Source organism: Sturnus vulgaris, chromosome 4 (genome assembly GCF_052056855.1).
Source record: "Sturnus vulgaris isolate bStuVul1 chromosome 4, bStuVul1.hap1, whole genome shotgun sequence".
Classification (NCBI taxonomy): domain Eukaryota; kingdom Metazoa; phylum Chordata; class Aves; order Passeriformes; family Sturnidae; genus Sturnus; species Sturnus vulgaris.
Genome location: NC_142246.1, coordinates 47,123,791 through 47,248,585, shown reverse-complemented (window position 1 = coordinate 47,248,585; position 124,795 = coordinate 47,123,791). Strand labels below are relative to the sequence as shown.

Genomic DNA, 124,795 nt, shown 5'->3' with positions numbered 1-124,795 from the left:
AGTGCACAGTTCTGGTTTCAGTTGACCCATGTCAGGTAAGTGGAAAGCTCCACTGGTTTTACACACTCAGAGTCTATAATGTGTTGGTGCAGCATGTGCAGGTATCATGGGTTTCTCATTCTCCACCCAGACAATCGATAATAATGAGGATTATCTGCTGCAGCTTGCACGTAGATCCCACCTTGAATATGGTAAGTTTTCATTTATATTTTATTTATATCTTCCATAATGCAATAAAATCCATATAATCCTTTTTGCTCACATTTAAGTGACTCTTAGGAATGATGCTACTTATTCATCCAGAAATATTATATGTGGCTTCACAATATGTGTTCAAATTCGTTGCCAAGAAGTTCTTTTCAGTCTTTACATGCAGGTCAGTTAAAGTAAAATAGTTGCATCCTGAAGGTTGCTCAGTTTTTTTGGCTAAACTTTCTTCATCAAAAATGCTTTTTAAAATTATTAGAATTTCTGTGTATGTAACAAACTTAGTATTGATCTTAAATCCTACTAGTCTACTCTGACTTTGAAAAATGAAATTATCCTGTATTATATTAAGATGTAAAAGAGGAATTTAGAAACATACTGCGAGAAAAGCTTGACAAGTCCAAAGTGAGAAAACCATGGGCCATTTTAAAAAGCAAAGTGACTTTTTTAGTTCAGTAAATCTTAACTTTATTGAAATTAACATTTTAATCCCCTAAAGCTGTATTTTCATTGTAAGCAAGTGAGGAATGATTCATGCTCATTCATAAGGGAGACGGGGGATGCAATGGTTCCTAGTCGTACAACTGCATGACGCATTGACTTTTACATCCCCTTTTTAGTCACTTGCAGCTTTCTGGAGGTTTATCTGTTCAGGCAAAAATTTTTCATGTTACCGATCTCTTTCAGACCAAAACCTTCCCTCCCCTCCCCGCCCCCCCCCAAAAAAAAAAAATTCTGGAAAAAGTGAGAAGTTATTTAGAATGGGATTAATTAGGGGAAGCCTATGCCTTCTCAATACATATCATGTTTTTGTCATATTGAGAGTAATTTTATCTCATGTTATTTCAGGGTGATGCCTACAGAGTTCCATTAGTCTTCAGAATACACTTGGTGTTATTTCTTCACTCTCTGATAACTAGCCGTCTTTATCTCTGTGCATGTGAAAAGGAAAGAAGTTAGTGGCATTAGAAGCCTCCCCCTGAGCCCAGGAATGCACCCCAAACACAATCTGAAAGGGTGATAGCCTAATTTGGCTTATGTTTCTCTGATCTTTTATTGAGACTGCTGTTTAATGCCAGTTTTGATGTGGACCAGAACCAGCTAACTTTGTGAAGACCATTCATCATGGGATTAACTTTCAGGCACTCCTCAATACCGAAGTGGACTAGGTTCAGACCTATGGAAAGCCTTAGTCCCTTCTAACCAGACCTAGGGATCCTTAATATCCTGCAGCTCCAAGACTTTGGAACTTGACTTTTGAGGCAACTGCTGCAATAATCATGTAGAGAGATGCCGAAGTCCTTTTGCAGTGGGTCTGTGGCCACTATCACCTCTTTCTCCTCAAAGTTAACACTTGTAGGTGTTACAACCAAAATGCTTTCTTCTCCTTGCCCACTTTCTCTTTGGAGAGGATGGTTATGTCTCTGCCATTACGTTAGGTGCAAGCTGAAGCTAGCCCAAAGCCTAGAAGGAATATCTACACTTCCTAGATCAAGGCCCTGTAGTCTGGCAGCTGCCTGTTTTCCAGGTAAGAAGTTAGGATATAATCTCCAAGAATAATTTTAAGAACATATGAGTCCTAGAATGGCTTTTGTTTGCACACACTGCTGCATGACACTGCTTCCTTTCCAAGTATCCAGTTTTATACCACATACATTGTTGGAGCTTCAGTTCACAGATAGTCTTGTCCGTGTTTCCCCTAATGTGTCCCTATCAGCCTGACCCTCACTGTATGGTCACTGTGGATTTTAGGATCCTGTCTGACAGCCAGTTTTCAGTCCATGTTGCAGTATTGACCTCACCCATGTGGTCTTTATCCAAACCAATTTGGATTGGTTATAAAAGAAAGTCAAAAAACACCATGTAAGAGAATTACTCACTTTTATGTGAGCAGATACTGGAAACAGAACAGCTGGAGTCCTGGTCCAGTAAAAAGTTCCCTGGGTATTAGTAGGATGCAAAAAATGAAAAGAATACTTAATAATTTATAAAATACTTAGATGCTCTGGGATCTCTATTGATTAAAGACAACAAGCCTTATGTACTACGTTCTGTCTACAAAACACTGTGCACACTTAAATGGACATGATCTTTGTTAATATTGATTGCACAAAATAATACATTTGATTGTGATGTAATAAATTGAATGAATGCACAGTTGAGATTTCATTAGTCTACTAGCAGTAGTTAATCATAATGTAGTAAAAGTAGTGGAAGTGTGCTATGTATAAATTTGTAATTTCTTCACTAGAGAAAAAAAATAAAAATATTTACACTAAGATTATAGAGACCATTTTGCTGTTTACTTCTTATTTACAAAAGAAATTTGGACCCAGTTCTGTGCAGCCTTTTTTCAGTGTGTGTGCCTGTAAGTAATTTAAGAAGAAACATGTAAATACATGGCTCTTGAAAGACAACCATTTAAAAAAGACATCAATAAACTAATATAGCCAGATGCAGAACATCTCACTGGAGACCAAAATAACTAATAACTATTGAATATTCAAGGATGCCTACAGAATTTGTATGAAATAATAACAAAGTTCAAACATTTCTGCTGACCTTAGTGTTGCTCATTAAAGCTTTTAGCAGAGACCTGGATACAGTTGCATTTAAGCGAGGTGTTTGGAATTAAAATACAGATAAAAGGAAGAAGGTTAATCCAGGTCAAGGGAACAGACCAAAACTGGAATTGCATAAGATTATAGTATCTTTCCTCATTTCTCCAATGGTCAACAGCAGTTAGTTTTAAGTAACATTCTTCTCTGCAAAATCTCTTAAATGAGAGCCTAAACTTGATATTAACTGTCCATTTTTTTGGGAGTTGTCAGTGTCTTTAATCACTATACAATGCTTTTTTACCTCTAAGAGAAATTTGTTGGCCTAAACACAGAAATGTGCTAAACACCACCCTCAGCAGACAGAGATATACAACAAAGCACCCCCTATTGCTATTATATGTTGTAATCATAACAGTTCTTTTCTCTTTTCTCATACTTAATAATCTGTACGAATTATAGGAAGTACATCAAAACACAGTCTGAGCCCACATTCATAATAGAAAGCCAACCTTGACCCCAGAGCTGAACGCTACTAAAAGCTGAGGCAGCTGGATCTGGATCTTGCCTTGTGGCTGAATGTAAAAATAAACCAAACCTAAAGTCATCATCCAGCCAGTGGTTCACTACTCTTCTTCTGCATCCTGTATAATGCTCCCTCAAAATGCAAATCCAGGGCAGTGTGGCTGAGGATACTTCTATCTTAGAGAGTGGTTGGTGAGCATTCAGGAGCTCTTGGTTCTGTTCCTTGCTCCACTGCTCATGGGATGACATCAAGCAAACAACTCAGCAGGTCCTTGCAAGCTTCCTCTCCATGAGAAGAAAAAAAGACATGGGAGGAGAGAGAGAGAAAGAGAGGAAAAAAGGGAGGAGAGAGATGGGGGGTGAGAGGGAGAGAAAGCACAAGAGAGGGAGAGGGCACAAGAATTGTTGCCTATACTGTAATAGCTCTTGGTATGATAGTTTTGGGGGTTTTTATCTTCAAAAAAAAACTCAAACAGAAGGGCTACTCTTATAAACAAAACTGACATTAAAATCAGTGGACTTGGAATCAAGTTGATTGAGATTTATACTTCTTTCTTCTCCAGGAACAGATTAAAACCTGTTTGAAGTGGATGCAGCTTTGGCAATGTTGTGTTGGCACATTTTACATCAGATTTTAATCTTACCCCCTTCTCACATTATTATATGCAAAGAGAGGGTACTGTACACTCTAACCTACTCAATATTGTATTTTTAAATTATGTTAGTTAATCATGGTAAAAACTGAGCCCTTTGTTTAGAGCCTTAGAGTCCAACTCAAATCTTAAAATTGCGCTAAACTGTAGTGTAGAGCTGAATTCACCCTCTGTTTATATATGTAATGATAAGCAGATCCAGATCTAAGATTTTAGAAATGCTTTACAGAACAGAAGTCCCAAAGCCCTGCACAAACAGCTTCCATAAGCAAAGCTCAGGTATGTTTGCCTCAGTGTATACTTTAGGACAAAGGCAGCATTAGAAGCATTTGGATGTATTGGTGCGAGGTCTTCTGATCTCCAGTAACACAAGGCACGTGCTGTGAAGTCTGGTTCAGGATTCTTTTCAGTCAGAGGTCCCAGCCAAACCCAAGTGTGTCAGCCAGGGTATGTGCATGCCTGTTGAGCCACCCAGCTTGCTCCAAGCAAAGGAGGGAAGGACGGCTGGGTCCTTTAAACAGTTGGACCTAACAAATGACTCGTTTATGAAGTCTTAGGATGGAATGTGTGCTAGAGTGCACTAATACTGGCAAACAACAGAAGAGAAACGGATATGGCCGAAAGTTGGCAGATCTTCTCTTGGAATGTAAAGGAGGTGGCGGGGGGAAGCCAAGAATGAAAAAGGCTAGGTGTTATTCTTTCCACATGTGTTTATAGAAAAGGGATAGATTTCACATTTCACCTTTTTCCAGTTTAATGTGTATTTTTTCTTCTGGTTTGGTTTTTGTTACTTTTTTTTTCCCACCAGCTATTGTTCTGTTACAGGTCATTCAGCCTTACATTTAGATGGCTTAGTAATTCGGGTAGTACTCCTCTGCTTCCTCTGCTTTTTTGATCGGCAAAATCAAAGGGTCATATTTGGTACACCACTAAGTATTTGCATATTTACTGCATGCTGTGCATAGATAACAGGCGTCCACAGTCTGCTTCTTCAAAAACAAATGCCATCAAGGACTGGAATCAAATGGCAATGGCAGGCAGGTTTTTAATCTCCTCATCATAAAAATTAAATAGGAGTTTATTTATTCTGTAAATGCTTTCAAAGAGACAGAGGGGATGAAGAAACAGTAGTTAAAGGCAGCAGTTAATCAGAACAGCCTTTCCTGAGACAAACCTAGATCATATCTCATGTGACATACATTAACGTAAACTCTTCTTTACAGGTCTCTCCTGTTATCTCCATTTGTGGAACTACTATTTCTAGTCCAATGTTTTGGACTCTCTAGACTCTCTAGACTCTTCTGTATGTCTGTGTGTTTCTATCTTTACATTACTACACTGTGAGTTAGTTTTTATGTGTAACTTAATATTTTCTGTCCTATCAGGTGAAAGGGACACAGCAGTGAATTGGTTCAGTGTTTCAGATGTTAGATGAAAGCGACGTCCAATTACCTCTGCTCTGATCAGTATGATACATATTTATTTTAAACTCTAAGAGGCAAATATAATTGTGAGTGTACTATTTGCCTTCTTGGCTGCTGGATTGAGAAGTGATAGCAAGCTTGGGGTAGCATCTCCCTCTTGATAAACACCTATAATAATGTTGCAAAAATGGAGAAGGTGGCTAACTCTCTTCAAGATTTCCAATCACAGCTCCAGTCCTGCAGCATATGAGATGTTCAGGGGGGTTTTGCAAAGGGTTTTTCTGGCCCCATCAGGCTTTTCTGAAAAATTTTCTTGTGGAACTTTGCAGATCACAAGAATTTGGCTAAGATTCAGAGATGAGTTATGTGATTGTATAGCATCACAGCTGAAAGGAACCTTTGAAGGTTCAACTATATTTAGATATTTATTACATATTTATTAGATATATAAATTACTCCATTTATTTCCTTGGGAAGGGTTTTGGGACCCAATTTTTAATCAAACTTGTAACTCACCGTGTGACTTAGCTGTAGAAGCAGAAAAAAAGTCAAGAATAAGGACTGAAATGAATGAGAGAATACCAGATATATTGTGGAACATTTAAAAAACCCCATAAATGAAAATTTGTTTATTCACTAAAAAAGCTGATCAATTGAAAATTATTAAATGGTGCAGTCAAAACTCTTTGTCCAACATTATTTCCACCACTTCATTTATGTGCATTGGACTAATTTATTTTCTTTCCATCTATGAATTTTTTATATTTTTGAATTTTCACTCATGAGCAAAATTATTTAGAATAGATTTGCATTATAAAAGATTATTTTAGTTCTCAATACTAATTGTATTTTATTGGCAAAATCCCTAATGAGGTTTTAGAGAAAGGAAGCATTAAATTAATTTAAACAGAATCTTAAAAAGTAATAAAACATTTTCAGACAGAGCTTAGATTTGAAAGTTGACTGCAAATGTGCCTGCTTCGCAACATTAAGACATTGTGTAGACTATTATCAATGATGTTCTGTGTGGTATTTTTGTCCTGCTCCACTACCACTGTTCAAGCTGCTCCATCAGAAAGACCCAGAAAGCAGAAATGTCTCTGATAATGTAATTTCATTCCAAACCCTTATGCCTGTTGTGCTTATCTTTCAGTAGGAGCACTAAGACTTTTAAAGAACCTGTTCACATCTGAGTTGCAGAAGTTAAGTGCAATGAGTTTAAGAAAGGATGGAGTTCCAGCTAGAACAGTGAATTTCCTGACTTCTGATTAAAACCAGATGCTCAATACTGCTATAACAGAGAGTTTTATGGGTGAGTACAGAAATATTTTGTTTCATAAATGTGTGCTTTACAACAAATCTAATGGGAATTGTAAAGTAGTATCTCACAATATCAATGTTTAAATATCCCAGCGTAGCATATTGAAACAATCACAGTTCTTTGCTCATGACACAGCTGAAGTGCAAATCCCTAGGCTGATACCCTCTATAAAATGTGTCAGATGGAAGACAGAAACACACTCTCCCAGGACAATATTTCAGGGCCAAATGCAGTCTCTCATGGGGTGTCCTTAGTGATCTATTTCTTTGGGCTATGAAAAATAAATGTAAACATTCTTGCAAATGTCTGTCAGCATTTAGGGATTTCATTATGTACAACTTCTGTCCATTCATGTCAGAAAGAAACACCACAGTGTGTCATACAGACTTTCCTATATTGCATGCTAAGTTTTGTATAGGCATTTTTAATGGAGTTTTGAATAAAGTCTTGTCTAGCTTAGTGTTTGCCTTCTTTGAGAGAACTAGTTGCACATCTGCATCCTTCTCCAATGGAAAAATCCCAGGTAAAGAACTTTTTTTTCCCTTTTAGTTTTTCCCCTCACTATTTCCTTGCTCTGGAAAGCTATCCAGCCATGCAGCAAAAAAAGCAAAGGTTTGAGAGATGCAGAAATGCACTCCCAGCCAATGACTGGTGGAGAAAACTGGGCAGCTGTCAATCTGGCTGCTGTTTTCCCTGCCTGACCTGTTCATGCCAGTGCCAGACCCAAAAGCTCATATTAGAAACAAGGAGGCTTTGGTTGCATCCAGGCTGCTTGAGCTTGCTGGTTCAAGATTTAACCCTGTGTTATATTTTACAGCACAGGAAAGTTTTGCCTCTGAGGTAAGGCAAGGGCTGTACCTACTGTATAAACAGTGGCCAGAGTGCCAAGAGGTGTGATTTGTGATTGAAACAGCTCTACAAACAAAAATTCCAGAAGTGAGAACTAAGCTTTCCTTTAGGTGTGGTGTGGTGTGGTGTGGTGCAAGCATACTATGGCTTTCTATGTTCACCTTTTCTTTTTGCTGTTTTGCTGGAGCCACACCCTCTGCTTTCATGGATATTTCCCCAAATCCAGTATGAACATGAGTACATGAAGGTAGATTTTAAACCCACAAGGTTTCATGTGAGCAGGAGATGCTAGAGCTATGGAGTTTACTCTATAGTGCTTACTCCAAAATATTAAAGGAAGAGAGCTGACACAAAACATTAAGCACCATTTTTCTTTAGGAATGAGTCAGGACAAAACAACAATTGCTTATCTAATTTCAGAGTTACAGTGGTCAAAATATTGCAGTGGTTCACCTGTAAGGATCAATTCCTAAATTGAGCATAATGCTTTTGTTCCAGTTGTTGCTGGTATAGCTGAGATCAGTAGTGATGAAATGGGTTGGTGTCTTCAATATTTCTGCTAATTTCTGTGCTAGGGAGACTGTATTTCTATAGAGAGTGAAAATGAAGGCATTATTTGGAAGAAAGGCTGGATCATGCGGGGTAAGGTCCATCACTTTAACCTTTTGATCTTTGGAGGGAAAAACTTGTCCTTTTACTTTAGATCTATTTGGTGTTTGTAAAGACATATGAAGTGAGAATACTGGAAACCACATGTCCACATTTATCTGAAGGTTGGGGATTACCTTCCTGACAGGTGAGAAAGAAGTTGTCTCAAATCTCATTCAAATGTTTTCTTTGTTTCAGTAAATCTTGGAAGAGCGACAAAGTATAGCAAACATGTAATTTTGACATGAAAAACAGTCCAAAAGGGCCTTAAATGAAACCACAAATTCTTTTCAGCTAGGCACAGATATTGAGTGTGACTGTTTTGCAAATGATCTTTTCTCATGTGAAGAAGTTTCAGAGGCTGGTCTCTCCTTTTTCTCTTTTTAATTGAAAACAAAGGATCATTTCTCCCCCATCTCATTAACTCTGCTAGTCTCAAAGAGTATTAAATATCTCTTCCTTGTAATTTAAAGCAACCTTTTGCCATTAACTTAAACATATACCACTGTCAAGTTTTTGAGGGTCCTGCATCCCAGTATCCAGCTGGAGTGGTGTTGAGAGCAGGACCTCAAGGAGATCTCCATGTTCTGTCAAACTTTTTCTGGCTTTGACCTTAACAGAGCAAAAATGACCTGAGGGACTGCATGAGTCAATGTGATCTAGTTCAGAACAGAAATCTCTGTTCTGGTTCCAGGTTCATCACTTAACTGCTCTTTGATGTTGGTTAATGAGGTGTTTTATTTCTGTGTCTCTTGTTTGTACCTCTCAAGATAATCAGCTCTTGTGCAAAGCCTGCCTATTCCATGCCCTGCAGCCCTGTGCCCAGAGACTTGTCCATGCCAACCCAAGTCAGGGCCCGAGGGAGATCACCTAGCTGCTGTGGCAGGCAGGGCATGAGGCTGAACCATGCCTATTCTGGGCTGAAAGGAGAACAGAAGGACCTGAATGCAACAGGGTATGGCCTAATAATTCCCTTCCTAATCCATAAATTATAATAATAAAAAGTATAAGGTTGCTGTAGCATGCAGCACCAGTGTATATGTAGAAAAGAGATCATGTGGGGTTTGTTATCCACTTACCTCTCACTGAAACCGACAGATACGTTCTTGCTAAGAAAGAAGTGTACCACTGAAATAGCTATAAAATGATCATTTGCACCAGCTCACCAGTCATTTTGCAAGCTCTAATGTTAAACATTAATGTATTTTGGTGAGTGTCAGCTGCCAGCATATTTTTCATTAGTTTATAGGCTGTCATATTATTGCACTCAACACTAGAAAGTGATGGCATTCTGAGACATATAGAAATCTGCTGTTACTTTGTCATCTTGTCCTTCCCCACAGAAGGTCCTTTTCCATTACATTGTACCATTTGAACTTGGGAACAGTGTTTTACTTTGCTATGGATTTACTTAAGGCAGACGTTGATGTGGTGGGGATCAGTGACAGACTCTGTTCACAACTGTGATGTCACAGCAACTTTGTCACCACTTCACTTCTGTTTTCAACTTCTCTGGCGTCACCCTTTAGAATATACTGGGGAAAAATAAACCAAATCCAACCATAAAGCTCTTGTGTAAGCAAATTAAGATACTGGGTTTAACTGTCTGCTATAGCTTACTGAAAGCTTTGCACTAAGGGGCAAGCTGCTTGTTAGAGGGGGTTGGAAATGGCGTAAGGAGGAATTTGCAGAACAAGACTGTACATCTGTGAGCTCTGTGCAGGCCTCTGGAGAGAGGGAGGTCTCCTCTTTTATTATCTGATGAGCATCAGTCCCTTTGGTCAGACTGCTAGGCGCCTCCCAGAGCTTAACCTCAGATTAACATCTGCTTCATTTCAGTGTCTGTCTGATAGTGATATCAATAAACATCATCATCTTACAGTAAAAACTGGTAATAAAATCTGTGCCTGCTGACTCACTGTCTATTGTACCCTGAGGAATAATTACAGATAGTGAAGATTTAATAGATAAATAAATAGATTTTGTATATCACTGAGTAATGAATATGAAACTTTTGTAAGCACGTTTAACTACATATAATGTGTATCTATAGATCATATGAAATACAACCAGAGACAGGCTGAACATCCTTGTGCTGGTGAAGACCTGCTGTAAGTGGGTAATTCCTGTTAACCAGATTTGGACCTGTTACACCAGGATGGTACCTACAGGTCTGATCCATCTCCTTCCTGCTTTGCAAAGATCTGCAACTAAAAGGAGTATTGGAGGAAAATCACAAGTGAACCCCCTGTCACATTGCATGTACATTTGCAATGAAGAGCTCTCACCCTCTCTAGTAGGGCAAATCTACCATCAGGCTTTAGTTGGGCAGTCCTGCTTGAGCTACAAAAATCAATTTTCCATGATTTTCCTCTAGACCGCCCCATGGTATCTGGTAAATAGTCTCTTGAAGTGTTGTGGCTGCACCTCCCACCAGTGACAAGGGGTAAGAAACATCCTGAAGGAAAGTGTGAGGCACGAAATGCTGTGAGCAAGGAGAGGGCTGCCAAGCACTTTCTAATGTTACATGTGAGGCCCTGTTAACAACCGAGTGTGGTTCAGCTGGGAGACTCCTGGCTGGCAGAAGCAGCTCTCCAAGGGCCTCCTGCACAGTAGTGGCTGAGCATCCTGCTGGAACCTGTGCTCAGCTCAGGAAAGCGACAGGACCGTGCTCCTTTCAGCCTCCATCCATCACTGGCCATCTCTCTACGGCCAATGCCAGGCTGAGCTGAGGAAGAGCAGGAGCTGCAGAGGGCTCAGCCCCCAGCCTTGCAGAGGTGGGTGCTCTACTCTGTGTGCTGCCAGCAGCTCTTTCAGTGGTGCTGCAGGCTGGCTCAGAGTCTTAAGCTGAGGGGTTTTGGTTGGCCTGTTGAGAAGAATGGGAAAAAGAGAGAAAGGTAGAAACTGATTCCAACTCAGTGTATTCTATGATTCTGTGATTTTGTTTCTCTAAACAGACCTTCAGAAAATGTCACTCTCAAGAAACGAAAATGTGAAGAGTGAATTGGAAGAATAATAAAACAATGAAACTGCCAGAAGCAAGAGAAAATGAAACCACTTTCTTGTATTTTAAATCAAGTTCTTCCTGCTGGCTTGGGGAAAATAAAGATAGAGCAGGGAATGTAAAACTGTTTGCATAACCACTAATTTATAAAGAAACTTTAGTAACAGCAAAACCTGGTTACAATATTTCAATAGTGTGTACATTTATCTTCAGCCTATCTGTTCAAGAGCAGTTGGTGCAACACACCTAAGGTCATTTCTTCTGGAGGTGGACCAAGAGACACAATTTAATCTTGCTGTGATTGGTGCACCGTGTCATCAAACCTACACGAGGTTTTGGCTCGCTTCTGAAATAGTGTGTGAAGGGTATTTGGGGTGCTGCTACCAGCTGGTGCACTGGGGTATGCAGAACCTTTACCTCTGAGTTTGGGATCTGCTCTGCAGAACAGATCACAGAGCGAGTCAGAACTGAAACTCTCTCTGGAATCTTTCAGGATTTAATCTGAGAGTCTGAATTTAGTGCAGCTTGAGTTGTTTATGAGCAAGGATATTTAAATAACTTTTCTATACATTCCTAGATTGTAATACATTTAAAGTTTATTTAGATTTAACTTAAAAGCCGAAACACTGACAACCCCTTCACCCCAAAATCTCACGGTACTACACTACACTGACTGTGAGAAGATTAAAGCAGAGGGAGGTGAAATAGCACAGTACTCTACTCTATTGTGAGAACACACAAAATAGGGATCTGGGGACCCATATTTAAGGAATCTTTAGAGAGCAGAGATAAGCTGTTACTACTTTAGCTGATCTCTTTCATCAAAATATGCACCTTAATCACATTAACACATATCATATAATGAAGCCGTAATCCTTTTAATATCAAAGGTATTTTGGCCCTTGATGGGCTATCAATTCAGTTATTGAAATAATTTGTATGAAAAAAAATTTGTAGCTCTTTGTGGGTATTTAATGCAGAGATAAAACCATAAAAATTCAGAGATCAGTGACTTGCACCAGTATTTTATGCACTGCTTCAAACTGATGCTAATTTGGCAGTGAAATGAGGGACTGAGGAAAGACAGTAGGACACATTTAAACTTTCCACGGGCAGGAAAAAAATCTCCTTTGCCAAGGTTTACACTAAAAGCTTTTGCTTTCACTTTTCCCATGTGGATAGTCCCTGTGGTTCAGCCATGTGCATTAACGCACTTAGATGTCTAAAGGTGTCTGGTTGATGAGAGAAGGGAGAAACTTGTACCCTCTCCACAGAGGACAGGGAGACACTTGAGCTTTGTTTGGCTTAACCTCTTTATCATGGTATTTTGCATTAGGAAGAGAAACTTTGTGTTTAGTGGTAGGTGAGAGTGGCAAAAGCTTCGGGGAGACTGTGGGTGGTCTCGGAGGGTCTGAATTTCAAATCATGCCTTACTGCAAGTTCATCCCACAGCAAGGTCCTGGGCCACTTGGAAGGAGCCAAGAGCTCCTCCAGTGTTTTGAGCACATGCAGGTACCTTCAGTGTTGGCTCTCAGAGGCATCCTCACCTATAATCTGGGGTTAGGGCACCAGGGGACACATGACCCCATTCTGTCCTATTTCTAGGGTTTTTTTGCTGAATTTGGTGCTTGGACAAGGGTTTGGCCTTTCTCTGGGTCCTGCAAGCGGCTGTTGCGATTTGCTACAGAGCTGCTTTGAAGCCCAGAGAGAGGCAGCTTCTGGTAAGTGGCCATACCTGAAGAAACCTGCTAGGAAAGGTGTTTTGTGGCGTGGTGGAACACCTTGGGTGGCCAGGTGGGCTGGGCAGCATACTCAGGGTTGTACCATCCATCCTCTTCCTGGCAGGCACGGAGCTGGCCAGTGCAGTGGGGCAACAGAATCCCAAGGAGCTGGGATTAACTGGGCAACTTGTGCAAATTGCTTTGAACATAAGAAGAGATGTAAAATGACAATTATTACTATGAGATGTCTAAAGAGCCCTTTTTAATTTACTGGTTGCTGTTTTCTATACTATGCATTTATAAAGGGGCTTCTGGCAAAAGGGACTGTTATTGTTAAAATTCACAAAATAAAATTTTGGGCTATCCAGTGCTGTCTTGGAAAAATTTTATAATTGCTGAACAAAAGGGAGACAAAATTAATGGAGCAGAACTTACATTAATGGAGCATAGCCATCTCATAGCCTTTGCACTCTGAGCCAAGTTACTGGAAGTGCATAGATCATCCAGAAACCTGTCCACACCACTAAATGTATTTTAGCTGTGTTTCTTAAAGGAATGATAGCTCAGTGTGTAATATTATTGATTGTATTTATAGAGAAAACATTTCCACCCAAAACTTTAAGTGTTTCACTGATCTTAATGAATCCTGGCTGGAGGAAACATTATTTGTATTTTTGAGCAGGGCATCTGAGGCATTCGGAGAGTAATTTTTGTGAGTGCAGAAAAGCATTTACATCCACCTGTGCAACATGTTCTTCCCTGTGGCTGCATTCACTAAAGCTGGGTGGATTCTGGCACTTGGTAGCACCCTCGTGGATGGTGCCAGCATTAGCCCTCCTCTGTCCTTCTCTCCTTGTCCTCAGTGTCCACCACCTAAAGCTAAAATGCCAAACACTTTCAAAGGTCTGGTTGCTTCTGCAGATTTCCTGGTGCACTTTTTCATTGCATTCAGTATTTTCTGGTTGTGTGGGAGCTTCTACAAATTGACACAGCAGAAAAAATAACTCAGGATACAAGGATTTGTCTCTAAACTAGGATGAATTCCCAGGTCACCTGCTTGCCTGGCCCAAATATGTCACCATCACCCAATGACACCTGCACTATTGCTACTGCTGGCACCTCGTTTCCAAGTGATGGAAACCTTAGTGCACAGGAGAGAAAGGAGCTGTGACAGCTTCCACCAGGTCCCTGCATGAATCACCAGGACAACATGACCCTGGACCATGCCAGGGGTATGTGTGCCAGAGAGCATGAGGAAAGCAGAGTTCAGCAGCAGCTCCCTGAAGCTGAGTGGAGCTCTCCTGGTTTCCAACTCTTTTCAAGTTCTCAGAGTGTACAAAGGAGCTGACTGGGGTGTAGTGGCAGGATCACAGCCTGTGGGGAACTGTTTGGCAAGGGAATGGTATAAGCTCTCTTCCATGATCTGGGGAATCAGAAGGGAAATAGTTTGTAAACCGCTGTTATTGAGACAATGTCCAGTTTTTTCCTAGCTCCTGGTACACAGCTCAAGCATAAGAAACATCGTTCTGAGGCAGCAGATGAATGGATCACTACAAAAGCTGGGGCATCTCAGGTGAGTTCCCCATTGGCTTTACACTACACACTGTTTTGTCCTTTATTTTCACTTTCACTTTTCCCAGTTCCTGATATTGGCAACAATCATGTCAAAATGCACAAATGCAAGAAGCCAACCCAGGGAGCTTGCTTTTCCTTTGGAGCTGTAAAATAAGATATTAAAAGCCCAATCAGTACTGCTGCCTGACAGTGCCACTGAACAAAGATGTGAACTAATTTGTATGCACTTTAAAACCTGTTCAGTGTTTCTCCTAAAGCTCTTATGAAACCTTTTTGGGGACATGTTGAGAGAATTTGACAATAATGGCCATGTATTAGAGAAAATGCATAGCAACAGCATTGAATATGTTAGGGGATTAGGGAAATTTTTTTCCCTGTTTGGGAAATGAAGTATCTAGAGTACATTGCTTTGCTTTATATTCTCCCCAAACTATCGACTGGGAAGAAGTTTCACAAAATATGCATTTAAGGAATACAAACGAGAACTATTGTTTTAATATGACAGGCATGAAGGTAAAGAGATAAAGAACTGATTTAATTTCTGTACAGAAATGTGTAACTGGAGGGCAAAAAAAGGGAGATTTGGAGAGTTTGATTCAGAAAGAAGCTTTTTTTTTCCTGCAGGAAAAGTTGAAGATTCTTGCTGGGCTCTGTGTGGTAGCCAAAGAATTTTTTTCAGGAAAGCAGGAGTTCACTGAGCTGCAACCTGGATAATCTGTCCATGAACAATCAGAAGTTAACTGTAACTCTGATAAAACAAGCTTTGAATTTCCAAGGGGTTCAGTATCCCTGGTTTTCAGAGTATCCTGCAGAAAGATCGGGAACAAGGCTCTAAACTCCACTGGAGGTTTGTCATGTAGTTTTTATTTGTAAGATAATTGTGTGCTGGAGTCTGGTTTTGTACTCAGTGTTAACATCTTTCATTTGATTGTCCAACCCTTTTAGATGTGAGGTTTTACATGGATTAAATTAAGATAAAACAGTTGTTTAGTCTTCTGTTCAAAATAAGTGCATTTAAAGAAAAAAGCATTCAAATGAAGGACAGTAAGGAGTGCATACCCAGAGGGGCTGTCACTTCAGATAAGTGTGAAGGCAAGTTCTGCAGCAAGCTAACACAGGGAGCTTGTTTATTCATGTGTTAGTTTTTCTCACCACTCAGTATAATAAGGAATCCAGGAACTGTTCAACCTGACTCAGAAGAATAAAAGCTCTTTTGAAGCATGGTGTATAAGAATGGTGATAGCTTTTCAGGATTTATTATATATCCTGTAAAATAAAGGGAAAAGATGACTCCAATCTGCATTCAGCATAAAACAGTAAACACTAATGTTATCTACCATCTTCCAAAAACATATACATTCAGCAATGACATATAGGCCTGGATTAACTGGGTTAATCTTTACACCTGGATTTATGAATATGTTAACAAGCCTTCCTATTCTCTCTGAAGGCAGGGGCCATAAACACTGTAAATTAATCATAAAGCTTTTGACCTTAGTGCTACATATGGGACTCTTTGTTGCTCACTGAGGGTGTAAAGGAATATGCTTGAAAGTCAGTATTGCAAAAATATGTTTGCTGTGAATTAACATTTGAGTGAATTTTGGCAGCTACTTTATGTCTGGTTTTGTCTGTTCTCTGGTACAAAACTTTATCTGGAATATCTGGGAAGAGTTACATTCAAACTCTAAATGCAGAAGTATCCAGTGAGACAGAAATACATACAAGCTACACAGTTATTTTTGTCCTCTCAGCCAAGGGCTGGAAACAGTCCCAATCATGGCAAATAATAGCTGAACAAACCTCAGTCTGGAACATTAAGTATTTTTTTGCACTCTGACTTAATGGATAATTATAAATTTACTTATTGAAGTAATTGGTAAATTAAAGAGTTGCATGGATGTTTGCAGAATGGTGTTTGCAACTAGAGTTTTACAGAACAAAATAATTCTTTTGGTAGTAGTAGAAAACAAAATATATTTGAGAAAATTACAACTGGTCTCAGATGTTCTGCAGATGGAAAGAGACTTTTACATCATAGGATGTGTTATTTGTTGAGAATCAGTTTTTCCAGGTCCAGTTGTGGATGAAAGAGAAAATTTAAACTGATGAAAAATTACACAGAGCTCTAACTGTGAGGTTTAAACTTCGAGTAGGTGGAAGCTCAGAAATGAAAACCAGCCATTTTCACACAGCTGAATTGAGATAATGACTGGGGATGAGACCCCTTTGACATAACCTTGGTCCAAGCAAGGAATTGCTTGGAGAAGTTGAAAGGGCCAAATTTGTGGAGTGCATAGGGAGAAGGAGAAGGCAAGAGGGTAAAGTTCACTGCACTGTTTCAGGCCTCAGCAAAACCTCTGGATGTTAAGGAGGTGCATTGTGAAAGCTTTGGTCGTACCCTCTTCTGCCAGATATTTCTATTGTCTCCTGTTTTAAGAGATTAAAAGAGGAAACTTTGGAAACGTGTTAGCTAACACTGTTGACCAAGATTGGTGGGGGTTTTTTGTCAAGGAATTTGGTGAACTTTAAAAGTAAACTCTGAAGTGGGTTGTACTGATCTGTTTGATTTCCACATGAGTTCAAAGATTTGCCATATGGGACAGACTGTGGCAACAACAACAAAGCAGCAAACACTGTCTCTTATTTTGTCTCAGAGGGGTGGGATGCTCATGTTTGGAACCGAAGGCCTGCTAAGACTGCTCTATTCATCTCTTTCAGGACACCACTGTACCTGAGCCCTTGAAATATCAGAGCATTTATCTTTGAGAAGGTCTGATAGAGCAGTACTGTTATTCTAATTTTACAGGTGGTAGAATCAGGAAGAGAATATGCTATGACAGAAGCATGTTTGAGGCAGAAAGGTGAGTCTCATCATCTCACAGTTTGCCCACATGGAACACATGTTCCAGAAAATAAGTATTTTCAGGGCTCAGATTAATATACTGATTTAAAATGTGTTTTCCAAAAGAAATGAACATTATTTATTTTCATTGCTTTCCAGGTTTGCTGGTTCACAGTTATTATTTTGGACAGCTTTACGGACTGCTCCTTCTCCAGCCCTATGATAATCTTCCATGAAACTATGCTACCTCTTCCACACGTATGTCTCTCGCTTTTATAACCTCTTAATGCCTCTCTGCCATTTTTACCTCATTGAAAATGTTGGTTACATTTATTGCTCTGCTAATTGCTCCACTTGCAAAAATTTAATTGTGAGCCTTTCCTTGAGTATCTTGGCTCACATGCTTTTCACTTGAGTCCTCACAAAATTACAGGGCTTTCTCCTCAGTCACGTGTTTCAGCTGCTTTTTAGTCTCACTTCTCAGTGGTTTATGGACCTTTCCCCTCCAGTTCTTCCCTCTGCTCACTGGGGATGCTTTCTCTTTTGTCTTTGTGAGATGCTGTCATACAGCTCCAGCAAGCCATGTATGAGAGAGATTCATTGCGAACTAATGATAGTCCCCATGTTTATTTGAGTTGCTGTCATGTTTAGTCTCCATGAAGGCAGAGTGAGTGGTTGCATCAGTGCCTCTCACTTACAAGCTTGTGTTAAATGTCATTTTCAACATGTGTTATAAAACATCACATGGTGAAGATAATCCATTTTGTTAGTTCTGAAACTTGAAACCCCTGTCAGCAGACACCAGAAAGAACCCCACATAGGTTGTATAAATTACTTTGTTATAGCCAGCCTAGATGCTGAACCCACAGATTTGTGCCATTGTTAACTGCTTAAGCAGAAGTGCCTGGCAGGAAAATTCACACTGACAGCACAGCATAACTTGATTTATTATGAAGTCAGGTGGTAACAGCACCCAGTTTTATCCAGCAAGCAGGCCACAGCTCTTCCCCCTCCTGCATGTTAAAAGGTACCCCTGCTGTAGACAGCAGCTCATCGACAAAAGTGATATTGACTGATGTCCTAATGCATTATTGAGCAGCTGGACAGGGTCATCCCTGGGCGCAGCTTAAATATTGGGTATGGCAACAGTAAGGAGAAGGGGCAGCTGGGAAACTTTCATTGGAGTCAAGATCCAGCTGAAACTGGACAGCTCGTAATGATGGTGCTTGTCTAAAGAATGAGATAGTAATGAGGATATATCAAAGGTTGCTGCAGAGTTGCTTTGTCTTCAGCAGCTCATGAGTGAAGGGGACATAGACAACACTCAGCTAAATTAGTGCAAGGAAGCTGGAGTGTGACCCATTCATTTCTTTGTAGCTCTATCTGAACAGAGCAAATAACTCTTTAACATAATGTTCAGGAAAATAATAATCTTTACTTTTGCTCCAGGACTTCTCTGATGTTGAGTAATTTCGAGGTGTTATAGTAGCCTGCTCAAATCACTGGGACACTTGGGTTTCACTCTTCAACCTTCTGACATCTCTCCCAGTTTAGATGTTCCTCAGTATTAAAAGGATCCTCTTCATAAAGATGAAAAAATTGGCAGTACAAAACATCTCTTGGGGAATGGCATTGCCCTTCACCAGGTAAGAACTATCTTGACAGGACATTAGGAAACAGGCTGAAACTCGGGAGTCCTCCATACCTGGGAGAAAAGGCCTTCTGTCCGCCTCGCATGTGGGAGAGGTAAGGTGTGTGTTCATCCAAGCATGATGTATTTTAGAAAACCACTCCTTTGACTCGCATTGCATCAGTCAGGGAAAGGGCTCCCTATAGAAGGGACAGCTGATGGAGAATTGCTCTGCTGCCCTGTCCATTTCCGGGGAGGAAGCAGGATGATGTAGTGGTTTAATGCTGCTTTGTTTCCATGTCAGGCTGGTCCAGCAGAGGGGGCTTCTATCCAGAGGAGAGGCAGCCTTGTGTGAGCAGCTCCCAGCACACAGGTGCGAGTACTTCTGCAGCAGGAAACAGCAGCCTGGCCAGAATCCACTCACAGCACCTACTATGTAAACACAGGCATGGCTTCATTGCATTAAATTTGCCATGCAGGAGACATTTCCCATTTTTATTTGTGCTTGGACCAGTCACCCGGTGCAGTATTATTTTGTCTGTTAACAAAATATTCCCCTGTTGTCAATCCACCTTCCCAGTCAAAGGATGTTCCAACAACTTCTACAAAATATGCTCACACTGATGAAAAGTAGGAGCAGTGATATGATATTGGGAAAAGCAATTATATAAAACCTCAAAATGTTTTAGAATTACATTTATGCAGTACCTGGGATTGACCCTTTATAAAAAAGAAAAAGCTCTATTTGTGGCTCTGACATGTCTTGTTTGATTGTTAGGTTAGCAGGGCCTCAGTGAATAAATGAAGCCTATGGCTTCATTTTTGGCCACTAAGCCCCACTCCTTACTACTGGAAATCCATGTAAATTCTGCCACCATCACTGGCCAAGGGTGACCACTGGAAAAATACCAGTTGATTTTTAGAGAGTTACAGTTTTTCTATAATTTGCAGTATATGACAGCAAGATTGATTATGCTTCTAATACCATTTTGTATAGTAGCTGCTTGAGGACTTCTTTTGGCCTTTTTCTGCAAGTTAAGTAGACTTTCTTGGACATATATAATCCTCTGGAATAAAACCCATCTGTTCCTGTTTAGAAAGTGAATTCTTACAGCTTTACTACTGACCATACAACTTGGTAATTGTGAGTTTTATGTTTCTTAGCAAATACTTTGTACACCTACAGCTTGGAAAAAATAATTGAGGAAAACCCATTGAGGGTTGCAATAAAAATCACAGCAGAACAGGGTTGAAAGGCAATTCAGTAGCTTGCCTGATTCTTTCTGCTCCAGGATAAGAACAACTACCTTCATAAAAATATTGTATTCTATGATCATATTGTATCTTCCTAATGCATTCTTCAATACTTACAGTGATGGAAGCACCACACCACAGCCTTGCTTGCAGTACACACTGCAGTACTCATCTCCTCTTCCCACTACTCTGTGTCTCACCCTGAGACAGTGTGAGCTATAAATCCTTCAGGCACTCTGTGAATGCTGTGAAATATTATAGATGAGCTCCAAAAGGTCAAGCCATGCATCTGTTTTAGAACAGAACTTTCTGACTGACCTTCCTCAAAATGGTGGTTTTACGAACCAACATCACTGAAACTGTGGGTCTTTCTGATTTATGAAGAATCAGGAGTCTGATCAAGAAACATGATTTCATTTTAGCTTATGAATGTGTGTGGAGGAAAATGTCCCCCTCAAAAAGCCTTTGTTCATGCCATGAAATGAATAGCAAAATGGCAACTTGCATATATGTACATGTTTATGTCTGAAAACAGGATTATTTTCCTCCAGAGAAGGAGATACTTTGTGGTTTGCATGCTTCAGAAAAAGCTCTGTGAGTGATATTTCATGAAATTTTGAAATTACTTGACAACAGAAGATAATTCTGCTGTGCCAAATAATTTTGACTGAAGGACGCTGGAATATTAAATTATTAGCTAATAATTAGTTATTGCTGGCCTGAAAATTTCTGCCTATCCCCAGAACAAGTTTGTAAAGTATTAAAGGAATCAGATCACTATGAAAAAAAATCAAATATCTGATATTTAAATATCAATAGCTGATAGGTAAATAGTTAATCATACAGAGTTCATCTGTAATCTAGTAAGAACAGCAAACCACTGATCTTTCTTTGCTCTTTATCAGACTGAGTAGTGACTGCATTTGGACAAATGGGAATAACTTTGTCAAGATTTCCTATAAGCTGGTTTTGTGGTTTGATACTCTAAGGGAAAAATTATACCCCAGTGAATCAAGAGAAGAACTCAGGGTGTTATGCCTTGGTGTGCTGACAAGGGGTAAAAAACAAAAAGTGTTGAAAAGATGCAATGTGAGAATGGTACCCTCAAAGTTTTATGTAAAACCAGACAGCCTACATTTGGGCAACTAAAGACCTGGCCGCCTTGTAGCAAAGCCCAACCAGCCCTACATCTTAGATGAAGCTTGCAAATGCTGCTTCAAAGCAGGCAGGAGGCATCTTCAGCACCTCAAGGTTTTCTGGGCAGAGTGTGCCTAGGGCCAGAAAGTCCCTTCTGACTAACCCCATCCCCAGCCTGGCACTGAGAGCAAAGACACTGGCAGAGGAAGAAATGAGAAATACATGCCCAGAGCCTGGCTGAGCTGGTGCAGACCTGCAGTGTGGTGTTGCTGTGCACTGCCTGGCTGCATTAAAATGGAAGTCCCCATTACCATTGTCCCAGATTACCCACCAAACTCCCACACCAGTGTGTCCCACACCCATCTGCTGGGAGTAATGGCAGGACAGTGAATAGGACTAGAAGTTAGATCTCCTCTTCTTTCTCACTCTTTCTCTGTGGATTAAAAATAAAAGGATAGCAAACCACTTCTAATTTGCTGTGTTTTACACATAGATTCTGTAGTTAATACTGTGAATTTAATTCTAGTGATGGTCTTTGATCTTTCTCTGTTGGCAGGATTTTTACAATCTAAACTGCAATTGAGTGAATTGTCATAGAACAAGGATTCTTTTGTTAGTTTTTAGCATTGCCATTTAAAGCAATTTTTTGGATCAATAATATAATGGACTTTTTTTTTGTGTAACTGCTGAAAATCCCTATGGTAGTCAGGCTGCTAGGAAAGATAAGTTTGCTTCGTTATACTTTATGTCAGATTCCTGGAAAATAAGTAACTGCATCATAAGAAAGAAAAAGAATGACTTATATTACCAACCAAGAGTCTGTCTTGTTGAAAGCTCTGAGCATCCACGTTGCTTTGATTGTGTATGCTCATTCTTTCTTTGATCACCTCATTAAAGATGGAGAAATGATTGATTTGCTCTACTTTGCTCTGGCCCTACCACTTTGCAAGATGTGTGAGACAAACAAAGACTCCTCAGAAAGGAGAAGAAGGAAAATGAGAAGGAAAGAAAACGCTGAAAGGTCTCCTGGCTATGTGAGTTGAAGCAAAAAAGTTGATTCTGACAGTTCTTGTAGCAAAGCATAGTCCTGCAGAAATTAAGTGTTTAACTTCTCAGGAGGTTGGTCTTCTGGCTGATGTGTTGCCTAACAGCAATGCAAGCGGTTCATGCTAGTCCACTTGCCCACCATGCTTGTACTCATCCTTTCTGCAGAGGAAAAGATCAAAGATCACTCTCTCAATTCAGAAAAAAAATTACTTAATCCTGCTAAAATTCCTTACATCATTGCATAACTGCTCGCCTATGGAAAGCAATGGAAACACAGGATAGCAATTTGTGCTAGTTGGTTCCCTGCTGTGAGATGAACTCATGCTCACTTGGAGGCCAAGCTCTAGTCAGAGCCTCTGTTTGCTCCCCACACTGCCCATCCCCACATTTATTCCAGTCTCAGTGTTATCTGTCTTCCCACTGGGTGTTCAGGATTACAGTCCTAGAAGATTAGAGCACTTCTGTCTTCACCATTTCCTAAGGGCTAGTCTATCCTTTTGGGTTGCTGACTTTCTGATGACAAAGTTTTACAAAGCCTTATTAACAGCAGTGTGTAATATTGACTGATGAAATATCAAGAAGTCTTTAAATTTTTTTAAGAGAGCAAGTGACACTGGAGCCCTTAGTCCTAGTGAATGGAAAAAATATTAGCTTTTTGCCTCAATTTAATTTTCTGAGTTTTTCAATAGGATGCTGCCATCTCTGCCAATTTGCATGGAGTAAGCAGTCCCCCACTGACATTCTGGCTGGCCTGTATTATTTATGTGAACACCTCCTAAGCTGTCAAACATTCCCCCAAATCACATAAGCACCACATTTAATGTAGAGAAAATCCTTGGGCTACTTCATAGTTTGTAGGTTTGGAAAATTATCTCAAAAGCATGAGTGATGCAGCTTAAATATTGGGTGTGGCAACAGTAAGGAGAAGGGGAAGCTGGGAAGCTTTCACTGGAGCCAAGATCCAGCTGAAACTGGACAGCTCATAATGATGGTGCAAGGTCTGAAATGTTGTTTCATGCATCTGATGAAAGAAGAGAACCACTGGGTTGACCCATCTACCATCTATGTGCAATCATCCTCTGGTATGCTTGCCTGGACCAATGGATAGAAGGAGTGAGAAGGGAGCTAGGAGGAAAGGGACAACAGGTGGGAGTGAAGATTTAGAGTCATGTAGGGACCTGACTCTGACACATCTGAGAATGCTTCACCATGCTGCCAGCTCTAAGCTGATACAAGTCACCTTGGCTTGCAGTTGTCCCTCTAGTGCTCTGAATGCTGCCAAAGAAATCAAAGAGCTATGTTTGTCTCTGGAGAACAGTTTTATCCATCCCCTTATGGACAAGCAGGCCACACTTTTTTCCATGTCCTACTGCTCTTTTCCTTAATGGATCAAGGATGCTGGTTGGGGTGGCACTAGGGATGCTTCCCACTGCCAGAGCTCTGCCAGGTGATCCAGCTCCTCAGGGGCAGCATCAGAGAGGAATTCCTGCTACTCCCACCTGTATGGTCCATCCATCAAAGAAAGGCAACACACGGGTTTTGGTGTGACTGAGCAGTGTGAGAGCATAACTATTGGGCAGGGCTTTCCCAAAGGTGTGGGAAATGCTGCTTCCACACCCTGCTCTGCTTGATTTATATCAGGATTGATAAGAGAAGGTGTCTCTTACCATATGTTCATCAATCAGACAAGGTCTACTAATTGAAGCGACAGTGAACAGAGCAGGTTTTTTTCAGGAATGCTCCTGCATTCCCTTTTATATACAAAATATTTTTATGGGAGCAGGAATGTGAACTATGGCCATTTACTCAGAAAAAACAGATCCACCAGGCGACTGAGCGAGCCTCTCCATTGCAAATTCTCTCTTGTTTTCCTAGAAGCTAATTAAATTATCCAGCAGGAAGCAGCTAGTTAATGTGTGTTAAAGAATGGAAATCAAAAGTGCTTAGGGAAACTGTGGGATAAGTGGCACTGAGCCAGCCCTTACCTGGTTCTGATCTCTGGATTTGTCATGTTCAGTACTTGTCACTTTGTACTGTTACATGAGGATTTAGAAAGGGAAATTAGTTTAGTTAACCATTTTTTACCAGCAGAACATCTGAAAACTACATAAAGAGGAGTCTGCAGACAGGAGGAATAACATGACTTTTTTTAAATTTGAAGGCTGTACATTTTTATTCAAGGGACTGATGCTTTACTTGGTAGTGAAGCAGCCTGATTCAGGAGTCTTGCACTTGCGGGAAAAAAAGGCCAGAGCAGTTGTCACTTTTCAGACCCACGTTACTTTGAGCAGGATCTCTACACTCTGTGGTGTCCCACAGAGCATCCAAATAATTTTTGTGCTTTCTTTTGCATTTCAAACAGGTTGGACAGGGCATGACTGACAGTACTGCTATAACAGAGCAGGGGTGTGGTTGCACTGCAGCTCAGAGAGGTGCTTCCCACCTTTCTTGGGGAGAGCCTTCAGGCAGCCACCAGGTTGTGTAAGGCAGGAGTCCAGAACTGCAGTGTACATCATCCACTGATTTTCATTTTAATTTCCATGGCAAAGTAAAATAAAGATTCCTTCTCTCTTGAAATGTCCCCTGTGCTTCTCTTGAGGGCTACCTATGTGGATGATTAAAGAAAGCCCCAGAGACCCTCACTTTCTTCCCATGATATATGTCTTTGCACAGATATTTGTTACTCATTTGCAGTCACTTCCTAGCTCCTGCCTGATCTCAGCTGTCTTGTTTAGAAAGCAGGACTTTTTGGGAATTGGAGGTTTTTCCCCTTATTAGACTGACTGAGAGTGTTGTCAAACAGGTATTTTTCACCTGGAAGCTACACAGCATTAAGCAGTGAGGTACCCTGCCAGTCATTTTCTCTCCCAGTTTTTGCACATACCTTACAGTAGGCTTTGCTCATGGGTCTCAGAGAGCCATGGCTGCATGGTGGACATATGCTCAGAATTACATCACCCACACAGGACAGCTTCATCAAAACACAGTCCTGGTGGAAAATTCTTTCATTTCCTCTCCTTCACGTTCTATCCAGAAAACCTCAGACAGGCTTACATGTGAAGAAAGAAAATAAACATATGAGAGAAAACATCCCTTCTTCCCTGCTGTGTTCCCAGGGAGTATCCATATTTTCTTTCATCAGGGCTGACTTTTCACATGAATATCCCTTTACCTACTTGAAAGCTTGTACAGATGCAAACATATGAGAATCCCTTTCCAGATCCTAAGGAAGTCTTCTTTCCTCCATACTGTAACTGAGTATCATGAGACAAAGTAAGAAATTACATTAGGGCAGGGAAACTAAAGCCCATTTAATACCTACTCCAGAGGCTTCTGCATGGGCTTGGTTGGTGTCCCCTTGCAGACTGGCCTGCCCAAGCCACTAAATTTCCCTCTGTATCTGAAAACCCTGGCCTCCTGATTCCTCCACAATAACTACCTCCAGAGTTTGGCTGGAGCATTCACTTCCTCTCCTCCGGCGCTGCAATAGCAAAAACCTAGGCACACTGTGGTTTTAGGTTTGGTGCTCTCTGCTTTTAGCAGGGAGTTTAGCAGCAAAATGTATTCCTAGGGAGAAAAATTACTGGCTGATAAAACCAAGGGCTGCTATTCCAGCCCACAGGGATCCTCACAGCTGCGAGGTGCCCAGCTGCTGCTGCTCCCTGCTCAGGGACTCGGTGTCACAGGCTCTGCTTGCAGGCAATGGACCAAGAAGCAAAGCTTTCCAAATGCCAAGGCACGTATTCATGTTGACCTGCTCATCCAGGTCGACACAATCCATGTGCTGCCAACAGATGATGGAAGGCTGGCACAGAGGTTTTACCTTCATGCCGTGTGGCAAAAAGGAAGCTGAAGTTAGGAAGGGCATGGTATTTCTCAGTTGGAAAGCAACTCAGAAAAAAAAAATCTTGGAGGCCAACTTCTTCCACATACTTTGTGTTTGATGTGAGTCCTTTGTCTACAGATCTGTCACCCCTCTGGTTAGCTGATCACCCAGTCATGCTCTCTTTTGGCAAGGAAATCCTAGGAGCTACTTGATGGCTTCCTTCATGGTAATAAAGTTTGTTCCAAGCAAGTGTAGAGACTGTTTGTCCTTCAATTTTAAACAAAGATAATTTTTTCAAAGTTTCCTTTAAATCCTGGTGCCAGAGGAAGGGGAGGAGGAGTTATCACAAGAACAAACTAAGCTTCTCATAAAGCTCAAGCTAAGAAAGCTGAAAACCTACTAGTTTAGGATCCAAACTTGAGATGAAAGCTGCGAAGTATTTTTCCTGAAACTTTTTAGGTGAAAAAAAATTCTTTTATGCTTTCCAGGTTCTGGTAGAAGGAATGTAAATAACCCCTCATCCCTTAAAATACCATCTCTGGAGAGAAGGAATTTGTAAAGAGCACTGGTCATCCAGGTGCAATCCAAATGGAGGATCACAGGCCCTCACTGTCCTCTTGGAAGTCATTAAGCATCTGAACAGGCAGATTGCAACAGACATGGTGCCTTTGACCTTTGGGAGGACTGGAAGAAACAGAGAAAGGCAGGCTAGTAGAAGGTCTGCAGATGGATGGTGCATCTGTGGTAATTTTGTACTGCAGAGCAGAGACTGCTAACACCAGCACAGCCTCTCATAAAACAAGAGATGTTCTTCGAGGCATTTCTTGTGCACATCTTCAAACTCCTCTCCAAATGGAGAGCTGTCAGGCTAAGTGAGGGCATTCGTATCCATGTGAAATATGAGTAAAGTAATGAGTGCCAAGAACTTTGTTAAAAGATGGTTCATGCCTAGAGAGTAGGTCACACAAATCCCATAATTATGTACTATCCTCTAATTATGACATCAAGATTTTCATTTTGTGTCTTTGAAAATGTTTTCAAGGTTCAAGGGTCCTGATGCAATTATTACCCAAAGCATAGAATTCATAACAGTCCTGCTGATGAAATATCTATTTTTAGGAAAAACACTGGCTCCCATTCTACCATTGACGTGACCAATGGAAAGATTAGCTAAAATACAAAAATATATTTTTCTAAATCTTTCTTTATATTTGTTTTGGAAGCTTTCCCAGTCAATTATAGCAGTTTTCAGCTCTAACTGTAAATGTGGACTTAAAGAAAGAACTGATGAGTCATTCTTTACTGAAGCTACTTTCTAAAGTTAAAGATCTATAGTTTAACTTGATTTTTTAATTCTAACTATTCCACTCTCACAGAACTGTAATCTCTGTAAGGTATATATTGCTTAACAATGTAAATAGTCTTTGTGAATTCAAGAAGAACTATTTGTATTTCTCTTGCACAATTCATGACTATTGCTATGGAATAAGTCAACCAAATAGCAAGCAGGACTGGAAGTTTCACACTTGCAGCTCTTTTAAAGAATTGTGAAAGGTGGTGGATAATAGTATCTTACTTTTTGGAAGCAGTGAAAGACATCTAATTGGAGCATGCCAACAAAAAGAATAACAAATGATGAAACAGAGGTATCTTGTAGATACCTGAGCAGAACTTTGAGGAAAGTTAAATAAGTAGCTTAAGCTCTGGAGACATGTAGAATGACTACCGCTGCCTTATCCAGATGGTATCTATCTTATCTAGGCAATCTTAGTAAAAAATAGAAGTTTTATCTGTCTAATTAACATTTACTGTGAGGGTAAAGATTGGGTTCAATACACAAACAGGACCATCAATGTTGAGAGCTCATCAGTAGCTGCACTTAAGCCCAGTGTTATCAGGGGGAGAAATAGAAAGAAAAGAACTTATCAACAAATATGTTGTGGCTAACAGCAGGTTCACAACTGACCAGCCACAAGCACATATAGGCATCTGACCAAGCAGCCACTCATTAAGCATTAATAATAATAATAATAATAAATAATCCTAAATGGAGGGTTTGGTAAATGAACTGCTTCAGTACATCACAATAAAACAGTCACATCTCTATAGACTACTGCATGTGCAATGCCTTTCCTTGTTATTCTTAGTGCTTCTTCTTCTGTGGTTTGTTTGGGGACACGCCTGAGACTCACATTTTCTACCTCTTGCAGCAGAGAGAACACAATTGTCCAGGTAGCCCGAGCTTTTGGCAGTCCTGGCAATGGTAGCAACAAAGTGACTGCTAGTATCTCCTCAGACGTGGTGAGTTAAAGTGACTCTCTCACTATTTCGCCAGGCATCATTCTGGAAAAATAATTCATGGCCTTTCCCTCTTTTCTCCTCTTTTAGGCTTGCCAGTGTATTAGAGAGGAGCTACACAAGGAGAAGGATTTTCTCAAAGTAATGGACACAAAGCCAGAGGTAACCTGTGTGCTTCACTCCAACTCAGAAGGGAAGCACAGGTGACTCAGGAACAGAAGGTTGTGTGTAGAATTACAGCAGGTAAGAATTTAAAAAAAGGTCTACAAAAATACATTACAGGTCTTAAAGCCAAGTGTCTGCCATACTGAAGGATTAAGCTTATCAGTATGAGTAAAGAATAGTTTGCTTCAAGCATTATTGCTTAATTTCAAAATTAAAAAGTGACAGCTGCAGAATTACCAACTTGTTGGTGTCTGTCTTCACTCTCCAGGCAGCTGACCAGCACTGTGGGGTTTTGACTGCTGAGAAACTTCCCACTGAAGAATGAATCCATGAAGGACTGGCAAGTGCATGCTGCATATGGAGTTATACAAGCCCTTTTTGAAGGCAGAATCAGGAACAAAACTGTACTATTTAAACTTACTGTATAGTTGGTTGCCATTGCACAGCAGTGCTTGTAATACTGCTAGTTCAAAGTTTGCGTGGGATACTTTCAAGCAGTGAGCTATTATTCATAATGAAAGTTATATGTTCTTTTAAAAATCACCTGATTTTAAGAGCAAACTCAGTTGCTGCCTTTAAAGAAAATAACTCCAGGAAGTTCTATACCTCAAACATTCACCCATAAGACCTTTGCAGTTAAAATACTGGTGTTTTATATATATAAATGCACACATATTTTTGATGAGTTTTCTAGATTTCTACTGAATTTGAGCAGCAAAGTTAGCTCCTAGCTTCTCTTACTGCCACTATTATACACAAAGGAGTTTGAGAAAGTGAAAAAAAAGAAAGAAAATTAAAAAGATTCCACACAATTGAGAGCAATTGAATTTTCTAGAGAGACTTGTACAGTTTGGACTTACTGAATCTATACATGATTGAAGTTGACTCCTTTAAAAAGTGGAAAACTCTCCCTGACAAGGAGCAATGTACATCCACCAGTCCAGGGCAGGCAGAGAGCCCAGCTCAGGGGCTGCTCAGGCTCTCTGGGACTCACAGGTGAGCAGGTAGCTCTGGCTGTCCTGATGTATCAGAGACATCACAGCATGTCCTGGTTTGCCCAGCTGTGGCAGAGGCTTTTGGCCAGATGTGCAGTATCTGCAGTTAAAAAAAGACAGACTTGGGAAAGTCTGGCTGGGTAATGATAACAACCTGTTTGTCCTCTTCCAAATACCAGCAACTTTTTCTTTCTGCTTTACATCTGAAGTTAATTTTTTAGAAATTAAGTGCTTTTATTTTCCATCATAAGACCCTAATGCTCATTAGCTCTGCGTTATTGAGGGAGATGCAATAGAAAGGAGCCTTTCTGTTGTCCAATTTTTGATGTCTCCTTCACTCAATCCTCCCTGTGGTTTTGTACGGTTTTAGAAGACAGAGATGTCTTTGTTCCTGAGGCTCCCATGCAGTGGTGCCTTGACAAGCTTGCTGTCTCTGAGCCATGCCATTTTGTGTGGTGGCCTAGAGCCCATATCTGTCTCATAGGCAGCATGCAGGACCTGCCAGTGGCATTCCTGCTGCCCTCCAGGGCAGTACACAGCCTTAAAACAGCAGCTATCTCCTCCCCTGCTACAAAGGGATTGTTTCCTTTGCTCAGGGAAAAGTCCTTTGCCTCACTCAGTGATGCACAGACTGCCACACCATGGGGAGGCAGAGCAGGGAGTAAGAAGTATTTTGTCGAGGCAGTGCAAGAAGCGAGGAGCCTCTGGATGCAAATTTGTACAAGCCTCCAGATGCAAATCTGTACAAGCCACCAACATTATACATGCATGCAATGGTCCTGGCCAGCTGCCACATCTCATTTCTTGTGTTCTTCTTTTGCCTGAAGGAACAGGTGTCCTGATTTAATTCAAACAAATCTAGGATAAAGCAGGGAAAATAGCAGCTCAAAGGTGTTCTCTCAAAGAGACACATATTGCATAGGAGAAGATATTCTGAAATTTTGTTCCCTGGGTATAGTTCATACTTAAAACTCTTTAACACATGCAAATTTTTCTCCTGGCCTACATGGTGTATTGCACTGGATGGTTTTGTATTGACAAGGCTGGCTGCAAAAGCAGGTTCACAGAGGACCTCAGATATGACCAAGACCTTCAGCTGGAGTCCTTGAGATTTTCCCAATTTTCTCTTGGATGTTCCATCAGCTAAAAGCAGTAGACTTGCTCAGAAGCCAAATTTCCTGTATATTTTGTCCTTTTCTGTTTTAAATCAGCCCTGTGAAGCCTTGAAGCAACAGAACATTTCCATTGCTGTGAAAGCCATTATAAATAACCTCCTTTAAGCCTTCTCTGGTGAGCTGCTGACAGAGCAGCAGCAAGGGTTTGGTACCTGACAAGTTCTCAGGCCTCTAAAGGGCTGGAAGGTGGCAGAGCAGGCACAGCTGAAGGTGTTTATGCAGTGGTTTCTGGCAGGGATTTTGTGGGCACATCACTCTGAGGGAGCACAGAGGTCACCAAGCTATTTGGAGGAGAATGGATGAAGAATATTTATTCAGCATTTTGACATTAAGTGATGTGACAAAGACTCAAGAAACTTCTTGTCCAAGTCCAGCATCACTGTAGAATCTGTGTTTTCTTGCACGGACTTAATGTGAACTTTGTGAAGTGTTTCAGCATTGTCTTTAGGCAGTCTCTGTGCATGAGGGACAGAGCATAGCTGAAGGTGGGGCTGTACTTCACTCCCTGCACAAGCTGGCAGGAGAGTGTCAGCCACGGCCCCATGGCTCCCCTCCACTGTGGTTGGGCTCTTGCCTGCACTCAGCTTAGGAAAATGTTTCTTCTTGCTGGGATGGCAATAAACAGGGCACTGCTAGAGCCATGTGGTGATGGACACCTGCCTGTCCACTCAGTGCTGAAGGACAAGCATGACACAGTTTCTTTAATCCCAATATCATCTTTCTGGGTAAGCAGCAGCCCGTGTTTAGTTGGATGCCAGGATGACTGATTCTGCTGGGGACTTCTAAGCACAAGCTCACTGCGAGCCACAGCAGCTTGACTGAGGAAACTAGAAAGGAGCTGAATTTTGTACCTGGGGGGCATAGACAGTGTCACAGGTACTTGTCAGAAGCATAGAGAGCTGGAGGAAAGAAAATGTAGTTTCTGCCATAAGCCTGAAACCTATACTGCCCAAATCCTGTTTGGTTTTTTTTCTGCCTGTTTATTGAACCAGTTACTGAGCTGCACCTGCCTTGGAAATACCCATCTGCTTTTCTACATTATTTGCTCTTTCACTCTCCCTGTGATAATACTGAAGATGGTAGGCAGCACTTCCCAGTCCATACGTTCAATTCCCTCTTCTTGCTGTTTAATTTTCAGGCTGCTCCTTGGGCTGATTCCCAAGCCAGTCCTCAGCAAGGTCTTCGGGGTTTCTCACATCCCCATGTGTCCCTGCTGTGGGCTCCCCACTCTGCTTTACCCTCCTCCCTCTGCCTCCAGCTTCTGCTGTCTTTTCTCAGAAAGCTATTGTGAGGCTGGAAGCCAGCAGAGGAGTGGTGAGAGTTCAGCAGGGTGATGATGGAGCCCAAACAATTTTCACTTTGGATCTTGCCTCAGATTTTGCTTAGTCCTGCGATAGATGCAGGTCACTTCATTGATTTGTGTATATAGGGCAACAAAGCTTTTCCTTTATAGCCTGCTTTAGCTTAACTCCAAAAGAGTAAGAGCAAAAGAAGCTATGAACTGCTCGTGCTGTGCAGACGGGGATGGCTGTGTCCATCATTCAGCAGGGGTGCTTGTCTGCACAAGTTGTGCTGCCGGCAGAGGGATGGGTAACTGCGATGTTCAGGGAACAATGGACACATGATAATCCAGAAAATGGCTGGTGTAAAGACGCTGCAGAGCAGTCAGTGCCATCGGTATGACAGCACAGTGCTGGCAGGGCTCACTGGCAAGTGCGGTTCTGTTCTCATGGTCTCCCTGCACAGACAGTACCATGATGGACAGCGACTCTGTTTCTTACCGTAGATGCAAAATTAGGATTTCCAAAATGTAAGCATGTACAATCAGGACATTAAGGCACCTGTATGATATGCAGTCTCATCACAGAGAGGCATGTGACATACACAAAATGCAAAAAACCACACACTACTTCTATGTGGTGCACAAAAATATGAACTTGGTAGAGATCTGCTGGGAAGTGTCACAGTAGTCATGCTGTAGTCTCGTATGTGGAGAACCACTTATCTTTTTCAATAGATGGACTTTGTGGCAGTAGAAAGAAAAAAATGGATGTTACAGATTAATAAGACACAGAGACAGATTTTATTTTGAACCAAAAGTTAAAATTTATTTGGAATATCAATATACCCCAAAAAAATAAAAATAAAAACTTCCTTTTATGTAATGAAATAGCCATTTGAAAATGGTAAAATAAAAATATTTATCATACTATTCTCTTCTAGTTATTGTACACATATTAAGGTTGTTTTTCTTTTTCTGAATATAAATCTAGCTTGAGCTTTAAGGCTCCAAAAAGCCTAAAGCATGTAGTGGCCCTTTGGAGAAAGCAGATAAGTCAATCAGAGATGCATTTTTTCAGCAGACAGGCCTGTTTGAAGCTGTCCAGGACTGGACAGAAGGGAGATTTCTCAGGAAGGTCACTGTTTCAGGGAAGTATTATTTTATACCTCTTGGGAAATACACTCTAACCCCTCTTCATGCAGCATTTTATATTATGATGTCCTGGGAGGGGCCCTGGTTCCCCTTAGCTGTCAAGTTAATGTGCAGATCCAATCTTATTTGTGTTGGTACAGTTGATTTAATTTAAGAAATCAAATCCTACCCTGTGGTGCTTGCTCTGCTAGAAATTAAGTCAGTAACAAAACCCCGGTCCTGCCTTTATCCCTGTAAGCAAAAGCCTGTGTAGGGTGCACAGGCTGCAATGGAGCATTCATGACAGCAGGATCAGGGACTTGTCCTTTAGCTTGCTCTTAATAAAATAAATGGAATGGAAAATGTATTGAAATAAAATAGTAGAAACCCACCGACAATTCTGAGTTACAATTCTTCCCTTGCAGAGGGCTCATTGATGCTAGGATGTAAAATACGACTGAAGACCAACGTCAGAGCTGAGTAATGCCCCAGATGGTTCATGTCACCACTAAGCAAAAAGAGAATTTAGGTCTTACATCACCATCTGCATCTGAGCTCCAGTGGGCTGAAGCAAAGCTACTTGAAGTCATTGGACATCTCACCAACAATCTCATTTTCATCGGAACAAGTCCTAAACTTACGCACTATGGTCTGAATTTGGTTTTGATTTCCTCCTTGATCAAACCATCTTCATTACTTTATGTCTGTGTTTATGGTTTCTATACAAAGATGTTATACTTCTGGTTCTGAAGTACAGGATAGGCTACGACTACTAGAGATATTACAGTACTACTGCATTACATCTGGCACTGCTTACAAAGGCTGCTGTTTAATGGTCACAATAATTGGTCTCTTATGCTCTTTGTTGCCTGAAACCACCTGAATGTTGCCTGAACCCTAAGGTACCATTGTTTACAACTAAAATGTCCCAAGTTTTTGCTTTCAGGAGGAAAAAAAATAATCACCCAAGGCTTGGACAAGTTATCAGACCATGGATGTTCCTCCAAACAAATCCAGAGACCCACTTTTGCACTCAGGGAGCAACTACCTAATTAACTTCTGCAGGAGGGACCCCTACATGGAAGCTTTATTCCACCAGCCACCCCATCCTGGCATCTGGCACTGCGCAGCCCACCCTCCTTCCACATTGCCTTTCCTCATCTTGGAAAGGAGTGAGTGCTCAGTCTGGAAACTTTGTCCTGGGATATGGAATAGATCTCCCTCTGTGTCTCTCCTGCAACTTGTGCCCAATATTTTACTACAGCTACATTGCCTGACTCTTTTGAGTGATTCCTTTTGCACACTTCGGCCCTTATCTCGCAAGTATCATTTTACTGGGAGATGCTGGTGAGAGGTCTGTTTTGGAGCCAGCTGCTCCTAGTTGGGAGTTATCTGTGAGCCCAGACATAAATCATTTGTGACTCTGAGTTACAGAAGGTCTGTAAGAATGAGGGGTTTCCTTCTCATCACAGGCACAGTTTAAAGAGGCTGCAGAATTGTCCAAGCTTTTGTTCTTTCACTAACTAGTTTGAAATATTTTCCTAAGTATTCACTACATAGAAGTAGTGTTAAGGAAGAGCCAAATTCTGCTGGCAGCTGTGTAAGCATAAATCCATACAGACCTTTCTGGTTTTATTTCAGTACATTGGATAAATGCATCAAAACATAAAATACAGACTTTTACCCTGGCAGAGTGACCTCACCATAAGTGGAACTTTCCTGACTATAACAGTGGATCCCATAACAGCATTTCTAGCACCTCTCACGGCTGTCAGAGGACCTATGATCCTTGGTAAATTTATATAAAGTTTGAGTTCCCCATGGCAGTGTCAATGCAATAGAATAACAGATTTCTTTAAAATAATTAGGGGAAAAAAGAGTTCTGGTACTGGACAGAAAAATATGAAAATATGACTCCAAGAATCAAGCCAGGGGAAGTAAGTAGCACTCAATTAGCTCTGTTTGTATCTTGTAATTCAAAGGTTGGAACAGGAGTACTGTTGGGGTGTCATGACATTAGGATTGACTACTTCAAGTGTTCAAGTGTTCAAGTGTATGCAAGTGGATTAAATGTGATGTCAAAATATGATGCATGTATGTTTCAGAGGAAGAAAAGCAAGAAAAACGGTGTCAGCTGTTTTTTGTCTTTTTGTCAAATTCTTCAATGCCATTTAATTGTCTTTAATTATTTTTTTCTTGGGTCCAGTGGAAAACCTCAGAGGAAAAGCCCAATGGTACAGTAGGGCCATAGCACCTATGTAAGTGTGTGTGTGTTAAAATTTCCTGAAGCAAATGGCAGTGTCACACCCAGTTCCCAGCATGACAATAAACGTCCCCTAATTTGTCACTGTACCTTACATGTCTGATCCTTTTGCCACATCCCTACAAGTGCCCTTGTCTGCAGCCCAGTCACCTGCCAGGATGCCCCCTGCATTTGGTGCGCAGCTTCCCCTGCACACCAAGGGTCCATTGCACTGCCTGCTGAGGAGGTCACTTGGGCTGGTGACTGCACTGGAGCCGCCTCCCAGGCAGCAGGGAAGCTGCCTCTCCCACACCCAGCCTTGTCTGGGAGGGCAGTGGGCATGGTGAGGAGCAGCCATTGGGAACGCTGCAGAGGTACCCAGGAGGGCTTTGGGAGATGGGCAAAGAGCAAGTGAATTTCTTGCTCTGCTGAAATCAGTGTTGGCATTGCCAGCATTGCAATTCAGGACCCAGAAATGTGGGGGGGTTAATCCTATACAATTAAGGGAAGTTGGGTATGAAACAGGGTAGATTGTTGTTTGCAACCCACCCTGCTTCATGCCCGTGTTAAAGTTGGCCTGCAAGTTCTCGCCATGCTGTGATGTCACTTGCCATCAATACAGGTTTTGAGTCATGAGCCATAAGCCTCAAATTCACAGGAGATGTGCAGGGCTCCTTCCCTTCTGCTCAGATAAAGGCATTCAGGCACACTGGCTCTGTTCAAAGCACAGCAAAGCCTCCACTGACTTCAGAGAGTCCAAGATTTCTGCTCCAGCTTCAGCTCCAGACACTGGACTATTTCCAGCCCCTCTTGCTCTCTCTGAGAGACTTAAGACACACAGGACTGAGGCTCTAAATGGCACAATGGTGGGCTTCTACTAGTGCTTTATCAGCTAATTGCAGTTAACTTTAATTTTGCCTTTTCTACTCTTTACCAGTCTTCTTAACCTGCTTTTTAGCCAGGGCAAAATTAAACATGAGGAAAAAGGCTTATTCAGCATTATAATTATCTACTCCCAAGCTGTATAACAAAATGGTTTACACATTTAATTGGTTTTGTCTAATATTTCCACGTATACAGAAGTCCTATTAATGAATATCATAGCTTCATTACTGCATATCACATTTTGCTCTGTTTTGTACTATAAAATGTCAGCACATCAATAACTTAAATAACACAAATGTAAACTCATTTTCTGCTTGTTATAATTACGATTTGAGCCTGAAAAGGCCTTTGATTTGTAAGACCATTCACATAATATGGAATGTAACTTTATTTGTTTTTCTTTTGTATATAATGAGACACCGAAAGCCCTTGTCATCTTTAAACAGGATACTAAAGCAGCTCTTTTCATGAATGACAGCACAAATAAAGCTAAAAATAATAATTAAAAAAATCCCTTTGTACTGTACAATCTCAAATTAAAGCAAGAAAGATAATGACAATCTTTTGCATTAGCCAGGAAATGTGATTCTCTGCCACTGGGCTGTTTTTTCTTGTTGACAATTCACAGAATGTATATATGGTGTAGTTATAGGTGTGTGTATATTCTATGCAGAACAGCAGTCCCTATTTTGTTGATCTAGTTCTTCTAATTGTTTAGTTAAACTACCTAGCTGTTACAATTTAGAATACTACATTAACACATTTAACATCAAGTTTACATACTTGCGTCTTTGAAATACTAGGAACTTTTACACATTTTATTTGGCTTTGTAAGGACTGGAATATCACAGATAATGCAATCTACTTGTCTTTGAAAGAATATGGCTGTTCTCAACTAACCCTCTAAGGTTCAGAGTGAAATACATTTCTCCTTGCATCTGTAGCTGACTTCAGAGAAGAAAGAGTGTCTTCATAAGCAGTCAGTCTGATATTACAGTACAGATTCTGCAGAAATGTATTTATTTAATGAAAGATAACTCTCTCTGGACTTTAGAGTCAAGCTGTTGCAGCAAACTTACTTCATTTAGACTAATTTTTTCTACACAAATCTCAAAAAAACCTATTCCAAGTATGTTTTGTAGTAGTATCTCCACATGACCAGAGGAGGGCACTTTGAACATCTTTGCACTGCCCAGGAGGCAGATGCAGAAGCACAGTGATACCCAAAGTCGCTCAGTCCTGCCACCTCTCCCAACTCAGGCAGGTATCCTTGTATCTGCAAAAACACAGAATCCAGATTGTACCACGGGGATCTGTTCTGAAAACACTGGGCAGATAAATCACTCTCTTCTCGCTAACTGCGATTTCCCCCGATTTTTCCCATTTAATTCAGTGCTGCTGTGGGCTAAATTAAGAGTAATGGATAATTCCTAAAAATCTCGTGAGGGGAGTTGTCTCCCTCTCCTTCCTGAACATCCCTCCACTATTAGCCCCTGGTAATTTAGCAAATATTGATTGATTTAACCCTCTATGACTTATCCTGCTGTAGAAATTCCTTGCCTTTAGCTCAAAAATGCACTTGGAAAATGCACTCTCTGAGATATGTATTGCAACAGTGCATCTTTTCATATTAAACTCTTGAAGAAGCACTGCTCCTTTCTGCCTTCTGAGGGAGGTCACTCTGTGTTTGAGTTCTGCTCTCCTGGCAGAGTACATAGCAGAGAAATCAATCTTGTCTCTTTTCCATACATAACCACAGTGTGGAGCTCAGCCAGTTTCCATGCAGGAAACATCTTTTTGGGCTTCATTTTGGCTAAAGGTATCAACCTTCTATGGAAAAGATTTAAATTCTGCAATCTTGTTGTTATTATAGACAGATTTTTTTTGTCACCTCTGCTCTTTTTTTTCCTTTAATGCAGAGAAATTATTAGAAAGGATTTAGAAACCTTTTTTCTTTTTTTTAAATAAAAGTCTCTCCTCCACCTTGGGGAAACACACTGATTATTTAATGCACTTTTTACTCCCCCCTTAACATTATTCAATTTTTCTTTTCTTCTCTTTTTTCTTTCCTTTTATCTTGATTTTTTCTCTTCCTTTCTCCTTCTTTTCTAGAGCAGAGAGGTACAAGAAGGAAGTTGTCTTTCATCAGCAGTCCTTTGAGATAGAGTAGAATTCAGTGAGTCCTCACCATGATAGGATCATAAACTTACTGGGTTAAACCATGCTAACTTTCCCTAAGCTGCCAAGTTTTAGTTGCACCATACATATATGTGTTTCCTTGTGCCTATTTTTTTCTTATAATTTTGTTTTTCTTGATGACCCTGAGCTATGGCTTCTCGTTTCTATCACTAGTCAACCTTTCTTTCTTTTCTGGTTTTGCCGATATAGGCCTCAAAGAAAAAATGGCAGAAGAGCACAAAGTAGCTGAGGTACATGAGAGAGGACCAGATGATGTTCTGCACGTGGGAATGGCACTGGCCCTGCTGCATCCAGGAGAAGACCAGGTAATTGATCACGCAACCGATCAACATCTGAGTGATCTGCGACAGGGTGATGAACATGGCAAACTTGCGTGAGACCCTGAAGCCAGCAGCCCGCAAGGCATAGTAGGAGTACATGACGGCGTGTACTCCGTAGTTCATGGTCATGAACCAGCCACCGCCAGCCACCATGTCCTTGTAGGAGTACCACGAGTAAAGTAACACGGTAATGTGATGGTACCAGTGTAAGAAGATGAGCTTCTGCTTCCTAAGAATAATGAATATTGTATCACCTGTAACAAAAACAAAACACAAGAAAAGAAGAGGGGAGGAAATGAGAGACATATCAAACAATTCCATAATTAACGCAGTGCTCTCTTCCCTTTGCCCTTGCTGGAGTATTACACTATTTTAGAGCACGAAATACACCTTAGCTCTAGATCTGAGAGCCCGTCTGAGAGCCAGTTTGGCTCCTAATCTCTATGCAATCTTTAGCAAAGCAATGCATCTACATTTTCTTGTATAACCCCATCTGAAAATTCCACAGGTTTACTTGGTAGCCCTTTGCTGCAAATATTATCCACAAAGGTCTGGGGTGAAGTAGGTGGATGTACTTGTATCATCTCTAGTTCTGAGGCTACCCATTATATACTGTGACTGCAAGAGAAATGCAGCCTGACAGAGAAAAGAAAACCTAGAGGAACCAACATAGTGTCCTCTGATTCAAATGTCTGTATGAAAACTGAATCTAGATAAAATCAGTAGAGCCTTTTGAGGTAATACACAAAAAAGCTGTTGCATATGCAACCTACCACACTGAAAGAGATACTTCCAGAAAGAAATTTGGGTTATGTTGAAATACACATCCCTTTTCTGCAAATCCATCTTACTATTGTAGAAAAGTAAATATTATTCCTTTTCTTGCTTTTTTCCTTCTGTCTGCTTCTCATGATTGCAATGAGCATCTCAATTACATATATGGACGTACATGTATACTGCTTGTATTTCACTGTTATACACACGGTGTTTCCAAAAGGATCCCTGAGATTTGAACCTGGGGACTTAGTTTAATGTATAAGTATCCTAGGAAATCTAAGTCATGAATATTAGTCATGGATGGAAGCAAAACTGCAGTCTTCACAAGGTCTATAATAGACCATAACACTGCTGTTCAATTCATTAAATGCAAGATGTTGACTCATATTATAATAAGTAATCTTATGTTCAATTTATTGTTGCTGAGCAGTTCTAGCTGATGTTCCCCATTTTTAATAACTAAATTTCTGTGAGTTTGTGGCAATTTAAGTGGCAGAAAACGAAGGGATTCTGACACAGCAAGACAGCTGGTGTCTGTCTCATTCTAGTTTTAATGCTGATGAATTGCAGTCATCTCATTTGCTGAATCAAATTACCTGCTAAAAGGTAAAGTCTTATTTTTGCTGCACACCTGAACACAGTGACAGCTGCAGTCCTTTGGGGTTTAAAAAGTGCATCCTCTGAAATAAACGCTGGAGGGCTGCTCCTTTCCATTAAAACAACCCTTTCTTAGACTAATAAGTCACATGAGAACATATGAAGACTGACTTTCAAGTTGTCTTTCACATGTATATCCGTAAGTATCCTTATCAAGAAATTGCTGGAGTGATATAAGTTTATAAAAATCAGGACTGGAAAAGCTAGGGATATTATGGGAAACTGGTTTCTACTTGGAGGAAACAGCCACAGCTTTCATAGTCTAGGGAGGAAGCAGCTTACTGTTCATAATTGTACACTTAGATGTGTATTAAAGAATGAAAGCTGCAGAAATGAGGCAGAGCCTGACTCAAAGCTTCTTGCTGACACAGCTGCTACAGCCCACCCCCATTTCTGCAGCCACAGGGTGTGTGGCTGCTGATTATGCCACTCCAATTTGCCTACAAGTAGTTCAGGAAGAGGTATGGATCAGACTGCTTTTACTTCTTGCCTGCCCTGCTGTGTATAATCACTGCAGTTTATTCCTGGGCTGGGAAAGGTCTTACTCAGCTTCACATTCACAAGCTGGAATTGACCTCTAGAGACTAAAGCATGTACTTTGGGGTTGGTTATGCTTACTCAGTTTTTCTGAGACTTAAATGAGATTTTGACAGTGATGAGACCCTTTTTGTGCTTCCTGCACAGACATTTCTTTAAAAATACACAAATGCATATGAGAGAAAGAGAGGGTACTCACCTAGTTCCGGTGCTTTGCTTAGCACAAATGCATATGCCCAGAATTTGCTGACAGGTCCAATGTAAAAACTCTGGTCACACACTGACTGTTTCAGGCCTTTGGTCATCAAAATGTACAGCATATAAGCACCAGTTCGAACAGCACCGAATATACTTTAAAACAAAAAGAGAAAATTAGGAAAGGTCAGTGGACATTTGAAATCTACATGCCATCACTTCAAATCATTATGAGGAAAAGGCCATAACTGCAGAAATAATAAGTTTGAGACAGCTTGAAAGTTGGAGAAACTCTGCTGGCTTCTAGGAAGTTACTCTGAACTCAGACCTGTAAACTGGAGTGCAGCCACATCTCCTGGTGAAAGTCTGGAATGTTAACATCAATGTTTTTTATTTCATTACCATAAGAATGATCCTTCAGATTTCAGGAGCAGAGAAACATCTATTTCAGTGCAAAACAACATGCAGAGTTTTAATGCTGATCGCTGGGAAACTACAATAAACGAGTTGATAAAATGCTGTACTAGCAACACAATCAGGACCACTTTTTTGGTTTCAGTAGTTTTCTCTCATCTCTCTCTGTATTTGTTACATCCACAGGATCTCTGAGCACAGCCATACCCAAGGAGGGCACACAAATTTTGATGAGAAATCTCAGTCAGAGACAGAGTTTTGGTGCACATGCTTGACTTCATCCCTTAACAGTTCATTGCTAACAGAGAAAACAAGTAGTTAAAACAAGCTGTAAGCAGCAGATTCACCTTTACCTCATCAAAGTGAGATGCAAGGCAACAGTGTCCGGTAAATAAGAAACTTCAAGAGATTTGTAACAGCATTAATTAGTGTAATTACAGAGGGGATAGGCTGACATCCAGCTCGTATCAGAAACAAAGGCTTTTGTCTCACTAGCAAGGAGCTCTGCAGAAGGAGTTTTGTCTCATTGTTTTATGGCGAGCAAAGACAGACACAATCTATTTTGAGGTTGAGTATATCTTACTTTATGCCTACATCATATGTCCTAATTCCTCTATCCAGCTCCATCTCATCTCCCCTCTAACTTTTTGACCATACCCTAACCTGGTTCCCACTTTGCCTCATTGTCTTTTGTGACTATGACGTGACAGCAGGCAAAACAAGCCACCTAAAACTGGTGAAATAAACACATGTGGGTAATACAAGCTACCATTTATGCAAAGTGTGTGAAAGAAGGAACAGTTCCTCTGTTACTCATCCTCGTCTTGTGAAGTCAGTATTCTGTAAAAATCTTTTAAAATCTTCTAGGCAGCCTGAAGAGCTGAGTTCGATGGCAGTTTTTATGGTAATGGTCAGACTAGATGGTTCTAGTAAGCCTATTGCACATAAAAACTGCTACCTAACCTACACATAATATGCACAGAATATTTAGATATCCAAATCGACAGTGTTGATACACTCAGTCAAATCTGCCTGCTGCTAACAAACAATGCATGCAGCTTGCTCTCCCCTGTCGCCTGCATGGAATCTGCAGCCCAGTGGAGTGACACAGTGCCTGCTGCTTTTTGGGCTGTCTGGCATCACAGATGGGGCTCTACAGCCAGGTCATACCCATGGAGAAATGCTGCATCCTGGCTCCTGCACCAATACTTCTGATGCCTGAAGTTTCACTTCACAGACGACTGTGAGCACTTACAAAGCTACTATTATTATCTGCTATTTGCAAAGTGGTATTTGCTCATTGGCTCTACTGCCAGATGAGTCCTCTTGTGCTATGTGCAAGTAAAAAACCACCCTGCTGTGGTTTTCAGGTGTGCTGAGGAAGTTTAGCTGAGTCTATGTTTCCCATTAGCATTGCCCAAAGCAAGACACATATTCCCAGGCTTAGGCAAGAGAGCCTTTCATGTTCACCCACCCCTGCATGCAGAGGAGACAGTGCAGTGCTCTCAGCATCTGCTCATAATGCATCCTCTCCATGTAGGGCTGTTTCCTCCCAGAAAGGCTCTCTCAGCACACTTTTCTCACATCTTTCATCAGTCATTTTATCTCAGCAGAGATTGCCAAAACCTGCAGAAGGAGTTTTGAAAATGTGGTACAACTCATTCTGTGTCTTCTCTTTGGTGTTTAAAACATGTCCCCCCCACCCGCTTTTTTTTTTATTTTCTCAGGAGCTGCATTTCTCATTCCCAAGACAGGAGATCCTGACAGAGATGTGATCTGATCACTTCTTGAGGCAGTGAACTCCTCGGGCTAGCCAGGGCATGCTGCTGACTGCTCCTATTTTTTGGGTGGTTGCAAAACTGGGTGGAGGAAGATCAGGCAGAATACCTAATGATACACTGGTTCTCCCATTAGCAAGTATCTCAGTGCTGACATTAAAACGGAGAGAGAAAAAGAAATTTTAAATGATGAAATCAAATAGCTGCAAGCAATATGTCTTTTTCTGTAAAGAAGCTCTATTGCTTTTCTAAAAAAAAGTTTGCTATTAAAGTTTTAAAACCAAAGAGAATTCTGTGCCATGAACTCAAACACAAATGAGAAGAACACTTGTTCGAGCAACAGGCAAACAATGGTCTAACTGTGATTGGGTATGGATACCCAGGGATCTAACCTAGACTGATAACAGAGCCACAGAGTCTGTGCCTGGTGGGGATTACAGTGTCCCTTTGCTGCCTTTGAGATTACATTGATGTAATTCTGCCTGTCTTTTCATTTAGCAACTACTGCAGAGCTCTCCTGGGAGCACACAGACACTGATTCACACTCACACACTTTTCCACAATTCCACAGGATGGTGGCTTCCTATAGTTCCACAAATCTAGAAGTGACTCCAGTTACAGCTCTACACTGTGTGAGCTATCAGTAGAAACCAAGTTACATTTTCAATTAATTCACCATGGAAGGCTTTATGCAAAAGAAGGATAGCAAACTCCAAGTAACTGATTCAATTACCTAAATGGACACCATGAGCAAGTAGCTGCTTATGGGAAGTGCTGCATGCCAAAACACTATCTAGCCAACAAGTATGCGCCACCCAAGACTGAAAAAGATCTAATGCATGCCTGCAAATGTGTCTTGAAGCCAGAGAACTAAGACTGCTTTTTGTGCCTCTGCCACTTAATCTTGTTTGTTCTGTAAGGTAAAATCAACCAACAAATTTCTCTCTTGCGAAGACATGATGTGCAGCAGAGTGATGACATTGCTTACTCAGTAAATCACTTCTGCTTCATTCTGTCTTCGCCCTGCTCTCTGCTGTAACTTTTGTGAGGTATTGAAATGAACTGCTTACCAAAGCAGTCTATCTAGTGAGAATCATGTGCAGGAATTTTCAAAATAAGGTACCAGTGTATGACTGTACAATTATAGTCTTTTACAACTCGAGAAACAAACTGCACCATCTAATGCAGCCTTCTTATCTATTCAGACTCAAAATGTCCTACATTCTCCTCCCTTCAGGCAGTGACTTCTCTGGTAAGTTAAAAATGTCCAATTGATATTTTAGTGTCCAAGGTATGATCAAAATATATCCATGAGTAAAATACAAAGTAATATTTTTCGCACTCAAACTTGTTTTCAAACAGAGGTTGGTGGCTTGATCCTGACTGCATACCCACTAAAGCTGCTCTATCAGTCCTCTCCACAACTAGGCAGGAGAGATAAAATATATCAAAAGGCTCCTTGGGCTGCGATAAAGGCACACAGAGATCACTCACCAGTTACCATCAAGAGCAAAACAGAGTCAGCTTAGTGAAATGACTTTAATACCAACAAAATTAGGGTAGCACAATGAGAAATAAAAGCTAAATCTTAAAAACACCCCCCATCTTCTCTTCTTTCTGGGTTTAACTTTACTCCTGAATTCTCTACCTCCTCTCCCCCAATGGCGAGGGGAGAAGGGGGATGAGAAATGGTCCTCCTGCTACCAAAACATAGCCACAGAAATCCAGTACTCAGAGGGCCTGAAAACACATCCCATACATGGGTTAGGTATAGAATTAAGGGCTGGAGAGCTGGCTGATGGGAAGACAATACAGGTGTTATTGTCTGAAGCCTATTGCTACTTTCTGCTGTCTCCATCCTACCCACCAGTAGGGAGTGAAGTATTTGTTTGTGAAAAGCCCAGGTGGGTAGCAGGTACTGTGAGCCTTCAGTCCAACCACAGCTGGCGTCCTAGCAGGCTCAGCTTCTCCTCACAGTGGAGGTCACTGCCCATTTTTGCTAAGGCTGCTTTCTATGGAGAACCATTCCCACACTTGGCTCCTGACACCTCTGGACACCCCAGTCCAGGATGAAAACTGCAGAACTGAGCAGGGAATACGACTTCCAAATAAGAACAAATTTAGAGCAACATGTCCTAAAGGATAATCACAGAGTGGAAAGTCTTTGCTCTGGTTTAAAAAAATTCAACCAAGCAAACCATGCAATCTGTATATGCAGCATCCAGCTGGTTCAACCAGTCTCTGAGATGTTGGACTACAGCATGCTGTGGGTGTGCTGGGCTAGTCCAGCAATGAGCCAGCCGGCCACCCAGAGAGAGCTCCTACAGGTCCAGCTCCAGCTCCCAGCCTGAGGCCCAGCTGGAAAAGAGAAAATATATTAATTCTGCCCCGACCTGCTCACACGGTGACTCACAGAAGTTTTGGCAGGTAAGTCTGTGCCCTGGAAGCACAAGGCTATGGCAAAAAGCACAACGTCCTCCTTTGTGAAAGCCACATGGAGCAGACAGTGGTCCTGGGAAAGGAGCTGATATGACCACACTGACTGCAGCCTGCTTGTACCATAACAGCAAGAAAAGAGGGGAAGGAGGTTTTTTAGTTGTTTGTTGACTATTCAGTTTTTTTTTATTTTAGCATGTGCAATATTTACAGAGGGAACACTCTGAAATGTCTAAAGGGCAGCAGGTGAAGAATGTGGAGCTTCCTACATCTTTCTTCATGACAAATCAAACCATGTTCACCTTCCTGTTACGGTCAGCAGGAGTACTTTGGCAGTTATTCCAAGCTTTCCTTCTGCTGCTGAAAAGTTAACTCATAACATAATAAAATGGCCTTTCTGTGCCCTTCTGATTTAAATCCCACAGTCGTCAGGAAAGAGTGGCACTGCTAATGCTGAGTCAGTACAGGAGTGTAGGGAAGTACAGCAACCCCTCAGTCTGTCAGTTCCAAGCAGCAAGGCAGTCCTAAGAGCACATCTAGAGACAGCAGTATCCATAAAAAGGGGCAGCAGAGTATTTCTGTGCTTAGCCAAGCAACAGAACACACGCAAACTATGAACTGATACTGGGAAAATGCAGGGAAGAAGCATGTATAAGAAACAACTCTCAGAACTAATTTTCTTGAAAAGAAATGCAGCTTCATCAAACACTGCTGAACTCCCCAACAGGACAGTTGTCAAAAGAGTAAAGAAACTCAGGAACTCCTGGTATTACAAAGCACCATGCATCAAGGTGGGTGCATCTCCATGTCAAAAAACATCTCACATTATTCAGTCATTCCCTTGCTGCGCTTTTTAACTCATTCCTAAAAAAGAGTTTGTAACAAAACAAATTTTCAACATGAGTACTAGGTTTGTTCTGCAGTTCTGCAAACGTGGTCACACACCAACCTTCCAGTGCACTGAAGCAAAGGACAAGTGTTTCCTGGCTAATTAAGTTTCCTTAAACTTTTGTGCCCATGGGCATATATTCACAGGGTATCACTGAGAGAGAATGTGGGACCTGCGGGCCCTGCTTTCTGGGGGGTTGACATGTGCAGGAACATGGCAAAGGAGCAGCACAATACAGCAGAATTTGCAATTGTTTTGATCTGATTTCTGACACCCAGGCTGCTCTTGGGTGTTTATGGATTGGTTAGATTTCATTGCAACTGTTCTTCCACTTCTTTTTTTTTTCAAATGAATCACATCTTAAGTCTTGTTGTGATTTTTTTCTACTGATGGACATATTCATCCACATCTGTCTAGGGGGAAGGGAGGAGCAGCACCAAATTGTTGATACCAATATGAGATGGTACAGTATTTTAAAAAAAAGTTGGATTTTCCAGATGGAACAAATCTTCTAAAAGAGAGAAGGAATCAATTATGCCTACGAAAATCTTAATATATAGTGTAATGAAAAGGCTGTCAGACCACCTAAATGCTATATCAGATGTGACTCCTGTTTTATTCAATATTCAATTTTGAATAAAGTTATATTCAATATTCAATAAAATTTAAGTTACATTAATTCCATGAATAACCAAAAGTCTTGGATCTTCCTGTATTTAAATTGGTGTAGAAACGATATGGTTTCTTTAGACTTATCTTTGATTGCAAAATCATATTTGTACTGTATGCTGAAAAGCTGATCATTAAGCACAAATGAATGTAACCAATGACTGAAAGCTACCGTTTGACTGTTGCTCCATGTAGTGACCTCCATGGAATTAATGGCTCTTAGTTTGATTTCACAGAGTTAATGAGATCTGTTGTTAAGTCACTGCAAAATAATGAGTCCTCAAAACTCACAGAAAAGCAGCCTGGAAAAGTATCTGGCACCCAACATCCTAAATGGACAATGTGACACAAGGGCAACCTACATGAAATATTCATTTGTATTAATAACTGCCTAGAAGAACCAGCTTTGTAAGCCTGTGCCTATTTATTAAGAATATTTTGCTGGGTTTGTGGGAGAGTGTTTAACTTTTCCAAATTAAATTAATCTGTCTCTTGGTCAGTGATATGGTAGTCACAAAAAAGTTTGAAAAAGAATGGTACTGAGTATGGATCTGGTCACTCTTAACTCTGAATGTAATATTTTTGAGGTGTTTTATAAGCATTTAAAAGACAGGACTCACTAACAGTGAGTTACCTTGAAATCCTAGAGAGACACTTGCTCAAATCACTGAAGAACTCAGCCCAAATGTTATAAGAAATGGCAAAGAAAATTAATGTTATTAGTCTATGGTTTCATTGTCTTTCAACATTTCCAAAGTGCTTTTAAGCAATGCCAAGGTTAGTGATGAAGAGGGAGACCTGTTCCTGCAGAAAGACTGTTGTTTCAAGATATTTGTAAATCACTTCTTTGTTTTAGCTCCTAGAACTGACCCCAGTACCTCCCCAGAAGGCCCTATCTCCTCACTGAATCCACCTAAGATGAAAAGAACATCTCCATTCTCTCCACAGAGCAGACTTTCCTCTGCCATTCCAAATGTTGGTCTTGTCTGGTTTCCAACAGCCAAGCCTACCACCTCCAGCCTGGGCTGTCCCACAGTTACCAACCTTAATAATACTCAGGTCAGCAACAGCTTTAGGTCAGACAATACTGTGTGAATAACTGCTAGGTACAAAGGCTGTTTATAAGCTGGGGTCTCTTCAGGCAACTTCCTTCAGACTTCTGTCTGTGTTGGCATCTCCAAGGCCCTTAGCACTGTATGTATGAATTCCTCACAGAATTGTATGGCCTTCACTCGTGTGATAGCCTTATAAGCTGATTAGGCATAAATCCCATTTCAAAGACAGAGAGGCGAGGTAAACTGAAATTTAATTGTCCTATCAAAAATCTGTGTCCGAGTTGGGATAAAAATGATGTGCAACTTCATGAGTCCAAGGCTGTGTGTTCAATCCCTGTATGAGCCATTTAAGAGTTAGACTTGATTATCTTTGTGTGTCCCTCCCAACTCAGGTTATTCTGTGAATCTGTGAGTTGTGGTTCAGTGCCCTACCCATGAGGTCTGTTTTATGTAAGCAGAAAGAGGTCTGACTCCATATCAGTGAAAACACTGTAGTTGAAATAACAGTAAACACACTCCAGTAGGAAGAATTTTCTTCAGAGTCCTTTGAGCTACTGCAGATTTTCTTTTCACTTTTTGAAGTTGCTGTCTAAACCTTCAAGTCCAAAGTCTTGAATCTAAATTACCTATATCTTTCAAGATAAATAGTTCATAGACATAAAAGCTATTGGTACACCTCTTAACAACATTTCATTGCTTGTACGTTTGATATTTTGGCAGCACACTTTCAAGATATAAAAATACAGAGTGATGTGCAGAGACATACAGTGCAAATTTACAAAGTTGTGCTGTCCTAGAAACACCAACAGCTGAAAATGTTCTGACATAGCCTGAACACCAGATGTTCCTTCCACACATGCAGACAGACCCTTGCCTTCCCTCTGTTTTCCCTCAGGAAAATATGTTAGGCAAACACCAGGACCAGATTTGGCCTGACACAGCTAGACAGAGGTGACAGAGAATATGAACTTACAAAGTGAGTTTTAAGAGCATCCATGCTTCTACCTCCTCCCCACTGTCACACCTCCTGAGTTTGCATAGGACCAGACTGCAGCAGCTGACCTTAACTGCAGGAGAAAATACTTGGATTTTCTCCCTCATGAAAGTTTTGCAGTTGTTTTAACTACTGTAGCTGTTTTGCACCAGTGAACTCCAGAATAAAATCAGGTATGGATCGGAATTCATGATGGGGTCTTAACTCCTTGTGACATGAGCAGATACAAAAGTGAGGTGGAAAATTCAATGCCAATATTCTTAAAAACTTCTGTTCTCCTTTACTTATACCTTCATTTAATAAAACTGTAAAAATGGAGTTTTAATCCTATTCAGTAGCAATGGAGTATGTGGGAAATTCATTTTTAAAAGGCTTCTATCCAACCTTTTCTATGAAGGAAAAGCCTGAAGACACAACCAGTGAGTCAACTATGGACAAAAACATAACCCCAAAGTCTCACTGTAGAATGAAAAATCTGATTATTTCAAAGTCAATCTAGTCCAAGTTAGTTTCCAAGAACTAACATAACAGTAATTTAAGAGCACTTATGTTAATCTCATTCTTTAAAAAGAAGACAGAAATCATCCTCTTCAGCCCGTATGTCTCAAAGGCTGCAAGGTATCTATAAAATTGCTAAACCACTGTAATTAAGAGCACAATTTTCACAAATGTTTCAGACTAGAAAATGTCTTTAACTTCCTGAACTGCCTGAAAGCTTGTAATGACTAATGCCTTTGTTCCCACTTTCAACTTTACCTCTCCAGCTGAGAGAGGAAAGAGAACGCACTGTTTGTAAATGTTCACTTTCTTTGGGGAGGTGAATGTGATTGCTATCAATGGGCATTCTCTTTGGCTCTTCTCTGCTCTAAACTCCTGTATCCATGCACCCCACAGTGAGCTCCAGCCTTCTCCTGCTAGAGCTATCCCAACTCTCCATCCATCCCGCAAGCAGGTGCTGCCTCCAGTGCCCTTCTGCCCACCCTGCTGTGCTGCTCTGGCTGGCTCCATGGCCATGCCACTTACCTGGAATGGTGAATGATGCAGCTAAAATAGTCTCTCCTCCACTTCTTAAAGACATGATTTCATTGCTCTCATTCATAGTGGGGAAAACGAAGACTGGGAAAGGCAGGAACCTTTCCAGCCAGCCTTGGCACTACAGAATTCAAAATGGGGCAGTGTGCTGTGAGCAGCTGCTATGCTCTAGAAAGCCCCTGAAAAGGAATTTAAGACAGTAGTTGGCATCTCTGATGGATCTTGTTTCAAATATACTCCCTTACAGGGTGACAGAAAATCCCAGGACTGACTCAAAAGCCTGGAAATACACGGGCTACAGTTAAGAGTGCAGCAGGAATTGTACCAATGCTGTATTAGGTACCATTATGTTTATTACAAACTCTATAATCCACTGCTCTGAATAACAGAAATGGGTCCCTCCAAAACATACACAAATGCAAGGGCACGAGAACACCAAGAATTTAACAAGCCCCAACAGTAAAACCTTCCTTCTGATGTTTTACTTCCTAGCTGCTCCTCAGCCTCTCCCTCTGACCATTTCCTAACTGGGAAGGAGAACGAATCGACCTTGCAGTTCACCCACACAGTCCTCCTTTACCAGGCTTGAAAGTGAAAGAGACTCATTCAGGATGGAGTCCAAGCCACAGTAATGTTAAAAAAACAAACAAAAAAATTGGAATAGAGGAAGATGAGGAATAACACTTTTTTTCAGTATGGTGCTTGCTTATCGTAAAACCTGCTGGTTAGCAGTACTGGAAGAGTTTTATAATGAGGTTCTCTGGCTCTCAGGACCATGTGTGTGAGCACAACTTGTGCTGATCTTTGCAGTTATCATCAGTCTTTTTGGCAGAAAACTTGTTGCATAAACTCACTACTTTGAGGTTTGGGCTCAGTCAAAATCCCAAAGCAAATTACCCTTCCATTTCCAAAAAAGACCCCTACCACTGAACCAAGCACACAAACCTTGCTTTTCAGACCCATCTACTGCACTGACCCAGATGCCTTTCTAGAAAGCTTTTCAATGCAAATCATTTGAGCTCCCGGTTGGGACCAAAATCTGAGGTCAGGCCAGCACAGACTGATTTAGAAATCGTGCAAATATTTTACATGGCTCCAAGAAATAATACATCATCTGTGCAGCTTTATAGACCCATAAGCATATGCATGCATGCCTGGGTGGTGTGGATCCCATGTGATAAATTTTTGGGGGAAGTAATGAGGTCTATTAAAGTGATGGCTCGCTCTGTGGTTTCCTGTGAGGGCAGATACTGTGCATCTTGCATCAGCGTTTTTCTTCTTCTTGGCAATAAATCCCTCAGTGTGGGGCCACTCCCTTCAGCCCTTCCCTCTTGTCAGCAGATTTCTTAGTCACAACTCACCTGACTCCCCAAACCATTTCTTTGTCCTTTTTATTGACAAAACTGGAAGGAAAGCCAGACCTAACTTATTTTTTTCCTTCCCCAGGGACCTCATTAAGCATACCCAAACAGTGACATCTCTGCAGGGCTCCCAATCAATGGACACTGTCATCTGGAGATTTTAATCACATTAACACCACAGCAGAGGAAAATCTATCTGACTGTCCCTTGCTAAAGTGGCAAACTCAACAATTCTCAATTCTGCCAATTGCTGCAACTACTACTCGTAAGGCTTATTTGTATGTGTGGCTAAAAATCAATCTACCACAGGTATTGCCTTCCAGTGTCTCCTCACGAAGCCTGAATAAATGTAGTTTGATTCTCCAGATCTGCCTTCCTTATTATTGGGAATAGCTATATTCAGACAATCCCAAGAGGAGAGCATAAAATAACAATCAATATGTGAAGCTTTGTGAGATGGTGGAAGAACTTGCACTGCTTAAAAAACACAGTAGAAAAAAAAAATGCTGGGTCTAGATCCCTACCAGTAGTCTGTGCAACAGAGGGTAAGATAGATAACTAGTGACAGTGAAAAGAGTTATGCTTGCATGGAGAGCCTTACCCAGAGCACTTGGCAGCTATGCAAGGCCCGCTGGGTTTTGGTAGAGATAAGTAGGGAGCAATGGTCAGGCTGAAGGGCAGCTGCACTCAATCATCACCAAAGGAACACCAGAGCGATGCTCTTGTACCCATACATTACCGAAAATCACAGAACTGTTTTCTTACAAAGAACGAAAAATAATTTTACAGCTCTACCCACATATCCTGTATCTCCTCTGATTTCCAAAGAGTCAGTTACAAGCTAACCAATAGTAATTACCTATCACCTGGTTTTACCCTCTTTAGTGTGCTGCTACCTGGTGACATTGCTTCCTGGAGATCTGGCATCTGGAGGGTAGGAACTTGCAGGAACAATATTTGATGAAAGCTGTCAGTTCCCTAGCGATACCATTGCTACATAATAACTGGACTTTGCTGTAGCTGAAATTCCCTGGCACCCTGTGAAGGCTGCATTCTCAATGAGGTATTTTTCTTTCAAGAAGTATTTCCTAGTTCCTGAATATTTATTTCAACAAGTTTGGACTGTGGCTCAACTGCTAAAAAGGAAAAAAAATCAATTTTCAACTTCAGCCTTGTGTTTGGTGCAGAATCTCACAGGAATTAAGGAATCCATCTGATGATTTCTAAAGTAGCCCATGAGGATTCATAAGCACAGTGTACCTCTTAAGCAATCCTTAATGAATGCATCAGGGGCATTTAATTCAACAACCTATGGGGAGGATGCTGAATGGTACGGGCACAAAGAGACACATTTGTTTAGAAGACGATAAACTTGTGACAAAACAGTGACTCTGCTAAACCATGGGCTGACACCCGTGCGCAGCCAAGCCCTGCGTGCGAGCACTGCTGGGTCTGGCAGTGTTTATTAACAGCTCGTCTGCAGATGAAGCATTGGATTTGATAGGTCATGCAAGTTAACACCTCTCAGTGCTGCATTCCCGCTTCCTCCAACAAGCACAGGCTGTCGGGGACTTACTCAGAAGAAAATACATGGAGATACCAGTTCCCCAGGGATTTCTACATGGAGGAGGTCCTGGGCTCATAAACTAGGCATTGAGGCTGAGTAAAATACAGAAGTGCCACCACAAGAGCAGAGAAGGGAGGTTTGATTGATTCCTTTTTAATTAATTATATACTTTCTCTCTAGTATCATTCCCTGCTTAAGCCACCAGACAGATGTTCTTTATTCCTCAAATGCACACTTCAGTCTGATCCCTTTATAAAATTGAGATGCAAAGTTTCACTCTCAAGGACTTTACTTTAGGTATTATTGATGCTGGGTGGTGGGTGACCTGTGAAGGCTCCTGTGGGCTGGGACAGGGTGAGCTCACGAAAAAAGGTGTAATTCAAGGTGACACATTGAGTGTCAACACACTCATTGATTGTGAGAGAAGGAACAGGGGCAAAATGAGCACATCAACAGCTTTTCAAATGATGTACTGAATTCACTTTGCTAATGTGTTAATTTTCCAGCAATAAAGACAAACAAGCTAGGTCAGAGAAAATGTTTTAAAGAAAGAAGGCCCAGCTTAGCACTGAGAAAAGAGATTTTCATAATAATTTTTAGACAGTCCTACCCATATCTCCTGTAAAGTAGAATCAGCCAGGTCTTACAGTGACTCCTTAATTTACTTTTAATTAGGCCTAAGCAGGTAAAAACAGTAAAATCAGCTTACATTCAAAATTACTTTGATGGACATGGGAGTCCACAGGAGTAACAGCAGAGTGAACAAAGGGTGAGATTTTAAAACACGGGCACAGCATTTTGTCACATGGCATCAGTTACAAATCAGGGAATAAGGATAGTCAGAATAAATAAGGTAGATATTGGAGATACATCTTCTTGACAGTACTTTATCGTTCTTATTGTTCTTTATCACCTCTACACAATTTTTTTAATACCACCTAGCATTTGTTTTGCACTGTATGAACTTTACACAACACTTTGTATTTTCCTACTGGAATTACAATAAATTACAGAAAATAAACTTTTCTTATTAAACTGTTAATCTCATCCAATGGATTTTTGTCTTCTCTCCAATCATTCTACTGTTCACCTAACTTTCAACTTCATCTCCAAAATGGTAATTAAAAAGATGTTTCTTTATCTGTTATGTAAGAAAATCAGGTAAGCATGTAAAGACGAATGTGGTCCTATAGAAATAAATTGTCAAGTAGGTGTATATTAAGCCTTTTACTGATTTGGGTTCTGAGAAACGTCCTCAGAATATGCATTAATGCTTTACAAATTTAGGAAATGTTTCACTTAGAATTAATTTCCTTTTAAATTTATAAGTGAGAAGATTATTAATTCACTTTAAATGCTGCTTATTAATTTTAATGTTATTTGGCAAACGTTTCTCTTTTCAGTAATTAATTTTCTATTTAATCTACTGTCAGGACCTTATAAAATTTCAGAGTATTTTAAGATTTTGATAGGTTGCTCAGCAACATATGAAATTAAGTTGTGTTTAAAACTCCATGGCAAGTATCTGTGAATAGCAGTTCTTACGATGGGACATAAATCTCGATCATCTTTCATCGATTTTCCTATTTATATGCATGATAACTAAAATGTATTTCGGAGTCACAAATCCAAGCAATATTGGAATATTTTCTTTAAACATATGTTTTGTCTTCTCTGTTTAATTCATCTCAGAACTGAGCTCTTCACATAAAGGCATGTCTCGGATTACCTTGTCAGGAGCCTTCTGTGTGTGCCAACCCCTCTACACGTGCTGCTGTGCTTCCAGTAGAAAATCAGTCACCACCAGCTCCGTAAAGGCAAAGTGAGTCACCTTCCTTTAGCGAGTCTTTTTGGGTCTGTCTTTCAAATATAAGACCTATTGTTGTGGGAATTACTTTGCCTTTGAGACCCTTGATAGCTTTGCTTTTTAGCTACATTCGATACTGTTTCTACTGCTTAGAGAAAGCGCTTACCAGGAAGAAAGACATTTGGAAACCCTTTACTGACATTTACTCCTTTCCACCACTGCTACAAAGCATAGCTGGGTTTGGATTAGAATCTAAGTAATCTCAGGGGGATGATAAGAGCATTATAGTGGTGTGGTTTGGCTAGATGAAGAGATACTCCTCCTCTAACTGCACCCACCAGCCATGGTCAAGCTTAGCCTCTGCTTACAAACGATTGCATCACGTTAGATGTTTTAGCTTCTTTGCCTCCTGCATTGATGTGACAGTACTCCCTAGGGAAGACAACCTTTTACTATTATTAGTTAGAGCCTTGACCCTGAAACTTCTGTTGTCAGCCCCTTAATGATGCACAGGAAAACAGTGCCATGCTGCTATCCTCTGTCAAGACGAGGCGATCAAACATGTTTAAGCTCCTTGAAAGAAAAGGTACCCTTACACAGACTCTGTGTCCTACAAAAGGAATTACAAAAATCCATCTGAGATGTAATGAAAACATGAATTAATGACTTCATATCTTTCTGCGAGTTCTGGCCTCAGCTTTGCTGATTTCTTACAGACGCCAACATGGCACTTCTGATAGACTCTAAGTAAAACACTCAATGAATGGTCCTGCCTTTATGTTCAAAGTGTCATGAATATAAAACTGGCAATTCAAGTTTTATGTGTTTTGCAGATTTTTAACCCTAAAAAATCAGAAAAACAGGACTGAGTGTCACTTTGATCATGTAGGTGAAACAGCAATGGTTTCCTTGGGGTCTTATGGGACTGAAGAAAGACCTTTCGAGTAGTTTCTTAACAGCAGATTCCTGTTAATGAAGAGCAACACGGGACTGCTCCCCTATGACCTCAGTATATAACCAGGCTGGGTAAACACACTTAATTGAAGTGTAGAAAAAAACAGCAAATCAAAACAAAACAGAACAAATCTTCAATGACTGAAACAAGTGAACAAACCTGCTAGGGACCAAAAAACCAAACCAGCCCAGCAACCCCAGTATCTCAAACTGGTTTCTCAGCAAAAGATTTCAGGAGATGATGTTTTTACAGTGGTTTCCAAGTGAAAAGCAGGATTTATTGTCATTGCTCATACTGAAGTTTTCAGAGACAAAATGTTTAAAACTAGTCATCACTTTCAAAGGGTAATAAAGCTGCTTTTTTTCTCAGAAATCCTGCTGGCTGCCAGTGTTGACATAGTATTCACTCTTGACCGGGCTCCTGAATGCTCAGCAAGCTCAGCAGGGTGGTGTAATTGTTTTGTTTATTTATAAGCGTGGCAAGTTTCCTACTGTAGCAGCTACCACATTTAAATGATCTTGGCAAGTGCGAGGGCATACAGGATGCACTCTGAAGAAGGACCATGTGATTGCCTGGCAGGAATTTCTTTTACTTTTAAAGCCCAAAACACATCTTTACAGCCTCTGCTAAGTGTTACTATTTCTGAGGGTATTTGAAGCAGGTAAAATGGCCGGAGTGCTAAAAGGGAGATAAACAAGGAGTCCAGAAAAAAGCCTCACACTGACCTTAAGGCAGAATAATGAGGGCTCTCCAGGCAGCTTTTACTTCCTCAGTACAACCACTCATGGCAGACAAATATATTACTTAGAATTTCTGCAAGGTATTGTAAAAGTCAGAGCATTTTAGCATCTCAGAAAGCCAAAGAGGAAGTCTTTTGAAATTTAAGGAGCATTTTCCTGGATCCATACTAAGCCTACAGTCCTCTAAATGTACTTGAATTGACCTTCGGAGGAATGCCTTTCAGACCAAGCATATATAAATGCAACACCTTAGTAATGTAACACCTATTTATGACAGGAGCCAGAAAAAAACAAATCCAAGTTACTCGGAAAGTTCACAGCATTTCAAGTGCTGCTTGCTGAGACAGTCAGTAAGGCTGTGAATGATGGCCCCAGAAAGGACACTAGCACTGAAGCAACAGGTAGTGGATGTTCCAATGAACATTTATTTAAGTCTTTGTCTGTTTTCCAGGCAAGAAGTCAAGGGATTTTTTATGGGATTGCATGTTGCTATAGAAGCTACAAAGGTTCAGTGCTTACTGTATTACTGCAAATATTTGGGGTTGGTTTTCCCCCTTCCCTATTTCATTCTTCTGCACACTACTCAGCACCTCAAAAGAGCAAAGCATAGTCATATAATTTTCATAATCAATTGATGCCCACGCCAAATCCAGCTGGTTAAATGCACAGCACTTCTGCACAGGTCAAACATCCCACACACCCCCTCCACCTTGCTGTCTCTCTTCCTAACATACATTTCTGCAGTGCTTGGACACCTTGTCCCTGAATGGTGCTATTTGAATTGATGGAGGAAGCAGATGGAAGAGCTGTGAATCCCTCTCTTAATTGTACCATTCTGGCCAATGCTTCTCATCTGCATAAGGAGAGCTCTCCTCGAGTGCCTGCCCTGAGGTGTCCGCTGTGGCAGATTCATCCTGGCAGCTTGTAGCTTCAAAACATGAAGTCCACACTTTTATATCGCCTAGCATCACTCAGCAGCTCATGCTGGCCATGAGTTAGCTATTTCATACGATTATGATGGGAAACTCCAATCAGCAAGTAACGAATCTGTTGATTTCAAAGTCCATCTAGGCTGTACAGTGTAAATTCATGCTATTCATTCATCGGTGCATTGATCACTTGTGATTTTTGGAGGAAATTAGCTAGTGAAATTGCTTTAAAATCCCACACTGTGAGTGTCAGCCGTATCTCAAAATAATTTGATTTTTAAATTCGCCCTAGATATCTTACGCAAAGGAGAGTTTCAAAATCATGCTTCCCCACCTCAGATTGAGAATAAAACTGCAAATGCTTTGTGTAAGCCAGCTAGTTCCTAGTGTCCCCATTCATTAAGAAAGTGCTATCAGAACTGGGATCCTGCTGGCTACAAACAACTTTACAAACTGATCCAAAAATAAAATGCCATCAAAGAACCAATTCAACAGCTCATGAGATTCAGTCATTTCTGGAACAAATAACGACAACTGCTTCCAGGACCTTCAAGCAAAATTATGTTAGACACATAGCAAGAATATACAGCACCAAGTGCAATCAAATGAAAATTACAAATTTCCACAGTGTTAGAACTTGCTCTCAGAGTTATTCAGATCACTAGAAGTTTTGTCTGCTCTGAGATATTCTTTGATGCGTTGATGAACTATTAAAACCAAGCCAAAATAAAGTTCTTTCGTTAGCATGTCCTAGATATTAGAAATACAATTTATTTTCCCCTGACAGAGTTTTGGAAAGTTTCAAGGTGATACAATTTTGGAGAACAAAAACAAAAGCAAAAGCCATGAAAAAAGCCAAACTTCTCCATTCCTACTTTATTTCACTCTGTAGAGTGAGATATTCCCATCCTGTGAAAAGTAATGTACCATTCACACTTGCTCAGTAAGCAAACATGCTTTATGTAGTTGTGATATAACCAGTAATTATTATATTGATATTAGAAAGATACAAGTAGCAGTGTTTATAACAGCTTGTGGATGGTCTATATGTTGTTCAGTGAGCTCTAACTTACAGTCCCAATAGTCCCTGAAATGAAGGGTAGTTCTCAGGTCATCTGTGTACTATTACTAGCAATTTGTATCAAAATTAATGTGTTTGTAAGGGCCATTTTAATAAGCATTTGTTTATTCATTCATCTTCAGCCTCATTTAAAATTAGCATATTAAGAATATAAAGTGTAGTTCAGGTTGGCCAATTTTACTTCTGACTTCAACAACTACCAACAATCTGAACAGGATAGTCCCCATACTAAATATGGAGTCAACACATGGCCAAGAGATGTGCATCACTAAAAAATAGCCTTTCCCTGTGGAGCCACATTTTTGCTACAATCACAAGCAATTTCTTATGGAATAACCAGAAATCAGCTCCTGATATTAGTTACAGCAGTCTAATTTACCTGTCATCAACGCAGTGACTTTTGTTTTACCTCACTGTAATGGAAATCAGAGTCCAGACTAAATATACACACCACATAAACATAATATACTAGTAAGTGAGAACAAGACTAACATCTTAATGTGTTTATTTCCATTTGTAGCTTGCATGGTAAATGTATTGCAACAATAAGCACTTTTTCTCATGTCCTCCTTTATTTTCGCCTTTGTTCTTCATGAGGGTTATTGATTTCTCCCTTCTTCAAATGCTCTATGATCTGGTAAGTCAAAGGGGATCATTTCAGTGTTAAGGAGTGGATCAGGACACAACCCTGAATAGAAGCAAAAAAACGTCACTTCTGTGTGAGCCTGTTGTTGCACTAGCAGTGCTGCTGTACGTGAAGAACCCCAAACGTCCTCAGGGCCCGATGTCAAAGGCAGGTGGTGTGAAGAAGTGCCTACCTGAAGACGGCGAGGCTCAAAGACCAGAGCACTAGTGGCTTCCTCAGTTCAAATTTTGCTCGTTTGTTCATTAGGTGCCGACCACCAAATATAAAGGCAGCATACAGAGCTGAAAACAGGAATGATTTCTTCCTGCAAAACAAAACCAAAAAACACCTGTCAAATGTTTAATTAGTATTAGATGCACAGCAGAGTCACATATAGACATCACTTCTAAGGGCTTGTACACTTCCTTGAAAGGAAACTCTTTTGGATGCATTCCTGCATCCCAGCTGAGCTTGTAATTTCTGTATGAAACCACATGACAGCACACGCTCAGGGTTGGGTACAGGCAAAACTGACCCTGGGGAAGGTCTGGAAAAGGACAGACAAATTTGGCTCCCATTCTTTGCCAGTTTCAGAAGAGTGAATTTCTGTGAGGAACAGAATAGATATCACAAAGTCCAGACACACTTCTGCAAGAAAAACATGGCTGATACTCGAACCAGCTGTTCACATTTGCGCCTCATTTATCTTTTTCATACAAACTTTTGTTTCCTGCAGGATCCTCCCTAAGTGGCCATTTAGTTTCCCATTGTTTCCTCTAAAAAGACACTTAAAGATCATGAGCACTGCAACACACCGTGATGAGCCTCACAAGAAGCAGAGAATCAGCAAGGAGATGTCAATAGCCCCATTAAGCAGCAGGACCATTCTGGCTGGCATTGCCCAGTGTCATCGCCCTGCCCGTGAGTGCTGGTTCAGGAAATCCAGTGCATTTGCTGAAAGGTCAAGCAGGGCTCTCTTAAGGAACTTTAGTTTTACTCTTCAAATTGTTAATTTTATTTTTAGAACTGCCTGATAGTAGTCCAGCTCAGCAATAACAACCAAGTATTCGAACTCTGCTACTATAACTCATTGTAAATCAACCATTAGAGGTCAAAAATAGACTCAGCCTGGGATTCCTTCCCACACAGCACAATATTACACTGACTAAGGCTTAATGATGTGCACTATTAATGGTGGCCTAACTGGAAGGGCATCTATTCAAGAATAGAATTTTTTCTACAAAATTTATTACTATATTCACAAATATATGGTGGACTATGGTTTTGAACTAGAAGGTTCTGGTTCCTACTATACACAAAGAAAGAATGACAAATACTCTCAAGAAAGGTAATTAATGAATGTAACAGAAAAGACAGCAGCAAGCTACAAGACCTTTAGTACCTTCTGACACTGGAATCCTGAGGGCAGCAGTGGCAGACAGGCATATAATCAGGGCATGGCACATTGCCCAGGCTTCCCATTGGGAGAGAGGCTCACCCATACTGAGGTCTTCAAACTTTTCATAGGATTTTCAAATGGATATTTAAATGACAGTATGTTGCTTCAACTCAAGACAAAGACAAGTATGTGCCATGGTGTCACTACCGGTACCTAGCAGATGCCACCTCTGGGCGCTTCCATTGTGATTGGGCAGCTGAGGTTACTCTGTGCCAAGGAATCTGTCCAGCACAGCATGGCTCTGAGGGCCAAACAGTGTGGCACAGCACAGCATGTGCCTGCGTCTCCCCAAGGCAGCTGGTAATGGATCACGAGACCCTCAATGGCCAAGGATCTTCCTGGAACGTCCAGAAAAACTAAGAAGAGCTGTAGCACATCTGACCGGAAATACAAAGAAAGCACATGCAGCGTTCAATCAAGATAAATTAATTGAATTTTATGTAAGTTTGAAAGCTAAGTAAAAACTAACTCCAGAGAGACAGATGCATATCAGTATGCATTCTTCAGCATGCCATTTTCTGCTCACTGAGAAATTCTCTTTCTACTGATGTATTTATAGCTCTGTGTTGTAAAACATGGGTAATTGTATGACAATACACCTGATGCTCTGAGAAGGGAGGACCCAGAGCCTGTAATCTACTGGGTGAGCTTTAGCATCCATGCTGGCAAAAGCCCCAGGAAGACCAGGATGACCACAGAGCCAGCACCCTCTCACCTTCTGCACTGAGATAGTCTAATTGCCATGGTAATGGTTATCACAACCAACTTTTGAAAATCAAAGCCTCAGCCCTTATTCATATAATACTGAAAAAAACATTTATTTTTACTTCACTAGTCAGGGAAGGGACAGAGTCACCAATTTGAAAGCATGACTGCACTTCAACTTGGCTGGAAATCAGTAAATATTTGTTAACCAGTCTGGGTAATGATGAACCACCTCAAGCTTGTTCGTACTGAACCACCTAAGTGTTTACACAAGATTTATGGGTTAAAAGATAGAAGCAGGCTCTTAGTGAGTCTGGACTGCATTCCCATCTCCTTACCTCTGCAGCCTTCTCAGCAGCAGTATGAAGCACAGCACACTGCTGCTCTGGGCACGGGTGAGGTCTATTTTGCACTGATCCATGCATGGATCTCAGATCTCCAAAGCAACTGAAAGCAGTGCAGGATGACATCCCAAGTAGTGCACGGGAAAAAAGACTGCAATGCAGTGCTGCCATGCAGTGCCAACACAGCACAGGTCATGCAGACTGGCATGGGAAGATAACAGGATTCAAGAGCAGTAGCTAGAGACACTTCACAGGAAGGCAAGCTGGAAACATTCAGTTCTAGACCAAATACAGCTGAGACTTCAAAGTAATGGTTCAATTTCAGTTCCAGTTCAAGACAAAAAAAGCTGTCTGAATGAGTTTGCAGTTCAGGTCTATGTTCTGTCTGTCTCCAATCTTCCTGAGCAAGATAATCTATGTATTTACATCATGTAACATTTAATTTTGCTTCTTATTACTGAAACTACCTTTTGTGAGTTCAATCAATTTATAGAGGTCAATAGTTACATTACAGTAATAAGAACAGATAGATTTTTAGGTCACTTTAGAGCTTTGTAATGAGTATAGCATTATTTACAATGATGGTAAATGGTACTCCCAGAGTATGCAGCACTGGCAGCTTTGTATCAGCAGTAGCAGATATGACAAGATTTGACTGCACACATGATGTGAAGTGCAGAGAGAAGCTGTAAGCAGTTTCAGACAAGGAGGGACAAAGTAGTATTATCTCTCATCAGAGGTAAGCACAATACTGAATAATGATTAGGCTGAACTTGAAATCATCGACTGTTTTGATGCCTGGTACTTTTTGTACTCAAAGGATTTTGAATTTTCCCCATTTTTTTCAGCCTAACAATGGTTAAAAGAACTGGGCAGGCCAGGTGATAGAATTACAAAGGGGTTGCAGAGCTATGTACTCTTAAGATAATCTGATAAACTCCATTAGACTGGTATTAACCAGTTTCCTACCAGTGTTTTTATGATGGATTTTCCCAAAGGTTCATACTACAGTCTGGTCCTGGGCTAGTGACACAAAGCAGTGGCAGTCTGACAGAATTCAATTAGGTCTAATAAAATTTTAGCCAAAGAAGGGTAATACTGAACAAGCATTTTGAAAGACAGAGGTTTGAAGCTGTTCTGGAGCAATGTAACTTTTCAATACTATTACCTGAAGTGAAACTAAAGAGAGTGGAACGATGACAAAAAAAATTAACCTTGAAACTAAAAAAAAAAAATCCCTCAAAGTAATTCAGTAACAGACTTGCATCCAATAACTTAAATGTTAGCACATTTATATGTTTGTCTTCAATTTCTGTTTTTTCTGTAACACAGTAGACATAAAGACAGAGCTGCCAAATCCTCCACATTTTTCTGGCATTTCTGTTTCTCGCAGTTGTCTCCCACCTTCCTACATTTTCAGACTTTGAGGACTAAGTACTATCTCTACTGAATACAACTCCATGTTCCTCTGACAAAAGTTGCCAGCTCTTTCCCCCTTTATAGGTTTCTGGAGAACCTATTAAAAGCTGTATTTTGGCTTACTACAAGAGAGAGAGGCAAGAAAGGGCTACGGGCTGAAGATGTGAGACAGATCTTCCAGGACAGTAGCAGAGAGATGGCTGTGTCATGAGGCAAAGGGAGAGGAAGAAGCTAGGAGACATGATGGGAGAAAGAGAAGAGAAAAGGATGAATAGTAAGCATAGCAGCAAACGATGGGAGCTTGCAGCCATGCGATAGACATAAAGCTGGAACAGCATGGAAGGCAAGGAGGCTTGAAGTCCTTTCTGTGCTGGAACCCCTGGAAGGATGCTTCCTGCATCCATGGGCACACCTATGGCAGAGGAAGAGAGACAGGAAAGAGGAAAAGTATAGCTGAGAAGAGAGGCAGAAACTGAGAATGATAAAGGAATACAGCAACAAAGCTTCTTTTCATTTCCAGCCCAAATGCCCAAAGGACAACCTTATTCCAGGTTGTTTAACTATCTTTTATCTTGTTATTACAGGATTATCTGTATAACAGCATTCAGTAGGGGAGTAGTAAAGTGGTGTTAGCCCCCTCTTCCTACATTGTATAGGATTTTTTAGGCTTTTTAAAATCAAGACATATTTACTTTGCACATTCAAAGCTCATTTTTCAATTCACTACCACTTCTTCATCTGTTGTAAAGGGAGCATAACAGGTTAAAAAAAAAAACCCACTGCCACTGCCATTGCCAGAGCAGAGTGTTGCTGGAAAGTAAACAGGCAGTTTCAGGTTCCTGACATTTTTCTCTTGGCCTTATTCATCATCATTTTATTGCTGAAAAAAAATAGATTTACTGAATAGAAAGAAAAAAAAGAACTTTTAGCTGTATGAAATACAAGGGAATTTTCCTACTGCTTTCTCCCAGCTGTCAGCAGAAAGTAAAAACAATCACTTTGTTTATAATTGAAACTAATTGAGAGTCTAGCTCAAGTGCTTTGACCTGAACCCATATGAATCACACACCATACCCACATCCACAGATCAGCCAGCAGGGCTGGTAGCCTTGGCAAAGTTGCTTTCTTTCTGGTGCTTATTTAAAAATCACACATTCTGTATAAAAAAGGGTGTGAAAATGCTTCTCAGTCTCTCAGTGTTTCTACCTCAGAAATACTGTTAAAGCAAACCTTTCTCTCCTTCTTCACAGATAATTTTGACAGAACCAGCAAGAAGAGATTCTATGTGTGGATATGCCAGATCTGTGTGTGAAAATATAACATGTACTCCTGGCTTAGATTTGAGTTCTTGCAGCTGCTTCCCATTGACCGTAGCAGCCTTCATAATAAAGAGAGATGGACACACAGAAGAAGCCCTGTCTGATACACACATACCAACAGAGTCTGATTTATTCCTACAGCTCAATATCCTTTGACATTTATATTTAGCACAGCAATGATGACAGTCACACACGTAGGTGATTCATCGGTGATGGTCTTTGACGTAAAAAGCTATCGGAGAGTAAACACAGACTTATCTCATACCAATCATCTGATCCCTTGATTTCTAAAGCCTATGTCTCAAAAGGCCATTCAGCCTCCTTGTGACAGGTACTGTTGGATGCACAAGTCTGTGCTTCCCCCAAGGCTGGAGCAACTCTCCAGGCACCTCTCTCCTCTCTGAGAGCAAGGGAAGAGGAGTCAGGGCCCTGGGAACATGTATGGGCCAGGAATATTATTCCCTGTTATTCCCCTACATGTGCTTTCTCTCTGGGGTGCTGCTTCCATCACCCAGTTCACGTCATTACTGCCAGACAGTACTTCTGTCATTGTCCCGAGCCCTTAACCCACATAAAGGAAAGAAACATGGGGCCAGGAGGCTGCCAGGAGGACTGCTGTGGGAACTGTCCCAAGCACAGTGTTGCTGAAAAGGATGGAAGATGAGGAATACTTCCACGTGCACTCTTGCTCTATGAGTGCTACTGGCTGAGCTGAGGGGCAGCTGAAGCCCAGGTCCCTCACTGCCCAGGTCAGAGTGCCAAAGGTGAGAACTGCAGGGGCAGCAACCTCTGAAGAGCAGAGCAACTATTTTTTTTGTGGTATATCACCAGCTCACAGCCTGCTCTGGCCCAGGGGCAATAGGCCCAGTTCACCACCAGCCAAGTTGCATGAGCGCTGTCCCAGGGGAGCAAGAGGCTGTGCCCACCTGAGCCTCTGCCCACACTGCATTCAGTCAGACCCTGGGGCAGGAAACCACTCCTGCACTGTCAGGGCAGCCAACAGCCCTAAAATTACAGAGAGGAGAAACAAGGGCACGGAAGTGTGGGGGCATGGGGGAAGATGGCTCATGTCCTGCACCTCCCTGATGGTTGCATCTGTTTTGTTGAAGTGTTTGCCAGTAATTTGTAACACTCATGTTTGCAAAACATACGTGTTACAGACTACTAGCCACACACTTAAAATGTAGGCAACTAAGGACAAAAAAAGTAGCAAACTTTTCTTGTTTCCTCTGTGAGTGGGAAAATACAAGAAAAGCATAAGGGTGAGAAAACATAGTTAAAATTCAGGAACAACTTCAGCTTTTCTTTTTTCTGATAGAAGGCGCAAACTCAGCTTTGAAGCATAGTCCCCTATTCTTTATAAGCCTCATATAGGCTTGCTGGAACAGCCCATAAACCTGCGAAAAACTCATTTGTTACAATCCCAAATATAAGCCATGTCACAAGAGAAAAGAACCTTTCAAATAGAAAGCACTTCAGAAAAAGATCCTGAGCAAGTTCCAAAACTTTGGGTTTTGAAACCAAGTTACCAAAATTATCACTGAAGGGAAACCAGTTTAATCTCTGGCTCTGCCCCAGACTTCCTCCACTCACACTTTGAAGGAGGACCCACCCAGTGGAGATGGCAGGTGAGTGTGCTTGCCATCATAACAGCCACCCCTGAAGTTTTCACCTGGCACAGACAGCAGTGGAAGTTGAAGCCCAGTGGGTTGCGTGACTGAAATGAGCCACACCATACCCTCCTACCCAGTTGGCATCCCAAGTGACCCGGTTCAGCCTAAGTCAAAGCCTGCATCACCCCATCCTCAGTGCCACCACACGTCCCAAGGATGGGCCACATCCCAGGGATGGCATCTGACCTCACTGTTACTGACACTGATCATATGTAACAACTATTGTTGCGCAACCCCCTCCAAGATTGACAGTGCCAGTGCTAAGAATTTAATCTAGATCCACAGAAGCCTACTGGAAAAATGATGACCATCAATATCCCTGCTAAGAGCCTTTACAGAAGCTCAGTGTAGTCAGAGAAACTCCTTGACCGGGAGCCTCTGCTAAATCCATCGATATCACTCTGACAACATATAGAGCTCTTAAGACAAAGATTTGGGGTTGTAACAGGTGACAAATCAGGGTGTCCCAACTCCCCTTGGACCCACCACCTTTTTCCAGGCTTTGCTGAGACTTTCAAGCAGTTGGTGGAGAGCTGGTAGAAAGCAGAGAAGCTAATGTAGGTCATAGGCACTGCAGTTTGATGAAAAGCTACAGTACTTTCACTTTTAATTTCATCAATGTAAATGTAAACCTCTGGCCTCCACAGTAAAAACCTGGAGCTAGTAAACACAAGTGAACTTGGGGACTACTAACCTACATCCTTCCCAGCTGAAGTCATTCTGTTTGTTCCTACCTCTCACCTGAAAGCAGTTAATGAAGATGCTAATAGAGGTACGTCATAGAGTCATAGCATGAAAATAACTATATCTCCAAACTGTCTTACTCCTTTGATCTGCTTTATCTGATCAAATTAATCAATGGTTATGTCATTTCGTAATTTTACACTTAAAGGAGTACATCAACGTAAGTCCTTCAGATCCAGGAAGATCCCTGAAGAAACTCAAATGTTATTTATATAGAAAAGTGTTGCTTTTTTAAACTGCTTAGCAGGTAGATATTTGTTTATTAAACAGGACGAAATACAACTCAAGTAACAGATCAGTAAGAATGCTTTACTGAAACTGCCTTTGCCCATGCACCTGTGGAAAGCCTCAGCACCACAGGAGCAAGCTCAGGTCCCTGGACCATTGCAAAGGCAATCTGTAAATATTCTGGGAAGGTGTCTGTTGGATCTCAAAAAATATTTAAGTAAAAATAAAAGCAGTCATTCAAGATGAAACACGGCAAATGGAGGAGTTGCAAGCAGTGCGTTATTTTTCTGTCTGCCCTAAAAGACATTCCAGCAGACACTGCTCCCTTCCAGCCTTCTGCAATATGACCTCAGAAAATGATGTGCTGCAACTGTCAGTGGATTGCAAAACACAAACAAATAAAAATTGTTCTGATTTCCCTGAGAGCATTCTCAGCCAAAATAGACATGCACAATTTTCCTACAGAGCAGAGTGCAATGTTAGAAAGGACAGCAAAAAGCACAAATAAGACCTTACAGCCAGGGCTTGTTGATTACCTTATAGAAAGCATCACCATGTAACTTTTTCAGTGCTGGAAAACATTAAATTATCTTGGAGGAAACCAAACTAAGGGGATGCCTGAAGAGCATAATTTAGAATACTGTCCTGGGTCTGGCCAGGACAGGGCTAATTTTGCAGTAGCCAGGAGGGGACATGGCTTGGACCCAGAGGTTATTCTGTACCGCCACAGTCACTGCTGACGTTGGAAGTAAGGGAGTCTCTTCTGGGGAGAAGGGGCTCCTTTTGGTCAAGTGAGCATGGCAGGGGGAGCTGTCCAGTCCTGTCTGCTGCTGGGGGTTTTCTGTGTGAATCCCTCCTTTCCTGTACCCTCTGTCATTAGTGTTGTTGCTGCTACCACTTTTTTCTCATCTCACTGCTCTTTCCAGTAAATTGTTCTTATCCTAACCTGTGGGACCTCCAATTCTCCTCTGCAGCAGGGGAGTGGCCAGGAGGGGAATGAGTGAGAGGAGCATGGTTTTTCAGGGGAATTCTAAATTGAAACATACCATTCCTAAACCATGTCAGATATACACTTACTCCCCTTTTCTTCCTCAACCAAAGACCTAAAACCATGTATGATGAGACCAATTCAGCAATACCATTTGGTGGCCTAGCCTTGATTAAAAGGGGATACTGGTACCAGTGATATTGCAGTAATGGAACTGTGGAATAAAATGACTTGCTTTCAAACTTTCTGAATGTCCTGGCAACCCGTGGAAGAGAACGGAGCAAAGGGAACTCATAAAAATGGACATTTTGGTGGAGAAGCAAATGAAAGAATCTCTTCCAGCATCCCCTACTGAAGACAAATCAGGTCATCTTGAGAACAACTGCTCTGACTGGTTCCCTAGTACTTTTTGATGCATTATGTCAAGGACTGCTAGACATACCGAATAGAATCTTCAAGGACATGTGACCTTTGTCTATGTGTGAGACAGAGCAAGTAACAAAGGATGCTAATGGACATGCTGCAGTGAACCTAGACTTAACTCTTGACCAATAGGAAACTGGCAAAATCCAGACAAAAAAAGGGGCAATTTTTTCATAATCTTTTCATAATCTTTCATTTACCTCTCTAAAACAAAGAACTCTGCCCAACAGCCATTGTCCTTCTTAATCAACTGGGAATTGGGTCAGAATGAACAGAAAGGTGTTTCTGCAAGGCTCAAAACTTGCAACAGGAAGCAGTTCGGAGTAGCTAGGAGGCAGGGTTACATGCTGCTACCTCCTTCCAGCACAATGCTTTGCCACTCGTCCAACGTGTCCACTGGCAGGGAAGGTAGCATCATCTGATTGTTGTCATTATGACATGGCATTTTCATGAACTAAACCTCACTACTACTTACTTAAGAGTTTCTTGCCTTTCATTCCCAGTGGAGGTTTCAATACCCAGAATAATCTGCTAATAAATTTCCAGGTACTTTCAACCTGTCACAATATTCCCATGTGGTTGACCGTGACCTATAGCTTCTCCATTAAATCCAGAATTGTTTTACTTGAAATCAGTCAAGGCAGTATCTTTAATGCAGACCCTTTCAAATGCAAAGGTAAAGGCAAACTGGCCTGAATCCAACTAAAAGTCTTTGAGGAGTATATTAAACACCATGAGAAATACTGTAAGCAATAAACTAGTGGAAGTAATTTTCTATTTTCTGCCAGAATTTTCAGGATCTGAAGTGGACAAAATTTAAGAAGCAGGATGACATTCCTAAACCTGTAGTGGAAAAACTAGGACAAAGGAATGTAGCAAAAGCTGTACAATCACCAACATCTGTTCCTCAGCTAAATATCACAGCCTGGCTGTTTTTTGGCCATTTCCTGCAGACTTCCCGCTTGCACTCCTGAACAAGTCCAAAACAATCGGCATAAACCAGCAGGAGTGGCACAAAGCAGTACAAAGTACATGGCATTAATGCAGCTTATCTCCATCCTGTCAGCAATATGGTTGTGACAGCTTGCTCTGGCTTTCCACCTCTGCCTACAGGGTCATACTTGGCACACGCCCCTCTGTCTCTCTCAACAGGTGGCAGGACCCACTGGGTCTCCCAAACGAAAAAGTCTGAGTCTCTTTTTGCTTCCAGCCATGAGGGTTTGACTGACTGCATTCTGCCCTTAGCCACCCCCTCATCTAATTAGATGGGATACTAAACTGCTTAGCTGTATTTCACTTTCCATCACAGCATAAGAAGACCAGGTTACTAAAGGATTAGGAAGTATAACATTAAAGTGTTATATATACAAAGAGAGTTGCCTCTCCTAGTCTCTGCTAAATATTGCTCAGAGGGGACCTGTTAAAAGACAGGAGATGACAAAAGGAGAGAAATCACAGACAAGCAAGGTGATGAACCTGGACTATGGTGGAACTGGCTGCATACATGACCCAAGACAAGGAAAAGGAGCATTATAAAGAGAGAGCAGTGATTTGACATCCAGCTGTTTTGGACAGGCAGACAAATGGAGCAAGCAAGGGCATAAATATGAATAAATTTTTAAACAATTCACATACATCAATAGTCAGAACTTAATGGCTGTGGTCACTAAGGGACAAAAAGCAGAACCAGATCATTGCAAATTAATAGGAGAGTCTGTTACATATCAGTGATCCTGCTTCAGATTCTTAAACAAAAAGCAGCTTCCTGTGAAGGCAGAGAACTTTAGTTACCTGACCTTGGTTTGTTCTCAAAAGTCATATAATCAAAATTTGTTTTACATCTCCTAATATATTCCATTTCCTGTTCTCTTCTTCATTTGATTGTACACCACCATAACTAGTGGATTTTGCTCTAATTTCTCTCCATGGCAGGTTTACTAACTTATGGGTGGCCTATAAAGAAGTAAAAAAAAAAAAATCTGTTCCAATCAAAAACCAGGCTGCTCCTACATTAATTTCTGTATCACACAGCTACTACAGTAGAATACTCCCCACTCTCATCACCTATGGTTACCACTTTTCTTTTGCGGGGGTTGTAAAGTAAGAAGTAAATCTGCCTCCTATATCTGCCCACTGTTTCTTTCATGTTATGATCAGATGACACATCAACCCATTTGCAACAGTATCTCATTCAAGGATGCTCTATTCTCTTTGCAAACAGAATACAAGAATCTCTTGGTCCCTGCGTGCAGGATTTGGTCGGCAAGAGAGGGGGAAGAAAGTGATCTTCCCAAAGACATTGTTTTCTCAGAGGATGCCCTGAGGTGCTCCAGTGCTTTTCAAGTCTTGCACCAGAGCTGAACAGAAGCAATACCCAGGCACTGATCACCCTCACTGTCCCTGCACCTGGTGGCCCCATCACAAAATCCACATATGCAACTGGGAAATATCAGATGGCTTTCTTACTAAAGCTGCATGATCCAAGAACCTACCACACTCTCCAGGGGTGGGGCACTCCAGTTTCTGGGCATTAAGTACACATTAACAGTAGCCTGCTTTTATGAGCCTCTCCTCCAGAAAGTAAATGCTCTCTCTTTGAGGTTGGTAATGATCAACGCAACTGCACATCTGCCACCCAGCTAACCTAAGTGCCTGGAGAAAAAGTTGCACAGCTGTGTATTCAACAAGCTTTTCCATTTCCACGATACCTTAGAACAAATGGAAGATTGCTAATGTTTACTGCTTTCAGTTTTGCTTCTTCTGTTGCTGTATCTTGCTTTGAGATTTATTAGTGTAAGCATGCTATAAATGCATATTAGAGACGTCCACAATTACTCTGCATCTTGACTGACACTTCATTCCAGCCTGTTTTCCAAAAGGCAGATAGTCTTGCAATTGAAAGAACCAAGGGGACAGAGTTTACTCACATTTTAGGGAGCTATGCAAGTGATTCCCCTTCTGCCCCATTGCAAGGAGTTTTCTACTTTATCCAATTTCTCCAGATCACTGGGACTTCAGCTCACTAAAAACAAAAGCATGTTAGAGACCGTGACCTGCACCACCACCAAGGGACTACAAATACAGACACGTTCCCCTGTGTTTGCCTGCATCCTGGCCATGGTTCTGCTGTGCTGCAGTCAGCCTGTACCTGCACTGAGAGCCAGCAGCAATGGTCTCGGGCACAAGCTCTGCTTCGCTTGTTTGGGGCTCCAAGCTGCTATGTCCACACAGTCAGCAAAGTGCAGGGGTGCACCAGCTCATGTGGACATGTCCAGTGCAGCCCTTCATTCTGGTCCTTCCTGCTAGTCTGAATCACGGAGGTGACAGCAAGTACAGAGGGACAAGTGACAGAGAGAAACCTCTGAAGAAAAATATTCAGTTCCTCTGTCTTTTACCAAGGAATAACATTTATACTCGAAGTTTTGGTTCAGCAGTTTCAGTCGCATTGGTAGAACAGGTTGGGCGAAAAACACAGTCTGTGATTCATAGCAAATTTTTTTATTTCAGCCTACAGTTTACGTTTTAGTCCCTCTACCTGTTTACTCTATCAGCAAAAAGAATCAGCAACTCCCTGCCTTAGACATTTAGCAATCTCATAGGACTCTGGTGACTTGTTCAAAGACACATCAAGCCTGTAGTTGCAGAAGTTTGTTCTTTTGGAGACTGAATTCTCATAAATATAGCTTTGAGCTTCTCATCCACATTTCTGGAAAATGCTGGATCTGTGTTACAGTTACCACTCCACCCATCGTGCCCCACCCCTGCTAGCTTTTGCTCTAAATAAAACAAGTATATTAGTGTGGATACATACAAGATGATGGACATAACTAGACTTTAGTCACAACTGTACGAGTCGTTATCACTTAAATCTGACTGTGCTTCCTTGTTCTTCTATCTCTATATTTAAACATCGTGCTGATATACATCAAATTCTCTATAGCACTACAACATACTTTATTCATGCCTCACATGTGCTTGTTTGCTTGGATGGTGGGAAGAATAAATCCCACTTCTACTTCTCACTCACTCTGGTTAAGTAACACCAGCACCATGGATAAAAATTAAATGCTACTGATAATACTATTAATGGTAACATGCTAAATGAGCCTCTTAAATAATAACTGAAGAAAATGTATTGACTCATAAAAGAGGTAACTAGTTGAGAATGAGGCACCATGTAATTGAAACTTAACCCCAGTACTACATTTGCATTCAGAGAAAGACCATAAACTTTTGAGTAAAACTATATTCAAATGACTTGGCTAAATTTGGTGCTCACAGGCTGTGCTAGGCTGACATCTTTCTGAGAAGGCTCATTAACTGATTCCATTAGACCTTCTAAAACCTACTGATGATAGGATGTTTTAATAAGCAAGGGTTTGGGAGCTTCTTGAGACCAAGAAAAAGCTGGCAATGCGTCTGTGTGAATTTAGTGGCTGCACTGATCCAAAAGAGTAACTGCAAAAATAAGCAGCAGCTTCTCCTCCTCACCACTGTACACTGAAGCACGTTAAACCATACAGTTGTTTAAACTATAGGGGTGGCACATTAAGCACCTTTCCGGTATACATCCTGCAGGCAAAATGAAAATGTGAAAATTCTGGTACAAAACCTAATTCTGGTCCTGCTGCTAATATAACTGGAAAGTGACAGAATAATGTCTTGATGTCCCCACATGGCTTATTCTTGTATGCTAATGCACTTTGGGGAGAGCAAGCATTCCTGGAAAACTCTCTGTATCCAAAGCTCCATGAACCCACGAGGACTAGGGCTCCTTCACAAAATGAAGGCTCCTTTCACTATTTAGCTGGTTTTCTAGCAAACTTTGTGAGCTTTCTGAATGGTGTCTCTGGGGGCAGAATTTTAGACGTAGAGCTGCAGCTCCTTCCTTTCACTAGTCAAAAGCACTTCGTGAGATGTTTCCGTGACTTCAAGTCAGCATCCTGCAAGGGAGCTCATCCCAAATGCTCCCACACCCACCGCCTCTTTGTCTGAAAAAAAAATCTCTGCTTCCCCCAAATTAAACATCTTCTGGAGAGGCAAAACAGGCTGGCTATTTGTCTCTGATGGGTCTGAGGAAGAAGTCATACAGGCAACGAGAAGGCTGGGAAATTAAAGCCCCTGCAGCTGCCTGTCAGCAACGGGCATGCATCACTGCTCCCGTGGCTCCCTGAGCTGCAAGTGTGTGTCACATGAAATAAGTCCATACCTGATGATTAAATTTCTAAATCGTCATTTCCATGCAGTGCCTGGGGGCAAAATACAGGGCTCTGTCATCCTTCCTGGAGCTGTCAATACTGGACCAAAAAAACTGGAGGAAAAATGTGGAAACAAAAAGCTGAAGAAAACTAAATTCAGGTCATGGCTGTGAGTTGGATCAAGCAGCTAGACTGAAGGCAGGTCCTTTTCTTTGCTTTCTTTCCCTGCTCAATGCCAGACTTGTTTAACAAGACTCTCTTTGGTGAATTTTGTTTTGTAATTAACAAAAGGAAAACATGCTTCTCTGCATTAAAAGAAAAAACAAACAAACAATGCAGCTGCCTTTTGTAATTCACTTCCATTTTTAATACTAGGAAAAGGTTTTGCTGCCTCTGCTTATGTGCAGTCTTACTTTTCAGCCTTCTTTAGTTTGGGAGGGAGAAGGGGAACAAGTGAGCATCTAAAATGATTAAGGATTTCTGCATTCATATTAAATGATAAACACCAACAAAATAACAGTGAGAAACAGTTTCTAGCACACAAGCTGCGCAAATCTATCACAACAGACACAGTGGGTGGCTGATCTCACAAGGTCTGAAGGATTATCTTGCTCTTCAGCCTGCACTAACCACACATGCTTTATTTTTTTTAAAAAAGATCTTTTGATGCCTTACATAGGTTCACACAACTCTTCCTTGCTCAATGTCTATTAAAAAACCCTGTCAGGTTGAGTTTGCTCTCATGCAAGAGGGAAGGTGAGGAAGGTATATAATCACTTCAGTTTTCTTGGCAGCAGAACAAACCCGCAGACACCAGCCACCACTAAGTGTAGGCAGGAAGATGACTCCCAGTTATTAGGACATCCAAACTCTGGGAGACTCTGCTTTCCAAGTGCAAAAAAGTTTCCCTGCTTCAAAGATGGGGCTTGACAAGTTGGGGAAAAAATAATTAAAGACTAGGTGGTGGGCTGCCTGACCCTTCAGGTTCCTTACAAAATTAAACTGGGCTTGGGCACTCCTGCCTCCACCTCATCACTTCCTGTGTGACTGTGCTGAAAGCGATCACTGGGAGCACAGACCCAGGAGAGGAAAAGCTCGGTGATGCTGGGTACAGCTGGGTGTGACACATGAAGGTGGCAGACAAGTCTCACCTCTACCCTACAACAGAGTCTTTCTGCAAACAGAAGCATGCAAGCCTAGCACCTTTAATTTGCAAAAGCTTCTCTCTTGCCTTCCAGCACTTGCAGTGCCAACACAAATCCCCCAAGGCTGCAAGGCTGGGACTTGTTGAGCAAGATGTACACAGTGAAACTCTGACTGAGACTCCTGCACAGCACGACAGCATAAAATACATATACAGCCATCCTCTGGGCAGGAAACTTCCTACAAACCGCATACCTAGAACAGCTGCAGAGCTATCAGCAAGGAGGGAAATCTAGAGAAGAAAAGAAAGAAAGAAAGAAAGGAAAAGTAAGTTTGCAGACATTAAGAGACACAAAGATCTGCCCCAGCACAGCCATAGAGTGATTGTCAGCCCAGCTCATCTGCTACATCATCTGCATCCTTGTAGCCCAATGACACAGGATGGTCTCTATCTCCAGGGCCCCTGAAGACAAGTGCTGTCTAAACCACTCAGACACAGAGACCAGGACCTGGGACGGGGCTTGAGAAAATCTCATTACTCTGGACCACGAGATGAGCTGGAGTGGCTGCAGTGGTAATGATCAACAAGGATATCAACATGATCTCTGTCATGGTATCAAGTCTGCCTCCAGCACAGCGCTATGCAGACCCAGGGGTTTTGGCTGCACCAACAATAGCTGGTAGCTCAACCCAAAACTAATAAATTAAAATTAAGATTCCCTTGGGGCTGAGTCATAGCAGAAATGTAGTCTTTTACTGGGCTGTGCTTCCTTTCCCCCACGTGCTTGCCTCCCTCACAGCAGAACAGTGAAGAACTACAATTTACCAGTGAACAGGCCCCCACACCTCCCCAAGCTAAGCCCAGCTTTGCTCAACATTGACACCCCTGCAGCTTCACGAACACTTAAAAGGGCTCCAGTTTAGAAGGCAACTCAGAGCCAAATGTTTAAACGCTCTACTCGAAAAAGCTCACTGAGCAGTACCCATGAACAGATTCCTCCTTTTTATTTGTTTTGCCGAAATGCTTTGCTGCATCAGTGCATTGACTGGGCTGACAACAGTGCTCCTGGGAACTAAACAGTAAACTATTTGCAAGCCCATTCCTAGCAAATATGCCACCTGTAGCAAGAGTACGTTTTTGTCTAGCTTGGTTTGGATCAGTAGCATTTGTTATGCATCACCGAAGAATAGAAAGAGGATAAAGATTTCAGGGTTTGGCCCTACACTGTGTGCAGAAAGGAGAGTGAAAAGGAGCCTGCCTCTTAGCCATAACAGTATTTATCAGAGCTCAAGACTTGGTAAGTCTTGGAAGTTTTTACCAACAGATGTAGACAAGTCTTTTGTAGTTTCATCCCCCTTCCCAAGAGACCTCCTTAGGACAGCACCTGCACTGCCGGCACTTGGCAGCTCAGCCATTGTGGCAGCTGAAGCCAAAAGGGCTGACAGGGAATTATCTGAGTCACTCTCTCACTTCAGTTCAGGTCAGCCCAGGCCGTGGCTGAGGTGATATAGAGAGACCTGCACTGATCAGCCTGTAAGGGTGGACTAAGGGCTGCCAAGCTGGTGTTTGCTCCCAGTGCTAAATGCACTTTTCCACGTAATTCCCTAACTGCAACCATGCATGTATCAAGAAAAAATAGAATCCTAGAACCTTTGAGGTCAGAAAGGACCTTTAAAATCATTGAGTCCAACCATTAACCTAGTACTGCCAAGTTCACCTCTAATCCATGTCCCTAATTGTGACATCTACACGACTTTTAAAATCATCAAGGACAGTGGCTCAGCTAACCCCTGGGCCGCCTGCTCCAGTGCCTGCCGATCCTTCCTGTGAAGAAATTTTCCCTAATATCCAATCTAAACCTCTCCTGGTGCACCTTGAGACTATTTCCTCCTGTCTCACCACCCTTTACTTGGGAAGGATGTAAAGAGGATGGAGCCAGACTCCTCTTGGTGGTACCAAGCAGTAGGATGAGAGGCAATGGGCAGAAACTGGAACACAGGAAGTTCCATCTGAGAAAGAATTTCTTTACTATGAGGGTGACTTAGCACTGAAATGGGCTGCCCAGAGAGGTTGTAGGTCTCTTCTTTGGAGATATTCAAAAGCCATCTGGACACAGTCCTGAGTAACATGTGCTAAGGGGACCCTGCTTGAGCAGGGAGATTGAACTAGATGATGTCCAGGGGTCCCTTCCAAACCAAATCATTCTGTGAAAAAAGATCACCTCAAAACTCACTGCAACCTGTTTTCACATAGTTGTAGAGTGTGATAAGGTCAGTCCTGAGCCTCCTTTTCTCCAGGCTACACACTCCTAGCTCCCTCATCCACTCTTCATGGCACTTACCCTCTAGACCCATCATCAGCTTCACTGCCTTTCTTTGGACACACTCATAAGTTAGTGCAAGTTACTGGGCAGGGAGGATAGAGAACAATCCTTGCTTAGGGCATAAGCTGGCACAAAGCACCTATTTCTATAGCTGAGAAACACAACTCAGCAACTCCAAGCCAAACACAAACGCTGCAAGCAAAGCTGCTCTACTGCCTGTCAAAGAACAAACGTATTTGTACCCTGTCCTTTTTATCTGCACAAGCCCAGTGGGAAATAACAGACAGAGTATGCCAAACACTGCCAAAATATGTGGTGAAACTGCACAGAAGCCAGAAAATATTTTACCTCTCTCTGACTGCCAGACACTTAGATCTGGCCTAAGTTTAGGGGCATTAATGGAAAAATTCCTTAAAATTTCAGAGAACTTTGAAAAAGTTGCATACTAATTGGTGGACCCTGTTTTTGTCATTTGACATCTCTAAGCAGACAGCAAAACTCAACAGCTTTAACAAAATCTTATTTTGTTTCTTAGTCCCCCAAGTGCTTTTTCTTGATTAAGCAAACTTTCTTAAGGGACCAATCATCTTTCAGTGATCTCTCTTTCTGTGTGACTTATTCACAGGCAAAAGTGTGTTGAACATCTATTCCCCTTCCCTGAGGTTTCTTGCAGTACCTCTGAAGTGTTTTATTCTGCATTTTCATGACTGGATTGGCAAGATTACCACTCCCTATATGGGTGTGTTGGCTATATCTGTATTGCTTAGTAATTGTAAAAGAAACAATTCATAAAGCTATTCATCATCTAAAAAATTCATGCAGCCCAGCTTTCAAGAGTGAGTTAAACAAAGGTATCTCAAGGGCAGAACTATGCCTCTGACCATGTTCTTGCTGTGGTCAACCACAGGAGTCAATTCAAGCCATTTACAGCATCTGCATACTTACAAGAGGCATTAGCTGGGAGTCAGAAGTGGATAGACATCAATGAAGGCTTGCCTTCCTGCTTCTTTGTGAGACCCACTCAACTGCATACATGTGGCATCATCCCTGGTCCCACTACAGCTTAGCTTCTTTCCAAGAAAAACTGAAAGTCCTCAGGCTGATGAAGAACATTCCATACAAAGTAGGAGCAAGTTGCACTCTACTAAAGAAAAAAAAACAGTTTCTCTCCTTCTATTAATCTTTGGCCTGTACAACCCAGCTGTGCTCATTACAGTTCATTTAATTGGCATTTGTGGCAGTGCTGTAAGACTGTAATTTGCACTGGTGCCAGATTGTCTGCATTGTGAATCTCCATTGTAGAACTCCACTGTACACTTACTCTGCAGTGCAGGGCTCTCTAGAGTGTGTCTGAAGAACAGAAATAAAACTAGAACTTACCAGGAGCAAAAGTAACTGAATTTCATCTTTGGTTTATAACAGCTCACTGGATGCAGCATGTATGTTATATATCAAAGTATCACCTCATGAACTTCACTGTAGGTCACTTGAAGTATCTCAGTTTAGTTATCCAGAGGTGAAATAAACATGCAATTATATTTTCTATGCCTGCATCATCTTCTTAAAACTTCGGAGACCCCTACCTCCTGCAATGTCCTGGAACACAGTTGTGTTGCTGGAGTTGCTGGAGCTTGCTTACAACACAAAAATCAGAGATAATAAAGCCAAGAGGAAAAACTATCTTTTTCTGCTAGTTTCTCATATCTGTGCAAAATGCCACAGCTTTTTTACTTCAGCCCAGAACAGGCCAATGCCATTTTACAGACAGAAGACTGTGTTACAAAATTAGGCTTGGCCACAGTCTTACCAGTACCTTTGAGTCTCTTCTGTGGCAGAGTGTGTCCAAAAGCAAAACTTGGCAGGAACAATTAAAGACTTCTTCCCTTTTCTCTCTCCTCCCTGACTCACTCTCATTATACCCAGGTCTCTATATATCCAAACTAGTCTTGATACTGGGGTGCATTTGGATTTACCCAAGTCAGTGACAACCCTCCTGCCCCATAACCTTTCTTATCTTGCAGACTTTTTAATGTCTATAGGAGGAAATAAGGCACAAAATATTGCCCAAGATCCTGCCTCTACTCAAGTGCACTTCTAATTATTCACTTCATTGACTGCATTAGGGAACTGCAGCATCAAATCACATGTAGGACCCATCTACATTCTCCTTTTAAATGCATCTTCATGACTTGCAATGTATTTCTCTCATTTAGAAGCAGAATAACATTTCCTAATACAGACTGAATTTATTCAAATGCATGGAAGTCAGTTGTCTTTACAACTGACAGATGCACTTCAGTGTAATTAGTTTCATGACTATTAATGAAATAACTCATTTGAACTTTTGCCACTAAAATGTTAATGAGTAAGACCAGATAGTGGCTTGGTAATGGGATATAGATACTTTTACAGTTTGCTAGTTTAGATCTGGCCCATATCCACCATGACCAAAGGTCATTACTACCTGAAAACCACCTGATAATCTGTGCAAGATGAGCTGGTAGCATTAAGGCATGATTAGCAAGAAACAGCCTTATCATTTCCTCTCAGCAGGAACACAAAGCAGAGGGTCGCAGCTACTTTTACACAGCTTGGTCAGAAAATTTCAGACATGAGGACTGTTCACCCAGTATCTTTCACCAGCAATGAATTTTATGAAGGTGAAAGAGAAATAATTGGAGTTGAAAAAGCTTGTGGATTTTTTGTGCAAGACACCATTAGCCTCTGACTCACTGTCACAGATTGTTTGCTTTTAGCACACTTGTAAAGAGAACAGGAAAAATAAATAAATACTAAACCTATAAAAGATCATACTGTGTCTAAGGTTTACCTAGTCAATCATTAGGTTCAGAAGTGCATTTAGGGATGTGAACCACATTAATCCTGATATATTGTGCCCTCTTGTCGATCCAGGAAACCAAAATACACACAACTTTCTGCAGTAGTCAATGCATACTGTGTCCACTCTTTTAAAAATTTATACTCTTCTGCTTGAATTGTATCAGTATACAATTCAGCCCATACATAAGCTCATAACAAAATAAATAAATTCACCCTGACAGCATCCCAGTGCAAGCCTTAAAAGCTATTGCTACCTCTTCACAGACAGTAAAATGAGACACGGATATGCAACAAAATTATTTGCTCAAGGACTTGCATGAACTGGGACTTACTACATTTTCATGGGGAACTTTAGGACAGATAGGCACAACATAATTATTCAAACAGAAATTCTAAGCACTCAAGCTGGCAACTCTTCTTCTATGACTGCACACGGGCACGACTGAGGTTATCTCTCACTAACAGGATGATACCTGCAGCACCATGCTCCTTCACCTTGCCATCCAACTCTTGCATTTATGGGGAGTCACAGCAGACATGCAACGAATCCTGAACAAGCACCCTCCTCCAGCACTGATTCTGACAAAACAGGCAATGTATGCAATAAATGCAATTCCCTAGTTTACCTCAGCTTTCCCCTTCTTTAGTCTCCTAATAACAGTTTTATTTGGACTGGATTATCTTCTGCAAGAGATTTCTGGTGGGAGATCTCACAAACCCTCACCACTGTTTTGGCCATGGAAAATGAAATTAAAACTCCTGAGTGGTACCCAGTCCCCTGTGAATTTGACACTATGATCAGAGCACTCTTTCAAATGTAGTTACAGCCTATGGCCTTCCAATGTCCATCCATGCAGATGTAGGAAAAAGTAAATGCTTGCAGGGCGCTGTTATTTCATGAATTTTTTAAAAATAATGATCAATACTTAGCATTTAGTCATATCATACAGGATAGTAATTCTAGCTCACTTTTTTTTTAAGTAAAAAGGATTACACCTTGGGTAAAACCCAGTCACTCATCTAACTGGGAAGCTGTCATATACTTACATTTACACATAAATGACTGAGCCTCAGCAAATGGCAGTACATGAAAGAGCCAAGAACAAGGTTTTGTGCAGTGTTGTCTTAGATAGGGGATAGTGACTGTAAATACTTGTGGCCAAGATCTTGGCAACCAGTCTGGTTTTCAGAGCAGAGCTGCTCAGTATTTTGCAGACTCTCAAAAGGTGTTTCTGACTAGGAAACTCCCGGGGAGATATTATAACCATTAGTCCCTTTGAAAACCTTGAGACACAGTACATATCCTAGACTAAGCATCTCACTTCGTGCACATTTCAAAGGGAAACTCCCACATTACATGGTGCAACCTTAACTCCACAGCTACTGGCCCGCTTACAGGCACTCCTTTCCCACCATTTCCGGATTTCACACAAATATTGCAGCAGAGCAATGAATGTCACGTGTTAAGATTCAAACAAATAATTCTTTAATTACTTAAGAACCCTCCAAATCTGACACCACATAAACAAACATGGCTTTCACCTAAATTACACAGGCATCCTTCAGTAATAACCCAGCTGCTCTGTGCTTTCACTTGTTTGTCTCCAGCTGGGATATGGAGCCACCCCTGTGGTCCTTGCATAAACACCTGCTTGCACACAAACTTCCTAGGTAAAACCCTCAACACTAACAACCAAAGCAGCCTTTGACTACAGAGTCTTGATGAGTGACTAACACTTTACTATAAGAAGCCACACCATCAGTCAGCATTGTCATCTTTACTACAGCCATGTTCACATTATTTGTCTACTGACTTTAACAGTTATTCTAAACAGATTTGATGGCAGCTCCCAAAACATATTGGTATTACAAGGGAAAGGCAACAGAAGAATTACTTCAATGTAGCAAACCAAATCTGGCTGAATTCAGAGACTTGACAGGAAGAATGTGCACTTTTAACAGCACTGCTTGAATACAAAGCTTTGATTCTCTAGAAATGGGACACTTTATTCTGTATTTATATATTTTTCCTCAAACAGCAAGGTATGGCACTATTGTACTACTGACAGATCTTTTTATTGTTTGCAATGATAATTTTTTTTCAGGTGTTTGGGATTCTTCTGAAGTGGGATCTTCTTCACTTCACAGTGACATTCCTGAAATAACTTTGAAGAAGAATAATGAGCCTCCACTTACTTTACAGGTTCTCTAATACAGCATAAGCAGCTTTACAAGGCTTAGCTAGTCTCTGCTGACCTAACTGCATATTTTACTCCTACAATAAACTAAAATAAGCAGCTTGCTTCCACAACAATTGACTAATTGACATAGTGCTTTTATTAGTTTCTTAACAAAAAACAATCCTAGTCTTTCAAAAATGAGACATACCAAGTAACAGTGGAGAAGATTACTAGAAAGAGAGAGAAGGACAGAGACACACACATATCTCAATAACCAGATCAGTGCGCTACGGTTGTTGTGTGGGGTTTGTTTTTGGTTGCTGGGTTTTATTTAATTTCCAGCCATTTAGGGTGGCTTTTTTCATTGCCTGTGATTCATTTTCTCAAGCGCAGACACTGTTCAAATCCCTGCTGGCTGCTATGCTTGAGCACTCTCCAATCCGCGCTAGTGGTTGAATGAGCTCCTGAGTCACTGTGTCCCTGCAGAGAGCATGAGGTCACTTGCTAGAGCAGAGCACCCGCAGGGACTGCCCAGAGCTCAGCTGGACTGGGGAAATGTCTTTTACATAAGAGACGGGCTCCTCTCTGCTGCCCACCATCTACTGTCCTGCCTCCGCTCCAGAAGCAGCCAGCAATGGGCTTTTTATTAACACGAGCATTTAGGAAAGACAAGCTTGCAAAATTTATTATCTGAAACACCTATGTCTCTCGCACTGTGCAAAAGCAATACCTACACACGCCCTGTATACACACTGCGTGCATACTGATATGGAATGTATGGGGAGGAGAGGGAATTTAATTGGAACACACCCCAAAACTGCTTTCTCAGACCCAGCCCATCACACCTGTGATGGCAGACAGCGTTCAGATGTGATGTCCCCCGTCTACTTCTTTTGTGTTTGCCCACAAAGGAACCTGCAAACAATGCTTTTAAATTGATAATAAACTGTCAGAAACTAGTGCTTATAGAAAAAAAAATTAGGCAGCATTCAATTCAGTTCAAGCAATGAGGCAGAAAATTACATATTGATGCAAACTTAATTCACAAGGGCTTAATAATTTTTTTCCAAGTATTTAGTTCTATTTTATCGGAAAATTTGGTTTCTGAAACCCAAGTAGAAGCTCTGAGCAACAGTATTTGATCAAAAAGTCTGTCATCCCCTGGATTTACCCACTGCAAACATTTTGCTTTCAGAAAAAAAAAATTGTTTGCTACCCATACCAAAGCTCAGTGGCATCAGTATTTTTAGTTTCCTCATTTTCATCATTCTAGCTTCACCTTCTGGCTGAATAATTTGGTCAAAGGTATAAGTAAACAAATGTGATAATCCAGTGGAAAATAAAAGGCAATGGTATCTCTAAATATTGTTACATCCGCAGCAATAAATAAATAAAACTAAGGTAATAAAACTATACAGGTAACAGATTGAACATATACTTAAATTCATCCTGTGAACAGCAGTGAGCAAGAGTAAAGAAAGGGATGCATCTTGCCTCCAGTAGCTGTTTATGTGACAATGAGCATTATGCCCCAGAATGCCATCATCAATGCTGGTAACACATGAAATGGTCCAAATGAAGAACCGTGTATGGCAATTAAAGTAATACAATTTCTGAACCTTGGTTCTCTACTGAAATTCCAGAAATTTTACATTAAAGGTTTTTTTCCTAGGGACTGATAAGAATATAAGCTTTTTCTGAAGATATGATTATCACAAGAAGAACTGACAGGAAACACATCAGGAAAGGACAAAATTTTCCTAGGTGCCAAAACATTTTACAGAAGTTTCCTTATGTAGGTTACTAAGTTGCTTCAATGCATAATCAGGCTTATTACCAGCCACATATGCTGTGCATAGGTCTTCACCTATCAGGCACAGAACCTTGTTCGTCCTCCCTTTGCAACATGGAAGAACTCTTCAGTGCTCAGTACTTTCTTTATTTTCTGGTGGTAACATGACATTTTTGGATAAAATCATCAGATAAACACTTAAATTTTTCCTCAGAGGGCATCTTCTGTGGCCCTTGAATCATCTGAGAGCTCTTTCACAACTTTTCCATTTTTGCAATAATATTGTCAATGCTGGATACATATATAGTATTTCTTTTTCAATATCCAAAATAATTTTTTTACTTTATTCCATGTTTGTCTCTTCGGACATTGACTTGAGCATATTCTGTGAAAGGAAAAACCTGACCTGTCTATAACAAAAACAGCCGATGCACTGGCACATCTTCCAAAAGAGCTGTTTGAAATCAGAGGACCCCCAAGTATACTGGATGTACCATCAAACACGGTGCATTATTTCTCTACAAGGCACCAAAGATTAAAAACAATCAAGAAAGGCTGAGATTTCCTCCTTCTTGCTATAAAAAACAAATACCAAAGCACTCAGAGGCACAAGACTAACTTCAAAATGCAAAATTATTAAGCTACCCACAAATGTTTCACTCGAGGTCATTCTCAGCCCTTGGGAAGAAATACAAAAGCAGACAAACCTAGGATGACTACAACTAAAAGCACCATCTGAGACCTTAACCACTGCCTCATCAGAAATAAGCACCACCGCCCAGAAGAGCTCCAAAGAAAGTGCAGATCAGCGCCCATTTAACACGTGTTTTATAAATCTTTCTTGGGCTAAGATGGCTGAAGAATCAAAGGAAATGCTTTGCAAACAACGCATTTGCATTACGCAATTTTTAGGTGAAATTTTAATTGCACAAAAATAAAGGCCTTTGGCATTATCATTACAAAACCAAGTTTATCTTTGTCCTCTTGCCTTGTTTGAATTGCTCTGCATTGTGCAAGTGAACAAATCACCTGGTTCTGGAAGTGCCAGCAAGGTGACATTTTTTCAGCAAATAGATTTAAGAAACTGGACTTCTAAAACATCAGATGCATGAATGTAAATGTTTGTTTTCCTGTAATTATTCTAGGCTGTAATTTAAATACCATCCCTCCAAATACAACTATGTAAAAAGAGTAATTATGCATCATGTGCATAGATTCAAAAGGTATTATTTTCTATAGCTATGGATACATTATTAATCCAATCTCATATTTCATGTTGAATGATCATAAAATGCTTTTCAATGAAAATTTAGGGGGCAGAAGCCAAATAGCATTTCACACAGAAACTTCTAATCTAACCAGTGATCTTTACATACACATCTCAATCACACAAAGAAAAATCATCATACCAAAGAGTGTATATATCACCAGCCAGCCAAACAAACAAACCAACATAAAATAATTGAATTTAAGCTTGACCATGCATTTTTTTTATTTACCTCTCTGTGGCTTAAAGCGTTTTTTGGCAGTAATCCCCATACTGTGTCATTTCATAGTTTCTCCATTTAAAGTGCCTTTCAAAAGTTTACATGTATGCATGCATGCATCCTTACAGCACAACTACATATTCTGGATAATCCAGACGAATAATCCAGCAAGTTTCACAAAACCCTATCGTTTTTAATTGCAGACTTACAGGAGGACTTTGAGAACTACTGCATGCACCTTCCTCTGAATCAGCACTACAGAAATCTGGAAAGATCTTAGTCCTTGGGCAATTCTAGTTTAGTCACACCAACCTGTGCAGGTACCTGCATCACCTTTTATTACTGAGGAATAGCTTATGTAAATGTTAAGGTATTTCACCTTCTGAGAAGCTTTTAGTGTATATTCCACCAAATTCATCCTTTGGATACCTTGGAACTAATGCATCTCTGAAGGCAAATGAAAGAATGACACAATTCTGAGTTCTTCAACAGTGATAAAGCTTACCAGTGGCATCAATTGGAGTTTGTTAGCAACGAAACCTGCTTCTGGTCTTGCCCCTTCTCAGTCAAGAAAAGGGACATACCAAGCAGTTGTAAAAACAAAGCCAAGACCAATATTCAACTGCTGCTCTGCTTTGGTTACTGCTATTAATTATATAACAAATTCCTTGAACTTTCAAAGGATTATGGATACCCTGATGTCCTAGTTTCATTTTGCTGGCACTCACTAAATTTTCAAAGGGCTTGCCTGCCTCAGACGGTCTCTTCCTCTCCTGATTTGAAGTTATGTCATTACTATTACTACAGCAACATGGCAGCAAACAGGAAGCCCCAAGGCAAGCAGTGCAACTCATCCCAGAGAGCTCAAAGGATTATATATGGTAACGTTTATTTGTGCAACACACACAACTTCATGTGTGACCAAAGGGCAGGGGCGCGTTCCCCAAGCACACAGTGTGGCTACCTGCAACCAGCAGAAGCCATAATCATGACGATACTTCTCCAGGAATGCCTGAAGGGAGGCTGGTGCCAAGCTCACACCATGCAGTCTTCCTCCCACAGCTGGGAAGAGGGTCACAATCTCTCTCCAACTCATCTTGCATAACTGAGGACTGAATTCAGCCCTCAGTTTTTGTAGATGGCATGCTGAGCTGAAACACCATTCATTACACAAGGCAATTTGCCCTAATCAATTCCAAGCAGATGTGTGTGTAGGCAGGTGTGTGAGGTAAAATCAACCACAGAATCACAGAATCAGTTAGGTTGAAAAGAAACTCTGGGATCATGAAATCCAACCTTTGAACACCACATCAACTAGACCATGGCATGAAGGACCTCTTGTCCTGTCACTTTTTGCCTGGGAGAAGAGGCCAACCCCCACAAGGCTGTAAGCTCTGTCCAAGTAATTGTACAAGAGAGTACTAAGATCCCCCTGAGCCTCCTTTTCTCCAGGCTAAATAATCTCAGCTCCCTCAGCCATCCCTCACAGGATTTAACTCTCCAGACCTTTCACCAGCTCCATTATCTTTCTCTGGACTCACTTAATACCTTTCTTGTGGTCAGAGGTCCAGAACTGGACACAGTACTTGAGGACTTCATCACTGCCCTGTCCCGCTGGCCACACAACTGCTGATAAAAGCCAGGATGCCACTGGCCTTGGGCACTGGGAACACGCTGCCTCATGTTCAGCTGGCTGTTGACCAGAATCTCCAGGTCATTTTCCACAGGGCTGCTTTCCAACCTCTCTCCCCCCAAGCCTGCAGCACTGCCCCGGGTTGTTGTGGATGAAGTCTAGGACCCAGAACTTGAGTCTTGTTGAAGTGCAATCAACACACCTCTCACAACCAAGGGTGCAATTAAGGGGAAATTCCCAAATGGCTCAGCCCACAGCATTGCACAGGAAATGAAGTGGAAATAGAGCACTGTGTTTCTTCTCCAATTGTTTCCTGTTTACATAGCCCAGCACTGAAGAGACCCTATAAAGAGAAACCCCATAATTGCTAGCTCCCAGGTTAATCAGGTCTGCAAAGAAAGGTCCAGACCATGCTTCATAGGCTGTTCTCTTCTTCTCTTTCTAATTCTCTGCATTGTGAAGTAAAAGGAAGAGGTTAAAAAATACACAGCCCTTTTCTACCGACCTTTAAAGCAAATTTAGGTTTAGCCACCTTTACATTTTGGAGCCATAAAGAGTGATCCAAAAAGATTAGACAGAATACAGAAAATTCCTTTTGGCCTTACAGGAAATGGCAGCTTGAAGTTCTTTGCAAATAAGCTAATTTTTTAAGCCTTTGAGATGCTGACCAGGTTTTGGTGATTTTTTTTTCCCTTGGACTAATTCTCCAGTCTTCCTGCTTATTTCCCTGCTATTTTAACACCTAAACTATACTGAATTGAACTAAATCTGATATAAAATTATGTAATCATTCTAACAACTGAAAAGTACAGGGCTAACTGATTCATTCATTATGATCTTCTAAAATGACTTCAAAATTTGCCTTCTGTGAAGACAGTGACTGAGCCTAAAAACATTGCAAACCTGTGGTTTTTCTCTCCCTATACGACACTGAAGTGCAGAGAACAGACGGATCTCTGCACAGTTCTGCAAGCATGGGAATGGGGAAAGAGCATGCAGTGTCTACATGAGTTCGCAGTTTGGGCTATCCATCTACTGGTAATAAGTAGTAAAGAACAGCATTATTGTCATTCTGTATTGGACACTCTAGTTTAGCCACACCAACTTGTGCAGGTACCTGCATCACCTTTTGTTACTGAGGAATAGCTTATGTAAATTTTATGGTATTTCACCTTCTGAGAGACCACCATTTAAATACAGTCTGTCTCCATAGTTAACTCCAAAGTGAAGTCCTGTGCAGAACATCCAGATTCTCATACATCACATGTTGAAGTTTCAATGCTTTCAGAAATTTGGCTACCTGCTTTGGCCTTATTTGATCTGCCAGAAAATTGGCAAAACACTACTGTGCCTGTATTTGGTCTGCTATGTTTGTTGTATAATAGGACAGTTATTATGGTCCCCTCTATGGAGAGCAAAAAGAAGAAACATTAAATAAAAGAAGAGAGCCTTGGTGTCTCAAACAAAATTATTTTACAACTGAACAGCAATTGTATTAGAGATTAGCTGTTAGTAGAAAAAAATATGACTCTAGAGAATGACCTGAAGACAACACTGATCTTTCTCTACAGAGCTTTTTCTGCAAGGTAAGAACATTACATCTCATTAAAACTTGATTTTTTTTTTGCTCAAACTTTTGTGCTTTTTGAGTCTGGAAGTCTCTACTTGATACTTTATTTCCTACTTACTTGACTTAAGACTTGGTTCTGACTTATGAATCTACTTGCAGAAGATGATAAATTTATAATGCTGAAAACTCTGCTGATATATTCCAGACCACACTGCTAAAATGACAGAAGTTTAAGAATTAGGTCTTCTAAATTAACCTCTAATTAGACTTAGGAATGTTACCCAAGTAATACCAAAAATGTACTGTACATAACTGAAGAAGTCCCAGAACAGAATTCAATACAAAAGAACAGTAATAGCATTGTTCCATATTTCACTTGGAAAAAGTAACCCTAACAGGTTTTAAACCTTCTCTGAATTCAATGAAACGAACTTACATGAACTTAAAAGTGTACAGCATATTGGAATTTTAGACCTAGTTCACATTCACTATAGGAAATTAATAAGAATCTAAATCAAATATTTTCAATATTCAAAAACTAATATAGTTGAAACCTGGGCCTGAATCTTTAACTTTTTCCATGCAGATTTGCTGTATCTTCACCCTGAGGTGAACTGGAAGCAGCTCCCAGAGTGCCTCATGCAGGACCACAGTCCAGGCTGGTATCAAGTAAAATGCAATGATGTAAAACACAAGAGTACAGGCCATGCATAGTCAAATGGAAACAGGGGTTATCCCCATGTGTCAGTGATTGCAAGTGCAATAAGTCTTTACAAAACAATGCTCATTACATTTGCTTTTGACCACTGCCAAAAATTGAGACACTACATTATGCTACTCAAGGATGCCACTATTTTCTACTCAAGGGTGATAAAACGATGTCTGACATTAGTGTGACTGCAGCCTACTGCATAACACACTAACCTTTGGTGATGAGTCTTAATATAGGTATTTGCCTCATCTGGGTTAGAAATAGGATTAACATTTAAATGCATTTTAGTTTCTGCTGGGATAAGTTATTTCACTACACAGTTACCTAATAGCACAACAGACTCCTCTCTCTACAAAGCCCTTGATACATTACAGAAATGTTTATTGCTTCTGCTTACAAGCCAAAGATCAAAAGATATCTTAACCTAAAGAGATCATAACATGAAAATGTGAGAGGCAAGCCATGAAAGTCATATGGACAAAGCACTGATGCCAGGAACCAAAGACTACAGCTTTGGTTAGATGGGTTTCTGCATACATGCTTAATCACTGAATTTAACGAGTGAAAGTGCTGTGTAGCCCTTTATGAACTAATAAGCAGACAGGAAGCATTTAGATAAATACTAATTATGATGTATTTATGGAAAAGCATAGAATCATTAGCATGGCTAATGTTGGAAGAGATCTTAAAGATCATCTCATCTATTTCCAACCCCTTTGCTGTGAGCACGGACATGTTCCACTAGATGAGATTACTCAAAGCCCCCTCAACCTAGTCTTGAATGCCAGAATGCTTAGGGATGGAGCATCCACAGCTTCTCTGGGCAACCCGTTCTAGTACCTCATCACCCCCACAGTAAAGAATTTATTCCTTATATCCCATCTAAATCTACACTCAGTATAAAGGCATTACCCCTTGCCATATCACTATATGACTTTGTAAACTGTCCCTCTCCAGCTCTCTTATAGCCACCTTTGGGCACTGGAAAACTGCTCTAAGGTCTCCCCAGAACCTCCTCTCCTCCAGGATGAAGAAATCAAACTCTCTCAAGCTGTTTTCACAGGGGAAGTGTTCCAGTCCTCTGATCATCTTTGTGGCCTCATTTGGACTCACTCCAACAGGTCCACATCATGTACTCCAATCAGCACTCCCACTTGGTTTAATTTGTCATAATTAAACAAAATTTGTCATGTGCAAGTACCTGCAATATGCCTGCAATACATCTGTAGGGTATCAACATCCTCACTGCTTAAGACTCAAGCAGATTTAAAAAAATACTGAAATGGATTAACTCATAAATCAGTTAAACAAATAAATTCCAGGATTTACACACATTACCTCAAGTTATTAAACAATGAAGACTGATCCAAAGAAAGTCACCAGACAAGCAGTGTCAACATACACTAAAGAAAACAAGAGACAGAAAAACTCGACAAAATATTTAGGAAATAAGGATAATCTCTGCAAGAGAAACAAGTATTTATATGGCCTCAAGGCTCTCCTCTTTTTGAGTTAGCATTCTTTTACAGTTCTTCATGGTACAGAAAAAATTTTCCTATGGCTTTAGTGGAAGCTTTGCCTGGGTTTGCTTCCTGAAACGCAACAGCAAAAACGTAGCAGCCACAGGTAAAGACTTACAAACTACTTTTGTACATATCTGATACTTTTCTGAAAGAAGCCCCCGTAAAATGAAAAGTACTCTCTCATTGTGTGGCTACAATTATACAATTCTGAATAAATCAGAAAACCATCAATAGTCCTTACATTGAAAATGAAACTTATTCTATTTTTTTTTAATAAGGTGCACATGTAATGTGCATTTAGTTTAAAATCTGACTTAAAAGATCAAAATGCCTGAATCCTGGAGTACCATCAAATCCTACCTAGATTACTTTTTAATCACTGCAAATCAAGATAGAAATCGCCAGCTAGTAGAAGGCAGATTAAATGCTAATGTAGTCTAGAAACTTTGAAACTTAAAACTGAATAAGTGGAAAAGCACTTTTAAGTCAGAAGAAAAGATGTTCAACTAACACAGAAAAAAGTAGTGGTTGATACTTATTCTGTTCTGCTGTAGCCAGCAGGATGTTTCTCCCAGAATCTGAAGAGGCTGAAAGCATCTTGTGCTGGGTTTCACTTCAGTGAACAAGGTCGCATAGTCTGTTGGGCAGCTTCTCAGACCTCCTTGGCTGGTACAGTATTTTATGCCTCATTTGAATCCAACCAAATCTTCTTCTTTCTCTCTCAATCAGCCTTCCACCCAATGCCTCTGCCTGGCAGACACATTTAGGCACCATTTTCAAAATCAGCCAGTGATGCTGCTTACAATGACAGCATCAGGCTCCTTTCTGCAGTGACTTTAAATTTTTGTCCTAATGCAGATATGAAGGCTATGTTGGTTAAAAGCAGCAGAAAGAAATTTATCCAAGTATCCGGGAAATACACGTACTCTTTCAGAGAGCTGCCAAATCTGAAACTTTAAAAAGTATCAGCATGGGCCAGTAAGTAGTAGTGGATTAAACAGGAATGCTACAGGTCTATTAAAGTAATGAAAATTAACAACTTGGACTTAATAGCCTCTAACTGCATTAAGATGTCCCAACATGCTTGTAAAATAAACAGCTGAAAAATCTGATCTAACTATCCATATAAGCAACACATGGAGATTTCCTTGACTCTACCTGTAGCTTAAAGCACATTTCAGAGGTACAAACCTCTTTCTTAATCTTACAGTAAAAGCTAAGTGACCAGCTTTGGGCTGGGGAACGCATATGGCATAAAGCTGAAGGGTCAGCAGTTTGGAGGCCACCGAGGGTGGGAGCAGGTTTAGGGTTTCCAGCCTACTGGGTACTCTGGTAAGGCAACAAAGCCTTCTCCTCAACTTTCTAAAAGAGGGAATTTGAAAGCTAGGTGGCAAAGTCCTGGTTTCCATTTTAATCTCTGCACTTAAGCAGCTTTTCCATCCCAGAAATTCCTCATCCAGCTGCACAAAGAAACATAAAACATTACTAGGAGCAAGTGCTGTATTTTGGAGGTGGAGAAGAGTTCATCTGTTCCAGTACCACTGCTCACTCAGTGCTGTGAGAGTGTGTCACGCTGAAGAAAAAGCTTACTCCTCACCTTAGGCAACAGAAATGAAGAAATATTTTAGTAGAGCAGACCATACCAGAATACACACTACCACTAACTGATAAAGATCAGTTTATATATAATAAAGGCATCTTTATCAAAGCTCTCTATTAAAGTATTATTGTCTGTTCTGGAACTGGCTTCTGTTCACTTGGGCAAAATAAATCTAAATATATTTATTTATTTACAAATAGGTCATGCCAGATGCTCTTTGCCAGTAAATATAACACAAATTCAGAGGAAGCTGGGATAGAGAAGATGGGCTAATTTAATGCAAAACAAAAGATCTCCTCATCATTTAGTTCTGACTGCATGGGTTCAAGGTGCCATGTACTGCTTTTGAGACTCAGTAAAAAACAAGTGTCTTTCAGAAGTATTTGGACAATTTTCTTCCCTTTTTCAAAAACTTCTTCTGCTTTATTGCCCCACGCAATGATATCATCAATGTACTGTAGGTGTTACAAAGTTTTATCCCACTCCAGTGTAGTCTGGGTAATGATGGCATAATCATGGCAGATGGTAGGGCTGTATTTCTACCACTGAAGCAGGGGATTTAAGGAGTACTGCATGCCCCTCCAAGACTGCAGCCTGCACTCTGCTGTCAAAGCGTTTGAGGAAAATGTATTAACAAGTGTACAAAGGTATGTGTACAAGCACACATTGTCCTGATATTGTTTGAATATATACTTGGTCCATTATGTATTCAGAATCAATGACAAAAATGTAAATGTTAAAGTGAGTAAAGCTGGGCACAAGTCCTTAGCATTGCCACTGAAATGCCTGGAGGGCTTTCAGAGCTTGATTCAAGAAGCTGACAGTCATTTCCACTATGAAGAAACTGCTAACAGAAGACACCAGAGAAGCTGCATGTTTAACTTCCTCTAGCATGTACAAAAGTCACAATCAAAAATGCCAAGATTTTTCTGAAGTTTCTGTTTGCAAATGCTAAGTATCACTCATCTCACTGAATCTGGAATACTGAAATCTGCAATAACAAATCCTATAAATACTCTTTAACTTGAGAAAAACAATCATGCCTAAGAAAAACCAAAAAGGAAGCCCTTTACAGGTTAAAGCTCCTCCAAGTGTCCAGGCACCCAGAAGCAGCAGTTGCTGATGTAGAACCAACACAGACAGGCTGTAGTTTCAACATAGGGAGGGTTTTGAAAGCACCATGGAAGCTACGTTCCTCTTGGTGATGTGGGGGAGTGCTGTCTGTCTGCACCTAGAGTGACACAAAAGCGGTGAGCAGGAAGGAGAAGGCAGAGAGGCAAGCATGTTTTGTTTAGAGCAATGTTGCTGCAAGGTGATGCTGTGTGGTATGATCTGTGTGGTATGGGAATGAGTGCATAATGCTCTTTGAAACATAAGGAAGAAGCTGCTAATTAGTTCCCTAGTAATTGGCCATGCAGTGTCCTTGCATGAGGACTACTGTGAATACACTGGACATCATCTGATTAAAACAAGAGAAAGGAGCATCATGTGATGGCAACTTAATGAGATGGGTTTCAAACTAGACCTAAACAAGCTGGACAAGGAAAATAAATGGTGGCTTGTTTAGAAGCCATTGAGAAGATGAGATAGTTGCAATAATCTGTGCTACTCATACAAAAAGTTTAGGAGCCTGGGATTTAAGGGAAAGAACTTGAAGACATGATATCCTTGCATACTAATCCAGACCTTCAAATATTTTAGGATCACTGGTATTTGAAAAGACATGTCAGAAATTAGCTGTACCTCCAGAATTATATGAACATTGCATATCAGGAAAAGGCATTCTTTGAAGTGGCAAGAGACACGGACACTTAATGGCCCTGGGTGAGAGATCAAAGTGGGCAGCACGCTGGTCTGTGAGACTGCAGGGCTGCTGCAGCACAGATGCAGATGAAGCCCTTCCAAGAGCAACCTACAACCAGGGCGGGTGGTAAGGTGGGCCTCTGATCACCCATACTTCTCCTAGAAAAGCAGGACAGTGGGGATCCAGAAGCTCTGCACAGGTTCTTATCCATGCCCGTGTATGGCTCCGACTTAGAAAGTGGTTTCAGACACAGGCTACCTGTGTTAGTCTTCTGCAGGTAAAAACATGAAGCTGCCTGCAAGCAATCCACTGAAATGTTGGACTTGATCACTCTTGTGAGTCCATTCCAGCTCACAATATTCTGTGATTCTGAATTTAAATTCATTGTCCAAAACAGTCTGGGGGAGCAGGGCTTGAAGAGACAGCAAGACCGAATGCAGAAGGTGGTGTGAAATGCCAGGCAGTGATGCTGGAGATAGCCCGGCTCAAGAGCAGCGTCCCTGCCCTCCTTCCCACACCAGGGGTCTTCATACCGCTGCTGTTATTCACTTGTGGGTGAATGATATTAACGTTTGTATCCAAATGTAAATACCTCCCACTGACACAGGAGCCAAACACAAACACGCTGATTATACAGTGTCTGGGACACAGCCCTAGTAACAGAGATAAAAATCAACACATCCAGGGAACAAGAAAGAAAAGGCAGTGCAAGAGTGAGTCAGCAAATGTAAGCAATATGTTAGTCAGGCAAGCGTTTCTGAATGCACCGCGAGGCTGCTCACGCTGCAGACAAAGTCACAGCCCGGATAACCTGGAAGACCATCCCGGTGTGAGGGCCCCCACCCTTTTGCAGGGGGACCTCTAAATTTTCATACTGGTTTTGGGAAGGTTTTAATGTAGATTTTTTTCCATTGCCCCACCGTCGCCCCATCCTTAAGCCTGAGAAAGGAAAAAATCTATGCAATGTTTAGAAAGACTGAGATGTGAGCATAGAAATCTGGTAAAGCAGAGACTGTCTGTGCTGCTGTGTCAGGTGTCACAATGAAGGCTGCAGGTTTCCAAGATTAGCCTGGTCACTTTGCAGTCCATGAAATGCTCCACTGAGCCTGTTTAACCTGTGGTTTGGCTCTTCCTCCTGCCAGCCTGCTTTTTCTGCAAAAGAAGTGACTGAGTGCCTCAGAATACTGCTGTGACATGTGCCCATCAGCACTGAACCTGTGCAACAGCCATGAGGAGGGGACTGCACCGCTCCTCTCTGGGGCCACACACACCACAACCCACTGCACCGAATTCAAGGGACACAGCTGCAGAAACAGTGAGGGGGAAGACAAAGCAAGGCACAAAGCCAAGAAGTTTTACAGAAGTCACTGGATTTCACGTCACCAGCAAACTTATTTGCAATATTTGTAATCTAAATCCTGTTGTTCTGCCACTTTGAAAATGCAGTCTCTAATTAACTCACATGCTTATATACTCTGGCGCCTGAAGGATACTTGCTTTTGTAAATGATATTTATAAAGCAAGAGCTACTTAATACCTGCTTAACATATATCCATAACCTTCAGAATGTCTCCTATGAGTCAACACAGCCTGACTTGAAATGACATTTTTCTCCTTTCTGTTCTTCAAGACTTTCTGCAGTGCACAGCCACTACCCTAAAGCACAATAGAAGGCAGCCTAAGCCATTGCTCATATTAACCTGTTCAACACTGGGTAGTTTTATTCTGGAAGAGAAGCACTTGCACAGAGATGATTCTATCTAAGCCCATCTCTGGGAAACAAGCCCTTTTCAGTTTAATCTTCATGCTTTCTAGTGATCTCCCATACAGCCAGATCCTGCACTTAAATCGATCCTGCATTGGTATTTCTGCAGGAAGCCTGTAGCTTAGTCCAACTTCAGCAGTGCTCAGGTTTCTGTCTGCACCAAAGCTACAGGTAATGGTAGAGCCATCTCATTACTCATCCACAAAAATTTACATCCTCATGTCTCCAATGAATATGACTTGGATGAATCCCAGGCCTCAATTTTAATAATGAAGGTCCTTGACAGTCTCTAGTTCTCCAGACAGGTGCCTTACCCACTCTTTGCATGAAGCAGGTCAAGCAGGATAGTCTAGAGACCAGACCACAGAGCATTATCACAGCAGACCGTGGGATCCAGTTAGAGAGGGATGTTTGTCCAATTCAAAACCTAGGAGTGTTTACCCCCACTCCTGCAGCCAAAAAAAACAGCTCAGACTGCATGGGTGCAACATTTTGGGCACACGAGCACCTGCAAATGGATGCCATTGTGGGGACTACTTAGGACGCATCACCTCCATGCCGTGCTTTCTCCAGGACTGCTTTCAGGACAACTACACAGACAGCCTCCAGGCAAGGCAGCTGGAGCAGTGTGATAGTTTATTGCCTCTGCTGGTCCCTTCCACCCTGCCACAGGAGTTCACAGTCCCAGGAGGAGTCATGAAGGGCAGCTCGGTTTACCCAGCTATGGCAGTTCTTCCACGTGTGCAGCATGGGGTCAAAATTCAGCCCTGGGAAGCTACTCCAGTGCCAGCAAACCCAAGGCAACCCACCCTGATATCATCCTCTTGTGCAACCTGGCTGACAGGGAAGCTGTCCCTGTTGCCTAACAGACTGGCTGACATTCAAGAAGGAGCATGTGATTCAGCAGCCAGGAAAAATGCACAATGGTACCAAGTTTATGTCTGTTCATGCAATGGGAGACTCTCCGAAGTTTTGGGAACCAAAGTCTTGCTTTATTTTAATGTCACACAGGACTTGGGAGCTAAGAAGAGAGACCTCAGCTGAAAGTCAGTGGAAATGGTCATTTTTATCTGGGAAGACTTCCAGCTGCAATGGCTTCAGGCAGCTCTCAGAGCAGCCCTTGTTGCAGTGAGGACCCAACACTTTCAAGGCATTCTTCCTGTTCTTAGAAATGCTACATTACAGAGCTTTCTGTCATTAAAGCATCTAACCAAGAATGTGACTGTGGGATTCTGTCTTGATCTTAGCAAAGGGAAAAGGATTCTTACAATACCATAACTCTCCATGGTAGTACAGTAAACACAAGTGTCCCTCTTTCATGATGTACAGCTATTTTACAACACAAGAACTACCTGAAATGCCATTAAGTCAAGACTCATTCTTGAAAATTTAAACAAGGTAAGTCGGTTAAAGATGTCTGAAGTCAAATTTGTATCCCCTATAAACCAATGCAATACTATCTAGTTTAATGGAAAGAAATCTAACTCTCTGCCAGAAATAAATATGGATTGTAACTAAGGTCATCAGGACACAGCCTTTGAAGACAAAATGCTGGACCACAATCATAAAAGCATAGGCAAGATACCTGTGGCCTGTCAAAAATCTCCCTCAATCCTATACGTCACTTTATTGGAAGCCATCAAAACTGCTCACAGTACTTGCAGCAGTTCATTGAGATACAGCAAAGGACCACCCTCAGTATCTTACACACTTAGCATGCCTACCCCAGAGCCATCAGCATTCATTAGGGAAGATGCTCCACAGCACCCCAACAGCTGAAGTCACAAGGACTGCTAAGCCAAGAACATTTGGAAAGCCTGAGGTCAAAATCTGCATTCCCAGCTTTAATGCTGATACATGATAGATGCTAACAGATCCCTCGACCAATTTTCTTCTCCATAAAGGGCATGCCACTACAGAAAGCAGAGGAAGGAGCTCTGCTTGCTCACCCTACAATAAAAACCCTGTGGTAGCTTTTCCAGTTACAAGTTCTCTCTAATCTCCGGATTGTCCATATAATCAGCCTGGTGTATTTTTTTCTAAATGTAGGTACAACTTCTTTTCATTTTCTCCTAACATCTTTTCCAATTATTCCATTTACAGTAATGACCATTTCAAAATATGTGAATTGTCATAATTGTTTTACATACCAGATGCTACATTACATTTAGCCAACACACATAAGTTTAGGAACTAAATCTTTTATGCTGAAGCCAATCACAGTTTTTCTATGGACTTTATTTAGTATTTTTCCATTTAGGGACGGGGAAGTGGCTTTTAAAAGAGAGGGCTCTTTTATACCAGTATACAATGGGGCTGTGGAAAGGTACAAGGAAGCATTCTTCTTTGGTTATTACTGCCTTATTCCAGAAACCAAGGTCCAAGTGATTTTATCAGAAGATGGCAATGGGACTACCCTGATGCACTGCTTTTTCTGTTCAGCCAGAGACAGGTCAAGGCCAGGCCTGTGCTGCCCAGCTCCACCAGCCCAACACCAAAATACATGCCAGCTGTTTCCCACCGTGCAGTGAGTTCTACAGAAACATCCAGGGCTTCCCCAGCCACCTGTGCTGCTGACTTGACTGCTCCTAAAGGGGAAAAAGATTTACAGAAAATGAAAGAGGAATAGGAAAGGGTGATAGGAAGTAAAAACCAAATAGGTATCTGAAAAAAGAAGAAAATACAGTATGGGGGAGAAGAAGGAAGAAGGATCAGGAGAAATAACTATGGTCTAGTTTGCTCCCTGAATCTCTACATTTGGTAGGAGAGCAAGTGGTTTTACAATAAAACTTACTTCTCTCATCTGCCCACTTCCTGATGACTCAGACACCTTACATAGCAGGCATCTGTGGTGACAAATGCCATCACTAGCGTCTGCATGGTGTTCCTAGGACCTGAGTGAACAATAATATAAACTGTCTGTCTGTAATCACCAAATACCAGAATTTCGGACAGTAAACAACACATCCCGAGCAAACATCCCCAGCAGGATCAAAAGACATCATATGTGGAAGGATCTGGGAGACACAACCACTGTGACTACCATCTTTATGCAGGGTCACCATTACACAAGGACCACCTCTCATGAATATCGGGGGACTGGTTTTCAGAATCTTTCTTTCATCAAAACCTTCTCCTTTATTTCCTAACAAATGTGATCCCAGGTACCAGCCTTGAGACAATCAGGCTCCAAGTGTTACAATAGGATGAACACCAGCTATTCCTATCTTTCAAATAAAATTTTGGGATTTGTCCATGATCTAAGCACCGTTATAGGAGAGGAACTCTTGGAAAATGCTGGGAAGCTTATGTGAATTTCTTAAAAATGAAAAATATGCATTTTAGTCATGACATTAGAAGTTAGTGAACTAGGACACTGAGGATTCCTTTCAGTGCTATAGCATTACTTTTCTTCATGGTCTTTGGCTGTTTGGAATCATTCTCTCTCCAACAGAACAGAAGCAAAACTTCCCACTGGGTCACAGATATGGTGGCAAGATAGCTACATAGATCTGGCTCTCATAGTCCAAGCAATAATTTACCTAAAAATTTTAAAAATAGTGAGTTTTGTCTGCTTGGGGGTACTAGTCTTAAACTAAACCCCAAGTTAGGGGCAAGACAAGAATTTTTCATTGCCATCCATGGGCAGTGCTTTGCCCAGAAGAAAACTTGCCTAGCATGAGACTCCCAAGCAAGATTTAAAAATAAAGTATCTAACTCCACAATATTTACAGAGTTCTGAAACAGCAAATAATGGCGTAACAAAATAATCTGATACTGCCACCACAAGAGGCAATGTCACTTCCAAACAGTTGTTGTACGACCAAAAATAGTATTTTCTTTATCAGGCATGTGATCAAAAAACCACACAAGAGCAGTCAGGTCAGATCAAAGGTTGAATTAGGCAGTACCTTGTTTCAGACAGTGCCAACAGCAATATTTTAAGAAAAACTGTAACAGGGAAATGCCCTCACAAAATAATATAAAGACAACATTATGCATCCTAAAATACTTCTACCTGCTAAACAACCTGTTTCATCATGAGTCTGAAATGAATGCTGCACACTCTCATCAGCAGTTCCACTTAGCACATCCCCACAGCTTCTGCTTTTACCTAGGAAAGGCAGTGAAATCAGCCACGGATTTGGCTGGGTTTGGGCCGGACACCAATGAGCATGGAAGATGCCATGCACACATGGAACAAGATGGATCCTTGTACACAGCTGGAACCAGAGCTGAGGGTCCAGGGCAGCTGATAGCCCCAGAGTTACTATGCCAGCAGAGCAAAAGTCTTTGTGAAAGTCAAGGTAGACAAGAGCATCTAGACATCCATGTGGTGGACAAAACAGCCTGGAGTTTTCTGCTTGGCTGTCAAGCCAAGGCAGGTGAGAAAACAAGAAGGAATTGAAATGTAAGGTGTCTAGATAATTTCCTGCTAATAACTAACATTTCTTCTGCTTGTGACCTGCAAAGACATGGAAAAGGAGTTAGACAACCAGCTCCTCCAGGAATAACAAAAATGAAGAAAAGCCATGGCTTTCAGCTGCCTGGAGATTATGTATGTTGGCAATAACAAAATTCCCATTAATATTTACAGAGGACCTGCACTCAGAAGAAGCGCATCAGCCGACCTAGAGGGTAAATTCCAAATTAAAGCGAAAAAGAAAACTATAAAAGGAAAAAGACAGATTTTGTAAACATTTGTTAATAAACCCACTATATGAATGGCAAAGTGCAACAACTTTGGCATCCTACTTTTGTTTATACTTAGGGGATTTTACGCTATCTTAAATAGCTCTTAATGGCTCTAAATAAATTTTAAAAAAAACCAAACAAAACTGAGACCCAGGAAATTTTATTGGTCAAAAGATAAGACTCCTCTTTTTTCAAAAATTAATTTGGCCCATTGTTTCTTCCCCTTAAAACATTAATTGGCACTCCCTGGGATTGCTCTTTCCAGGTGTATTTATACTACTGACGGCTCAAGACATACAGAGCAGACATTTGGCCTTAATAACTCTTGACTGACCTTAAGTTTTATGTCCAGGGGTAACTGAGGCCATCAGATATCCAAATCAACACATTCAATCTGACGAGCTCACAACCTGGATGATGTCCAATTCATTTTTCACTCAGTTTGCAGACTTCACATACTGAAATTGCCAACAAATTTAAAAAAAATTATTTAAAAGTTATCATCAGATGTTGAATAGCCTGAGGTCTTACTGGACTATTTGAAGGACAGTTCCTTTCATAAATTTGCAATTAGGAATGGTCTGGACTTTTGCAGTTTAATCCCATGATACCAACACTAAACTATCTTACCTCTAATATTACAACAGCTCTTCTCGGTCCTTGGTTACTCCAATCAAGGCGACAAACTGCCCCACATCCTTGGCAAGAATACAGTATTCTTTGCTGCTAGTGTAAGTGTAAAGCTGCATAGTAATAGTGTAAGACCAGCTTTCTGTGCTGTTTTATTGTAGTCATACACAGGTCTTAACACCTCAGAATCACCTTTGTGACATGGCAGAAAACCAACTTTGAATATCCCCAGAAAGGAATGGTTCCGTATTTTACAGCAGAGGAACTGAGGCACAAAGAGACATTTTCAGAGATGACACAGGTCCTTGATTTCCATTGAAATGATGGGACTCAGGCACCAACTCCTAAAAAGAGGCTATGGCTACCTTCAGTTTGAAGTCAGGTATTATTCAAAGTCAAAGGTATTATTCCCCTCCATGCCATGCACTGCATAAACCACTGCCTGTGCTCCCCAAGGTCCCAGCTCCCCTGGCATGAAGTAAACCGCTGATTTGCATGTCCTCCTCTTTCCCACTCTGAATACCAGCTCTTCCCACAGGAGGTGAAGGACTGCTCAGCAGATGCAAGCTCTGCCCATCATTCATGCCACGTCTGCTCTCTGGGACTTTGGTCCCTTCTCTAGGCAAACCAAAGTCATGTTGCTTTTGGAGTCCTTCCACCTTGCCCCTAGTATGTAAATAAAGTTCACAGCAAAAAAAATTAGTCTCCTCACAAAAGTCAACAAGACTTGCAATTGACAATTTGCAACAGAGCACATAGTACAAGGCACACCCTGAAGGGCAGTATCAGGTACCATTGCTACTTTGGCTCTGAAAGTAATGACACTATTCACAAACCTTGCACATGAACTGATATAATTTTCTCCTTCCATTAGCCCAGGTGCAGCCACAACCTCGCTGTTTCCTGCTCTGTTGACAGCTTGTGACATGCTAATCTGGGTGTCCCTGCAGAGCTCCCCATGGGGCTGCACCAGCCTTCTCCAGCAAATCCAGGAATCCCCAGCATCACAGCATCACAGGAACAGCACAGCTTGTAGTAGCAGCACTCTGAGACATTTTGGTCAGTGATGGGGCAGCACAGTAGAAGACAAAACCTACTACTCCAACCCAGGGCAAGGGTACAGAGAGCTAACAAAACTGTTGACAAGAAAAAACTTACTGGGTAGCACTACACGGGTAATGTGGTTACACAAACATCTCACATGTTGATATAGCCTAAGCCAGTGGAAAAAAAATATTTTATATTTCAGACAATGCTAATTTACAGTTAAAAATAATGTTTTAATCTCTGCTCTTTCCCATTAAAAGAAAAAGCACCTAAATTCTTAACAAAGCTTTCCAAAAAGTGTTTTGGAACATCCGCATTCCTGAATGCCATATTCACTTCTGAAAATGATGGCAAGTTCCTAAATTATTCCTTGCTCCACTCCTATAAGTTTATTAGTCCCAAAAGTACGTGGTGTTTCACAAAGTGGAAGAGAAGTCTTCACTCTCAAGAGGTTTAAAAATCTCAGAAGCAACATGATGACAGATGTGTTCATACTCCAGGGAAAGAGTAAACAAAAGGCCAATGCCTATGTTTCAGTGGTAGGCTGAATCAAGAAGACACTGATGTATTTATCTTCAGGATGACATTTTGGTGTCCACCATATTTTTAATTTCTTTTCCCCAAACCCACACAGACAGAAAATACCTGAAGTCCGAAAGGACATCTGCTGTTATTGCTCATAGACTCCATAATTTTATTTTCAATCAGCCAAAACTCTGTGATACTCTAAAACATCAGTCTTTGGCTCAGAAATGCCTGCAGGATGAAAGAAAGGCAAAGAAGTGGGATCCCCCAATCTCTGCCATGCACTTGTGGCCCTGTCAGCTTTGTGGCCAGTTTGCACAAGAGAGCAGGAAAAATCCCCTCTGGAGAATGACATGTGGAGGAGGTAGACTAAATTTTTGAGCTAACTGAATTCAGCTCAAGTAAAACAGTCTTTCTATTGGAAAGAACCAATTCACAAATTCCCTTTGAGTCCCTGCTGCAGCACAGAGGAAAGTACAGGGTGACAGAGCTTGGGGGGGGGAGTAATTTACATAAGTTTTTGGCTGCTATGCACATATGCGTGGAGAGATACACTCACAGCACTGTCTCACTCTTGATTTCTGCATGAGGTAAGAGCAGCTTAAGTGGATGAGGAGAGCTTGCTCTGCATTTAGGAAACAAACCTGTCTAGGACGATGGTGCTTGTGTGAATTATTAAAGGGCAAGTGTATTTACAAATCCAAATTAGCTGACCCTCTGCTCTTCCACATTTATCTCTAGTTTTGACTTGAAAGAAAATCACACCAAAGGATAAATTTCTTCTAGCACTGGCTCCATTTTCTGCCTCTGCCACATAAAAGTTTTGGTAACAAAAGGTTAAAAATAACTTTCTGCACAGATGTTTTCTTTCAAATACATAAACATTTATCCTTATCTAAGGTCCACTAATTTGATTTCAGAGTCGAGGTTGAGTTCTCAGATGCCCTTAAAACCAAAAAAATTCCCAGTAATCCTTATGAAGTCCTTCTCTCTTTACTGAATCATTACTTCAGTTATTGATAACAAAACCAGCCACTTTCTGCAGCAGAGCCCAACAGCATCTTTAGGGAATAACCAGTTTCACGCTGCTCGTCCTCTTCCTAGTACTACCTGCGATCACGCTGCCGGCTGCCAAGGGTTAAACCCTGGCTTTTTAGGATGCAAAACAGGAGGGGAATGCGAGAGAGAGGACTGAGGAGAGCCTGCCCAGGGGAGCAGCTGGCAGGAGGACATCACGCTGGGGCAGGGATGTCCGGAGTGCTGCAGCAGCCGGCGGAGCAGCAGAGGAAAAGTTTCTGTGATTTTAGGCAAGCCCTGTTCTGACGTCAGCTCTCCCAGATAATCTCGGCGCAGTCAGCACAGGCCTCCTGCCTCCCCATTGGCGAGCCCCTCGTCAGCAGACATCTGAAGATAATTATTATTGGCCAGACAATTATAACAGGAACGACTGTCACTTCGTGGTGATGCCAGAACCTGGTGCTCTGCAGCATGATGGAGAAGGACTCCAGCAGTCACCACTCTATACAGGCATTTGTCACTTTGCCTTTCCTGAGCACTGGCCAGTTTTTGCTGCCTCACTGGCTGCAGCTGGGAATCGGGATCTCAATGCTACAACACTTTTTGCTACATGTCTGACAGAACCATGAATTTTCTCCAAAAATATTAATATACTTATCCATAAGAAATAAAGGACTAGAGCTGCATTCTCTCATGCAGCAGTTTAAAGAAAAAGAAAAAATCCTCTGCAGACTGTTTATTTCATACCACTTCCCTCTTTGAAGAAGTTTGGGAGGAAGTGCTGGGAGAGTTTGATTTGAGATATCGTTTAAAGCAATTATTTTAATAAATATTTGACTTACTCCTGAACATATTGAAATCACATCTCTCATGGTTTGAGCACAACATGACAGTATCTTAAAGTGATACTGTATTTTATATTCAAAGCTACTCGATGGCACTACACTTAAACATGTATCAACAACAACCTTCCCACAACATCAAGCCTCCTGAAATCCTGCCATTGTTAGTTTAGGGAAGGCAACTAATTGGCAGCTCTTACCATCAGAGACCAGCAGGCTGCAGGTCCATCTTTTCAGCCTCCAACCTCGCTCTGCCACTCCTGCCTCCCTGCATGAGAATCAGGCAGTCCGGGGGTTATACCATAAAGGCATGAATAAATATAAAGCCAGGCATTCAGGGAGGCATGAAAACCATCAGCTTGTATCAGGCAACAGACTATTCATTTCTCGTTCAAAACAGCATCCTCTTTACAGCACTGCTAATCCAGGCCTAAGCTTTAAAGAAGTCTCAGTGCCATGAATGTTGCAGGATGGGGTCCTCCATACAGTGAAGCAGGAACAATCCTGAACGAAACAAGAAGGACCTCATTCAGTGCCATTAGACCAATATGCCCTCAGACGGGATTTTTAGGGGCAAATGGCAGTAAGGAAAAGCGCTAGGATGGGGAAGAAAAGACTGGGTGCCAGCTACTGGTGAGGAGAGAGCATGCACTTGCCCCAGGAAGTGACGGAGCTTGGAGCAGGCTCAAAGGACCAAGGCAAAGAGGGACAAGCCTTGGCTGAACAGAACCAGACCTTGCATGATCCTTCCCAACCAACCATACCAGTACCTAGGGGTACATGCTACTGCCCCTAGGCTTTGTGTTCAAGCTTTTCCAGCTTTAGGCTTACATGGTTTTAATTAAAAGGGCTTGATGGTGCTTTAACCAGATCAGAACTCAGAGGATATGTAAAAGGATGCACATCCATCCTCAAAATAGGCCATATCTTCATATGCAACCTAGACAGACATCTCAAAATCCAAGAGTCAGGGTCAACTCCTTAGAGCCCATTCATGCCCCATAACACCCTATAGCCTTTTCTGTGTGTGTGTATGTTGTAAGATAACAAAACATAGTTCTGAGATGAGGTAAAATAGCAAATGCCACACCTAGAGAATTTGTTTACATTAGACATTGTAATAGTATTGCAGCCTAATTTGAATAACAATTACAGTATAAAATCCTGACAGTCTTCCCTTAAGCAAGTCCCCCTACTCTGTCTTCCTGCTCAAAGAGCAAAGGAATGTGTTTATCCCTACATATTACTACCTGACCACCTCATCTTGGATGGCTCTTATGTTAAGGACACGTACATTAAGGCTAGACCTACAAAGTGCAGGAGCCATGTACTGCCATTGATGTCTGCATACACAAACCTATTGAGTCATCCTGATAGGAAGTAAAAAAAGCTGCTACATTTTACCAGTTCAGCTCCCTGCAAAACTCAAACACTTGAACAGGACCCGTTTTATTAAGCAAGGGCATTTCTTCAAGATAAAAATGCACAATTTAACCTGAAACTGGGAAGAGTCTTCAGCTGCATTTTCAGGAAAAACCTGCCACAATAGAGACCTCAGAGGCCACAGCTCTATTTCATTTCCAAAAACATTCCCAGGACACAGGAAGATCATTCTCCTTCATTTGCACAAGAATCAAAGATACTAATTCATCAGTTCCCTCAGAGAAGGTGAAAGTAAACTGAAAAGCATGTGGACATGTATGACTGTGTCTCTTTAGCTGTACAGCAGCAGCATAACACTGACGGTCTCCTCCTCTGAACCTGGAAAGTGGGAGCCCGGTGTTATGGAATCCCAGCTGATGACCTCTGCAGCACATGAAACTGCCAGGGAGATTTTAGTAACACGTCTTAGTATTTATGTAGTATTTGACATCTTCAAGGCACTCTGCAGGCATTACCTAAGTCATTAAAGCACCTCATAAGGACATTTCAGCATTATTATCCCCCACTCCCCTGGTTTTTCTTTGCTTGGGAAACTGAGGCCTAGGAGAGGTTATGTAATGTTCCCAAGGTCACATCATGAAGCACAGGAGAGTCAAGGAGAAGATGCAGGAGTGATAGTTGCTAGGCATGTTCTTTAAAATAAACTGTATCCTGGGTTATTTGACTATTATATATACTCATGTATCACCCCATTCATCCTCTTTCACCAGCATGTCCTATTCTGATGCCAGTTTTCTTCTGGAACATGGACAGAATGGGAAGCATCCAATACTCCCAGCCCAATAATATCTATGTGGTCTCCTTTCTCCTGAAACATGAGTGACACCAGGCACCCTTCAAGAAGTGATGAGCTCACCTGCAGAACAGAGGGAGACATACATGCACTTAAATGGTCATTTTAATTATGCTGCCCTTAAAATTCCCAGACAAGTCACTAAAGGATTCTAGCAAATCCCTGGCTGAGATCCACCTAGGATCCTGCCCTCCAAATGCAGACACCAAAGCCTGGGTCCAGAGGCAGTCCTATCCTACCACTGTCAAATGAGGGTGGGGAAGGTCTTCACTCAGGAGCTCAAAAGGGCACGCAGGGAATGTGAAAGCTGGGGGCTAGCTGGGGAGAGGGACCACAGGAGCAGCAGAAAGGGCAAGACTGGGCACTAGAAGAGGATGGTCAGGGACAGTGCATCAGCAAGTCACAGGTGAGTGGGGGCAGACCGTGAACACAAAGCCCATGCAGGTGGACAAAACCAGGACAAGGACTGGGCAAGTGTCATAGAGATAGGGATCTCGGCCCCAAGGACAGCTCAGAGGGCCCCGCGAAGGGGGTAAAGGCAGCTGGGGTGCTCTCTCCATCCTCGTCTCCCTGCTACCGGCCAAGGCCCAGGGATGCCTCCGGGGCAGTGCCTGGCAGAGAGCAGCCTCCCGGCACAGCCACTCCCCTTCGGCGGGCCAGGCTGTAAGCTTGCGTGTGTCCCTTTGCGGGGTCGTCAGGCTCTGGTTCGCCGCGATCCGGGAAGCCCCGACGGGTCCATGCGCAGACCCGATCCCGCCGCGGCTCCCCGGCCGGACGCACACGCCGGGAAAGTTAATAACCGCGTGGCTGCAAATGAAGTTTAATACGAGCTGGGGGAGGGGAAGGCAAAGGGGCTCCGCGGGGAGCGCGGGCAAACGCGCAAGTTGTTTGAACGAGGCTGCGGGGCGGGGAGCGCTAGGGTCGGGCAGAGATGGAGGCAAGGGAGGCCGAGGGCACAGCCGGGGCACGTGTGCGGCTTTGCGCCGCCGGGCCAGCCGGAGGGCCGGGGCGCGGCAGGAGGGGGCGGCGGTGGGGCTCAGGCCCCGCAGCGCAACGCGCCGCGCCGGCGCCGGGATGCCCCGGCCTTGTGTAACCCGCCAGGGTAGACCCCGCCCGGGCGCGCAGGTAGCGCCAGCGGCAGCGCCCGTGTTCCCGTACAGAGCCGAGCCGCACCGCGCCGGCCGGGCGCAACCCGCGCACCCGGATGGGCTGAGCGCCTCCCCGAGCCGGGCGGGTGGCGGGGCCCGGGGGCGGCACTCACCAGTTTTCCTGCATCCACTGGATGGCCGCATGCTCGTTGAACTGCTTCTCGAATTCGTATTCCTGCAAAGTCAACACTGACATGTTCATTGGCCCGGTGGCTGCGGAGCCGCTCCCCGCGCCGAGATGCTGCCTGCCGCCGCCTCGGGAGCCGGGCCCCTGCGCGCCCGCCGCCGGAGAGCCCCCGCCTCTGGCCTGGCCCGCCCCGCCTCAGCGGTACCCCAGGTTTAACATAGCTCCGCTCCCCTCCGCGCCTCTCCTCCCGGGCCCGCCGGTCTCCTCCTCTTCTGCGGCCGCCGCGCAGCGCCCGGGGGCGGTGCGGTCTTAGTGCCCGCCCGTCGCCGCCGCCACCGCCGCCGCCCCGGACGCCCGCCCCTCGCCGCCCCTCTCACACACACACACACGCCCCAGGCTGTCAAAAATAGCTGCAAAAATAGGAAGCCCCCTTCTCTGTGCTGAATCCATGCCGCAGCGCCCTGCGTGCATTCGCCGGTCAGCCGGGAACTAAAGAAGCACAAGCTCTGATTTAGCCAGAAAGGCAGACGGATATACTCCCCAGAAGAAGCCTAACACCTCCCCCACCCTCCCGACACGTCCTCTTTTGCATTTAGATCCCAGCGCACCTTCTGCGGGTGCCTTCATCCCGCGGGAATGGGCTCCCTGCCCCTCTGCCCAGCTGGGTCCAGCTTCCTGCGGGGACAGGGGCTGCAGCTGGGTGTCCCCATGCAGACACGCTTTTGGATGTGTGCATGGAGCTATTGGAGCATGGGGCAGACCCTAAGTCTAACTATCACCTGCTGAGCTCGCAGTTGGGTCACACGGTGTTTATGTAGCCTTAATTTTCCTTCCCATCTCATCTGCCACTTGCTGATGTTTCCAGCTGAGCTCTTCCGACTCCAGCAGCATCCTGGATGTGCATTGCAGTACGAGCCGAGCTAAATAGTGGTCCCAGCCCCCACTGAACTTGCAGTCTTAAGGCAGGAGGAAAACAGTGTCGTGGAAGCCAGCCTAAGCAAGCAGGCCCATCAAGGTCAGCATGCTCTTGACTCTCCTGGACTTCCGGTCTCATTGACATGGAAGTCTTTAGTATCATTAAACACAAGCACTGAGAAAATGAAAAAAGGAGAGAGTATTGAGACACCAACAGCTAACCAGTCTGATGATCCTGCTTGCATTTGGATTACCATGTTCTTCAGAGTCATGTTTTCCAGCACATTAGCCCGAAGGTCTGAACACCTGCTCCCTTACACTGGCAGCTTCCTGAAGTTGATGTCAGAGCTGGTGGGGTGCACAGGATGAAGCTGAAGGTTATGAAATGTTATGACAAGGGCTTCTTTAGGGTTAGGGTGGCCATGGGACTACAGGTGAGGTTGACTATTGCCTCTGCATGGTTTCTGTCTACCTGGAAGCTCAGCTGCCAACCAGACTTGCAAAGCATCCATGGGGCATTCAGCCTTCATTGCAGAGTGCAAGACATCAGGTAGAGGTAAAGTCACAGCAACACTTGAAAATTTACTGTAACAGTTTCGGGAAATATGTTTACAGCCTGGAAATACTAAACCCTACTGAGATTCATGTGAGTCTTGAAAACTCACTGGGGACTTTTCCAAGTTTTCTGTAGCTGTCAGGACTGCTGCATAGGTTAAACAATCTGCAGTGAATCTTACTTCCTTTCCTGTCCTGCTCTACATGAAAATTTCCCCTAGCATGTTCCTATCTACAAGTTATTGTCTACTATCTACAAGTTAATCCTGAAGCTTAGGACTTCCAAAACCTGTGTGAACAATGGAAGAACATATAAAACCTTCTTGGCCTTGAGGAGTTTGTAAGACCTGCTTCTAGTTCACTGACCCCAGTCAAGAATAGTAAACAAAAACATATAGTCTATTTTAAAGGAAAATAACTTTTATGCAACCATTTTTGAAGTAATATAATTAGTTCTCACGTAAAAGCACAAACTTGAAGTGAAAGTAGGAAATGCTTCTCAGGAGAAAGGATGTGGGGAGAATGAAGAGGTGTCAAGAAACGGAATAAAACGTTAGTCCCCATGTACTTGTTCATGTTCATACCTCTATATTGTTGTGTTTTTTATGGGGTGCCCATCTCGTTCAGTAAGTGGATAGTTATTGAGCATTACTTTTTATTGCCTTTATTAAGCATGTCTCCTAAAGCTGTGTAGAAAGCGTAGCAGGTAAGTGATACATTTTCTACCAGATACATGTTTATGCCACTTACCCAAGACCCTTTGGTTGAATAATGCAAGCAGCTTCATTCAGGATTTACAGATAACTCTCTAATCAGGTTGGGCACCTTACCATTATAATTTCTGCTACTAAGCAAATACTTTTCCCTCTGTGTCATAGAGTTAATTTATTGCAAAAACCATTAGGCTTCTATTGCTGTAAGAAGTGATTTTGAATAGTTTGTCTTGCTGACGTATAGCTAGGTCTCAACTAAACTCTTAGCAGCTGCTGGGAAATGAGATACTATACTGCTGGCAAGTCAACATGAGGTATAGTAACTGGCAATGAGAGTTGACATTGTGATTTAAATGTAACATTGATTACTAAATCACACAAAGACTTGAAGGAGGCCTATGTGCCCAAGAGCTTGTTTCCAGCTGTATCAATTAATGCATCAAAGGATTTAATCTCTCTGTCTGTGATTTTGCTATACTTGAAATGAAAGCAACATGCAGTAACGGAAGCCATGGAAAAGTGGGTTCCTCTATATACCCCATAATCTAGAAACAACTCAGTGATGGTCTTGGATAAGGTAATGGGAGTTAATATCAAGAATGAATGGTCCTAACAAAGAGAAAGATTTCATCACATGCCAGGAAATGAACAAAAAATGGCCAAAACCCATTTATGGCCAGCCCAAGTCTACCTGGTAACTCAGGCCTGCAAATTTTTTGTGCTACTGCATTACTCCTGGTCTCAACCATGGGCATCTGGGAAGCTGCTTGAATGGATTCCATGCTAAGTCTAAGCAAACCCTGTGAACCAACTGTTGTACAAAGGAAGCGTTAGCACAAAATAAATTAATAGTAAACACTAATCTGAATTGTGAGGAAATTTAAAGCAGGATTGTTGTGTGGTCCTTAAGGCCTGTCTCAATGTACTCCCTTCTGTCATACCGAGGGACTTCAGCTTGATCACATGCTTAGAAGTTACCTCTCTGCTCTGAAATACTTTTAGAGCAGCTCATGCCAGTTACCACGGAAGAGATGATGGGCAGGAGCAAGAAGCAGGGTGCATGCTGGGCCCGGGCCCAGATGAAAATCTGGTAGCTCAGATGAAAAATCTGCCCCTCCTCATTATCAGGGCTATGGTTTAGATTGGCTCGATAAACGCTTACTGATGTAAGTGGGGTAATTTTATCTTTGTCTTCACACGGTTCACCTCCTCGGCCCCTCTCAGTATTTCCTCCATAGCCATAAGAACCAGAAGCATTCTTCAGTTTGAGCTGAAGCTCTAGGCCTTGGTTTGTGGCAAGAAGTGGAAAATATCTGTGGGTTTGGATCACATGACATCTTGTATATAAAACACAATCCAACAGCAAGATCTCCTTCCTTTACAGCCATTTCCATATAAATCACCCAATTTGTATTCGCTATCTTTGCATACACTAGTAGCAGTTCTCAGTATATCCCAGATGGTATTCATTCATAGGCAAAAGACACAAGTCTTTTCCTGCATTATCTGCCAGTACATCTGCAGACCTGTGGAGCGCTTCATCTGTACAAGCTGGGGAAAGCACCACACCAATGGTGTCCTTCTTTCCCTACAACCTTGGGTAGGATGATATCAGTAAATGAGAGAGAAAATAAATCAACTTTCTTTGTTCAGAGCTCAACAAAAATAATCTGTTTTGTAAGGCAAGGAGGCAAGATGCAGAAGTAAAAAGCAAAAAAGTTCAAATATGGGCACATAATTTCGGAGCCAGATGCCTGTGCTGAACTACCTGTTTGCATGCTGAGGTCATGATAAAGATCTGTGGCAGAGATTGGAAGAGGAACTGATTTATGGTATTTGGTGTTAATCCATATATGTTCTTGACATTCTTATGTATTACTTTTTAATTGAATTAAGTTAAAAATTGAAAATATAGTTGAAGTAATGGGGTCTGTGCAATCACATTCTAAAGACTATTTTAATTTTACGTTACAGTACAAAAGAGACAGAAGCAGAAAACATGGCTTCAGATGCCTAATGCTGTTATTATCAGTGTCCGGGTAGGTATGCATATATTTTGGGTGAAGAGTGGAAAGATATAAACATAACAACAAGTGTGTGTGTGCGTACTTCAACCTTTACATTCCATGCTTTTTTATAGTTTGGATTTCTTGAAAGACTGTTTCTGTATATTTTATGATCTTGGAAAGTTAGCAAAAAGCTGACAGGTGTTTTGATAAAGTGACTGCGTTGCAAAATATTGGGCACCCTGAAAATCTTGTGGTTGGGTTTTTTTCTTCATGATTTCACCCTCTAGCAATGAGATTGCCTGCCAGCTGTGATTAGGAAAGTGTCATCAAACAGGCCTGGACTTTTCACCTGCTTTTGCTCTGTTCAGGTTTAACTGCTTCCAGAGCCAACACAACTGATATTGCTATCGCTCCTGAACAAATCAGTTCACTCCCTTCCGTAAAAAAACCCTGATAATGCAACAGTGGCATTGCCAAATGGCTTACAGGCTCTATCCCCACTGTTTCAGCTTGTAGTACAAACAGATTGCAATTCTGCTGCGGAGTTTTGTGCTGTATCTTGCTGTGGCTCTGGAAAGACCTGATGCTCTCAGCAGGGACTAGATGTGGTCGCACACCTGCTGTCTGAGGCAATGGAGTCAGAGATGGGATTTGGAAATGGTGACCACTTGCTACCTATTTGAAGATGAAAATTATCACTTGGGCTACTTCACAGCAGGAACAGGATTAATTCCTGTTAATTATTGCTTAACTGTTAAGGTTATGATTACTTACTACTGTTATTAGATCAAATGTGAATGTACTACACAAGTGCCATGTAGAGATTACCAAAATGAAGGACAGGACTAAGTCATAGGTATGCTGCATAATCTTCCTGCTGCTGATGAGATCATACAAGTATGCACAAAGGCTCACTGATTAGAGAGAGGAAAAAGGAGGTCTCGCTCTTCCATGTAATAATGACACATTTAACCATACAAATATTTGATTATATTCACTTTTAGGGATTTATCAAAAAAGTAACAGTGCCTCAAATAATGCTTAGGCTGGTTCTTCAAGACTGAAAATGGGAAATGATTGCTGAACTTTTCTCTTGTTCTTTCACTTCATCAGTCAGACTGAACCCTGCAGTCAATGAGGAAGGGGGTGCAAAAGATGAAGAAATCGTTATAGTCACCTCTTTTAAAGCATTTAGTTCTCAATAGCAAAGTCACTTTCTCTGTGCCATCTGGAATCTGTGCAAAAATAGTATAGAAAATAACTTCACTTTGCATTTTAGAGACACATGCACTTTAAAGTACAAGAAAAATGCTTTATATAAACAGTTGCACAGTTGCACAGATAAGCTGTTTTTAAAGGACTTCTTTTAACTTTTAAACACATCTTTGAGCATCTTCTGCACTTCTATTTTTTTTGCTTCAGAAGTGCTTTGTGTTGGCATAAAAAAGTGGTCTATGATAGCATTAGATTGGATACATGAAGAAAGAAGAACAAATTATGATGCTAATAAAACTACAAGGACTTTTGTAGGAAGTTGGTGGGGTCAAGGGTAAATTTTTGTACCCAGCTGTATGTTAAATCTGCTGTCACTATTTCAGAGGTTTGGGGAAGTCTGTGGGCAGACTCTGCCCCTGCAATTCAAGCCTTGAAGTATCCCATATCCCAGCAGTTTCATCAGTGTAGCTGGATCTGTATTATGTCATGGCTGACAACCCTTAACATAAGTCGCTTCAGTCTCAACTCATTTTCAGAGAGATAGGTGTCTGGTACTGCTATTTGAGATATCCTCCAGTATTCTTCTTGGCCTCCAGCAGCTGTTCCCCTAAATCTCATTTCCTCTGTACCAGCTCCAGAAATGTGCTGAATCCACCTACCCATAGACACAGTCACCTGCAGTTGGGCACAAAACCATGCCTGTGTGCCTCAAGCTGTTTGCATTCCAACAGGAGAGCCACAGGAATGACAGTTGTTTGGAGGATGAATGCTATTTGGGGAGTGTTCCAAAATAACAAGTCATCTTGCTCTCTGCACTGCAACCGATTGCCACACTGGCAGGAACAGGCTGCCTGGGTGGAAGGGCTGAGCCAACCTGGTTGCCACAGAAGGGAGTTTCTGCTTCTTGCTCTACTGTTGGTCCTGCGCTCCCCTTGCCTCTGCAACCCTGGCATTTCCTTGGCCCCTCCATCAGCTGATGCAGATCACTACAGTGGGTGGGTAGTTAATCTAAAATAAGAAAGGTAAATACCTTGTGCAATGAATTGTGTTGGCTCCCTGAAAGGTCAGATCTGGCCCATAGAAAGGGTGAGTAGTGTGCTTGGTGATTCAGCTGGAATTGGGATGCTCCCTTGCATTCTCTCATAGGGGCCAAGTGATAGCCAGTTGTAGTGGCCAACTCTTGAAACATCTTCAGGGGCTGGGAAATGGGCAGGGAAGAAAGACCACCTGCTAAGTATGGAAAGGGTGCTAAAATGTGAAGTGTCAATTCTCTTTGGATTTTATATATTACTGATCAGACAGGTTGTTCCTCAGTTCCAGCTATCTGCTTGTTTTAATCTTGTTTTACTGCTTCAGTGACGATCTATCTACCAATCTGAAAACTGGGAAATGCGTATTGCTACAGCCAGGTGCTGCCCAAGGATAAGCCTGCAGCATTGCAAGCTTACAGCAGAAACAACTTCTCACTCACAGAAGCAGAGCGCTTGAAACAGATTAGCCCTGGACCAACTATTCTGATCAGAATGGTAGGTTCAGGTTTGCTCAGCTTAGTTAACTTGTGCTCAGTGTGGGAGAGGGCTCTGTTTAAAGTTCGGCTCTCAATTGGAAAGGAAAGGTTTCAGAGTTCTGGTATGAGGGCCATAAATAAATTGTCACATGGACATAAGGTAGGACGTAATTATATCAGTTTAAGAAAAAAGGGTGATAAAATCTGGAACTATGGGGTTTTTCTCCAGCATTTTTAAAAGTACAGACATTGGGAAAGATCCTTCCAGGGATAAGAATGGCCTTCCCATAGGAAGATATAGAAATATACCACTGTCTTTGATGCTAAGATCCCTTTTCCCATCATTTCTATCTCCCTTGTCCAGGACAGTCCAAAGAAGAGAGATTAATTTTCCAGCATGCTTATATGACTATTGGATGAAGGTTTCAATATGTATAGGTCATATAGGAGCACTGATGAGCACGAGGAATTGACCAGAGGAAGATTCTTTGCATTTCCATGTGGGGCTCTTCACTGGCTTCATTAGGAAGGACAGCAAATCAATATATTTCCTATCTGAGCCCCTCATCTGTTCAAATCAACACCCAGAAGGCAGGAACTTTCATCACTTGCTTCTTATAACTTGTGTCTTGGCATGGTCTCTGAAGGTCAAACTACTGATTCTTTATGATAGGAATCAACAGAATATTTGCTGGGCTTCTGTCAGGCCCCAGAAGCAGACATGTGCAAACACCGTTTATGGTTGCACCCCAAACCTGTGAACTTTAGTGGTTTTATTCATTAAGTCTAAATGGGTCAATGGCAGAGTTTCCAAGATGCTTCTGACAAGTCACTTCTCTGCTTCATTTTCTCTCTACAGAGCAAACCTCTCCCATCACAGCTGATACAGAAGGCTAAATTCGTTACTGAGTTTTAAACGTAGGGAGAGTCTTAGAAGGAAAGTGTTATTTTACATACAAAGCATATCTGTTATGTTGCTTATCTGTTACATATATTGTCCACATAATTAAAATGTACCCTGTTCATTCTGCTCATAGTGTAAATGCTTGTCTGTGATTTGTGGTCATCAGTGAAGAAAGACCTAGATGCCGTAGTGCTGTAGCTAGGTGTTAATTACTGTCATGTTGTATAACATGACAATTACACTTCCATGATGCTCTGCTGAGACAAACAGAAAACTCAAGAGTGCATTTAATCATTCCACAGAGGGAGAGCCCTGACTGGGGAGAATAAAGAGCTAAAATGAACACTGGGAGACTTCGCAGGAAGGAGTCCCTGAGCTCTCCTTCGCACAAGGAAGGCACTTTGAAATGTTGCACAGGCTAATAGAGGGGAAAGGAAGCAGAGCTGTCCCAGCTCAGAGAGGAAGGGCGTCCATGCCCCACTTGACCTCAGGTCCATGGCTCCCTGTTGAACTAGGCAGAAAAGCTCGTTACAGGTTAGAGCTGGTGGGAGCTGGTGGGTTTTGTGTTTCTTGCAAGGCAAGCACATTGCTAACCAGGTAACTCAGAAATTCCCCTGAATCTAGTACCTGAGTTTAGTGGGAAGAAATGGTAAACCTTAGCTGCCAGCTTAGGAAGCCTGACTGATGTACATATCCAAAATAAGATCAAATATAAGGTTTAGAAAAGGAAAAAGAAAAAAAAAAAAAAAAAAAAAAAAAAAAAAGCAATGTTCTGGCTGTGCTACCTTCCTGTCACCTGCAGAGACCAGGTGCTCGTGTGCTCTGCTGCTAAAAGATGCTGTGCCTCTCTTGGAAGTGGCAGGGACCAGGATGTTTTTAAAAAAAGACCCCAGCTCCTCTTGGGGTGAATCTGGAGTCAGCAGGAGCTAGTTCTGCTGAGTGTTGAGACTTCACCAGCCATATGAAGTTCAACAAGGTGCCAGATTTGACACCTGGGATGTACACACAGACTGGGGAATGAGAGGCTGGAGAGCAGCACTGCAGAAAGGAACCTGGGGGTCCTGGTCCATAGCAAGTTAAATATAAATCACTGAGCTCTGGCAGCCAGGAAGGCCAACCGTCTCCTGGGGAACATTAGGCACAGCCAGCCACTCTGCTCTGCACTGGCGCAGCCTGGGGGAGTCAGGTGCTGGGGACAGTTTTGGGTGTCACAGTATAAAAAAAGACACCAAGCTGTTACAGAGCATCCAAAGGAGGGCAATGTACATGGTGAAGGGCCTTGAGGGGAAAATGTGTGAGGAGTGGCTGAGGACATTTGGTTTGTTCAGCCTGAAGAGGAGGAGACTGAGGGGAAGCCTTATTGCAGTCTACAACCTCCCTCATGAAGGGAAGAGGAGGAGCAGACACTGATCTCCTCTCTGTTGTGACCAATGACAGGACATGAGGGAATGGCCTGAAGTTCTGTCAGGAGAGGTTTATGTTGGATACTAGGAAAATGTTCTTCACACAGAGGGTGGTTGGGCACTGGAAGGGACTTCCCAGGAAAGTGGCCACAGCACCAAGCCTGACAGAGTTCAAGAAGCATTTGGACAATTCTCTTAGGCACATGGGGTAATTCTTGTGGATGGCCCTGTGCAGGGATGGGAGTTGGTCTCGATGATTCTTGTGGGTATCTTCCAACTCAGCTGATTCTGTGATTCTGTGATCTCTGCTCCCAGGAACATTCTGCTGCTGCTGCTGCCTCTGCTGCTGGCCTAGCTCCCTGCTTCTGCTGGGTGGCTGTGCCCTCTGCTGGAGCCTGTGTTTTGGACGTTGCTGGGTAACAACCAGACCCAAAACCAGGCTTGGGCAAAAGGGCCAGTCAGTGCTAAAATCCAAGTAAGCCCTCCACAGCACCCCCCGTCCCCCCCTACAGCATGTGCCCCTGAGGCAGCTCCAAACTACTGAATCAAGGGATGGGGCCAGAAGTAGTTCTCCCCCTCTGGTTTTAAGGTCCTATTGGTTACAATGGTGTCACTCTTGGGTTTGGGATAGATACTGAATAAACCCTAGAGCCAGGCACCTGAGCTCTGGTGTTCTGCTCCCAGGTATATTTTAGGTGCAGAGCATAAGAGCTCTCACTATTGGTTCCTCTCTGGTCCAGTGGAAGTTTAATTAATTCCTGCAGTCTACATAGCAATTTCCAGCCTGCTAGCATGCTTTCTTCCCCAGTGCCAACTTCATTTCTCTCCACTGAATGGAGGGATGGCAAGCACCAGCGTTAGGACTGAGAAACCCTGATAAATGGGTCCAGCTGCTGAACTAGCTTTTAGTGTTGCTTTTTCCTTTATCTGGCAGGAAGAATCAAGACTCTTGCACCGAGAGGTAATTTGGAAGTTGGCTCTGTAAGTTGTGGTCTGTGAGAGGCTTTTGTCACAGCTTCACTGGATGTTTGAGCTGTGCTGAGTTCATTGCTCAGGACCATCTTTTGTACTGTCCTGAGTTTTGTTAGGTACTTAGCAGGCTATTTCCTGCTGTTTCCATGCAGGGAAATACAACTGAGTTGTACTGAAATAAATGAAGCAGATACAGCAAATAAGATGCTGTTCTTATGTGACTTTTTATTTTATAAGCCTTATTAGCCTAGTGAAATGTATTCTACTGAAGGATGTCTTACTATGGAAAATATTAGATAGGAAAAGGGCCCCAAGATGGATGAAGGTACTTCATGAAACTCATTTGCTAATAAGAGTGAGATTTGGAGAAGGACCAGAATTACTGGGGCAGATTTTCAGTTTAGCTGTGTGGAAGTCAGTGGAGGTAGGGCAATTGACATCAGCTGGTTCAAGTTTACTATGAATTCCATCATAGCTTTTTCCTCTGCTGACAACAGTGTAGAGAAGGACTCTGTATCACCTCCACATCCAAAATCACATTTTCATTTTATGGTTTTACCAAGACTCCTGAGAGATCAAAATTAATAATAAAATGTGTAACTGACTTATTCTTTCTGAGATGTCTTCATCGACACCTTCATTGATCTGCATTTTGGGGATAGTTTTACCCTCACATTCAAGAAGGGTTGTGGGTTCACCTTGAATTTACCTTAGAATAATTAGGCATTTTTGAAGGGAGACTCCTTGGTAGGGAGATTGTGCTCCAACAAAGCTAATATTCATGCACACACACTATTACTATGATCTATGCATAGTGGTGGGAGAGATTTTGATCAAATTGCAGAGCAAAACTGGAAAATCTTCCCATATTACTGGCATCCTGCCATCTATAAATGAAAGCTTCTAGACTGTCTTGCTGTGGACAGGCTAAAGTGATCCCTCAGGAGCCCTGAAGAAAGTGCTGTATGTGTCCATGTTGTGACTGGGGTCTAGACAAACAGACCTTGTCCTGTCCACAACTTATATTGGTCACAGTCTCTGTTCTGCTCAGATAAATAGGAAACACAGGCATATTTTTTCCACATTTGTTCTTCAGTGCTGATGATAGCATTCCTTTAGGAGTTTTTCCTGGTAGTTTACTTCTACAGGCTTTCCAGTTTCATTTCATTTCCCAATTTAGTGGCCTGAAATATGTCACCCAAATCTAGTAAGCCTCGATTTTGGAATAGTTGAAGGAATAAGGATGACGAATAGCACTACACACTGCATAGAATAAATTACTAATCCAAAAATGTAATAAAATAAAAAAACAAATACCAAACAGAGCAGAAAGAAATCACATATATCTACTCATCTGCACACACATGCCCCAAAACCTTTCAACCGAGCTTGGCATTTTGTATTTCTACATCACAGACTTCTCTCAGCATAAATAAATCCTTGATATAACTCCAGTGATATTAATGACTGCCTTTCAATACATTTAACCTCAAAGGCCTGATGCACTTGTTGGGATTAGCCCTGCTCAAAGGAGATCCTCATGATTTTCAGTCTCAGGCAAAATGGTCAGACTGGCTGTGGGACTGTACTTTTGATTTCTATCATCTGTCTGAACCTTTGGAAATTTTCTGTGAAACACTGCACCTGAGTGCATTCAGAATAAAGCCCTGAATTTCCATAAAAGCTTCTAGACCGTGTGTTTCAGCCCTTACTCTTTTGTTGTGATGGCTGGGAAGATGATCTGGAGTCAAATCAAGTCCCTTTTGAAATCAATGGCAAAACTCCTCTCATCTGTTTTCTCTGCAGGGAAGCCATGCTTTGAACTAGAAGAAAAATAGCAGGGACAAAAACTACTGAGGGTCTATGAAGTGTTGAGAGAAAGGAAAGTGAAGTAGAAGGGAAATTATTCTTGGGAGAGTGTTACATAATTATACTCATTCAACTTTGTCACCACAAATTTTTTTAATAGAAATAAAGAAAAAATAAATGTCTTTCTTATGCCTGTGTTTTAAGCTACTCTGCATCTTTCTTTACCATACATTATTAAAGGTAAAAACCATTAACCCTCAATGTAAAAGATCTCCTAGGAATTTCGTAAAATGCAATGTAACATGCAACGAAATAACATCTTGTATATTGCAACCTGTTTATAACACTGAAGTAGGACCAGAGATCAATTCAGAACTGTGTGTGCCTACAGGTATCATGACTGACATAGACATGCCTTTCATTTTTGACAGCTGAAACTAAGGACAGTTTTCCTGCTGCCTTTCCAAAGGCATTAATCTGTAATTCCAGCCTGAAAGGTCGCCACCTTCTTTTTCTAACAGAACAAACTCTGTCTACAAAAGGCTGTGTTGTAGCTCAAGCTGCAGGGAAAACTGAGTCAAAGTACAAGCATGATGATGAAGATGCAGATTTCAGGCTTTAATAGCACATCTGTAGCCCCTGTCCTCCTGCTGGCCATAATAATAATCTCCTTGCTCCAACATCTGTTTCTTCACTATCTTCACATTTTCAGAGCCTGGCTGACAAATGTTCACCTCAGTCAGACGTTAAGGAACTGTTTGATATCCCCTTTGTTCAAATAATTCATAAATACAGGTGATATAAGAACCTTAACTGCAGAAGACATTGTAAGGGCAAATGCTACTATATACTGGCAAGATTTGTTTAATTTGTCCAAACTCATATGTATTTACTGAAATCAAATCTTCAGATATGCAATATGTCATTTTTATAGCACTTTTTCATCAACATCTAGAACTATATAATATCAGAAATAATTTTCATTTAAATAGTAAGAAATAAAAAATGAAAAGGAATCCAGATCTATTAGATATAGCCAGACATCTACATGTGGGAACTATCTAGGTTACAGCATGGGCATAGTTGTACCAAAAACTTAATTATTAAACAAAAAAGAAAACACAAGTCTGGATTAAACTTTGTTAGCAAATGAAGCTAAGTGTAGTAGACAATTCAGTGTCAAGTGATCACACATGAATTCAGACGAATTAGGTTGGATCCTACATTTTCCTCTGCTCTGGTAACATATTTTAGGATAAGCCAAAATTTCATCAATGCCTTTTAAACCTAAAGGTTCAAATTTTCATTCTGAGAATGCTTTTTTAAATTGCCTTTTCAGCTTACGAGTAAAAGTGAAGGCCTCAGTTACCAGAAAACTAGAGAAATGTTGATTTCTTGTCCTATTCTTTAGTTGAGGAGGAGGAAGAAGAAAAAAAACCAAACCAGACGGACTATTATAAATCAGCTTCAAGCTTATTGCTTCTATTCCCAACCTCTCTCTGGCCCTAAAGGTCTGGCCTGAGTTCCTCACAATATCACTGGTGCTCCTTCCCTGCTTTCTCAGTTGCCTGTGCACATCTCAGGCCCTTGCTACTACCCTGGATCTTTCAGCCTGTTCTGTAGATAATACAATGGGAAGCCAGGACCAGTGTTATTGCAGGTCTCCTTTCTGGTTTTTCTGCTGTCTATTGTGAAAAGGAGTTTTTTTATTCTTTCTTTCCGTGTCAGAGTGTTGGGAATAGGCACTGCCAGAGCCAGCACTGAAATATCTCAGCTCCCCTGTACACAAACAAACCTAATTGAGCCTGCATACAGGTACAGCTCTAATTTGTGAGATGTGCACTGAAGCGTGCAGGCAATGATCCTGGCATCGTAGTTGACAAGCAGAACAATAAGGTGTTCTCTGCAACTTGGATGCCAAAAACTTTCTCAGCTCCACCAGAAAAACAGCAACTCAGATTTTACAAAGCAAGTTTTTACTGCTGAAGGTGCCAGGCTTTTACGAGCTACATGAACACACCTGGTAACTGACAGAGTGGAAGTACTGTTCTACTACTGCATTATTACAGGGTACTCAGTTTGTAAGGGTTATGTTTATGTGGAGTCAGAGAGTTAAAAGTGTGTGTGAAAACATGCTTTTCTATTGCATGAGCCATTCCCCTGCAGCAAGGCAGTGAGGTGTCTTTGAGAGCTTCAGATAGGACTGAAGGCAAATCATCTGCCTCCAGAAAAGAAATATCATAAGCAGTGTGCATGGTCATGCTGGCCTCCAGAAGTGGAAATGCAGATTTATTTCCAGCTACATCCCTTCCTTGCAAATGCAAGTAAAGCCAGTCATGGTGATCTCTGGGACCTGGACATTTATCTCACCAGAGCCTGGATGCCAGCATTGGCCATGTGTGCCAGCAAGCAGCTGTCACACAGTGATGAATTCTGGCCACTAGCAACTGGAATTATATTTAAACCAACAACTTACAATAGTAAGATTTTCGCTCCTGTTGTCCCCTAAAATGACCTGAAAAACCTAAAGTTTCTTAAGTAAATTCATGGAGAGTACCAAAGCTTATCAAAGGTGAGGTCAAGGACAAAATCTTAATTGTTTGGTGTCATTACTTAATGGAAGCTGGTTGTAGCTGTGGAAAAGGGGTTTTAACCCTTTAAGTGTGGCAGAAATAAGATGCACAGCTACATGGTCGTCTTTCATGACAGGAAGAAAGAGACAAGTTTATTCAGAAACACACTTGGTTTTATAGCATGACTCGCAATTCCAAGAGTAGAGAAAAAGTGATTGGTTCAGAGGGAAGACACCCCATTCCCAGGGCCTGGTTACACACCACAACAGGTGTTCTATCTTTGTTATTAATTCCTTTTTATTTTGACCAAATTATCACCCTGGGAGAAATTCTCCCTAGCCTTGAGCTGGACCAGCTTATCAGCTGGGAACAGAGCTGAATAGCTCCAGCCTGGAATAATTTTCAGGCTGTAATTTTCTTACTTTCTCAATATGTGTCCCACAGCTGGTCACTGTGGTAGGTCCTTCCTCTGCCTGTACCTTGCACTGTGCACTAATTGTTATGTGTGACTTTGTAAGGGACAATCAGCGTGTTGCTGAAATGCTTTTTAAAAAATTTTAATTTCATTAAGGTATTCTGGTAACATTTCCAATCCATTTTCTGTATTCATTATCTTTCCATTCCCAAGTAATTTAGTTAGTTACAGCAATGCCTCTAAGAAGAAAAAGATCAACTCTTTGATCTCAGCTTCTTTTATCAGGCTCAGAAATACATACTCTATCTAACCTACCTCTAAGGACAAAACAGTAGCAATTAAAGGTAGAAATCACAGTCCAAAATATCCTCTGTCCCACCCTCTGCTCAAAGGGAAGAGGAGAGGTACAAATAACATTGTAATGTGCTGATTTTAGCAACAACAGCAACAAAACAAAAAGCATAGCATTCCTGTTATACAGATACACTATCCACGTAACTTTGACAAGAAAATACTCAAGCCTAGCATGTGCTCCTTATGCTAATTATGGCTGACCCATGATAAATAATCTAAATTGATGTCTGCTGCCTCAAAAGCATAAGATAATATTCTTCTGAAGGATAATTCTGTGTTTCCTACATACTAAGTCTCAACATTTGAGACACATGTACCTGACTGTGCAGGCAAGAAACTGTGTCTGCAAATTGTCTTAGGCAAAATCAGGACTTTGCTTCTTCCTGAATTCAGCCTGTCCCATGTCTAGTAAACAACAGAATAGAAATGTTTGGCAAAGGAGGATATCTGCCAAGAAATGTGGAGAATGGAAGACCTGTTAATATTGCAAAAGTCCTTGTTCTAGATTCAGTATGTCTGAATTTTGCACAATCCTCACTTATGCCTTTAATGATTTTATCTAAAAAGCAAGCTAACAAGATACACTTCTCTGGGAGCAATGGTAGCTGCAATTTCCCAGACACAATTTATGCACTTATGCATTTTCAAAAACCTTCCAGTGATTCTGACAGGAGACAGGCACTTGCATTCCCTAATGAGGTGGCTGTAGACAAATATTTATTTTTTCCTCTGGTATCTATCTTGTCTGCTTTAATTGGCTGCTTGGGAATGCATTTGGAAACACGGAACAGAGCACTGACACTGTGGTGCTTTGAGATGGGGGTGGGTGCCATCAAAACCATTTCCTTTTCAAACTCAGGTGGCAGTGGGAGAAACTTAGAAGATGACTGACAGTA

General features: G+C 41.7%; 1 protein-coding gene and 1 long non-coding RNA gene across 9 annotated transcripts; one reads left to right on the top strand and one right to left on the bottom strand.

The window, feature by feature from the left end:
- The first annotated feature begins 6,281 nt into the window (after positions 1–6,281).
- On the top strand, positions 6,282–35,622 carry LOC148224000 (uncharacterized). Of its 6 annotated transcripts, XR_015803285.1 has the most exons (10): positions 6,282–14,483; positions 15,110–15,332; positions 17,207–17,349; positions 17,490–17,588; positions 18,880–19,333; positions 22,249–22,385; positions 26,713–26,942; positions 28,435–28,525; positions 28,613–28,765; positions 28,956–35,622. It is a non-coding gene; the product is annotated as an uncharacterized LOC148224000 (long non-coding RNA). The 6 variants fall into 6 exon arrangements; XR_015803286.1 differs by lacking the exon at positions 22,249–22,385 and having other exon boundaries at positions 6,286–14,483; XR_015803287.1 differs by lacking the exon at positions 26,713–26,942 and having other exon boundaries at positions 6,286–14,483.
- Positions 35,623–36,767: 1,145 nt separating this feature from the next.
- On the bottom strand, positions 36,768–109,041 carry ELOVL6 (ELOVL fatty acid elongase 6). Of its 3 annotated transcripts, XM_088163827.1 has the most exons (6): positions 108,761–108,821; positions 108,542–108,603; positions 61,917–63,753; positions 59,608–59,739; positions 41,087–41,238; positions 36,768–39,170 (listed from the first exon to the last, which is right to left on the bottom strand). In XM_088163827.1, exons 3-6 carry the CDS (start codon positions 61,997–61,999, stop codon positions 38,746–38,748), a joined length of 792 nt encoding a protein of 263 aa, XP_088019953.1. In that variant the 5' UTR covers positions 62,000–63,753; positions 108,542–108,603; positions 108,761–108,821; the 3' UTR covers positions 36,768–38,745. The 3 variants fall into 3 exon arrangements, with proteins under 3 accessions (XP_088019953.1, XP_088019951.1, XP_014733789.1); XM_088163825.1 differs by lacking the exons at positions 61,917–63,753; positions 108,761–108,821 and adding an exon at positions 108,943–109,041; XM_014878303.2 differs by lacking the exons at positions 61,917–63,753; positions 108,761–108,821 and having other exon boundaries at positions 108,542–108,700.
- Positions 109,042–124,795: the final 15,754 nt, after the last annotated feature.

Bases quoted from the DNA above. Each gene is read 5' to 3' on its own strand.
- ELOVL6 (XM_088163825.1), bottom strand. From the start codon at position 109,026: ATGCACGCAGGGCGCTGCGGCATGGATTCAGCACAGAGAAGGGGGCTT. The intron at 108,604-108,942 runs GTGTGTGTGTGT...TTGACTTTGCAG, and splicing joins TTTTTGACAGCCTGGGGCGT to GAATACGAATTCGAGAAGCA. The intron at 59,740-108,541 runs GTGAGTGCCGCC...TTTGTTTTGCAG, and splicing joins CAGTGGATGCAGGAAAACTG to GAAGAAATCATTCCTGTTTT.